The 127,768-nt window shown below is 38.0% G+C and overlaps 7 protein-coding genes across 10 annotated transcripts in view; 2 read left to right on the forward strand and 5 right to left on the reverse strand.

Moving 5' to 3' along the window:
* Positions 1-29,667: 29,667 nt before the first annotated feature.
* LOC306878414 (uncharacterized protein) lies at positions 29,668-35,099 on the reverse strand. Its single transcript, XM_079430761.1, has 3 exons — positions 34,817-35,099; positions 33,780-34,296; positions 29,668-32,810 (listed from the first exon to the last, which is right to left on the reverse strand). Exons 2-3 carry the CDS (start codon positions 34,279-34,281, stop codon positions 31,411-31,413), a joined length of 1,902 nt encoding a protein of 633 aa, XP_079286887.1. The 5' UTR covers positions 34,282-34,296; positions 34,817-35,099; the 3' UTR covers positions 29,668-31,410.
* A 382-nt stretch (positions 35,100-35,481) lies between these two features.
* LOC306878495 (multiple epidermal growth factor-like domains protein 8) lies at positions 35,482-78,351 on the reverse strand. Its single transcript, XM_079430910.1, has 44 exons — positions 77,975-78,351; positions 63,711-63,967; positions 62,903-63,066; positions 62,396-62,611; positions 62,118-62,298; positions 61,317-61,405; positions 61,013-61,226; positions 60,608-60,788; positions 59,930-60,075; positions 59,687-59,797; positions 58,655-58,806; positions 58,080-58,181; positions 57,801-57,948; positions 57,339-57,502; positions 56,657-56,842; positions 56,342-56,545; positions 54,338-54,580; positions 54,086-54,204; positions 53,829-53,960; positions 51,834-51,947; positions 51,638-51,721; positions 48,244-48,495; positions 47,944-48,128; positions 47,646-47,859; positions 47,072-47,312; positions 46,827-46,959; positions 46,454-46,707; positions 46,230-46,340; positions 46,025-46,143; positions 45,706-45,943; positions 45,454-45,625; positions 44,123-44,286; positions 43,893-44,028; positions 43,557-43,788; positions 43,332-43,458; positions 42,334-42,544; positions 41,761-41,975; positions 41,475-41,670; positions 40,690-40,858; positions 40,402-40,594; positions 39,733-39,903; positions 39,505-39,635; positions 39,081-39,213; positions 35,482-38,991 (listed from the first exon to the last, which is right to left on the reverse strand). Exons 2-44 carry the CDS (start codon positions 63,880-63,882, stop codon positions 37,513-37,515), a joined length of 8,598 nt encoding a protein of 2,865 aa, XP_079287036.1. The 5' UTR covers positions 63,883-63,967; positions 77,975-78,351; the 3' UTR covers positions 35,482-37,512.
* Positions 69,934-75,223, reverse strand: LOC306877759 (uncharacterized protein). Its single transcript, XM_079429708.1, has 3 exons — positions 75,073-75,223; positions 72,975-74,328; positions 69,934-70,901 (listed from the first exon to the last, which is right to left on the reverse strand). The coding sequence occupies exons 2-3, from the start codon at positions 73,143-73,145 to the stop codon at positions 70,614-70,616; spliced, it is 459 nt and encodes a 152-aa protein (XP_079285834.1). The 5' UTR covers positions 73,146-74,328; positions 75,073-75,223; the 3' UTR covers positions 69,934-70,613.
* Positions 78,352-79,341: 990 nt separating the features above from the next.
* LOC306877689 (zinc-binding protein A33-like) lies at positions 79,342-84,167 on the forward strand. Its single transcript, XM_079429600.1, has 6 exons — positions 79,342-79,998; positions 80,133-80,228; positions 80,316-80,546; positions 81,240-81,262; positions 82,244-82,362; positions 82,456-84,167. Exons 1-6 carry the CDS (start codon positions 79,570-79,572, stop codon positions 82,989-82,991), a joined length of 1,434 nt encoding a protein of 477 aa, XP_079285726.1. The 5' UTR covers positions 79,342-79,569; the 3' UTR covers positions 82,992-84,167.
* A 1,661-nt stretch (positions 84,168-85,828) lies between these two features.
* On the forward strand, positions 85,829-100,223 carry LOC306877681 (uncharacterized protein). 2 transcript variants are annotated; one of them, XM_079429585.1, is made up of 25 exons: positions 85,829-86,249; positions 86,574-86,678; positions 86,786-86,828; positions 86,924-86,999; positions 87,164-87,382; positions 87,471-87,558; positions 87,953-88,105; positions 88,267-88,364; positions 88,574-88,725; positions 88,914-89,012; positions 89,354-89,437; positions 90,112-90,726; positions 90,861-90,983; positions 93,322-93,612; positions 93,697-93,936; positions 94,623-94,838; positions 94,922-95,185; positions 95,520-95,732; positions 95,817-96,053; positions 98,174-98,368; positions 98,462-98,634; positions 98,741-98,773; positions 98,858-98,914; positions 99,003-99,185; positions 99,645-100,223. In XM_079429585.1, the coding sequence occupies exons 1-25, from the start codon at positions 86,193-86,195 to the stop codon at positions 99,696-99,698; spliced, it is 4,068 nt and encodes a 1,355-aa protein (XP_079285711.1). In that variant the 5' UTR covers positions 85,829-86,192; the 3' UTR covers positions 99,699-100,223. The 2 variants fall into 2 exon arrangements, with proteins under 2 accessions (XP_079285711.1, XP_079285712.1); XM_079429586.1 differs by having other exon boundaries at positions 85,906-86,249; positions 98,183-98,368.
* A 12,107-nt stretch (positions 100,224-112,330) lies between these two features.
* LOC306877685 (lethal(3)malignant brain tumor-like protein 4) lies at positions 112,331-122,804 on the reverse strand. Of its 3 annotated transcripts, none has more exons than XM_079429594.1 (21): positions 122,474-122,804; positions 120,722-120,838; positions 120,429-120,618; positions 120,134-120,329; positions 119,941-120,055; positions 119,797-119,848; positions 118,994-119,088; positions 118,657-118,761; positions 118,399-118,534; positions 117,552-117,643; positions 117,285-117,436; positions 117,121-117,197; positions 116,733-116,818; positions 116,407-116,517; positions 116,116-116,230; positions 115,926-116,025; positions 115,623-115,847; positions 115,441-115,502; positions 114,025-114,170; positions 113,860-113,922; positions 112,331-113,315 (listed from the first exon to the last, which is right to left on the reverse strand). In XM_079429594.1, exons 2-21 carry the CDS (start codon positions 120,830-120,832, stop codon positions 113,187-113,189), a joined length of 2,358 nt encoding a protein of 785 aa, XP_079285720.1. In that variant the 5' UTR covers positions 120,833-120,838; positions 122,474-122,804; the 3' UTR covers positions 112,331-113,186. The 3 variants fall into 3 exon arrangements, with proteins under 3 accessions (XP_079285720.1, XP_079285721.1, XP_079285719.1); XM_079429595.1 differs by having other exon boundaries at positions 115,944-116,025; positions 122,474-122,559; XM_079429593.1 differs by having other exon boundaries at positions 120,134-120,350; positions 122,474-122,505.
* Positions 122,805-123,435: 631 nt separating this feature from the next.
* The window catches only part of LOC306877690 (serine/threonine-protein kinase Sgk1-like), a 4,726-nt gene continuing 393 nt past the window's right edge, over positions 123,436-127,768 (reverse strand). Inside the window, exons 1-12 of the mRNA XM_079429601.1 lie at positions 127,334-127,768; positions 126,822-126,870; positions 126,404-126,458; positions 126,098-126,138; positions 125,954-126,011; positions 125,780-125,863; positions 125,563-125,694; positions 125,234-125,346; positions 124,885-125,104; positions 124,643-124,798; positions 124,459-124,548; positions 123,436-124,032 (exon numbers count right to left, since the gene is read on the reverse strand). The exon at positions 127,334-127,768 is cut by the window's right edge and continues 393 nt beyond it. Of these exons, the coding sequence (XP_079285727.1) occupies positions 123,859-124,032; positions 124,459-124,548; positions 124,643-124,798; positions 124,885-125,104; positions 125,234-125,346; positions 125,563-125,694; positions 125,780-125,863; positions 125,954-126,011; positions 126,098-126,138; positions 126,404-126,458; positions 126,822-126,870; positions 127,334-127,400 (1,239 nt within the window). The 5' untranslated portion in view covers positions 127,401-127,768 and the 3' untranslated portion in view covers positions 123,436-123,858. The remainder of the gene's footprint in view (positions 124,033-124,458; positions 124,549-124,642; positions 124,799-124,884; positions 125,105-125,233; positions 125,347-125,562; positions 125,695-125,779; positions 125,864-125,953; positions 126,012-126,097; positions 126,139-126,403; positions 126,459-126,821; positions 126,871-127,333) is intronic.

The raw sequence follows: 127,768 nt of genomic DNA on the forward strand, positions 1-127,768 counted from the left end.
GGGACCTTGTGCTAATTTCCTTAACTGTCTGACAAACCCCATTTAACTGGCTGCCTAACTTTCCAGTTTTCACTGACTTTGCAAGGTAGTGAGCTGTTATAAAGTGTTTGAAACCCTCCGACAGCAGGTTGTCCAGATGTTGATTTTTCCAAATCAGTGATTTCCAGAATATTGAATCTTTACAATGTCACTAACTCATTCCAGTCCCGTAAAAAGGCTGGTCGTCCACCTAAGACAAATCCACGAGAGGACAGGATAACACAGAGAATCTCAATGGAGAATCGGTTCAACACTGCAGCTGCAATTGCTCGCCAGTCCAGTGCTGAACAGGGTAAAGATCTGTCTCGGCATACAGTGTCTCAAAGTTTAAGAAAATTTGGACTGAAAAGTCCACTCTCTCTTCAGCAGAAAGAACCAAAAGGCTAGACTAACCTTTGTTGTGGAGAGAGAAGAACTGGTACAAAGTTCACTTCAGTGTTGAAAGCAAGTTTAATTTAATTGGATCCGATGGGAAACATTATGTTCATCGTCAATCTGGGGAAAGACTGAACCCAAAGTGTGCCAAGAAGTCAGTGAAAGCTGGAGGAGGAAGTGTCATGGTTTGGGGGATGTTTTCTGCAGCAGGAGTTGGGCTTCTTTTACATCAGCTACATGGCAGAGTGAATGCAAACGTTTATCAGAACCTCCTGCAACAACATGCGGTTCCCTCCCTGTGTTAATCATCCAATCAGCCAGCCATTTTCATGCAGGACAATGTCCCTTCAGACTGCAAAACAGGTAAAGCAGTTCCTTGAAGCTGAAAACACTGAAATAATGAAATGGCCAGCCCAGAGTCCTGATCTAAACCTGACTGAAAATCTCTGAAAAATATCTTAAAGACAAAGTTAACCTAAATTAGACTAAGAAACCCACTACAGTCCCCGAACTGTGGAAGACACTGGAGGAAGAGCAGTGTGCGAGACTGATGTCCTGTAGCTGCAGATGCGCTGAAGTCATTCAAAGCAAGGGCCTGCACACTTCCTAATAATTTTTGACTGCTGTAAGCTTCAGAAAGTTTAGTTGTAATCTTTTTTGTGCTACTATCATTGCAGTTATCTCATTTTGATCTCCACTGTATACATAATATTCACATCCATAAGATGCCTGTTATTTCAGGTTGCTGCATACAACAATTATAAAGTCTTAACACTTATAAGTCAGTCTTTACTCATTTAGGCCAACCGTTAAATCCCTTGCAGCCACAATCGCTGGCATACGTTTGTTAGAATAAATACAATAAATAGCTTCACAATACAATTAATTCAACCCTTTTACATTTTCTTCATTACATCTCTACACTCCTCACGTGTGCACTATAATTATCATTGGCACTCTGTCACATGTTCAGCATAATGTGTTTGCAGATTTAATGTTTTCATTGCAGTTTACATTAGACCTGCTCCCACTCTCATTTTATTCAATTCATATAACTAAATGAACTGCACCTTGCCTCTTTACAAATTACCATTACAAATAAAAATCTCTTCTTAATTGCTTTTCTTGCTTAAAGAGGAAAACTATCAAGCTGATAAGTGTTGGAAATTCAATACACGTTCAAATAAGCTTTACATTTAGTGTAAAAGAGCTGACAAATAATGTGTTTGGGAGATGACAAACAAGTAGTGAATCTTACAAACCGACAAGGGTCATTGTGACTGAACATAATGGGCTTAAAAGCTTCAGCATTCTGTTATTATTTTGCATTGAAGTAATTAATATTAGCCGATTTTCAGTTGAGGGGATTGCTGACAGTATGAAAGGTCAGTCATACGCCCCGGTATCAACAAGTGACAAGTGGTGAAAGCTAGTGTCAAAAATAAAGAACTGATATAAATGGAAAGGCTGGATAAAAGCAAAAACTCATCGAAAAAGCTGGAGAATCAAAATTTACTGACCAGTGAAGTGGCAAAACTGAGACACCTCTGGAGAGGAAAGCACCAGGGAGATTGCTTTGACAAATTTTGTGAGTCAGTCTGATGTGGAAACCATATCACGGCAACCAATCCCCAAGATCTGCCACCGGCTTTCTGTAACTGGGCTGTCACCTTCTTTAACAGTGTGAATCCACTATGAAATTTATGAGAACAGATGTGTACCTGACAAAAAGCATTACGTGTGATAACAAATTATGATATCAACAGTGAGGAGGAATATAAACAGTACAACATCAGACAAATAAGATAATACAAACATACAGTTGCGCTTAAAAATTTAGCTAGCCCTTGCAATACATGAAATATATTTTACATTTTTAAATATAAGCAATAAAAAAAGAAGAATGAATACTTTTATTCAGCAAGGATGCATTAAATTCTGTTCATCAACCATCCTGAAAAATGTATCACAGTTTTCACAAAAATATGAAGCAACACAACCTTTTTTAATATTGATAATAATAATAAACGTTTCTTGAGCACCAAATGAGTATATTAGAATGATTTCTGAATGATCACGTGACACTGAAGACTGGACTAATGGCTGCTTATTCAGCTTTGCCATCACGGGAATAAATTATATTTGAAAAATATATTAAAATAGAAAGTTCTTTTAAATTGTAATAATATTCCACAATATTACTGTTTTACTGTATTTTGATCAAATAAATGCACCCTTGGTGAGCATAAGATACCTTTTTCAAAACATTCAAAAAATCTTACCATCCTCAAACATGTGAACAATAGTGTATGTTATAGTGTATATTTAGGCATTTATTACATGCAACACAATTACAACAAATCAAATGTACACTACGTTTTCTATTACAATTTTACTAAACAATAAAGATTACATACCCTATGTATTTACGCATTGTGTTTCATTAATAAATGTTATTATTTGTAGGAGTCTTTCAACAGTCCAGAGTGGCAAATCTGAACCTCAACATCATGTAGCCACTGTGAGGAAGAAGGGCATGCTGGGAAACCAAAAAACCTGTAGTACCTGGGAGATTTTTGTCAATAACAGCAGGCAGCTTCATGTTGCAGTTTACAGAGTTGTTGTAAACTATTTTTCTGAAATACATAAAAGAACATGGGATGCTACAGAGCAATTACTGTTTTTATAATTTAGTACAACATTACATAATTAAAACAGCACAGATAAACAGAAGACAGTGAAGCAGCGAACAACCAGCGAACAACCAGCATATACAAAAATAGATGGTGGACACACCATCATAAAAAAAAGAAAAAGTAGTAGTATACAGCTGGTCATGTGAAGGTCAACTATTTATGCATTTATGCTTTACATCATATTAAATTTAGTTGTCAAAAGTACTATTAATTTCTATAGGTGTAAAACTTTTTCAAGTAGAAAAAAATGGATAGAGAAAGAAAGAGAATGAAAAGGCTGAGAAAAAAGAATTTAAGAAAGGAAGATTGGGAGGGGGCAAAAGAGTGATGGTGGATTGAGTGTGTGTTAATGCGCTGTGCTGTGGATTAGTACGGGCCGCCCGGGCAGCTGAGCAGAACCAGCCAGCCCTCACAAACCAATCAGGCCTTCATTAGGCCAGGCGGGGGGGATCGATGCTCAGCCCACATCAATTAAACAGGCCCCAAACCATGCACACTCTTCAACACACACACACACACACACACACACACACTATCCTGCACCTGTATGTTCTGTTCTGTTCTACTTCAGATGTGCACAAACTTCCTCATATAATTCATGAGTCTTTAAGAAATATAGGAAAAATTATCTTGAAATCACAAGCCATTAATAAACAAAATAGATTTTATATTTAATTGAATTGACTGAATCATGTCAAATTTTTTAGCCAATCAGATGTTTTCTTTTTAGCACAATATGGCATACTGTATTATACTGATACCTCTAAATCACACAAACACCCCACATTCACAGCACAAAGCTTTTTTATCCTCTCTCAGAGACTTTGTTACATAGTAGTTTGCACATGCACCCATCTGAAGAACACACATCAGTCATTGCGTTCTATACAATTTCTGCCCCTTTCATTTTTGTTTATTAAATATTGGCAATAATTTGAAAAGTTGTATGCTACAAATAGGAATATAGTACTTTCAGATACTTTTAACATTACTATCTTACGGTTAATTCCATTTTGCATACTTGAATGCAATCTTGGACAAGACATGGCTTTGTTTGAACATTCATTGGAATTAATTTTTCAATACAATATAAGTTTACGTGTGTGAATAAACGATACTGGAATTTTCATTTTAGGGTGAACTATTCCTATAAAAAAAAAAAAATAAAAAAAAAAATATATATATGACTGAAAAGTTTTGTCACTCTGTTCCACTCATGGGCTGCATTCGAAAACTTAGGCAGCTGACTTGCTGCCTTATGAGGCAATGACTTTGCAGGCAGCGTTTTTTGCACGAAGGCACCTCACAAAACTGATTTTGGACAGGCTTCTGAGGCAGCGTAACGGTTTAATGATCTACAACAAAATGAGTTTTGGTGATAACTAAAATATTTAGTTACAATAATATTAATTTCAAATAAGCAAAAAGTTAATCAGAAAGATACATTTACACACAAACTAACCACTAAACGCAACTTTCACGGAAGCTGAACTGTCACGGAATGGAACGCACAGGATTGTGGGATATAACAGGCAGCGAAGGATACATCTATGCTGCCTTCAAAAATTGGTCAGATGAAGGTATCTCATGAGACAGGAAGTGAAGCTAACTTTGGATTCAGACGTGCCTTGATGCCTTCCTACCTTGGAATGTGTCCTCCGAAGGCAGCATTCTTTAGTTTTCCAATGCAGCCATGGGCTACATCAGGGTTCCTCAAATCTTTCCCTGGAGTGCCCATGCCCTGCAGCGTTTACCTCCAACCCTAATCAAAAACACCTGAGCAAGTTCATCGAGGTCTTCAGGATCCCTAGAAAATCACAGGTAAGTGGGTTTGAGCTAAACTCTGCAGGGCATTGGCCCTCCAGGACGGGATCTGAGAAACCCTGGTCTACATGCTACTTACCAGATTTTAGTCACTTTGCCTTCATTTAAAAATATTTTTGTTTGCAGAGAAGAAATACAGCAACTAACACTTTTTTGTCTTATACGTGGATATTAAGTTACTGACATGCTTCTTTTTAGAGCTGCAGTATAAAAGCAGTATCACTTTCACGATATTGCTACAGAAGGTAAGACGATAATGCTACACAGTGCAGATCATTAAAGCCGATTCACACATCTGTGCTGATATTGAGTCTTGCTCATGTGATTAAAGTATATAAAAAATAAATAATCTAAATTAAAATAGTTTTGATGCCGTCAGAAATGAGTTGGCCATAGATTCTTAGACTGAGCCATACACGCGTTGATACTATATAGAATGCCCTCTAGTGTACGTCCCCTCTGGTCTGTTAAAGGGCGATTACAGCGCCTTAAGATATAGTGTATAATGTTCCAGTATATGGAACATGAGTAAGAGACGAGAACAGAACCTGTAGAAAAAGCATGTATACGCGCGCACCCAGCCTCATACAAACACGCGCGCAACATCGATAACACCCAATTACATCCACGCTCGCACACAGAAAGTCTTGAACACACAATTACACGCGCTACGGACAACCTTTTATTAACACTCAATTACACACACGCATAAATCACCAACGAAGCGCGCACCGCACCGTGACCGCAGGAGCGCGCACGGGTCGTTAGCCTTCACGCGCTCAAAACCTAGAGCAAGACGGTGTGTGAGTGTGAGGGAGGAAGAGAGAGGGAGAGAGCGACACTCAAAATAAACGTGTCTGTGTTAGACGATTACCGGGCCGCGCTTCCTGCCCCGCCATATCACCTGCGTTCACTAGCATTGACACGTCAGTCTGCGGCGGCTAACGCGTTGTGACAGCGCTTAGATTATAATATCTGGCCCGTATTACTGGGCATTAGCGCTATTACGGCACCCCGCCCTCGCTTAGCCCGCTCAGGTGGACCATTTTGGAAATGGAGAAAAAGAAATGAGGAAACCAATAAAAATGCATTGAGAAAAGCGAGACGGGGGCAAAACAAGGGACACTCATTAAGTTAACCCACAACCGAGAACTAGACTAAAATATCTGCAACATGCCAACAGTCTAAATTAAACAATTTCTGCCGCGAGTGGCAAACCCTCCCTAAAAGAGGCATTGTTAGTTTCAGAGAGGCCTGCAAAGGAGTAACACATCCTGATCCTATTAGATAGATGATTAAGCTTTAGTGGAAAGAGATCAGCAAGTTCTATTAGGAGTAAAACCGTTTATCTAAATGAATTTATGTTTTTTTTTTTTAAGGATGTGCGTAATTATACAGACTTGGGTGCCATCTTCTTAATATGTTCGTTTGGCTCAGAAATTATGAAGAGTATGAATCAACCCCGAGAAGATGATTTACGGTTTGTACAGCGACACGCTTGACTCGCTATTGCTTTTCAAAACCCTCATTTATTACACAAAGAATACACTTATATATCTAGGTCTTGTTGTTTTAATTAGGGAAATTAATAAGTAAGAATAAATTAATATTGCCTTGTCTAGGCCCAGCAACTTCAATACCGGGGCATTTCTGGGCGAGGATACATTTGTGCAGCGCAATTAACGCTTAATAAGTAAGTGATTAATTATGATTAGCACACGGATTCGTGGTAATGGCCTCTCAGTGAGCTCACAATAAGGCTCGACGTGTTTATTCGCTCACGAGCCCATATATTCATCTCTGTCTGCGGGTGGGATCATCTGAACCCCAATCTACATATCCAAATGTGAGTGAGTGGGTTCACTTACATCTCCATTTGTGCTGGAGGCCTATTTGTTCTGCTCACTGTGGATGGTTGTACCCTTTGTCTATTCATCAGCAGTCCATTAGTGGCGCGCCATTTGAACGGCTTGGTGCACACAGACGTCATATGATTAAAGAAGCATTCATTTTTTCCCCCTAGATGTCTTTATTTGCACTGTGGGAAGGGGTGGGAGTGTTAGATGTCTTCTTTGTCACCCCAGCAGGGTAATATAGTGTGGATTGGAGGCGTCCATCAATCGAGGAACCGTGATATCCACAATCGAAAGCTTGTGCCATGGGGCACTAGGGTTCCGCAGGTGCCAGCTGTCTCCAAGGCAACCTTGACAGATTCTTGACAGGTGAAATGATGACATCATGAACGTAGCCTTCACATTTCGCCAAAGGAGATGGTCAAGGCCAAACTTCAGATAAGGTACTGAAACTCAAAACCGCTCTGGTCTGGTAGAGTGGCCATTTGACCAGAACACCGGCAACATCTTGAAGATGACTATAGTTACTTTTGAGACAATTCATACAAAGAGGCTGGGCATTTTTCCCCCTTTATCTCCCTCTCTCTCTCTCTCACTCACAATGTTCATTGCCCAGAAAAATAATTTCTTGGTCATTTCAACCCTTTTGTGAGCGGCAATCAATTTCTCTTCTTTTCACGATGGTTTGAGAGTGTGCGCACAGAAGTTTGACCTTCTCTAAAAGATCTATCAATTCATCCATCCTGCAATCTGTCTATTTATGTTGTGATCGCTCTGCTTTTTCGTGTTCGTTGATGTGAGAGCATCCATAGGCTCATCTGGTCGTCAATCCGTCATCTTGTGTGGCATTCTGCAATTATCCAGCTACAATATAAGAAAAAAAATGATCAGACGATGGAGGAAAGGACAAAAGGCAGTTATTTGGCCAAATGCATAGCCTAAGGAAATATAGATTTGTACACTGTATATAAAAGTCGCATGTGTACTCCTCGTTTGGGTTAAAGGATCCTACCTGGATTCCAGATTTACTTTAGTGTCTTATCAGTCCAATCAGAGTGCTGTGAATATATGTCAAATATATTTACATAAAATGTATATTTATACATTATACTGTATATACTGTAAAAGTACACATATGTAATCATTCAATATTAAATATTTTATTTATATTCTATGTTTGTTACATAAATATACAGTACATACTACTCTGCAAAAGGCTTCATTTTACTCATCAAAAATAGTTTTAAGACATTAATGTATACCTTTTGATTTAGTGTACAAGTACAAAGTGTCCATTTTGAAACAGCTAATCAAGTGACATTTTTGTATGCACAAGGAGTCCAACTAGAGACAGTATGGTCGACACACAGAGATCTGATCTCACCATCATTCAGCATGACTGGAATTATACAAAGAGACAGAAAAAAAGAGAGACTAAACTGGAAACATCTTCAAGATGCTTGAGGAATATACCTAAAAACTGCTTTATAAACTGTGCAAAAATGAACCTAGGCTGGGAAATAGGTTGTTTTAAAGGTATAGGATACCAAAAATGGATAAGACATATTGTTTTTAAAAACATCCTCACTTCCATACAGCATTTTGTAAAGCTTTTTACAGTACTGTAGCTTTGCAGGTAGATTTCTCTAAGTGCATTACATACACAGTATATATATTGGGGTGAAAAAGCAAGAAAGAGAATGACTGGCAATACACTTGGCACTCTAACAATAATGTAGAAAAAATAACTAACTATTTTTGTTTGTAACTCTATTTAATTGCATTTTGACATCTAAAGAGGTCCATCAGAATGCAGTCACCTCATTTCAGATGGGTGGCTACTTTCATGTTACATGAGCTACAAAGTAATAAAGATCAGATCTTCCAAGTTTACATTCTGTCTCACATTTTTTTCTTTCTTTCCTCTGACTATAACAACACACCCTTATCAATCCCTATTCTTTTCCTTCATTTTCACTACCATCTTTCACGTCTTTCACCGTCCCTTCATTCCCATTGCTTGTTCCTGTCCGGCCGCTTTCCCCTTCACTTATTCCCCGTCCCTTCCTGCAACACACACACACGCACTGTCCCTTCCAATCTCCCTCTTCCTCTCGCTCTCGCTCTCCCTCACTCACAGGACAATATTATATATTCCAGTCTGTTCTTTGCATGATTTGGGGAGTAGATGAAGCCATATCCCGCTCTCCTCCTCAGCCTCTCCCTCCCTCCCGCTTCTCGCCTTGTTGTTTAATGTTTCAATTTGGAGGAAGCAAACATTCAATCAGACAGATTAACTGTTTAATGCATGTCATCAGTCAAACTGTCTACAAGAGGGGGACCCTTTGCCCCCCCCCCCCCCCCCCATCCACACACACACACAAATATACACCCCAACACCCGCACGCTGATGCTCTGCCCTTCTCACTCCCAAGATTTCTGTGGCCCATGCAGACACTGTCTACTCTAATATGTGACCCTGGACCACAAAACCAGTCTTAGGTCGTTGGGGTATATTTGTAGCAATAACCAAAAATACATTATATGGGTCAAAATTATTGATTTTTCTTTTATGCCAAAAATCATTAGGACATTAAGTAAAGATCATGTTCCATGAAGATATTTTGTAAATTTCCTACTGTAAATATATAAAAACTTAATTTTTGATTAGTAATATGCAAGGCTAAGAACATAATTTGGACAACTTTAAAGGCAATTTTCTCAGTATTTTGATTTTTTTGCACCCTCAGATTCCAGATTTTCAAATAGTTGCATCTCAGCCAAATATTGTCCGATCCTAACAAACCATACACCAATGGAAAGCTTACAAACATCAGCTTTCAGATTTCGAAAAATTGACCCTTATGACTGGTTTTGTGATCCAGGGTCACATATAAATACACACATTCAGCGAGACATGCATGGCTCTTTCTCAGCTATTCTCAGATATATATAAATTCAGATTCATACAAAAACGAACAAGAGTGAAAAAAGCATGAACAAGCATGGGAGTCTGGTTTATACATGACATTGTGAATGCATAATTAGAAAGTCATAAAATCAGTCACAATCAGGTTTACTGAGAAACAGACAGCAATTTATGCATATTAATTGCGCATATTTTTTTTACGTCAGATGTATAGACCAAAACAACGATAGTCGTTTATGAATACAGACATATTTTAACAGTCTGTCTCTCCTGCTCTCACTTACAGACTCGCAGAGACACATGCACACAGAGAGCCGGGCCAGTGGATAGGGAAATCAAAGTGACAGGGAGGGAGAAAGAGGAGGGAGTGAGAAATTAAAGGAAATGAAAAGAGTAAAAAGGAAAGAGGGAGAGAAGGAATGAGAGGTAGAGCGTGGAGAAGGTGGAGTGGACTGTAAAACAGGCACAGATAGAGCTATGCACCGTAGAAGTGACAAGTATAAGCACGCATTGCAAAGGTCACTACAAATATGCATGTGAAATTACACATTATTATAAAACCTTGGTGAATAATCTTAAACACAGATTTGTGGGCTTTCCTCACTTTTTTGTATAACTCACATTTTTCACACTAAATAATATAATAAAATGACCTCATAAATCCCTCTCTTCATTCTCATCCAGCATGTGTCTCTTTTCCCCCACTCTCACTGTGCCTGCTTGATGACCACAGCTCTCAGGGTGTCTAAACCAGGTAAGTATTGACAACCAGCTCAAGTGACTCGCAGTCCAACAGTCAATATGCAGACAGAGACGGGGTCCAAAGGTCAATGACAAAAGGAGAACGAGAAGAGGCAGAGAGACACAGAGAAAAGACACTCAGCGTTTGGTGTGATTACTGTTATTTCATACTAAACAGTTGCCAAAATGAATGAATTGCCTCAAATGCAAATGCCAGATTGAGGTGAGATTATGATGCTTAAGAGAAAAATGGCTGTTGAGGGTCAGAGGCCAGCGGTCTTTCTTGAGACTTTCTTGATCATCACATGCTTTTACAACATATTTTGGGGATTCTAGAAAATGCACCAAATTATGGTTTTAGATACAAATTAGATAAAAATACAATATATAAATGCACTGAATGAATGTTATAATATACATATAAAGTAATATCCCTATGAAACAATTTATGCCAAATCACTTCTAAATATATTATATACAAATTTTAATTCATATGTGTGTGTATATAATAAATAGATTTATTATAACACAAAGTGATTTAACATGAATTACTTTATGTATGAAGTAACTTTATGCAATAAAATAAATTTTCAAGTGTGTGTGTGTGTGTGTGTATATATAAATAGCATGTATAATATATATATAGTCACTTCATATATAAACGTAATTATGCTAAAATCATTTCTAAAAATATAATATGCAATATAATATATTAAGTGAAGTTTCAAGAATGCTAAAATACTACAAAATAAAATACTAATAGATGCCAACACTAAATAAAATAGATACTAATACATTCCAAGCATAATGCTCTTTCAGACATACAGTACAACAACTAATAGAGACAAGCTACCTAGATAGTGTGCTTAGAGGAGACACACACACACTCTGTATTGACACTGAGGGAGTGTCAGTGTGTATTGAATGAAAGGAGTAAATGAACACCCCACCCCACCCTCTTTCTCTCTCTCTGTCCATCTCTCCCACTCCCTCTCTATCGGCTATCAGTCTCCTTTCCTCTAATCATTTCCTTCCTTCTGGCCTTCTTTTCTTTCTAATGCAATTACCTTTCATTCATCTCTTCCTTCTCTCTCTCTCTCTTCTCGTTCTCAGTCACTTCATCCCCCTCCTTATAATCTGGCTCTCTGTTTGTATTACTTCACCCTATGGGGTATTGGTTTCCTTTACTTACTCTGCAGTGATTCTCTCTGATTCACTTCTCGTTTTGTGACGGGCACCGCAGCAGTTCCGCTGTGTGTGAACGTCTCCCTCCAGATCCCTTTTCACACTTTACTCCACTTCATCTCCACCTGCACCTTGAAGACACAAATAACCCGAGATGCTCATTAATCAATTTTACTGACGTATTGAGTTATTCTATTGCATACAAGTCTTTTCAGGAGTATGCTTAAGAGAACGTGAACAGAAATAGATTGAACAGTTAAATAGATTGCCAGCCAGCCAGCCAGCCAGATAGATAGATAGATAGATAGATAGATAGATAGATAGATAGATAGATAGATAGATAGATAGATAGATAGATAGATAGATAGATAGATAGATAGATAGATAGATAGATAGATAGTGGCACTGGTATTACTTGCTCATAGAAGTTTTAAGAAACAACTTGAGGTGTGTATCTGCATGACAAATGATAGATCTATCTATCTACATTATTTCTTCCTGTCAAACTTACACTGAATGATTAAAATGCATTCACTTCTCTTCAGACATAAAATCTTGTTTGACTTTATAATGTATTGTCATTTAGCATTAATGCATGCAGTGATGTAGCATAAATGGCTTTCACTAGCTATTAAAGGGGTGTAAAACGTCCAGGATATATAGCGCAAATGAATGCTAGGAAATACGGTGGACTTTGTTTCAGAGAGTGATAATAAGAAAAAGTGTCGTGTTAAGATTCGGAATTGCAAAAGGAAGGATCAAGGCACTTTGCCAGGAAAGAAAAAAGGGAACAGGAAAATAACATGTCTTTTCTTACCTTCTGTTCGCTCTCAAGAAAAGTGGGAGCGAGAATGAAAATAAATAAAGTGGTGCACATTCACAGTAACGACCTTACTGGTTGACAAACACCTTTCCCCCTCAAAATTTGTTAATTCAGCTTCCTGCCCCGTGCGCATAGCTCTGCCAGAAACAGATGGCTGCCGGAATTGTCCTCAAGCAAAGTTCTAAAAGTGTTTGCCAAGAACGTCGCTGATGAGCGGCGAGGGCATCTAGTGGCACGCTATGAATTTTCTGATGGAAACAAAAAACGAAAAACAAAGACGCGTGCGTATCAAACATTCTAAAATTTCCACACGTGCGTGACGAATTTCAGCTACAGCTCTGCAAAGAATATGCAGTGCTGTCCTAGTGACCAAGTAAACTAAATGCCAGAAATGCCTAAAAAATAATGAAAAAGAAAGTGAGATGCTTTAGTGTAGGCGAGAGGAGTGCGCTGTCCATGGTGCTTAAATCGCCGCGCATTTATCAGATTTACGTGCATATTCGAATTATTGACGAATTTTGACTGATTTTTAAATAAATGTGTCTAATGTCAAAGGTCAGTATTTGATGTGGGAGATGATACACGGGGCAGTGTATGGCCCGGACACATCTCTCGAGTGAACAACAGAAATATTTGAGGCCTCATTTAGCACTCAGCTTCAGGAGCATCCATTTCAATTAGCCTGTTGTAATCTTCAGCACTTCGCGGTTCTGTGCTCTGCTTGTTCTACCATGATGCCAACACTCGATATTTGATCTGGACCCGGTAACCCTGACTATCCCGCTCTTTGGTAGAAAAAAAAACGAGCACGAGTGGGCTCATGTGAATGACCCTTTATGACCTTGACCACCTACACTGAGGCCTTGGGTTTGGACGACCATGCCCCGGACACAGCGCCTTCCCGCCAGAGGTCTCTGGATCGTTTCATCAAACGCTGTCCAACAGCGCGCGCTAACTAACGGACCTCCCACTCCCAACAGAAAAGCGCGAAAACATCAATAGGTTGCAACGATCATTTACAAACACTGCCAATCAGCATTCATTGAGCAAGAACTTCATATTCAGCACAGATATTAGGGAAGCATTCACATGAAATGGAGATGAAGGAAGACTCATGTCGATGTGCGGACGGACAGATGAATGGATGAGTGGATTTGTCTGCATGGGTGAATAGATAATTGGATAATATAAAGTTTGCATTCTAAAAGAAAGCGAGTGCTGAGGAGCGGCCACGCTTGCTGTCACTCAGTCATTAATAACTGCAGGCAAATTAAGCTGCTCTTAATTGAGATACTGGGCGTGCATAATTATTTTTGCATACATTGAATAAAATTATGGTATATGAGTAACGATGATGTATAGTTAGCATAAGGGAGCTGAAACGCCTTGTCCTGATTCAGCAAATAGCCTAGCCTACACAGATATGTCGAGGCGATTCAGAGGGTCTTACTTGAACCTCTAAAAGTTTTGTGTGTAGGCTAACAACATTTAGCTGGGGTTTCAAAAAATTCAGTGATTACAAAAGTAAAAAATTAAAAGTTACCTGGCGGTAAACAGATCGCGAACAGGCATAGGCTACTTAAACGCGTTTTGGGTCATTATCAAAATTTTGGGGGTCATTAAAAATTAACAATGTCATTTAAAAAAAAAAAAAAATCAGATTTACTAAAATGACGTTAGTAGGCTTTTAAGAAAATTAACCAACTTTCACGGCGCCAAAATTCGAGTTGCTCGAGATTAATCTCAACAGATTACGCTCCAATTTTTAAAAGCTGGTTCCCCTGAAATCATTGTATAATTCTCACATTGTGGATACACAAAAAACAACACAACACTGGGAGACCGCCACTGCTTCACCCCCTCCTCCCGTACACCTCCACCGCTACCTCTCTTCACTCTCTCCACTGGAGAAACGGCAAGGAACCGCGACGCGAAGAGCCGCACATAGCTGATCAATATTCGATTTAGTTGCTAATTTAGGGCCTTTCTATAGCTGTCATCCCGTGATGTATGAGTCCTAACCCGAGGTCGCCGTGGAAAAGAAGGAGGAGGAAAAAAGAAAAAAATATCAAACACCAGTCAACTTTTCACTTAATAATAGACCGACTTGAATATTATTTATGGCCGAAAGCGCCACTTTATGGGTGAATTGCTCCTATCGCTGGCTGAATGATGAAGCGGGCCTGTAAGTACACGACATACAAGCACACACACAAGGGGTGAAAACGTGTAAGCACAGCTACCGTGCGCTGGATTGAATGAGAGCGTGTACAGGGGACGAGGAAATATTAATTTCCAAAGACTTAACCGAGTGGCCTTTGCATAGCTGTGAGTGAGAGTGATTTTTCCATTGCAGCATCTCGAGAGTCATATTCAATTCAGCAGGCGCAGGTCAGGGACAAAATACTATATGTAGGTGATGGTAAGCACTCAGTGAGAAACTTTCCGTTAATAGGTTACAAAAAATGGATGGCAGTGTAAGAAAATTAGATATGACAAAAACACACAAGGCAGAAAATACAGCGATATGCATACTAACTCTCTCGCACGCTCAAATATCTGCTTTATTTCGCCTCTTAATGTCTTTCCGATCGATCACCGGTCTCAGGATGTTATCAATAATTTGGAAGCTTGATTAACTTCAACGTTTCCATAACAATTCTTCGCGTTCATACTCTCCAGCATTTTTAATTAACACTTGCTTAATTAGCTCGAGATGGTATTGGACTATGATGGGTATTTGTATGGGGGAGGGCGGAAATTAACATAAAACCTCTCCTGATAAATTGATATATTATCAGGAAAGAAATGTTGTAGGAATTTCCAAGCGGAACGAATCATAAACAGACATCAATCAAAAGCAAGTAGCTGAAGACAACATATAATTCTTTAAGAAAATTATTTAATTATTTATGCAAACGGAGTTAATTTCACAAAGAGAAAAAGATTAGAACCAAGGCAGAAAAGAGTTTGTTGACTCACCAGAGTGGACAAATAAATCACATAAAACAACACAAACTACTGCATAACATGAAGAAACGACATAAAAATGTATTATTTAGCATTTTGTGTTATGTATGTTTTTGCAAAGATTATTTTCTAATAAACTTATGGTTGCATAGGTTGTTTTATTGACAAGTAAAATTTCATAAAACTTATCAGACCATTAAGCTCCAAATAATGTGGCCTAGTACACTAGCAGTCAATATGAGGGAAAACTCTGACTAGTCACACTGTCATTGAACCTGAATTGTGATTAAGGCCATAGTCTCATGCTTCTTAATTACAATGTACATCGCAATTACAAATCTCCACAAGTGCTCTAATGACTATAGAAGTCCATTCTGAGTGATTAGGATGCCTAAGCAAATCAATGCCAGCTCTAACTTTTGAAGTTGTGTGCCTGGGTGGAATCTGTGGCTTGTTTTATCAATTAACTCTTATGTAAAGATTGGCAAAGGCTAATCCTTATGGGATTAACATCCTATAAATGGCCGATGCCATTTGTTATACTGGAAAATAATTAACTGCAGACTATGAAGCCATCAAGGTCTTAATATGTCAAGAGCTACTAATAATGCTTCTTTTGCATTGTCCTATATGAACACTTTCAAAACATGACCGTAATTTTATAAAACTCAGCCTCATAATCCATCATTTAAGGAAACATTATATATGCAAACGCAGTTGGATGATTAGAAGCACTTACTCTCTGTGTATTAATATGATATCATGTCTCCATATGACAAACAAAACCCATCTCCTGCTTTGCATATGACAGGCCTAGGGGCCCAGCTGAGGCCTCCTGGCTCATTTGTATAATGACTTGAATGGGGTTAATCTTTTAGTTATTTTAAGCAGCACAAAAATATTCACATTCCAACTGGTCATATAATGGAATCAAAGCAGCATGTCCAACACGTTCCCTAGGTTGAATAAGCCTTATTAATAAATATGTTAATCCATTCCATTTAGTCTAATTTAGCTTTGTTGGGTTGATATGTATGCTTGGATTCTCTTAAACTGTATATGCATGCTATTTTTCAGATCCTGCAGGTCTACAACAATTATACTGGTTATATAATATTATGCAAAATATGCAATAGTATATTGACTGCAAATGATTAAAGGGATTGTGCCCCCAAAATGAAAATTCTGTCATTATTTACTCACCTTTATGTTGTTCCAATCCTGTATATCTTTCTTCTGTGGAGCACTTTTACAGTGAAGCACACCTAAAGTTCCTTTAAAACAATCACATCTTTAAAAAAGTATGATCTCCACAATATGACTCAAAACCAATGAAACATTTATATGCTCAAAGGTGGGATACTAGAGATTTATAGTTTATAGGAATTTACAGTGATGATTACCAGGGTTGACTGACCTCTGAATCCCATCTGCCTCACTGACGGATAACTGACAGCCAGTCAAAGAGGGGAAAGCACAGAAAACTAAACTTGCAGAGCACACAAGTTGTTAGTGTGATACTACTGTCAGACAAAAAGGGAATCTCCACTGAAGGGAAACAACAGCTTAAATCAGACGAGAATGTGAGAGGGAAGAGAAATCAAATGGCTTACAGGTCCCTCCACACAAATCTGAAGGCCCTCAGTGCTGCTCCCTCCCTGATTTCCTCCTAACCTCTCCTTCCCCTCATCTCCCAGTTCTCCACAAACATCGTCCCCCTAAACTAGCTGGTCTCTGGGGACTTCTGAGGGAAGACGGGAGCCACGGAAAGCAGGTGAGAGAGTGAGTGCTTGCATGAGGGAGAGGAGAGGGGATAAGGAGATTGAAGCGTTTCTAATTTGAATAAACCCTTCGGCAGACTAAAACTGGCAGCCGGCTTCCCCTCTGTGCACAGGAAAAGAAAGCAAAGTAAAGAAAAAAGAAACAAGGCAGGGCAGGAGGAAAGCAGAGATAGATGGGGGGGATATAGAGATGTCTCCACGTGCATTTGGCTCTGGAGTATGAGAGTTTGGGCTGGAAGGGGGTGGAATAAGAAAGAGATGTTGGAAAACAACAGAGCTAGATGAGGTAAGAGATTGGACCACAAGGAAAGAAATAAAACATTGAGATGGGACTTTCTAGGACTAAAAGGGCAGGGGAGACAAAAAGTGAAACCAACTGTGATTTTAAAAATTACCGGACCCAAGGTTTTCCCTCTTGGTCAAAAGTCTCTCCACTACTTCAGCTCTCCTCTATCTACCTCTCTTGAAAATAAAGGTTCCTGTTAGATACAAAAAGTGTTTTACAGAACAATCCCAAGAGAACCTATTTAAGTTCCTCAAAAAACTTTTCAGTTCTTAATATATAATCCAGAAGGCTGATCTGAAGAATCAAGAACCTTATCATGAAAAACTAACTCAAGATCCCTATACAGAAAAATTATTCATTGCTGAACCTGCTATAAAAGAACATTCATAGTATACAAAATAATTATATTCAAAACAATAATTCATAATCACGTTATGATAAGAATTTTGAGAGACTTGTTTCTTGGTTTCATTTTGTATTTGCTGTTTATGCTAGTCTGTCTAAAGACTTTGAAGAATAGGCTACATAGCGAGAAATATAGGCCTATAGCTTGTAAAAACGTTCATTTCAGCTTTTAGAAACATAGACTGGAATTCCGGATTTTGACCCACGCCATTGTAAAAGGATGAGAAATAGCCTACACCGCACACAGATGATGACACAATACAATTACCGAGGCGAGAAACGCGTTTCTGTTAAAGTATACTAGTAGGTCTAACAAAAAAGGAGGAGATAAGGAGGGAGAAGGTCTCTCTAACACCTACACACAGCGTAAGAGAGAGCGACAGCGAGAGAGGGAGAGAGAGCGAGAGAAACACACAAGAACTGGCTCCGGCTTCAGCGGCGCTGAAGTGAAGCGGCGATGCTGGGAGAACCATAAATCTTCATATAGAGGCTGTTTTGATTAATGCAGCCGAGTCGAGCTAGGGGGCTGGACCTATCCCATTACGCCCTAATGGAAGATGGAGCGCCGCTGTCTCCACCACTAGGCCCCTGTCATTTGTTCCACTTTGCAGTCCATTTGGCCGAGAGACTACAAGCCACTCCATCAAAAATATTTTCAGAGTTAATTTCCGCCCGCTTAATTCGCCTTGATTCGGATTGCGTATCGAATGGCAGGATCGATTTTCGCCTTGCGTCTAAATTAAATAAAAGAGGGGGGGAGGGTTTACTTTAAGACCGCGTTTTCTTTCTTTTCTCTTTTCCATTCTTTCTCTCCCCCTTTTCCAGCTGTCCCTCACTTTAAATCCATCTCATTTCCCTCTCTCCTTTAGCTGTTATAGATATTATAGGGGGTGGGGCATGACGGTGTATTACACATAATCCGAGATCGAGGGAAAGACAAATGGAATGGGGTGATAGATATATGGATCTTTCCAGAAACTGTAAAAGGGCATATCAAACAGGACCAAAAAAAAAAAAAAAAACTTACAATGTAAACACTTTCACAATACTCCCAACAGAGTGCCTAGGGCTGACTTTTTAAAAGAAAGTTTAAAAAGTAAATTGGAAAGTTTGGTTATGCAAATTTACATTTTATTTAAAATAAAATAAAAAGATTTGTGTTCATTAATTTTCCATCTGATTAGCAATTTATTCCAGAGGTATGCGGTTACCATGGTTCTCAATCAGCAATTACAGTTAGCCTACTGTTTTTCAGTGACTTACCGTTCTGTGAAAAATTCTATTTTATTAAAACCTTGTTTAAACATGTTATATTTTAAAAGAATATTTACTTTAAAAGTACGTATTCTTTCCATTAAAAGCACCTAAATTATTGTGGTTAGAAATTCACAAAGCATGTTAGTCATTTCAGTGAAACATAATTATTCATTATTAGATAAAACAGATAAAAGAGAAAAAAAGACATGTATTGTACGTGTTTTGAAGACGTGGAAAAATAATAAAGAAAAACTAGCCAAAAGAAATGGAGAGAAGGGTAAAAAGCGCAGTGACAAATTGGTCGAGTGTGTCGCGAATTCCCTTTTAGATTTAAAGCTGCATGTAGCCCATCGTCATATCTTTCCAGAGTAATTTATTTTCCCATTTCTCTCTCTTCCTCAGCCCCTCTCTGTGAATTTATCTGTTGGCCCCCGCGCGTGCTCCAGTCACGTGCAATTGAAGAGGGGGGGAAAGTCAATAAAAGTATCCAGCGACAACTGTTTCCCCCCTTGGGCACTTGCACATCTCGTACACTTTCTTTTCCTCTTTTGTTCCTATTTGTTTATATCCAGAATCCTTTCTGTTTCGCAGCTAACTTTGGTGTGAAATTACATTGAATAAAACAATAATATTAACATAAAAATAGCAACCCATTTCTTCTATTATTTAAGGCACATTTTAGCAAGTTTTTTTTTTTTTTTAAGTCAAACTGCATTCCACGTAATTATACTGAAATAATTGATCAGTTGATCCTGTAACTAGAAACACCAAATCCTCTCACAGCTGGATCATTTAAACACACAAAGTAGCCAAAATGTTGAATTATCTGGTACATCTCCTCTGACAAACTTTGACCGTATCTAAGGGCTTGTCAGTGAAACATGAGGTGTTTCAAACCCCATGAAACTACAACAAGGTTTGACTTTGCAGCCACCCCATGGAGACAAAGACAATGGTTAAGACAAACCCAGATGTGACTATATCGACTCGTTTCAGGCCACCAATATACTCTCTCTATCTAAGTCCACACATCAGTTATTGTCTGATTCTTGAGAAAAATGCCCCAACCTAGAATAATGAATAAATACACAACGTACACAGTCAACAGGCCTCTGGTAAGATACACACTGTGTCAATATTAATCTCACTGACAGAAGATCGAAATATAGCAACTGTCACACATCATCTTTCCTCTCTCCTGTCTCTCCATGGAGTGGGGGTTCAGACAGAGAAAGAGTGTGAGAGAAATAGTCAGAGAAAGAGAAAACATGAAAATGAGAGAACAACCAAAATGTGGTAAACACAGAAAAGGAAAGAGATATATGTATGGAAATAGGAGGGAAATTAACACAGCAAAAAGAACAGTATGGGAAATTTAACAGGGTAGATAGTATAACAGCTAAGTGAGGTGTTGGAGGAAAAAAAGAGGGAAAAGAAGGACTGAAAAGAGGAAAAGTGGACGATGCACAGAGAGAAAAGAGATATAGAGGGCCCACCAGGGATCGTTTTACGAGCATCCAATTGCTTTCATTGGGGCACTACTCTCTCTCTGTCAATTTCCTTATCGTGGCCTTGATTTAATTTATAGACCTGCTTGAAGCCTTTCAGCTCATACTGTAACATAACAATGTGTAGCAAGCAGTGGCATAAGTCAAAAGAAACTCTGCTGTAGACCTACAGTATCTCACAGAAGTGAGTACACCCCTCACATTTTTGTAAATATTTTATTATATCTTTTCATGTGACAACACTGAGGAAATTACACTTTGAAATTCCACAGTTTTGGAGCATACGTTGAGAATGCCCCGTCACCCCTAGATTGCAGAGACCATGCTGAAATAATCGTAAATTGCAAGATGGCGTGTAAGGTGTTAAAAGATCTGCCAAATACTGTGGAGCGAGACCATGCAGAGCCTTATATGTAAGCATTAGAATTTTAAAAACTGCACAGAATTTAACAGGGAGCCAGTGTAATGTCTCGAAAACAGGAGTTCTATGATCACCAGCCCTAGCCCCGGTTAAAATTTTAAGCTGCTGAATTCTGCAAGTATTGCAATTTGTTAAGAGAAGATTTGGACACTCCAATAACGATAGCATTGCAATAATCAATTCATGAGAAAACAAAAGAGTAAATCAATCTTTCAGCAACAGAAAAGGGCAACATAGGCCGAATACGTGCAATATTTCTAAGATGAAAAAAGGAGGTCTTTACCGTGTTTTGTACAAAAGGCTCAAATGACAGGGTGGCATCAAAGATAACACCAACGTTTTTTAATTTACTTTGTAGCTCTAGGGCAACACCATCAACTGACAGATCTATAGAAGCAGCATTTCGAAGTTGGTGGGGAGAGCCAAGAAGCATAACTTCAGTTTTAGAGCTATTCAGACACCGAAAATTGTCAGACATCCACAACTTAATCACAGAAATTCAGTTTGAAAGATGAGAAACATCCACAAATTGACCAGGCTGAGAATGTATATAATCTGAGTATCATCAGCATAGAAGTGATAGCTTTGGTTAAAGTTTACGCCCAACATAAACAAAGTGAGATCGTTCATCGTGGCTACCGTTAGTTTCTGCAAGAAGACGCCCTGAGTAAAGGCTGGATTTCCCTCAAAATAAGAACAAGAGTTCATCCAGAAGAGGAGATCGGTCTGATGAGTAAGTAATGTTTATTTTTTTGCATTAGTTAACGTGTTATTGTAACATAAACTTGAACACGTTTAGTTGGGTTTTTCCCAAACGACAACATGATGAATGCTACGCATCTAAGAATGTTTAGACCATGTTTTTTATTAATATTCTGTTCACAAATAGATTTAATAGCGTGCTAACCAATAATAATTAGTTTCTCAGATATAAAATATCCTTTTTTATAGTACAAAGTACATCCTTTTATAATACAAAGCATGCGTGAGTGCATCTATACAGAATCATAACAGGCTACTATAAAATCATACATAGGCTATGACTACAAAATCATAGTTGGGTTTTTCAAACCCATGTTTGAAATCGAGTAAAATATTTTGAATATGATAGGCAATTCATTGTATTTAAATTTCTTACGGCGTGATGTTGTCATGCTCTATATAAAACAATAAAGGTAATATAAATGTACATTGTAACATGATGAATGCTACTAGTCCAAGTATGCTCAGAACATGTTTATTATTAATAGCCTACTCTGTTCAAAAATTGATTTTAATGTGCTAAACAATTTCTCAGATATAAAACCTTTTTTTTTTTAAAGATAGTACAAAGCATGCGTGAGTCTATGGCTACAAAACCTATATATATATATATATATATATATATCTATACAGATGCTCCTGATATTAACAAATGTTTTTTTTTTTTTTTTTTTTGGTTGGTTGTTTGTATTTTATTGAATCAGATACCTGCACCACAGATGATGAATCTTGATGAATTTCTTCAAACTGTTTTCCTCTGAGAGCTCTGTACCAACATCAGATGTTCAACTACACTGATATTCTATGGTAAAACAAGATCCTTGACTACTGATACTTACCTGGCAGGGGAGACACCATGATCAAGAAGGCAGTTCACCCAGGGCGAGGCTTGGCCATTGCACTCCGGTCGTGCTGACCCCTGCGAATTCCCCAAATGTGGGAATCTCAACTGCATAATTTATGGTAGTGGGGGACTGCGTTCGCACTCTCCCCTGAAAGTTTTTTTTTTGTGGGAAGTCGTGGCCTAATGGTTAGAGATTCGGACTCGTAATCCAAAGATTGCGGGTTCGAGTCTCAGGCCGGCAGGTATTGTAGGTGGGGGGAGTGAATGTACAGCGCTCTCTCCACCCTCAATACCACGACTGAGCTGCCCTTGAGCAAGGCACCGAACCCCCAACTGCTACCTGGGCGCCACAGCATAAATGGCTGCCCACTGCTCTGGGTGTGTGTTCATGGTGTGTGTGTTCACTGCTGTGTGTGTGCACTTTGGATGGGATAAATGCAGAGCACGAATTCTGAGTATGGGTCACCGTACTTGGCTGTATGTCACGTCACTACTGTTTTTTTTTTCTTCTTGAATCCATGGAAAGTAGCAGAAACATTTAAATAACACGTATATATCAGGTATGATTTACTTGTTTCACTTGTTGAACAGAATTTGTTGCAGGAATGACTCAAAAGTCTGTTCACATCTCTGTGGTTAGTTCAGTGTGTACAATAAATTTTTTTCAATCTCCTCACATTCTCTCTTACCTGCCTCAAAGTCACAGTCACACTGATAGGCCATTATGGGCCATTAGGGGAGGGTCCTTTGTCTCTCAGGTGAGAATCACTTAATATTCAAGGACATTGCCACTCCCTCACATATAGGCTTTCGATCACAAAACATGTCTTTAAAAATTGAAATCAATATATTGTCTAATTGTGAAGTAAATATTCTAGCCTACAAGACTGATTACTCAAAAGTCTTTTTCAGGACTATTTAGTGTGGGTTTCATGGCCTTATTTCAGCTACACCCCCCCCCCCCCCCCCCCCAAAAAAAACCCAACTTACTAACCACGCATAATATTTGTTTTCTAAGAAACATGTACATCCATCTTGGTCACATAATATTGTAGCACAGTTTGTGCTGAATACAAAAAAATTGCATGTTGGTCAATAGTATGTTTTAAGTAGCTGAAATAAGCACAAATATCAGGGCATGTCAAAACATCTCAAGGGCTACAAAATCACCTCAGATTCCAGAGGGTTAAGTATTACTTTTACTTTATTCAAGTACAATTTAAACTGACTAAACTTTGCCCTTCTAAATTCCTTGACTGAACTGGCAGGGTGTTTTGAGTCATTGTCCTGATGCAATATGAAGCACTTCCCAATTAATCTGGTGGCATTTTCTTGAATATTGGTAGGCAAGATGGTTTTGTACCCTTCCAAATTCATTCTGCTACTGTCATCATACGTTATGTCATCAGTAAAGTTGAGAGGGCCTGTTCCAGAGGCAGCCATGCATGCCCATGCCACGACACCACCTCCATCATGCTTTACAGATGAGGCTGTATGCTTGGGATCATTGCAGTTCCCTTTTTTTCTCCACATTTTTGCTTTCCCATCACTTAGATAAAGGTTCATCTTTGTCTCATCGGTCCATAAACAGAGTTCCAAAACTCTTCTGGCTCACCTTTGTGCTCTTTTGCAAACACTAATCTTGCCTTTCTATATTTGGTGCTGGTCAGAGGTTTGCATCTTGCTGTGTAGCATCTGTAATTCTGTGTCAAAGTCTCCTGAGGACAGTAAATTGTCAGAGCATCACCCCAGCTTTCTGGAAGTTGTTGGTGATTTTACAGACATGTGTTTTAGGGTTCATTTTCACAGCTTTTATGATTTATCTGTCATCAACTACTGTTGTTTTCTCAGCCAATCAGGTCGTTGCTGGTGGTTTCCAAACTCTTGATTCCTCCATACCCTTTGTTTTTGCTAGAGCTCAAACTGACTTCCTCTTTTCTTTTAGCATCCAAATTGCTTGCTTTTCTCTCAAAGTCAGCTCCCTCGTCTTCATCCTGGTTTGTGTGTGTCATCATCGAATGCAAGATTCAGAATGCAGAAGTAATGGATATAACTGATACGACACATTCCCTTCTTTTAATATCTGAAGAATTAATGCAACAGGACACAGCAGATCACTTAGAAAGACCTGAGAGGCAACTGTTCCAATACTTATGCTCACATCAGATAGAGGGATCAAACTCCCAAGTGCTGAACTTCTTAGCTGGTAAAACATCTCTGTGTTGAATCACCCAATAATAAAATGTGACATTCCGTTTTGTCTCATATTCATCTTTTAATCATATTTGTAAATGTCTTGACTCCACAGCCAACAGAGCAATTTTGTCTTTACTAATATATATATATATATATATATATATATATATATATATATATATATATATATGTGGCTGGTGTGTGGTGAGCGCACTGTTGTACTGTGGCTGCCGTCGCATCATCCAGGTGGATGCTGCACACTGGTGCTGGTTGAGGAGACCCCCCCATGATTGTAAAGCGCTTTGGGTGTACAGCAATACAGAATAAAGCTCTATGTAAACGCATCATTCTTTCATTTATATATATATACACACACACACACACACACATATATATACACATATACACATATATACACATATATACACATACACATATATACATATATACACATATATATATATATATACGGGGTGGCATGAGGGAGGAAAGGATGGAGTTTCCTTTTAATCCCTTTCCCTTTTTGTGTGTGTTCCGCTTTGCTGCATTTTAATTATCACTGCACTAGATATGTGTTTGACCTGTGCCATTGCATTTTGTTTCGTTTTCTCCCTTTAACCAAACGTCTGAATGTCTGTCAGAAAAGAAAAAAAGTACTTCTACTTTTTTAATGCTTGAGTACAATTTAAAGTAGTACTTTTTTTACTTTTACTCAAGTATGTTTTTGGCCAGATACCTGTACTTTTAATTGAGTAAAATTTTCACTGAGTATCTTTACTTTCACTTGAGTAAATTTTTTTGAGTACTTTTTACACCTCTGAGTATTTGTTATAAAAAATTAACATGTTGAGAGCTTTCAATTGGTCTTAAGAATGAAGGGGGAAAAGAGTTTAATGCAAAGATGAAAAAATCTGCCCTTCAGTCTTTGGGAATGGGAATGCAGAGGTCAAGATACTGACCATAAAAAAGACTGGAGGGCAATGTACAAGGTTCTTATTGGCAGACAATTGGCTTCGCGTTAGCAGCTATTAGCACCAATTATGGGATATTAGTCCACTCAGGCCTAGTTCATTACAGGAGCCCTTAATTACAAGTGTCCCAACCCTGTTAAAAAGTTTTATTAAAAAGGATATTAAATATATCATATAGGCTGTGATTACCAGGTGCTATGCACAGAAATGAGTTTATATCACTGAATAATTTTAAATACTGAAGGCTCTAATCCAATACATTTAAATACAGATAAGTTTGCTGCTTCATAAAATAAATATTGATGTTTTTTATGTAGAAATCTATAAAGCAGCTGGTGATTGACCACACTAAAATATTAAGTGCCATTAATACATTTGCTTGTGCAGCGTTTTAGTAAGTGTATTGAAACACATTCAATTGTGTAGTACTAATGTGTAGTACTAGTACTAAATACAGTCAAATTATTCAGACACCAGATATAATTTTTGATATCTTTTTACTAGTGGGCGCAGGACACTATAGTTCATTTATGTAAGTGAGGATAGCAAAATAAAGTAAACTGTAACATTATACTCAAAAATTCTTCATACAGTGGTATGATAAAAATTTGGGACCAAAAATTATGACCTGACCATGTTTTGCTTAAGTGTTTTTCTTTAATTGCTAATGCAAACTTTTTACACTGCAGACTGAACAAAATTAAGCATTGCTTGGTAATTGGTTGACCTAAATTGGTATTATCTAATTGTGTACATAATTTTAACAGCTGACAGCTATTCAACCTAATTCATTACATACTTTTCTATCAAAGTTATCTGATATTATCAAGATGAATTTGTTCTGACACAGTTTAACTCTGGGTTCTTGTCATTTTATTACCATTTTCTATAGTGAATAAACTGTGATAATGTGAGAAATGCTGAAGGTGTCTAAATACATTTTGGTTTGACTGTAGATGGATAGACAGACAGACAGATAGATAATGTGTCTAGTAATGAGTGGGAAATGATATTGGATTGAAGCTAAATTTGGGCCCATTATGTAAAAAAAACTTCTGAAAATATAGTGCATGCAGCTTCAGTAAGCATATGACACTTAATAAAGCAAGGCATGTAGAAATGATCATCAACTATTTTGAACTTTTACCTTTAGTGCTTTAATTGCATTAGCAAGCGGTAGTGTCTGACTGAGCACAGACGATAATGACTGAAGTCAGCATCTTAAGCTCTGTCACCTTTGGTCTCTGTGGTCAGTACCTGTGTTCAGCACTGAGGATTAAAGCCTTATCAACTGGAGCGGAGTTGTCAGGATCCACACTCACAGCCAGATTACAGGTTGTGATCCGTTAATAAGTTCATTCACTGCAGATCAAAATGAGATTTATTCATTACACCGACCCCAGGCACAGCTATCGTCGTTCCTTTCAGTCTCACATTGCCTTATTCTCTTATGATCTGCTCAGACCTGCAGAATTATCACAAACACTTTTTGATTTTAAGCATTTCATCTGGTCACACGGTCAGGTCTCTGCTCTCTCTTCTTCACTCATAGTATTTCAGCAGGCCTGCGTCTTTTCCCACACCTCCTCTCTTCTAACTACATTCTTTTGATCCCACTATTTGACTCCTCTAAACATCACGTCTGCTTGTCGTCTTTCTCCTCCCGTGCTCGCTTGAGTTGTTGTGTTATTCTTGTCTTCCCCTCCTTACTCTCGTGTCTCTCATCCCCGCTCACTCTTCCTGCTCGCTGAGGCCACATCGTCCCAGCCTGTTATCCCTTTTCCCTCTCTCTCCTTCCCTCCCGCGCTCTTTCCCTTGTGATAAATGAGGCTGTCTGTTGGGTGCAGTTCATATTTACTGAGTAGGGGAGCGCACACTGTCAGTCTCCCTCACCCTCCACATCTCTATCCCTGTGCTAAACAGACACCCAGAGCCAAAGGTTAGGACATAAGGGCGGACTGGGGAGGAGAAATAAAGAGGAGAAGAAAGGAGCAGTTGTGGATTGTAGATTTGGGGCTATATGAGAAGCACCAGCGCTGGGAGGCGCACAACATATAAAAAGATGGCAATTGTGCGCACCATGATGCTAATCGAAAATGAGAAGCTCCTCATTTCGAGTTTGACAGCACCGACCCTACTCGTTTTCTGTGCTAACCATCCTCCCCTAAGCAAAACTCACAGCATCTTTTCACTGTCTTTTGTGCGCCTGAGCTTTCAGGCAGTTAATACGTGCCAAGAAAGTACCATGACCAAAAAAAAACACCTAAAATACAGTTTCATCTACGCCTACATAAACCATCCCTCACGCACGGCTTGTGTTATTCGCAGGGAGTGGAAAGTGGTGATTTGACCTCTGTTGTAACCCTTTCATGAATGAGAGAAGTGGATTTTGGCTTGGCTGAGCCCAAAGGGACACAGGCGCAGCTACCCTAAAGCCCCCTGAAGACCCCAAAAGCCGGCGGCTCTTCCCACACACTGACCTCTGAGGCCAACAAACGCCAAAACCACTGCAGCGAGACGACACTGTGACACCGGCACACCAAAGCCAACAATGTGTTCCTTCAGCAAATTGACAAGAGTATTGAAAGAAAATATGGAGAAAATTGGATTCCTGGAATTACATATAAAAAATTGGAGATGGGGGAAAAATGTGCAAGAGGGCTCTTATTTAATTCAACATTGAAGTAATTCAATTTTAGAGTATTCTAGAGACGGTCAGTCAGAAAACTGCCTGTAAATAAGGTTATTAGAGTTTCAACACTGACTGTTGATGGAGCGTTTTACAAAAGAACACAGGTCAAATCACAGGTCAAAGATCAAACTGATCTCAGAAAACAAGTCAACACATTTGTTAGCATAGCAGCTATGTAGTAAACTAAAGTCTGGAATACACTACATGACTTCTACATAGATTTTTGTCCGAATAGTCTGGAGGGGTCAACGCTAGTCAACACCAATCTGCAGATTTTGAGAAGTCGCAGTTCACAGAAAATCGTTTAGTGATGGGCCCCAACTCTTATTTTTAGCTTCAGACCATCCTGATTCCATCCAGTTGAAGCATATCCAACATGGTTGATGTTTGAGGCAATATTAGAACACACATCGTTTTCATTTGTGTGTGTGTGCGTGTTCGAAACGACTTGAAAGTCTAGTAGTGCATGACCCTTAGTAATTTCATGTATGATGTTGAGTTTTTCTGCAACCATTTACAAAGTCGGCAAGTGTGTGATATCTAGTGTTTTAAAATATGTTCAGATTTTCAAAGTCGTGTAGTGTGTTCCACTACTGTTCTCACAAACAGCGTTCTTGCGTCAAAAACCCGAGACGCAGCGCAACAGAAAACGCAGAGTCCTGTGACCCATCTTAAGCCCTGGTTCCTGAAAACTTCTTAAGAAATGAGCGGTAATGTCGTCGGTGTGCCTAATGAATACATAGAAAAAAAATATGTAAAAGCAGCTCAGTATGATTTTATGATAATAATTTGACACGGAGACATGGGAGTAACGCAAACAGAAATGCATGTTACGCATTAGAAGCTGCTATGCTGTTTCACTTGTTTGTGTGAAGTAACCCAGCAGGTTGTCTCACTGTGGGAAGAGTGAGAAGCACAAGAGAGAGACAGATGGCACCAAAGCACATCCTAATTCCCAAAAGCACACTTTGACAGATATCTGTTTCCCCCTGGTGCCCCAAAGGAGGAACTGCTACCAAATTGTAACGTTTGTGGCCATTTCTAAACATACATTATACAATATACATTCTTTAGAGAGTGGCTGATATGGCTAGTGAAATACAGAAGTAGTGTTTGTAAAGCATTTATTCAAAAACTTAAGTTTACCCATATTACTCTGTCTCCAACGGTCATTTCTGTCCGTACCCTGTAAAACAAGAAAATCATGTGAGGGGGGGAAAAAAACCTGTCATGTAATCTGTCTCAATTTTCAAAATCTATTCATTTTGTGCGTGTGGCTCACCTCCCTATCACCCGATCTTTAGGAGCCGTGCTTGTTCTGACAATTATTATTACTACAGCAACAGAGAAAATTAAAACACTCCCTTCCATACATCTCCCTGACCCTCCTCTCAGACAAGAGGCTTGCTAAATGAAAAATGGACATGCTTTAAGAAGTATTGATTCCAGCTTTAAACAAAGGTAGACTCGATATTATTTAGCCCTAAATACATCTTTGTTATCTGTGTCGGTGCACCAGTCACGCTGCTGTCCTCGTAATCGCAGACATAAAAATAATAGGGCTATTCCCCCAACATTGACTGAAGCAGACCTGTTTGGACCCTTTGACCAAGTGATCCAGCTATTGGCTTTGAGCATCTGCACAGACTGCAACGATGCTTTGGTTGCCTGTGCGCAAGCTGAGAAGGAAAGACAAAAGACAGTGGTTTAGACAAAATGGCAATGGTTTGCATATTGTATTTACTGTTTTAAGATAAGAATACAGTTTCAGATGCACAGTTCAAGCCAATACAATGACGAAAGCACTGCGTTAAGTTATTTAGCGCAACTCATTTGATTTCATCTATTTAAAAAAAAGTGAACTTGTGAACTTACATGTTAAAAACTTCATACTCATTTTTTAGATTACATCAGGAATACCAGTGCTTCAAAGCATAAATGTAAAATTATTTAATCTTAACTAGCCACAATAATAATACAACTCTTACTTTAAAATATCTTACTCTCAGAATACTTTGGCATTGAACAGTGACATTAACTGGATCAACTACAACAATGAACTGAAAAATAGCCAACCCATTACAGTATTTACTTCGAGAAAATTCAACACGCAATTGAACAGATTTACAGTGCCCTCCATAAAGCATTCGGATGGCAAATACAAAATTGCTTTTTTGTTGCACACAAGGCATCTGAAAATATGATTAAAAAAAATTATAAAAAGGCAATAGTGCATACTTTCATATTAACACAAAATTGAATTAAACTAAAATCACTACTACACAGTGCACTTGTGTTGAAACAGAAATAAAAATTCTGTAATTTTGCCTCACATGCATCTTTTATTCATATTTGCAGATGCCTTTGGTACAGCAAAGAGAAAGACCTCAAATTATAGATGCAGCCCTTGAATGCTTCCGTCATACAGCCCACAGATTAATATTAAAATAATAATAATAATCATCATAGAATATTATTAGGCCACAGCAGACGTAGAAATCTCATCTTCATTCATTCTTGTGAACCAACAGTGTTTTTAAAAGGTTAAATATGAACTTTAAATTATTTAACAATTCAAGCTACACTGCTAACAGACACTTTAAAGCACAGTTCATTAGCTACCCATATTAACAAAAATCATTGTAAGGCATTAATTCTATTCACTTGATATCTCCAATGGAGTTGAGCATGCAAAATAGCAATAATGTTAAACCTATAGTTCAGAAAGGAAGACCATGCATCTGGATTCAGTCACTTTTAAGAAGTAAACTGATTTCCAATTCATCGATGAACTCCCAATTCATTTCCTCAATGAAACTGAGATTAGACAGAAGTAGTGCAGCTCTCCATCCTTATATGTGCTTTTTCATGTGTTGAGAAAGATGGTGCGGGCGAGTGAAGGTGCGGAGACACCGCGGGCAGCTGTATGGCCTCTCGCCCGTGTGTGTTAGTTTGTGTAACTTCAGGTGCTGGGGCATGAGAAAACTCTTCCCGCACTCCGTACACTTGTAGGGTCTGTGGCCCGTGTGACTGCGCCTGTGCTTGCTCAGGTCGCCCGAGTTGTTGAAGCGGCGGTCACAGTCAGAACAGGCGAAGGGTTTTTCCCCTGTGTGTCTCCTCATGTGTTTGGTCAAATCGCCAGATTGGGCGTAGCTGGAGCCGCACTGCTCGCAGCGGTACGGTTTCTCACCGGTGTGTGTTCGCATGTGGTTTTTCAAGTGCGAGATGCGGACGAAACGTTTGGTGCAGATGTTGCAATGGTATGGCCGCTCACCCGTGTGAATGCGTAAGTGTCTCTTAAGCACGTCCTCCCGAGAAAACGTCTTCGTACATTCTCTACACTGCAGCATTCGTTCTGAGTTGTGCGCTCTTTGGTGGACCTTCACGTACCTCAGAGCAGAGAACATTTTGCCACAGTCTGGGCATGAAAATGGTTTTTCCTTGGAGTGAACTTGTTGGTGGATGCGAAGCGTCGATCGGTGGCTGAATCTCATCCCGCATTGGGGGCAAGTGTATGGCCTTTCGCCTGTGTGGGTTCGCAGATGACATCTGAGGTTGGCCATCCTCGCGAATGCTTTACCACATTCGGGACACTTGAATGGCCGGATTCCTGTATGTATGACTTTGTGACTCCGCAGACTTCCCATATCATGAAATCCACGGCCGCAGACTTCGCAGACGCATGGCTTCTCACCAGTATGAATGCGTTTGTGTATCGTCAGGCTTTGAAGTGTAGAGCAGTTCTTGCCACAGTCTCGGCACAAATAGCCACGGTCCGTGCAAATGGGTTCGTTGACACCCACCTTGGGTTTCTTCTCGTCCTCATGGCAGCGATGTGGTCCGAGACCCCAGACTCCAGCAAAGCTTTGACCACATTTAGCACAGTTAATTTGTCCATCTTTACACTCTGTGGCTAAGCCATGGCATCTGCGGCAGTGGTTTTTCAGGTTACCGATGTAATCAAAGCTGCGATCACACTGTGGGCAGGTGTAGCGTTTTCGGATGGGTTTGGGTGTTGGGAGGTGGGCCTTGCGCACATGGGTCTCCAGCTGCCTCTGAGAGAAGAACCGATAGTGGCACGATGAGCAGCTGAGCATCCCGGAGGATATTTTAGAGCAGTTGTAGACTTTGTGGTTTTTCACCCATGCCAGGTATTCACTTCGATGGCACCATTTGAGGTGTTTGTCCAAGTATGTAAAGTCAGTGAAAGTCACAGAGCAATGAGGACAAGGAAAAATCAGGGAGGAGGAAGCTGTGGAGAGGAAAAGGGACAAAAATATGCCAACTGATAAAGAAACAGTCTTATCTGGTCAAATGTCAAGTCTTCTTAGGTTTAGGTTTTCATCTGCAATCAATCAACCCCCAGAAAACATAGACTGAAATAAAAACTAACTGGAATAACTGAAAGACCTCACACTAAATTAAATAAATAAATATTCAAACCTCCAGGAGTTATATACAATACCTAAAATTAGGTAACCATACAAAAAATGTATACAAATATTTATATTTTGAAATAAATGTTACACTTCATTATAATCAAACTACTGGTCAGTTTCATTATAAACATGATATATTTTTAAGTACAGTAGATATCGGTTTTAAATACATGGTAAATTGGTTAACAAGCAGTGACATTAATGTTAGCAAAAATGAAAAAGACTAAAATAAAAACTTGTAGAATTAGAAGAACTGAAACTAAATTAACATTTGCATTACTCCAAAACTATCTATAATAAAACAGGCTATAATGAATGTGTATTATTTATACATTTTTAACTTTATTATAAGTCAATTATTACATTTCATTAAAAAGTGATATATTTATAGGTATCAATATTTGATACAGGAAATATTGTATTATTATACAAATTGTAAAAGACTCATTCATTAAGCATAAATATGCCACTAGATGACACTAGACCGCCCTGAGATATTCAGTGGCAAAATGTATTTAAATTTTATAATTTAACACACACTAACTTTGGATGAAAACAATACTAAAAACTATTATAAAAACTAAATACATTGCAAATATATATTATGAAAATATATATATAAACCCTAATACTGGAATAACAAACTTAAAATGAAATAGAAATTAAAAAAAGAAAATTAAAAACTCAGGATTCAGGATTTCAAAGCATGCCTCTTGCTATCAACTTTAATATATTTAAACTGTGTAATTCACAAGCTTGGGCATATTAAATAAATGTATTACCTGTGTTTTTCTCCAGGCCAGAATCACCCACAGAATTTTCATCTAGCGTCTCCAGCTTCACTTCCTTCCAGCTGTCATTCTCCTCCTTCACTATCAAAGTAGACTCTCTCTGCAGCACTTCAAAAATGTCAGGCTCAGTTTTGACCTGAAAACTGGGTGGGTTTAAAGGGACACAATCTGGTTCTGTCTTTGGGACGAATGCTCTGAAAGCAGGAGGATGAGGCTGGAAATTGACTTTCTGCTGCTTCTGTTGTTGGTGTTGTTCAGAGGACACCGTCAGGACTCCCAAAGCTTCCAGCTCTCCTTCTTCTGGTTTGATCTGTGTGACCGCAGGACAGGTGTCCACAGCACAGTCCTGAGTGGCATTAGATGTTTTGGTTTCATTTGTGTCAGAACTAATGCCATCACCATTTGTTGGCAATGGCTCTTTATCACATTTTGGCAGTTGTTTAGTTTTCTTTTTTCTGGATAACTTTCTTTTCTTTAGCAAGTTAGCGTTCATCTTCTTGTGCACAACCTAAAGAAATGTTTGAGAAGGACAATAATGTAGTTTACGGTTTTATTTACAATACATTCCTGATATAGCATTTATATTATTAGAATTATAATTTCAAATTTTTATAGATAATGCAAACTAATAGGTGGAGGCCTCTCTTCTCTAATCTCAAATTCCAACATCAAGTAAGGCATCTGAATTTACAAAAAAAAAAAATTAGCTGGAAAAATTATGTTTTGGAACATGGTAGTTTAAGGTGGCCTAACAGCCTGGACAAACTAGTCTAGCTGGTTTACCAGCGTGGCCAAGCAGGTGGTCTCAGTCAGACCAGCTGAAAACGGCTCAAAACTCCTGTAAAACCAGCGAAGAAGACGGTCTGGCCAGGCTGGGACAACTAAGGCTGGTTTGTGTTTTTCAGCAGGGACGTTTAATCATGGAGGTTCATATAACGTTAGCTCAGGTCACAGTATTAGCAGGTTGCAGACATGCAAATGTAAACAGAAGTGTCGCGTTGATTAAATAGAGCACAAAATGTTCTTACCGGAAATACTAAACCTTTAGTTAATCTGCTGCATTTAGGCGGCAATGAATATTGGATTGTGCTGCAGACCGTGTTGATTGTCCTGTGGACTGTCACAGCCCTCAGCGTACAGCATCCTACAGCTCAAACAGCCACCGCTAAAATCACACCAACTCGTCTAGTTATACTAGTGACAGTATAGCTATAAAAGACCTGGAGCAGTTTGCATTGACCTTGTTTTTCAGGTCTGAAATGCATTATAATGATATTAGGTAAAGCCAGCAACGATAACACGTTTCAAAATAAGGTCAACGCGGCTTTTCAAAATAAAAGTTCCCGAACCTTTTTTTTCCCCTTTTAGGATTTTAGTGGAAATATTAAAAACTTCCAAATAAAATAAATTTAAACTCATTAAAATCACGTAAATGTCCGTAAATACAGTGTGTTTTGATAAATTTATCAGTATTTTCTTAGCGTCTAACGTTAATATAATAGAGATAAATCCACCTAACACAAGACAGATCACTAAGACACCTAATTTCAATCATAACTCAATTTTAATCAATGTGCAGCTACGGTTTTTGGTTTTACACTGCAGTGGGTAATTTTACTCTCATTAGTCTCATTTTTTGAAGAAGTGTCAAATCGGGTACAAAAACAAAGACAACACAACAAACCCTGGTAACCATTAATGGATGATATTTTATTATGGACAAACCGCTGTTAAGCATCACAGGCATGTGCACCAAACACAGTAAAAACTGTAAAAGCATTTGAAAATGTCTGACCAGAACACAAAGCTTTCTTTACCATATTCAAATTAAATCTGTTTTGGTCTTGTGCATAATTTATATCACAATCACTTTTTCTGGTTTAGCCTAACAAATTAACCAGCTTGGCTTAAAATTGCTTTCTCTGGAATGGAATCAGAGATAAACATATGGCTTCTCCTGTTATGTTTCTGTTATTTACATTAAATAATCATAACGTCAAATTAACACTATTCAAAATATCTTATAATTCACTGACTAATTCTAAAAAAAAGAAAGAAAAAAAGAAAAAGAAAAGAAAAAGTAACTTTCTACATCAGCCTGCATCAGCAATAAAGCAATTTCCATTTAAATGGCAATACTGTAACAAACTGTAGTGTTTTCTGGGTTTTCTCCTCTTCATTTCATTACCTTATAGTGTCTCACCAGGAGCATACTATAAATGTTTAAAATTTCCATTGCACTTTTTGTTCAACAGATCTCATATATCTAGCTAAGCAGAACCCATCATTCAAATAAAAATGAAAATGCTGCAGCAACCCAGCTTGTGTGATAAATTTCATTGATCATCGGAAATAAAACATTAGCACATCGTTAATACTAGCTGTAAATCCTACAAAAATTAAAGTAATATGAAATAGTGTAAGAAAAGGGGGAAAAAAAAAACAGTATCCTTCATTTCCTACACAATGTGGAAAAAAAATGTAACGTTCCTAGTTAATCAGCTTATTCCTTCATATATATATATATATATATATATATATATATATATATATACACACATACACACAATTGCAGCACTAAAGATTAATGGCCTAAACTCGAATAGAAATTCAATCCTAAATTTAATACAAAAAGAGTGTGAGGATTCGGTCACACAGTTATATTAGCATCTGGGCAAGGCAAAGTGAGCAAAGGCATGTAATTAATGCAAACAAAAAGGATGTGTAACCATAAACCGTCGACTGACAGTCTGAAATGCATCTTCAGTCTGAATGAATATGTATAAAAATAAGCCAATGGCTCACCATGAAACAGACCTATTGACTAGATTCAAATCTGCTATATTACAGGAAGCATCGACCAATCACAGCCATGACAAAATACCAGTAACAAAAGCACTACAACTAATTGTTTTTTTTTACAACATCTGTGCCCGTTTTTTTGCAGACAATCAATCTTTTGCACATTCAAGCGGACATGTTGGTCTCTTGGTTTGGATGGCAGTTCAGATTGTCACATGAGGATATAAAGCACATAGGTTCAGCTGCAAAGACAACTTTTTCACCGGTCGATATGTCATGCCGTAGTCATCAGCTTGTCCAGCTGATTTCAGTAGTGTATATAGGACAAAAGAATACAACAACAAAGCATGGAGATATGAGTAGTGCATTGCATAAAGGTTGCTGCTTTAAGTCAATATGGAGCTTTTTAGGAGTGATAAGTAAACGACAACTAATAATTAATTACAGTATATGTACAAATCACATTTCCAATGATTCACCTTATTCCTCTCTTGTAATAAATACATCCCTTTTGTAACCCTCAACAGAGCAAACCAAAAAATGGTCATAATTTACTCACCCTTCACGTCGTTCAAAACCAGTGGAACACAAAGAAAAATATTTTGTAAAATGTTTCTGTGTTTTTTCATCTATACAATTAAAGTCAATGGGGTCCAAAATTGTTCTGTAAAAAGTCGTTTTGGTTTTGGAACCCATTGACTTTGTTTGTATGGACAAAAACAGTTCTTCAAAAAAAATCTTGTGTTGCGCAGAAGAAAGTCAACGAAACTGGAACGACATGGTGAGTAAATGATGGCAAAATTTTCATTTTTTGGGTGGACTGTCCCTTAAACATCTCTGCAACTTCCTTTGTCCTTCCTGTTCACTCAAATGATTGTTTTTTCCTTTTCAATCTATTTCTCCTCATCTTATTACGTTCTCTTCACATGGCCATGGTGGTTAGATGCTGATGGCCCAGCAAGCCTTTTCGGCCACCCCCGGCTCCAGGATGTGTTCCTGCTCCTCCGTGTCCACAGTACTCCTGCAAATTCTGCCGCAAAGTGACAAGCGCCGAACCCAAGCAAGCCCGGTTGGGAGCAAGGATGCCTCCTGGCAGCTGTATGAGCACAGTGGCCACCCCTGCCATCCCGTCATCTGTGGGCTCCAGAGTGATTGGCCCAACTTTGAAGGACGAGTACGAAAAGCCCATGAGCTGGGACAGGAAGGGGTCGGAGCGGCAGAAATGCTGGTAGCTGCCGTGTGAGGACGGATGATGGTGGTGGTGATGCGAGGTTGGATTTGCCGTAGAGCTGGGTGCGTAGTGGTGAGTGTTCAGGTAGTGCAGGGGAAGGTGCTGTCCGTTGTTGCCTCCACTCAGAGCGAGATGGTGGTGGTGATGAGTGACAGTGCCTGTGCCGGAGTCGTGTTTGTAGGACAGAGCTCCGGGTCGTCCCCTCTGGCCCATCACCATGCCACCGAGCTTGGCTGTCCGGATGTGGGCGAGGGACACGGTGCTGCCCCCTCCAGCCGAGGGCAAGTAAACCAGCTGCGGCTCCTCTGGCTCTAGGTAGACGGTGAGTTTAGCGAACGGACGAGAGGCCATCTTGGTCATCTCTTGAATGTGGCGCCGCTGCTCACGGCGGAAGTCTAAGAACTGCTTGACTTTCCAGAGAAGCACACAGACGGACAGGAAGAGGAAGAAGCAGGAGAAGAAAACAGAGAAAAAGACAAAGAGATCAATGTGGGCCTGGTCCTGTCGGAGAAAGAGGAGGCCTTGGGATTCTCCGTTATGAGTATCCGTGCCCACGCCGCGCAGGGCGATATAGAAGCGGCTGGACTTGAGCGAGTGCACTTCGTGAGGGAAGGTGATGACCACCCGGTCCCGTACGCCACGTACAATCAACACCGTCTGTGGTTTCCACACGGTGATGTAGGTTATGAGACCTTCGGTTCGTTCTTCCCGTATCTCACGTTCTGTCCCGTGCGACTTTGTGGCCTGTAGCGTGCCGAGCAATGCTGAGGAGGAGTTCGCAAACACCTTCATGGGCGACGGTGGTGCGAGAGGAACCTCCTTTTCTCCGCGGGAATTGGTAGCAGAGGTGGCCTCATCCTCGATCTTGATGGTATGCATACCAGTCTGGCGGTCGACCTCTACAATGAAGGTGTCGTGCGAATTGGACACATAGACCTCAACCTCTCCGAACGTAACGTCGATGGTGACGCGAATATCCACGTTAGTGAACTTGGGCTGGGCCGAAAAGAACACTGTGCGGCCCCTAAGCAGATTGCGGATGTTAGGTTCATGGAAGCAGTTGACCTGTGATGTGGGGTCAAAGCAGCATTCATTGTCCACATTGAACTGCCGGTAGCACTGGCGCCCATTAACCGGATTTCCATTGAATGAGTCTTTGCATTTCGCACACTGTAAGAAGAATAAACAGGATTTCATATAAGGTCTTATTTGTGAAATATGGAGTGTAATGTCATTGGTTGTAATGAACTGGCCATTACCTGTTGTCTGTAACATTCTTTGCGGTCATTCTGTGGGCTGCTCAGACAGGATGAGGTTTCAGTGTTGTTCTGGCAGGGGCAACCAGTGCCATCATGTTCATTACACGTGTCTGCATGGCCGTTACACTGACATCTACAAACAAACAATGGAAATACTGATGTTAGATCCATAAACATTGTATTTTTTACAAAGTGATGTGATGTAAAAACCTTTGAAATGGAGACATTTTCCAATCTCTAACATGCTTGTGAAGCCAACTGCCAAATCGTTTTTTCCAATTTTCTGTAAATATGCGCTAACTTTTGACAGCCAATTAAATAATATATTGCATATATATTGCACCCCGGAAGAATAAAAGTGACAAACACCTAAAGAAATATTGAAGCACAATTATAGACTATGCAAATTTTCTGATGCACTTACTTCTCACACTTCCCTTGCAGCAGGAAGTAGCCACTTAGGCAGCTCTCACACTTATCCCCCACACTGTTGTTCTGACAGCTCACACACACAGCATTGTCTTCAGTAGGGCCTTCTGTTGCCCAATGTTCAATCTGAGAAGCAAAAGCATATAATGTATGACTCAGGCCCTGCAACAAGACTTCATATACCGAATACAGAAAGGAAAGACAATTTCCAAAAATTGCTTACACTCTCACGGTCTAGTGGATAGTCTTTTGGATTGTCCATTGCCCTCCGATGCTCCTCTTTGGACAGACATATGTCACTGTTTCCTCTGCAGAATTCACGACAGGGGCGACACATCCCACCTCCCATGGCTGAGCCAACAAACAACGGCTTGCACTTTTCACAGTGCTGACCCTAAAAATAAGAAAGCGATAGAGGTGACCTATAGTCTAATAATAACACAAACATAGTATTACTGCTGTCTTCTTTTGAAGGAAATACTTTTCTGCAAGGACACATTAAATCCATTAAATTGATCAAAAGTTACAGTAAATACTTTTATGATGTTACATAAAATTTATCACAGTTTCCAAAAAAAATTTGCAGCACCACATTTCAACTGTGATAATAATAAGAAATGTTGCTTGAGCACCAAATCAGCATATTAGAATGATTTCTGAAGGATCATGAGACTGGAGTAATGGCTACTAAAGTATTGGCTTACCACCACAGGCAAAAACAGTAAACTGTATTTTAAATTTGGAATGTTTCCCAATTACTGTTTTTACCACTTTTTATTACATAAATTCAGCATTGTTGAGCATAAGAGACTTATGCAATAAAGATGGAAAAGAAAGATGGCAATATGAGAGGATATTTTCAATAACAATATACAATAAAACGCTTCAGTACCTTTGTGTTATTCTTGCACTTTAGACAGCTGTCCAGCTGAGAGATGCTTTTACAGTTACTGTGTTTATTACAGCGGCACTGTGAGGAGCAGTTCTCTCCAACAAACCCAAAGTGACACTGACAGACTCCTGGGGACACACAGGTCCCATTAACACAGCCTTGAGCGCACACTGGCTCACACTGGCCCGACACACTGAAAAAGAAGAGTTAGAGAAGAAAATATAAATGAACTACTCAACCGTGGGAAAGTCAGTGATATTGTTTGAGAATGAAAGTTGTTAAATATACCTGCTGAGAACGTAGCCCTGTCTGCAGGTGCAGTGGTAGCCTTCAGGCAGATCATGGCAGTCCTGAGTGATGTTACAGTGGTGGTGTCCATTGGCACACTCGTCCTCCTCTGGGCAATGCAGGAAGGACCAGCTACTGTTCCACTGTGGGCAAAAAGCCTCACTCACGCCTGCAGTAAGTAGAGAGTAGGAAAGACAATTAAGTTTGAATCCCATAAAAAACAAACAGATAAATGTGTGTGAAATGTGTGGAGCCTAACAACTCACAAGTGGCCTGTCTGTATGTTAGATATCAAAAGTAGTGTTCTGGAAGTAAAAAATCCCATTCGCTTTGTTTTGCAATTTTTCAATGAATGAAAAAATACTTTAACAAAGGACGCTCAAAAAAATGGGGTTGAGTACTGTTGCACTCTATAGATATCGCTGTGATACTTGATTCTTATTGGTCAATCACGTCAATGGGTGCTCAAATAATTGTGTATATTATTGTATATAACGGGATATTTTACCAGCAACACACTAGTAGTACTTTTTTGTCTCTCATTTCACTCTTCAGCCTCTCCCCCTTTCCGATACGTTAGAATAACAAATTTTTGCCTTCTTGTGGCTAAAAATTATTAATTTAAGACCGTCCCCATCATTTCTGCAATAACGAGCAAACCGATTGTACCCACATGAAACCATCCAACAATTCTTCTAAAAAGTTTCACTACTCACTACCTAATCATAAATTCAGTGGCATTATTTTCATTAGCTTAATCAGCAGAAAGTTATAAATACATGTACCATTCAGTCCTCCCTGAAGACAGCGTCCTGCCCCGTTTCCACCACGGATAGCACACCAGCCACACTGTGGCCTGGAAATGCACTGAGAGCACTGAGTGAGCTGGAAGCACTGGGGAGAGCAGGAGTCTTCATCCGCGAGCAAACGGCCACACTGACCCGCCTCACAGCGTAACGGAACAAAGGAGGGGCTCATACACTGGAGAGGAAATAGGACAGGTGACAGGGTTATGGGTCGAACTTCTTGTAGCAAGTTATCGAGTTGGAACAAACTTTATGAAAATCTTACCTGCTGCAGTGCCATGCTCCATACACAGCGCTGCCAGCCTCCATCAGAGCCACGAGAGCTTAAACACTGGCTGCAGGTTTGGATTTCATGGCAGGGTTCAGGGCAAGGCATTGGTGGAGAGGACTCCACTTGCATAGGAGACACGTTAAGCAAGGCATAGCTGAAACACGTCCAGTCATAAGTTGGGTTCACACTCAGGATACGTCTGGTCTCACCTGGATGGTTAAACCAAGAGTCAAAACTGTAGCTGTTTAGCACAAGCTGTTTTTGATGGCCTTCATATAAAAAGATGTTTAAATTTGTAAAACTTCAGCATTCCACAAGAAACACTGGCTGTGGGATGTGTTTCTCTGGGGAAGGCCACATTCTCGCAAAAGAACGCAAAAATGGTGATGGAAATTATATGAGGTGGGAGGAAATCCTATATTTAAATTTTTTTTCAAGCAAATACAAAGTTTCTCAGTGACCGCAATACTTTGCAAGAGAACGCTGAAGTTTTGAAAACAAATAAAAAATCTTTGAAATCCTGTTAGGGGCTCCACAGAATCGTGCCCATTGTGTGGTCACTCTCACCTGTGCGTTTGAACTGGCGTGTCCACATGCATTTCCCAGAAGCTGTGCATTTGGGGCAGTCAGAAGCCTCACAGCTGGTTTCAGTGCAGTTACTGGAGAGGAAGATCTCTCTTTGGTTTATCCTGCAGTCATGCTCTGATGTGCAACTTACTGAGCTGCTGATACATGCTCCCTCAGGACAGTTTGTGCACCACTTACACTGCAGAGCAGGCTGAAAGATGGAGAGAATTTCATGCCATTTTTTAATTATAAGATCAGCTTTAACTTTTAAACCTTTCCTATTGATCTTAGAAAGTGTGGCAATGTGTCTGTTCAGAAGTTTGGGGTCAGTAAGATTTTTTTTAAAAGAAAATAATTATTTTATTCAGCAAGGACACATTAAAAGTGATGCTAAATCCCAGTAAAAATCAAAAAGATGTTTACATCGTTACAAAAAACTATTTTAAATGCACGCTGTTCTAATTTCTATTCAAATAATCCTGAAAAATGTATTAGTTTCCACAAAAAAATATTAAGCAGCTGTTTTCAACATTGGTATTTATAAGAAATGTTTCTTGAGCACCAAATCAGCATATTAAGACTATTTCTGAAAGATCATGTGACACTGAAGACTGGAGTAACGATTGCTGACGATTCACCTTTGCCATCACAGAAATAAAAAATACATTTTAAAACATATTAAAATTATTTTAAACTGTACTGACACTTCACATCACTGTTTTTATACTATATTTTCTGATCAAATGAATGCAGCATTGGTGAGCATAAAAGGCTGGTTTCAAACATCTTTTTTTTACCAAAAAAAGAAAAAAAAAACTTACCGACCACAAACCTTTGAACAATACTGTACACAATATGATTTGTCTTCACTGGACATAAAAAGCCTAGTCAAATCTGTTAATTAGATACGGTTTGGCTATGTAGTGCTTTTACTAAATTGCTCAGTCTTAAAATACTACACCATGGGAGTACTTTGGATTGTGATGTGATGATCGTACCTGCATAGGGTTGGAAAATGTTTTAGGATGGCGGGCCAAACATTCGCTGCATGTCTTGAGTCTGCGGCACTGATCTGGGGAACGAGGAGTGGGAGAACAGGTAGCCTGTCCAATAGCACAACCCAATCTGTTAAAAAGAGAAGAAGAGATATTGTCATTTAAAAAAACATTCTGGTAGCCATAGTAGCCTACTGTGAATAAAGATGATACTAGTTCCTTTAGTACCTTTCTGCAGTGTCTGATGAAGCACAGGTACCTCTGCACCACACACAGCTACCAGTGCTGCTGTTACAGGCCTCAGGGGTGGGCAGCAGGATGCAGGGGTCACTGGGCAAGGAAAGAGTCAAAAGTCGCCCCAGTGTCACTCCATTAAAACCTCCAGACAGGAACAGGCGACCACCCCACCCAGTCATAGCCAAGGAAACCGAACGGTTTACAGGTTCACCCACCGAGGACACTAGAGAAATGGTACAAGTAAAGGCCAACACCATTCTGTCAGTAAACACAGACTAGTGTTACCAAGTGCATAATTAATATACTGTATCCAGATATGACTGCTACCTGGCTGTATCCATGTGTTACAGTTGATTTGATAGAGAGAAACTGTGTTGCTGTAATCCTCTTCCCCTGTCCTGCCTCCAACAATTACCATGGTGTCCTTCACTAAAGCCGCCGCATGGAAGAAACGAGAGAGAGGCTAGAGAAAGAGAGAGATGATTAGTGTCATCTACCTGCCAAACTGCTTATGCATTCTTCATTCTGCCCACCATTTGTTTGTTTGTTATAGTTACCTTGTTTCCCTGGGAGGGCACCAGTAAAGACCAAGTAAGATTGGGGTAATAAAGACTGTAAAGTTCTCCTGAAGGTTCTACAGCTTCAACGTGGAAGCGGTAACCACCAAACACGTACACAGCATCAGTCTGTTCATGATACACTGCTGAGTGGCCATAAAGACCTGAAAAGATGATGACAGAAGAAGAATTGAACCAGGAGTGTAGAGCTGTTTCTCTTCATTTTAATTTTGGTGTAATGGCAAATACTTTTTGCCCATTATTGGTGAAGAAAGTGAAGAATTTAGGATACAAATATATCACTATTGAATAGTATTGCAAAATTCAAGACAATAACAACAATAAATAAAAAATACTATATTTGTTATGTGTTTCAAAAGCATCAATGTGAAAAGGAAATTGCTTAAGTGAAGCCATTAGAGAAATCTGAAACATTTGTAAAGATTTAAAATATTACTAGCTACACTATTGTTTAAACGTCTGGGGACAGTAACATTTTTTTGTATATTTTTCAAAGTAGTATTTTATGGTCAGAGAGGCACTCTCATTTATTTGACCAAAAATACTGTAAAAACTGTAATATTGTGAAATATTAGTACAGTTTAAAATAACTGTTAAAATGTAATTTATTCCTGGTATATCAAAGTTAAAATTACTCCAGTCTTCATGATCCTTCAGAAAACAGTCTTATATACTGATGTGGCGCTTATGAAATTGCATTTATTTGGCAGAAATCTTTAGCAACATTATAAAAGTCTTTCATTAAATTAATTGAATGCACCCCTCCTTAAAAGTATTAAAATTAACTGTAGTGTATACTTCTGTATAATATAGCATACTATACTATATTTGTTCATAAAACCTAAAAAAGAAAACCTACTTTATTGTAAACCATTTCAATAAATAATTTCTTCATAATGTGTACAGGTATTAAGCTTAAACTTTAAGCTTAATCGCCATCACCTGCTTTCAAATGGAGCGGCATTTACTACACCGAGCCGTAGTTCACTGACAAGCTAGGAAATTTTGCATTCATAATTGCAGATGAATCGCATTCGATTATGAACGTGAAATTGCCTAGCTTGTCAGTGAACTACGGCTTTGTGTAGTAAATGCCGCTCCATTTGAAAGCAGGTGATGGCGATTTACGGCCAATCACGGAACCGGCATTACTGACCAAATGTGCATGACAATCGCATGCAATTAATTGCACAGCCCTATGTCTGACAATTAATTGCCTTACAAATAATTGCACTTAACATTTTAATTGCCTGTTTTGCCAGACAAAATGTCCCAACCGTGCCAGAACAAGAGCAGTGTTCATTCTCTACCTGTAGGGGGTGTGCCAGTGTGTGGAGTGATAGTCCAGTTCCCAGATTGAGGATTAAACTCCAGCAAATGATGATTAAAGCCATTCTCAGGTGAGTAACCTCCAATCAGCAGCACAGATGAGCCTCTTCGCACAGTTAGAGTGTGTCCAGCCACAGGGGGGAGCACTGAGCTCTAAACACAGATGTCAGTTAACACTCTACACAGTTGAAGAGGAGCACAAGAGCACTGTGAGGATATTGAACATGCCAAACCTTATACTGCTTCCACACCAGACTGCTGAGGTTCAGACACCATGTGTCATTTGAAACACCTTTCTTTGTGACCCCACCAACCACAAACATTAAACTGTGAGTGGCTGCCTGGGAGCCAGAAAATGGGTCATGATTATACACCAGAGCAGAGGCATGATGGTATCGGGACAGGGGCATTAAATTTTCCGCCATTGAACTGGTCAACATTTGAGTCCAGCGACGATCAGCCACGGAATACCTAGACCAATAAAAATGTATTATAGAAATATGTATATAAAAAAAAAATTATTTACATCAAGTACAATATACAAGAATTTACCTGTAAACATTTCCAAGGATGCCCTCTGGGAGTGAGAGGCCTCCATACATCCAAAGAGTGCCCTGTGGCCCAGACACTAGGGAGTGACCCATCCTCTGAAGGAACCTATGCGCCTTATTCTGTAGAAGGAAATGAAACAGAAAACTGAGAGTCTGTAAGAACAGAGACTCATTCCTATAGTCTTGAAGGAGAGAGTTAATCTTACTGCAGAGAGCTGAGTGTCAAGCAACGTTTCCCAAACCAGGCTGTCCGAGTCCGAGACAGAAGAACAGTCTGATCCAGCCCAGCCTTCTGTACACACACACAGGCCAAGGGTCTGTAAAAGTATATACAAACATGTAAGATGAGGACATACCTAAAATGCATTTTAGTGTGATTCTTACGCTCTAAAGCAAATAATTGACATTCTGCAATAAGAATGTCACACACCATGTTGCAAATGCCTCTGCCTTCCTCTGCTCCACAATTCCCTGGACAGACAGGACGGTCACACTGTGGACCACCAAAACCATGGGGACATTCACAGATCCCGTTTATGCACTGAGCTCCTGCCTGGCACTCGAGTGAGACGGCTGTACCCTCTCCAGAACTTGCATTTCCACATCGCTTCACCCAGAACGAAGCATTAAAACCCTGAGCACGTCCTGAGGTAACGTTTGCCTCAAAATACACAGATACAACCCCTAGAGGAGAAGAAATCACTTGATTTATAATTACATGGTGCTACGTTGAAAGTTATATCTAACTTTGCTTTGTGTGTGATGAAAAACACAATTATTCCGTCCTTAGTTTTGTCAAGTACCTGATGTAGCTTCAACAGTAATTGGCTCCATTCTTGTTGTGCCACAAAATGCTCCAATAAGGTTGTGGTCAGAGTGCACAACATCGTTACTAAGGAATTGTGGCAAGCCGTCAAATACGTAAACATAGGAGTTCTGTTGAATAATGAAATGCAAATATTTCTGGTCAAAATATTGCTTGTAACTATATTTTTTATGCTGTTTTGACAGTAATTGACAGATTAATGATGTGGAATAATCTACTCACTGTGCACTGTGTGTGTGAATCTGGGTGCCAGGTCAGCGCCACGGGTGGGCATGACTGCCCTGGCATGCATGGTGCCAAATCCTGGGACACAGAGAGGACCCACAGGCAGTGAGAGAGCCCACCATGGCCACCGACTGCTCCATGCCACCCCAGAGAGGACGAGAGGGACAGGGGTACAGAGGAGGAAGAAGAAAGCAGAACAGAGCGACCCTGACACTGCCTGAAACAGGTACCATTGTTCCTGTGAGAGAAATGTGAATTTCAATGTTACATATTGTATAAAACCAAGTGTTGTATTTTAGGATTAGGCCTAAAATCCCACTGACTTCCATAGTATGGAACCAGCAACTGCTTACCAACATTTTATCAAAATAACTGGAGCAACAGGAGAGACCACATGATGATGACAATTTTAATTTTTTTGTGATCTTTGAGACCAAAGTTCTTTAACTTTGAGATCAAATAATCAGCAGACACCCAAATGAAAACCCCTGGTTTACGCCACATTTTCATCTGCCTTCGAATTTGAAGACACCTTCCACACCAAATAAACAGATCTAATTCTCAGACTTACCTGGGGTCTCCATAGTATCCGGACAGGCAAGATTCACAGTGTGGGCCTTGGGTGTGGTGGGTACAGTAGCACTGGCCGGTCTGGTTATGGCAGAATCCTTGTAGAGCGTCACCATGGCCGTTACACTGACAGGGAATGCAACCTTCACCCCCTGCCAAAGCAGAGCCAAAACTACCAGGCTTGCAGTGCTCACAGTGCGGCCCTGTTGTCCAGTCTGAGGAAGAAAAGAAAAATATAGTAGCTTATGATTATTAAAAGGATGGAAAAATGAGGGTTAACACACAGGAAGGATCTTTACCCTGGCACTGATCACAGATCCCTGGAGCTGTAATACAAGTGCTGTGGAAGTTACATCCACAATCCACGTCACACTCCACTCCGCTCAGCACCAGAGTGGCTGGATCAGATGTCCAACCCAAAGAGCACTCGCACTCAAACCGAGGACTCCCGCTGCACCGGCCCTGACGGCACTCGTTATAACATCTGAGAGAGAGCGTGAACGTTATTATATATTGCAAGGATGTACTATGTACTATTATTCCTGAGTTGTAATAAAGAAATACATCCACCCTTGTAACAGTGTAAAAGAAAGTCTCACGTCTGGTTGCAGTGGTGCACTCCATCTCCTGTGAAGCCTCTTTCACAGTGACACTCATAGGAAGTTGGGGTGTTGACACAGGTAGCGGAGGGATGGCAGGTATGCAAGCCCAAGCGACACTCCTCCACATCTGGACAGGATGGATAGGACCAAACGGCGTCTCCATCTCCTTCCATCCCTTCAAGCAGCTCCAGCTCCAACTCCATCTCAAGCTCCATTAACCGAGGGGGCGATAAAGTTTGAGGCTCAGGGCTGATGGAAGAAGGTAGAGATGTAAATAAAATCAAATGACACATTCATTTAGCCACTAGGTAGGGGTGGGCGATATGGAAAAAATATTATATCACGATTTTTTCTGGGGAAATCACGATTCACGATTTTTATCCCGATTCTTTTTCAAGTTGGTTTTTTAAGACTATTTTGCTAATTACAAAGGTACAATACAACCAAACTAATGTCCCCATATAAAAATATACTCTTACCATGTATGTTTAAGAATATTTTAATCAAGTGAAGATTTAATGCAAGTGCTATTCTGCAAAGAAAGAACATTCAACAAGACTTGCATTACAATTACTGTACCATCAAAATTAACATTTGTTTAACAAATCTAACACATCTTAGTTTAACAAGTCTAACAAATCAGATAGCTTATTAGACATAGATCCTCAGCAACACCTTCAAAAATGTAAATGGCTTATTTTAATTTTTTTTACAAAGTTAAATAAAGTTTAAATAAAAATATTAACTGTCAATGCAAGTGCACAGACTTTAGCATAACTCCCAAAATAAACATTGGCTTAGAAAAGAAAAATAAACATACAAACTGTAAATTACCTTTTGTACTCTAAGTACCATAGATTTTTGTGCAACATGTTTCAGAACCAAAAAAATAAAATAAAGATACAAAAATATTTCCTGACCTCATTCCTGAGTCTTGTAAACTTAGCAGCTTTGGAACATATACATTTCTAAAGATTACAAAGTATGACAAATCACAATCACAAATTCTTAGAAAGGAAGACCAGCTGATTCACTTTCTCAGGCTTAAGAGATGCCCTTTGGCAGGTGACGATATTGCCACCAGTGCTGAAAGCCCTTTCCGAGGGAGCACTTGTGGCTGGAATGCAGAGATACTTTCTAGCAAGCTGGCTAATTCTTGGAAAGTTTGCCTCATGGACTTTCCACCATTCCAGCGGATCCACCTCACTTTCTGCATTTGGCGTGGACAAGTATCCCTTCAATTCTCCTTCTATTGCCTCTTTCACAGATGAGGACACTGATGTGGTTGCAGATGCACTTGCAACACCTAAGGCTTTTAAAAAGCTGGAAAGTGATTTCTTTGCTTTCTTGGGTGGTGTCTGATCCTCATCAAGGATTTGTGATGTGGAGGCTGAGGTACTAGATGTAGGCTGCTGATCTGATTTTGGATACTGTATGTGTATGGTCATCAAAGACTCCAGCTCAGCCACAGCTCTGGTTTGTATTCCCTCTACCTTGTCTTTGGCAATGAATTGTGTTTTGAATCTGGGATCGAAAAGCGAAGCCATATCCAGCAGGTCATCAGTGGTGGGGTCCTGATATTTGTCAGTGAGGTAATTGAGAATGGTTGTCTTCATTGTTTTTGTTAGTTCAGTGTCTTCATCATTCAGGCTCAAAATGTTGACTTTCAACATGTGAAGCACTGGCTTGACATAAGATACACTCACATAGTCCTCACCTGAGAGTGCATCAGTAAAGTCTCTCAGTGGACTCAGTGCCTTTTTCATAGACTCCATCACGTCAACATCTTGCCATGATGGGACCAAATGCCTTGTCTTCTTGTCTGCCTTCAGGACCTGAGAAATCGCCTTTTCCTGGTCAAGCACTCGCTCAATCATGCTGAGCCTCGAACACCATCGTGTTGGGGACTCAGTGATGAGCTTCTGTTGAGGTAGCTTTAGCTCAGCTTGAGCATCACTTAGTTCCCTCTTTTTCTTCCAGCTAAAGGAGAATGTGCTGACAACTTTCTTGCAGACAGATGTTGCACGTTCAACACGAGGGTCTTTGGCACTTTTTTCTAAAAAAAAAAAGAAAAAGAAAAAAAAGAACAATGTATCAATTAGATTTAACCTAATGCACAACACAATGTAAAAATGTATATAAAATGTTTAAATGTATATATAACATTGCATTTACGAAACATTTACTCATACCAGTGCAATTATTATAGCAAACTAATCTCATGATTTTCAAAGTTCCTAATGTAATTTGCAATGATTTATTATAATAGCTGAATATCGGAGACCATTATTATTTTTAGTTGCACTTACCGATGGCTAGGTGGAGTCTGTGCCCAAAACACTGCAGACGAGTCCAGCTGTTGAGCTCCAATGCCTTCACCATATTGGCCCCACTATCTGTCGTCATACAGGTCATGTTTGCTTCTTTCAGTCCCCAACATTCAAGCGCGTCCCTAAGACCTTGCGCTATGAGCTCGCCTGTGTGGTCTTGTGGAAAATATGTTGTTTCTAGACACGCACTGCACAACTTCCACTCATGAATAAAGTGAATCGTCAGACTTAAATACGGCTCTGACGTACGGCTAGACCATAAATCAGCCGTTGTAGCAAAAAACTTTACGTTTTGAATTTTATTTTGAATCTTGCTGCGGCACTCTGAATAAAGCTGTGGAATGGCAGTGGAGGAAAAATATTTGCGACTGGGTATTTCGTAACGTGGATCTACGACTTTGAACAGTCTTTTAAAGCCCTCATTTTCCACAGTCTTTATAGGAATCATGTCTTTGGTCAGGTAAAATGTCACGGCATCAGTTACGTCTTTCCAGCGCTTGCTCGTTCTCTCATACGGAGTTCCTTTCTGATACGTTTCTTTCATTAGAGTTGTTTGTTTAAGCCTTGTCGTTTCTGGCTGCTTGGTTGTACCTGGTGATGTACTCGCGTGGGGTCCTTTTAAAATTTGACTCTCTGCATATTCTTTCGGGTGCTTTCTCTTGAGGTGGTTAAAAAGGTTCGTTGTGTTGCTATCCGTCGTGCGAATCTTATCATTGCAACATTTGCAAATAACTGTTGTTTGCGCTGTGTCTGTTAGCAAAAATCCGAACCATTTCCATATTACAGAAGTTGCATTTTTTTTAGGAACCAACTCCTCCGTGTTTCCCTCCATTGTCACTGACTCCGTCACTTAATCTCACTGAATTTACGAGCAACATATACGAGATTGTTAACCTGGCGCCATCTATCGAACTGCTAAGGATATAACGTGTTGTGCACTATATATGGCGATACAACGATTTTTCTGAAAAAGTGGATCGTGCAGTAATTTTGATCGTCCACGATCAAATATCGTCTTATCGCACAGCCCTACCACTAGGTATAAAATGTTTTAATCTTACCTGCTGGCTTTCACTTCAGCTACAGCCATACTACAGTTAAAAGCCGAGGGGTCATCCATCCCACCCCAGTCACCTCTCAAACACCTGTGAAAAACCAGAGGGGCAGGAAGTAATATAAGAAGGAAAACAGAGATCAGGGAACATTTACTAAACTTGATGGTTGTTTGGTGTATTCACAGACACGTTGCTATCCTACCTGCCGATAGTGGGGTTGTTGTAGTCTCCGCACCAGCCACACTGAAACGTCTGCAGACAATCTGAACAAGTGGCAAGAGCAGAGCACTGCTTACACTGAGGGACAGAGTGAACACTGGAGAGAGAAGATCAGAGAGGACCATTTTCAGCAAAAGCAATAAAAGGTTATGCAGTATAATACAACAAGTTCTAGTGAAGGAAAAGCAATTAAGAAAATTATTATTACTAATATACTGTAATTCATTATAATAATTATTAATATTAATTCAATAGTAATTTTTGCCATCTTATTTATATAATTATAATAATTACATTAATAATGCAATTATATTATTATAATTATATTCACATTGACTGGGTTCCAAAAGAACAACATTGTAAATGCAAGGCAATGACACTAAAGTCTACGTCCATTGTTTATTAGTCTTGTGACAGTTTAAAGTGAACTGTCTAAAAATTTTTCAATTATTCAGTCATTTACAGTTTAAAATACACAATGGAATCTAGTAAAATTCTGTCATCATTAACTCCCCCTCATGTTTGTCCTGTTTGACTTGCTTTTTTCTGTAGAACTTGAAAGATGATATGTTGGTAACCAAATAGTTTCAGTTCCCATTGACTTCCATTTAATTAACAAGAAAATACAGGTAATTCCCAAGGTAATGGGAAGCTTAATGGTTTGGTTACCAACATTCTTATGTTCCACAGAAGAAAGAATGTCATACAGGTTTGGAACGACATGTAGTATGTGTAGCTGAAGTTAAAGCCAGTGGCTGTAGCTGAAGTGAAAGCCAGCAGGTAAGATTAAAACATTTTATACCTAGTGGCTAAATGAATGTGTCATTTGATTTTATTTACATCTCTACCTTCTTCCATTAGTTCTGTGGAACTTGAAAGATGACATGTCGGTAACCAAATAGTTTCAGTTCTCATTGACTTCCATTTAATTAACAAAAAAATACAGGTAATTCCCAAGGTAATGGGAAGCTTAATGGTTTGGTTACCAACATTCTTATGTTCCACAGAAGAAAGAATGTCATACAGGTTTGGAACGACATGAATGACAGCATTTTTATTTTGGGGTAAACTAGTCTTTTTGTTTAGTTTTATTTTGCTGGATATCTAAGCAGCAGCAATATGAGATGTTAATCATAAGATGTTAAAATGTTTATCAAACTGCAAATGCAATATACCAAACAGTATGCTTTTTTTTGGCCAAATCATGTCCTTACTCCAGACAATTCAGCTTTCCATCATATTTTATTCTTCATCTGATGAGTGTACCCAGTTTTAATTAGTAAAGTTATAGTTCACCTAAAAATGAAACTTCTGTCATTAATTACTTACCCTCAGGTCGTCCCAAACCCGTAAGACCTTCGTTCATCTTCGGAACTCAAATTGTTAAAAATGTTCCCAGACCCAGAAACGTCGTAAACACATCAGTAAGACAGTCCACGTGTCATCAGTGGTTCAACCGCAATTTTACAGAGCTACGAGAATACTTTTTGTGCACAAAGATAAAAAAAAATTACTTGATTCAACAATTCTTCTCCTCCAAATCAGGTATTCCGCCATTATGGAGAGTACCACCACACATGCGTGTGCGTTCCTCTGCACGTAAATAAGGCGCATAGCATGAGTGTTCTCCGTCAGCAGCACCACGTGCACAAATGGTTTATTTGCAGAGGTACTCTCGATAATGGTGGAGGACGTGATTTAGAGGGGAAGAATTGTTGAATAAAGTAATTATTTTTGTTTTCTTTGCACACAAAAAGTATTCGTAGCTTCGTACAATTGCGGTTGAACCACTGATGCCACAAGGACAGTTTTACCGATGTCCTTACTACGTTTCTGGGTCTGGGAACATTTCAATTGCATTGCTGTCTATGCAGGGTCAGAGAGCAAACATATCTTATTTATATCTTAACATATCATATTTCATTAGCTTTTATCAGACAAATGATCTAAAATCCCAACAAAAGCTGCACTAACCTACCTGTCATACCAGTCCCTGCACTCTCCATAGGGAAACTTTGTGAGGTATGCAGCAAAGTAGAAACAGGACTGCGCAGATTCACACCATGCACACTGACTGGAGTTAGACAAACATTCTCCACACGTCAACCTCCTGTTAGAGAGAGAAAAAGGATGGTACATAAAAATTAAAGTTGATATCTTTTTGAGGTCCTTCAGCTTCATCAAATAATACATACACCAAATAATTCATAGACAAGTTTATCACTTCAAACTCACTGGTTGCAAACTTTAGGACACCCTCCTGGTTCCCGGATAGACCCCTCCAATCTCCCACGGCGACTGCACAGATAATCTCCCTTCTTGCTGGAGTTGATCTGCCACTCACAGTAGGGGTCCTACAAACATTCAGACATGAGAGAAACTCCACTGCAGCCTTACAGAAAATGAAAGCTGGTAAACAGACTGCATGCTGCTCTGGATCAAAACACTCATGGCAGTCTTTCAGACATGTTGATGTGAATGCAGTACCTGAGTGCAAGCGGCACAGTCTCTATACTCCTCACACAGTGGGCAATGCTGAGGGTTGAGCAGTAGGTGGCGCTCTTCTCCCTGCGAGTCTATGCAGGGCTGATGATCGACGTCAGAGCGCAGAAAACACAGGTTCATAGTGGGACACCAGCCACACGACTGATCAGACAGACAGGCCGAACATGAGCGGTACTCTGAACACGAATTGGAGCGGAAGGGTTCGAGAAATAGGAAAGATATCTCCTAGAAAATGTTGAAAATTAAGAAAAGAATTTAAAAGAGCAATGAAGAGCATTATAGGGCTGGAACTAAAGATAACATCAATAATAAAAATAATTGGTCATGTTGTATAATTTTTATATTTTGTATGATTCATTATATAATTTTTATAATACTGTATCAAGTGTTGGGAAAAGTTACTTTTAGAAGCAATGCATTACACTATTGCGTTACTCCATAAAAGAGGTAACTAATTGCGTTACTTTTTATTGAAAGTAATGCATTATGTTACTTTTGCATTACTTTTTGTCACCTGGGCTGGGCTTGCTTATTTATTTTTAAAAGGGTCATATGATGCGATTTCATGTTTTCACTTGTCTTTGGAGTGTTACAAGATGTTTGTGCATAGATAAGATCTGTAAAGTTGCAACAATTAAAGTCTCAAACCCAAAGAGATATTCTTTATAAAAGTTAAGACTCTGCCACGCCTTCCTAAAACGGCTCATTTAAACACGCCCCCACGTGTCTACGTCTCGGTGTGGGAAGATTTGCATAACACCGCCCAAATGTATACGCAAAGAAAGAAGGTGGAACTTTTATTCTCGCTGTAGTATTATTGTTGCCGCCGCCATGTCATGGAGACGCTGTGTGTTTCGTTGTGAAAGCAAAAGTACTTTGTTTGGCCTTCCAAATGGGTACACAACTAAAAATCAGTGGTTAAGTTATATTTACAACACTGTTCCAGAACAGTACAACGCAAATATTCGAGTGTTAGCAGCGCATTTTACGGAGGACTGTTGGTCCTGGGAGAGAGTAGCCTACAATGTGAACACTATAAATGGCTTTGAACACTATAAAGTGGGGCAATTCCAACGTCGCAAGGACAGTCTGGTGTTTCTGACTCACAGCCTGTAAGTACGTTTCGATATTTAAAGAATTTGCTACTGACTATTCAAATGCGAGTTTTGAGCAGTGTAGAGTAGTGCTTGTTTGGCGTTTCTACAAACACAAATGCAGACATGGTGTTATGTTTACGTGGCGCGGCACAATGCGTAAAAAGGCCGAATGAGTCATTATAATCAGTAATTATGTCCTCACTGAATGCAACAAATGCCTCGTTTATAGTGGGTTTTATAAGTAAGGGGCGTAACATTTCCGTCTCACGCTTAAGGTATTCGGCCAATCACAATGCACTGGCCAATCAGAGCACAACTCGTTTCTCAGAATGATGAGCTTTGTAAAAATCGACGCGTTTCAGAAAGGCGGTGCATAGAGGAGCAACAATAATGTTCAGTATGTGGAAAATAATATGTTTTTTGAACCGCGTAAACACATTGCATTACACCAAATACCCAAAATAATGTTCTTTTTAGCAACGTCATATGACCCCTTTAATAACAAAAATACTTGTTACTTATTTGAAAAAGTTAATTTTCTTGTTAATTTAAAAGTAATGAGTTACTTTACTAGTTACTTGAAAAAGTAATTTGATTTCGTAACTCACGTTACTTGTAATGCGTTACCCCCAACACTGATTGTATCTTTTGATTTAACCATCAAATTTGTGTTATAAATTTATCATAATTTGACATTTAAATCCTATATGCAACATAAAATTGTTATAATAAAAACAACAACTTAAATGGGATTTAATACAACAAAAGGTGCTTTCGCACCACGTAGTTCTAGGAACTAGCCAGCAGGGTCATTGATGATCATGTCTAATGAAGAAATGCGCAATATGAGTCTCCTTTTAAGTTGCTTTGTTCGGTAATAAACACTTACGCTGCCTCCAGGTAAAGCTGTGCGGTTCCAGGTAAGAGCCATCTCACTGGTCTGTCCTGATGCGGAGTTATTCAGGTAGCCCTCCGCCTGGATCAGGTACCAGTTTCCTCGTGTAAGATTCTGGAACAGACGGGAACCATCCGGCCGGGATAGCATACGGATCTCCTTCTCCTCCTGAGCGGACCACTTTCCCAGCACATCCGTCTGCACGGAAGAAAGGTTTAGAAGAGACTTAGAAAGCTACATGTCTCAAGAGACTTTATGCCATGCCTTTCTTGTCTAAAAGAGGAAACGCGATTTTGTGATTTCCCATACCAGTTGAAGAGAGTTGGGTCCAGCAGCCATCTGAGCAGTAAAGTGGAGCTTTTGTAATCGAGCCCACATGGCAACAGTTTCCTGAGGGGCACCCCATAAGGGATGAATGAAACCCCGAAACTGCAGGGTCACATCCATCTCTGTGGATGGATTGAGGATGATGGAAGTACTGCGCAGGATAGATACCTATGAAGAAGTGTGCATAAGTGTAAGAGAGAAGGAGAGCAGAGGCAGGGTGGGGGGCTCAGAGGAAGAGTTTACAGTAACAAATTGGATGTAGAAAATAAAGAATGAAAACTTATTATTCCCAGTGTTATTACAGTTGACTAAAACTAAAACCAAAAATAAACTTAACTTGAAATTAAAAAATAATTTCAGCTAGCTAACTTGATCTAGTAAAATAACTAAAACTGAAACACATGAATAAAAACTATATAACACACATTAAAAAAGCAAAAACAAATAAATTGAAAAAACAAAAACAACACTAAAACTTAATGAAACTTCAAACTAATATGAAAATATGATACTAAAAAACACTGATTATTATAAGTGAAATCACAAGAAGAGGGCAAACAGAAACAACTGTTATTTAAGGAGTGAAATTATATGCCTAGAGCAGCTGTATAGAAGAAAGGAAGTGTAGAAGGTCATGAGAGCTGAAGGACTGAACTTGTCGTACCTTGTCAGGCTGTGACTGATTACGTGGATGCTGGAAGGTAAGCAGGTGCAGTCCCGGGACATAGTTCTCGGTGCGACAGAAGGGGAGGGAGGTGAGGAAACGCGTGCGCTCCCCCCACCAGCCGTACGCCCCAGAGATCTGGTCCACGCGGCATGCACTTTGCTCTGCCAGGGGTCAAAGTGTACAATATTTACTCATGATATGCCAGGGATTATAAGGATTATATGCCACACACTCAGGTCACTTGACTTTCAAGTAAATTGTGTAAATTAGCTTGTAAACCAGTGAAGAGCACATAGCAGTGATATTAACCACAGCATGACTGCTAAAAGTCATCTACAAACAGTACTCAGTAACATATTATTTCACCGACAGTAAAAGTATCTAGAAATAAAGATTTACTGAGCAGTGTGTGGTTGTTTTAACAGTCATGTTATGGTCTGCTCTCTCCTCTCTCTTTACCTGAAACAGGCAAGCAGGACTCATTCTGCACACACCAGCCGAATTCCCCAGAAACTTGTGGCAGAGAGTTTGGCACCCCACTGAACACCAGACACGACTGGCAGTCCGACAAAAAACGAGCCAGGCCCAGACATCCGGTGCTGCCACACTGTATAAAAACACACACATAAATCAGATGATGGAGTGAGAAACACAAGTGAAAATGACTGTTAGCATCAGAGAGGCATGAGTGGTCAAAAGTCAGCAAAATGCAAGTGAAGGAGCCTGGGGAAGTATTACCGGGTTGTTGGGCTGGTACTCCCGGCAGCGACCCTCACACCAACTGCACTCTGGATTCTTGAGGCATAAGCTTTCATCTGGAGCTTCAGCACATACTGTGTCCTGTTAGACAAAAACACACATATATACACACCTTGATATACATAACCGATCAAAAGTTTGAGATCAGTATGATTTTTTTTTTAATTAATCAAAGTGATATTCAAGACATTTATAATGTTACAAAAGATTTCTGTTTCAAGTAAATGCTGTTCTTTTATCATAGAATCGCTTTACACTAAAATAGTAAAATATTAATATATAAGAAATGCCAAATCAGCATATTATAATGCTTTCTAGAGGATCATGTGACACTGAAGACTGTAATGGCTGCTTTGCCATCACAGGAATAAATCAGATTTTAAATATATTTTTATTTATTTTAATGAGTTATTTTAAATTGCAATAATATTTCACAATATTAATGTTTGTATTTTTGATCAAATAAATACAGCATTGGTGAGCATAAGCATACTTTCAAAAGTACAAATACTTACAGAAAAAGAAACAGAAAAAGTATCATCTAAATGTATTACCCTGTCTCCTGGGTCACTGCTTACAAACAGCGGTACTTTATATGCCACAAGGTCACCACGGGCAACCCCACTGTAACCGCCAGCAACTAGCAGCACACGGCCTTCCATGACAGCTGCGACATGCGAATATCGGCCCCTCACCGACGCACCTCCTATAAGAGCACAGAGGAAATTTCAGGGAACAAATAATATGCACAAATAATTGAAAAAAACTCAGTGCCTCACATCTACTACTGAGGGCTACTGTAACTTTATACATTAACATAGAATATGTAAGTCTTGTGGCTATACTTTTGAAGCACTGTATATTTTAACGTTTATGGACTGGCTTCATTTACTTCCATTGTAATTGCCTCAATTCAACCCTGATTTTTTTTTTTTTAAGAAAGGCAGGTTGAAAAATTTTTTTTTTTGTGGTAATCAATTGCTGATTGAGCTTAACTTGAAACATCCCTTTATGTAGATCCTGAGGTAACGATGTAAATAACAGATTGAAAATAATTAAAGCACGGAAACAATAAAATGCTGTACAGTTAAAGAGTTAGAAGAAGCCCCCAGTGAAATGCACGATATTCTAGTGGGATAAACTGAAGCATCATTATAAAATAATACCAACTTTGAGGAAAATGTCTTGCCAACCAAAAATAACAATGCTAAAATTCCTGACAGGCACTATGAGGGGTACCAAACCTATGTCAGCTTTCTGTGGTTAAGTTATAACATTTAAAAAAACAAACATTTATATCCGAGGGCAGTTTTACTTCTCATCAATCCATTTGTTTAAAAGCTGCAGGCAAGTAAATCTGCATCAGACACAAGGGAATTTACACAACAAATGACCTCTCAAGAGTAGGTCATAACAAGCCCCCAGTCAGGCTGAAGCATCTTGAACATGAGTTCTTACAGGCTCTCCTGTTATTCGTGCAACAAATCCTCAGGGAAGCATGGGTCATCAATTGCATACATCATCATCTCCTCTCTAAACATATCAAACAGACTCACTCCGTCTCTGACCATTAAATATACACTTACGCTGACTGAGGCTCTCCCCAACAGACACCCACTGATGGCAACCAAGATGATAGAAAAAGATGTTCTCATCGTAGCACTTCTCTTCCATGTAGTGGATATGAACATTCCCTCCTAAGAGGAAAAACAGATCTCCATTAATTAATATCGGTATAATAGTCTTCACATTCCATTCACTCAGTCAAACCGCAGACACAATGAGGTTGGCTGTAGCTCTACTACTATGTCAAAGTGATTGCTACTTACCGTACACCACCATGTAGTTGCCGATGACGGTGGCAGAGTGGAATGCTCTCTCCCTCGGGCCACTGGCAGGAAAACGTGAACGGAAGGAAGTCCAAAACCGTTTCTCAACATGGAAAGCATCAGTTGAGTTCACACGCACACTGAACCTGTTTGAGACAGGAGTAGAAGGACCAATGAACACTGTCCCAAGCAGCAGATTACTATCTTATATTTATTAACGTGATTTTTCCTTATAAACTACACTACAGGAACACATTTACAACTTAAACTTTTGCATCGGTTTTAGGACCTTTCAATATGATTTTAAACAGCATTTCCAGCTGTCAGTCAAGTCAAATTTATCTGTTTAGAGCTTTTCACAATACAGCTTTACAGAAAATCACAATGTTAATTTTTATAATATCTTCCTGCCTGACAGTCATATTTAGCAGATTACAGCTGGGTAATAATTCAGTTGACATTTTGCAATGATACAAACAATCGAGCAGTTGAAATATGCTATATAGTGCATACACAGAGCTCTACATGTGTATACTGTATGTATGCAGATAAAAGTATGTGGACATACACATTGTATCAAACTTTATATAAATCGCTGGGATATAACGGTTTAGATTTTACAGTGATATAAGCAAACACATAAATTCAGCTTATACTACACACACAAGAGTACAATACCTAGCTGTGGTAGGTCTGTGCCCCCCATATACCAGCAGTGTTTTGGAAGGGGCATGGTAGACCATGCTGTGTCCTGCAGTAGCAGGTGGTTTTCTGCCTGTAGGCTGAACTGCTTCCCACACTCTATCCCTCAACCGGAACCGGTACAGTGATGAGGAAAACATGTCCTCCTCTGTCCTTCCTGTAAAGACAGGTCGATCAATTATTTTTAAAGAAAAGTAAAAAATATATAAAAAGACAAGCAAGGAAACAACACAACCAGATAGGTTAGACATTTTAGGGGACAGAGGGCAGGAAAGGAAAGAACAGATGATGATGCTGATGTGTTTTTTAACAAAATGACAACAATGCTTATGTTGCTCTTTTTATATTCTCCACTAAAGAATGAGAATACAATTTACTCACCCCCAAAAACATACAGATAGTTGTCTACTATTGCTGCTGCGTGATTTGCCAGCCTTGGTGCCCCTGAAGCGTTTGATTGGCCTAGCTGCTGCCATTCATCTTGCTGTGCACGGTACACCCAGACATCACTAGCCAATGAGTGGTTGGCAAGCTCACCGCCATAGATGACCATGTTGCCTTGCCATTCTACTGCTGTGTGGGAATGTCGAGGAGCCTGATACAAAGATATTATTAATTAGAGGATGATTAAAATGAAAACAGATCATTAGAAATACGGAAGACAAAAATAAGAGAAGAAACTTACTGGACTATATAAATATGATCTCTGTTCCCAATTATTGGTCGAAAAATTGTAAACAACAAGGTCCTCCAGTGCTCTGTTCAGATCAAACCCTGTAAATAAAGACCAAGGGTTGAAATAAATCCCTCCACAAGCGTACTTCAAAGCGGAGTAGTAGTAGTTATTCATTTTTTTTTGCCATGTCGGCAAATCTTCATGGCAAAAACTGATTTTGAATAATACAAGAGTTACATAAACACAACATAAAAAACAAGCAAACACAAAAATTCAGCAGTTACAATTATACCAGATTTTGTAAATTTACATATGATAACAAATCTAAAAACTTTTCTGGTAAAATCTCTCTAAACAAGTCTAAAATTGAGAGTGTAGAAATGTATTTTAAGGCTGTCAAAGTTAACACCCACAAAATAGATTTTAATTCAACAATGTTTTTTTTTACATTTACAAAATTTCTATTACTATTCCATTATGTTTTTGCTTTTGTAAAGTGGAAAAACTATATATTGTTTACACATAAAATGCTGTATAAAAAAAAAACTACAAAATGTTGTTAATATTTTACAGATAATAATCTAGAAATTTGACTGACTGATAATATAAAATACAATTATTTAATTTTGTAAACAACTATTAAATTGTGTTATTCTTAAAACATATTAAGCTTAATAATTTTACAACACAAGTATAAATGTTTTTTCCTACATAAAAACATGTAAAATATCTGCCCACATTCCAAATCATGATAAATGATTAACAATTAGTCAGTGATGGGAAAGGTTAGCTAAAAAACCTCCATCTTACCTCCAAACATGTACATGGCTCCAGTGGAAGCCAGGTAAACCCCAGCAGAGGCGGTGCGAGGGGCTGCTTTAACGTCACCTAGGCTCACCTCCCACCACTGCCCTGCCCCACTGTTGTCACGGAGACCCAGCTGACAGTTCTGTCCCACAAAGCCAGGGCTGCAGATACAATGCTCACCCCTCTGTTATCGAGAGAGGGAGACAATACGTGACATTAAAACAACAAAACTACATTCTGTACTCACTTTATGCATAATGAGGAGCTTAATTTTTGCCTACCTTATCACAGCGACCGTGGTCATGTTGAGTGCAGACCTGGGAGCAGAGAGGGGTACTGCAGTCCATTCCTCCCCACCCCTGATGACACTGACAGCGGGCAGTAGCTACGTCACAGCGCCCATGACCACCGCAGTCGCCAGGGCAAACTGAAAACGTGTACGTGGCATTGAAGCCCAGCAAGTTGTAGTTTGCGTCGCTGAAGAGATGCAGCAGCATCTTGTAAAGAACACAACAGAAGATGAACAAATTATGATGACTGTGGGTAAATAAAGACAGACTGTGAACAAGACGTCTACCACTTGAGCGCTGGCATAGTTTCTTATGACTCACAGTGTTCTAACACGGACACATGCTGAGAGAAAAGGAAAAACCTAAAATGGAGCTTCCTTTGTTCACAATCTCGTCGAATCAAGAGCATTATAGAAAGGGAAGCATTTTGATTCTCTGAAAAGTAAGGCTCACAGGCTCAGTTGAATAAAAGGTATAAACTGATCCTTTTGGTCTTACCTTACCAGACTTGGCCTCAATTGGTTGTGGTAGGGTGGTGCCACTTAAACTTGCCAGTAGGGGGCTCTGGTAGGAATCACCATCATAGACAAACAGATAGTCATAGGTACACTCCGTCTCCATAAACGTGAAGTTAAGCACAATGCGATGGTTTCTGCTGGGAGCTGAAGGAGGACAGAAGAGTTCCCATTACAACCAGAAAAAAAAAAACATAAGTGCTTGTCTTATCACTTTCAAGAGGTAGACATTTGTAATAAATATACAAATTGAGAGAAGGGTCATGGTCACTCAGTTACTCAAATTGGTAGTTGTAATTATTACTAATCAAGCCATCACTACCAACAAAGTCCCAATGAAACGGAAGTAGCAACAGATATTTTCTTCTGTGTTCTGAAATTCATCCAAGTGAAATGGATAATCAAATAAGGAACATAATGAAAGGGGTGCAGACTTGGTTCTATCCATCAGTGGTTGTTTTGATGGAGTCAGATCTTAATGTAAACTTAAGGTCGCTGTAAGAAAGGGATGGGATTTAAGTAAACTAAATGATTGGAAAATTTCACCAGAAGATCCAGTTATAAAGTTAAAAAAATCCAGTTAAAAATTCAATTAAATGTAAAAATGAAGCATGCATGGATTCACAATAAGATGAATAACATGCATTTACAAAAAAAAAAAAAAAAAAACAATTTCATTTAATGCCGACTTTGAATTACAAGCAAAACAGTCATTATTTTAAATCCTACTATATGCTAATAACGCTTCTTTGATTCATCACCCCTTTGTTTTTATAGTTTTTGACACCAACCCTTGATAAGCCACTCGCAGTTCCCATTCACAGAGTAGTTTCCTGGTCCATCTGTGACATATCCTGGGATACCCCGCAGAACCTGTCTTTGGCCCTTACAATCTCCTGCCCAGGTAGCAGGTATCAGAACCAGCAAGACAGGCAGTAGGACAGTGAAGATGTGAGAAGTCATCTTCTCCTCCACCCACAAAGGGCAAAGTGAGAAAAAGATGGAGAAACTACTGGAGGGTGGTTGGGTTTGCTCACAGTATGGAGACCTGTAGAGAGAGAGAAAAAAACAACTGAAGTTATCTACAAATAACACATCTCAAGCAAAGCACAGGCCTATACATTCACCCTTTAATATGGCAAAAAAGTGCCAAAAAAAGAACATTGTCTACAGAGCTGGGTAGTAACTGATTACATGTAATCTGGATTACGTAATCAGATTCCAAAAATTAAGTATTGTAATTAGAGTAAATTCAATTTTAAAATACTCGTAATCAGAGTACAGTTACTTTATGGATTACATATTATTCACACAATAGCAATAAATTATTCATCATTCATTGATTCTCCCTAATTTCTCTTTTTCATCTTTTAAATTTTCCTTTCTAAAATAGCCTATCGATTATATACATATACATGCGTTCCAGGCAACCTGTGTTTTTCCAAACTTCTACCCGTGAAAGTGTACTGGAACAGCAGTCAAACCCGTGACTTCCCACCCATGAACTTGTACTAGATCGATGTACTCCCAGTTCCGCGCTCTGACGTCACATAGCCCGCGAAACAACAATGGCAACCCCTACGGATGCGGTGTTTATGCAAGTGGTACACGGTGAGAAATAGACTTTAGGACAATATAAAGTTGCAATCACATTAATAATAATATAATAATAAATAATACACACACGATTATGTATTACAATGTTATGTGTCTGAAACGATAAGTATGTCGTGAAAGTATATCGCCACATGGTACGGTCCGCCGTGCTGGTTTGTTTACATCTAGGTACCACAATTCCTTGCGCTCAGGCGGTTTGGCGTGACTTGCCTGGAATGCTACAAAGTCGTGAGTCGTAGTTTGAAGTCGTGACTTACGGGCTCAAAAACCTGCCTGGAACGCAGCATGAGTACACCCCTCACATTTTTGTAAATATTTTGTTATATCTTTTCATGTGACAACACTGAAGAAATGACACTTTGCTACAATATAAAGTAGTGAGTGTTCAGCTTGTAAAAAAAAAAGAATTGAAAAAAAGAATTGTTGCTCTACATAAAGATGGCGTAGGCTATAAGAAGATTGCCAAGACCCTGAAACTGAGCTGCAGCACGGTGGCCAAGACCATACAGTGATTTAACAGGACAGGTTCCACTCAGAACAGGCCTCACCATGGTCGACCAAAGAAGTTGAGTGCACGTGCTCAGCATCATATCCAGAGGTTGTGTTTGGGAAATGAGTGCTGCCAGCATTGCTGCAGAGGTTGAAGGGGTGGGGGGGTCAGCCTGTCAGTTCTCAGACCATACGCCGCACACTGCATCAAATTGGTCTGCATGGCTGTCGTCCCAGAAGGAAGCCTCTTCTAAAGATGATGCACAAGAAAGCCCGCAAACAGTTTGCTGAAGACAAGCAGACTAAGGACATGGATTACTGGAACCATGTCCTGTGGTCTGATGAGACCAAGATAAATTTATTTGGTTCAGATTGTGTCAAGCGTGTTTGGCGGCAACCAGGTGAGGAGTACAAAGACAAGTGTGTCTTGCCTACAGTCAAGCATGGTAGTGGGAGTGTCATGGTCTGGGGCTGCATGAGTGCTGTCGGCACTGGGATGCTACAGTTCATTGAGGGAACCATGAATGCCAACATGTATTGTGACATACTGAAGCAGAGACTGGGCTGCAGGGCAGTATTCCAACATGATAACGACCCCAAACACACCTCCAAGACGACCACTGCCTTGCTAAAGAAGTTGAGGGTAGGGGTCGACCGATGTGTTTTTCAGGGCCGATGCCGATACCGATTATTACAGACAAAGTAGACCGATAACCGATATATTGAACCAATATATATGTCTGGTGTAAAAATGAAAATGAATGTCAAAATTAAGAATAACAAGGGCTCTGACAAAAACGGCCTTCCCTAGTGTTGGTTGCACTTCTTACTCTTGTCTTCCCCCATGCATCCATCTTCAATAAGGGTAATATATAAAGAGAGAGTTAAAAGTGGGGCCACTGCATGCTTCATGATTAAGCCTATGAATACTAAATACTACAGCTAAACAGCTTGGGGAAATGTAAGTATTTGGCTTCAATAATTTACATGTTAGAAATTTATGTGTAATAGCATAACCTCTCATAATTCTTCATTAATCATTTTCGGTTGACTAAATCATAACCTACAAGAGGTGACTATTCAATTCATCATCTAATGCACATCAGTTGATTAATTTAAAAAGCACAATGTATATAATAAGTGTAAATAATTTAATTGTCTTCATAGCTCCATTGTAGAAGTTGGGAAGAAGACCGCAACTATTTTAATGAAACTATAACACTAATAGCCTGTTATAGGCTCACTTGGTTCAATAGCCTATTGAAATGTCCCAATTTCCGTCATCCTAATCTTGGCCTATGTGACAGTATCGTAGTCTTGGCCTATGTGACAGTAATTTCCATTAGTTTTCATTTACAGAGCAGTGCAAATGAAGGCATAAAACATTAATTTATCTTTTAATCAAATGAGAGTTAAACTCTATTTTTTGGCAAACAAATGTGTTTACTATTAAAATTAAAACATGTAAGAAATAGCGTATTGTGTGATTGTTCTTTTAAACAAAAGTTGTAATAATTGTAGTAGTATTAGTAAATAAATCGAACTTTTATTTTGACGGGTTGCCATGAGGACCTCTTAAGTTTCTGTAGCCTATTTATGATATGACGATCGTTTTACTCAAACGAAACAGTCAAATGCTCATGAAGTAACTCTCAGAGCAGTTCTGGGGATGACGTTCATATATTTATGTCCTCATTTAGTGACATGGCAGATGCGGAAAACACCGCGAGCGTCGCGCACTTCAGTGTGTGTGTGTGTGTGTGTGTGTCAAAACCGCGCGTCTGTGCCATTCACATATACAGAGACACGCCGAACATGCAGAATTCATATTTAAATAGTCTTTTTGCAGCATAATGTTTACAGATAGTCCATATCATGAGTCGATTTAAGTGTACTGACCTACTTTTCATTAATTCATCCAAACTTTTGACAAATTTCGTGACTCCGCGTTATACAGTAAATTCCATTTATATGACTGGATTCCGAAATTCCCCCTGCGTTTCCCCCATCTCGGAAACCATAAATAGATAATATTGAGGTTTTTACAACTTCAGTGTAGTGGATTGTAATTTATTGCAACTTGTGCAAGGTCTGCTGCTGCCTTTTAGAGATAACTGATGCGTGATGAAGCAGCACCAGTTAGCAAGCGCTTTCGGTGTTAGAGTGCCTTTAGTCTTCCACGTTGATTGGTCGGACTCCTGACTCTCAACAAATCAGATGCGCGGTGGGCGGAGACTGCTCTAGGCCACAGAGTGGTGAGTTCCGACAGGCTGCATCAGAGCCAAATAGCGCGTTTCAAAATTAAATAATTTTATCGGCACATCGGTGTTGAAAATGACTTATACCGATTATCATAAAAATGCTTAATATCGGTGCCAATAATCGGCCAGGCCGATAATCGGTCGACCCCTAGTTGAGGGTAAAGGTGATGGACTGGCCAAGCATGTCTCTAGACCTAAACCAGACCTAAACCCTATTGAGTATCTGTGGGGCATCCTCAAATGGAAGGTGGAGGAGCGCAAGGTCTCTAACATCCACCAGCTCAGTGATGTCGTTGTGGAAGAGGACTCCAGTGGCAACCTGTGAAGCTCTGGTGAACTCCATGCCCAAGAGGGTTAAGGCAGTGCTGGAAAATAATGGTGGCCACACAAAATATTGACACTTTGGGCCCAATTTGGACATTTTCACTTAGGGGTGTACTCACTTTTATGGCCAGCGGTTTTAGGGCTGCACAATTAATCAAATTTCTAATCGCGATTACGATTATGGATGCCATGATTACATAATCATTCAAAGCCGCGATTACAAAAATAAAACAATTAAAAATGCCTACTTGCATTATTCTGTGTGCTTAAGAGGTGTTTGCAGCGCAGGGTTTAACAAACTCAAACACACTGGATAAAAGACATTTTGTCTAACTGATAGTCGTTGTCACTCTGTTATTCATGATAGATGTTAAATGCCAAACGTGTCAAAAGCGGAACAAAATAGTGGTACTGGTTTGAACCACGCGCCACACTGACCTTTTATCCGCTCACCTCAAAAGAAAACAGCACAGCGCAAGCTTAGAGCGTATGCGTTTATTACAGTAACCAGTCATGATCTCGTGCTAAACAATGCTGTGAAATCCAGTAAGAAGCACTCGAGTTCAGCGCAGAGTTCTCCAGTACAAATCACATCTCTTTAATTTAAACTAGTTTAAAGCCAAATAAATCGGAGCTGTTATTCTCATCAACACTGATGCAGAAACAGTGAAACAACGATACAGTTAGAAGACGTTTCAATCCACAAATCACCCACATTGACCATAGTTTTACTGTAGTAACACTAACGGTAACAATGGTACAGTGGATATTCATATCGAGTATTGTTATATTGTTAATATACTTGTCACGAGTCCGGGCCCTGCGCTTCTCCCTGTCGCCACCAGAGGTCACCATCTCCCTTCCTCCCGGACTGAAGTTCAGGGTCTGCATCCTTCGGAGTACTCATTTGAAGGATGTTATGTCACAGCGCCGCGACGAAGGCTGTCCAAATTCGTAGGATCCTTCAAATGCGGCCCACAAATACGTCCTCCTTTTCCCCTAATTGGAAGGATGGGTGTGGTGGATCCTTTCCCGTCCTACCTATCCCATAATTCTTTTCGGCAGAGTGTAATGGCGGATGACGCGAGCGGTAGCGGAGTGGGAGAGGAGTTTCTCTGACAAAACAAGCTAAAGTTTATGCTTCGGCTCAATGAATTTGTAGGAAAAATTAGTAGAATACTTAAAAACAAATAAAAATAGGCTATAATGGCTTACCTGGATGTGACTGTCTTGTAGTCTGATATAAAAAACTCTCCGACAACGAGCAAAGAAAGTATTTAATTGATTTAATTGCTTTATTTCTTCCAAAATAATTAAAATGAGGAGAATAACTCTTTGTTTGTCCATTTTCCCGCTTCTTGCTTGGCGCTGTCACGGTTGCTAGGCGACAGGATATGAGCAACGGGTAAGGGAGGGAACTGAAAGAAGGGTAGGCTGTCCAAATTCACAAACACCGACTTCCGGGTTTTGCGGACGTCGGAGGATCCCTCCTCCTTCAACGTCCCGTGACAGAAGAGGTCAGGGTCCAATTGCAGGTAAGGTTCTTTTAATGAGCAACAAAAAGGCCAACACGGCACAAAAAACAAAACATAAAAGGACTGGGACACAAAAACGGCAACGAGGTGCGTGTATCCCAGCCCAGAGCAAACACTCGAAACAAAACACTGCAACACACCAAATAATGCAACCAGACAGAGTGGTAGGAGAGGGGAGACTATATACACTGTAAAAACTTTTACTATGATCTACTCAATTTTTTTGGTGAAACATTTTTACACTAAAAAATATTGAGTAAATTTTAAAGATGTGAAATCATTTAAATATACTTTAAGAGTCAAGTGAGTGTAACTAAAAAAATTAAGTAGATTCAAATAATTACATTAACTAGTATCATAAATAAAAATGAGTAAATATAATTAAAATCCTCAATCAATGCAATAGTAATTCTAAATCAAACACACTAAAAAAATTAAGTAGATTTAAATAATTAGATTAATTGAGCTCATAAATAAAATGTAGTAATTCTAATTAAAATCCTTAATCAATGCAAAAGTAATTCAAAATCAAACGCACTAAAAAAATTAAGTAGATTTAAATAATTAGATTAATTGATTCATATATAAAATTGAGTAATTATAATTAAAATCCTCAAGCAATGCAATAGTAATTTAGTAGTAAATCAAAAACACAAAAAAATTAGATTTCATTAACATGCAGTATATACAAATGTCCTTTACTTTTTACTTATATTTTAAAACTGTATTTACCATTTACTCCATAAGTACTTTACAATATGTATAATAAAACCAAATGATAACCAAAACAGTTTCAATTAAACATTTATTTGTCCAATTTGACCATAACTCCATACTTTTCAAATGACTTGAATACATTTTAGTCACTGAACTGTGTATACTACAAAATTCATATATTTGATTCACAAAATTCATTAAAAAAAAGATAATTTAAAATTGACATTTAAAACCCATTACTTCTCCAATTAAACGATAACAACAATGTCATTAAAGGGTTAGTTCACCCAAACATGAACATTTTAGCCACTGAACTCTGCATATGGGAACTTTCAAACTAAATGATCAAAAATGACTTGAGCATGTGGAAGATTAAACTGTCTGAGGCTTTGTTTAAAAGACCACACCCACCCAAAATGCATTTTAACAATTGCATTGCAATGTGCAACAGCACATGGACCATAGACAAAAATATTGATTCTGATTAATCGCATCCAAAATAAACATTTGTTTACATAATGTGTGTACGGTGTATATTTATTATGTATATATAAATACACACACATACAGTGTATATTTTGAAAATATTTACATGTATACATTTATATTCATCTAAATTCTATCATATATAAATATACTTAATATATAAACGCAACAAATATTTCTTAATAAATATACACCGTACCCACACATTATGTAAACAAAATGTTTTATTTTGGATGCATCACTAACTAGGCAATCAGGTCATTTTTTAGTCTCTGAACCTTTGTAGAAATTTCAGTGGATCCAGATCCAGGAAAATTTTCTGGAAGACCTCCAAAGTATATTTAATGTTCTTGGGGTATCGCAGGTCCAAGGCATAGGTCAATCCCAGAAGATAGCAGCAGGCTCTGCTAAGATCATGAAGCTTGTTGAGGACCATGATGCCCTCAATCACAATGCCTACATCAGTGACTGAGCCATCTTTTTGCAGCTGGTAAATCTTCAGCACTTCCTGTTCCAATTCCTCTTGAACACCAGTTGGCGGATAAGCAACATCCTTAAGACAAATATAAAGAATAAGGTTAGAGATAATATTCAGCCTGTATGTTACAAGACAAGGACAGAGATCATATGGTTCATATGACCTGGAGAAGGAGACCATCCTCAAGGTGCTACAAATCATGACTAAAAACTTAAATCTCAAACATCAAGTTTACCCTCCAAAGCTTATTATAAACACAAGCCCTGTCAGAATGGTCATATGGGAGACGCTGCAACAATTTACAGCAATATTCTTATTGAGCAGTGGAATTTACTGTTGGAAACCATTATCCATGATTCTGCAAAGACTTTTAATCAGAGTATCACAAGATTTTGAATGACACCTACTAGAGCCCTGCACGGGCCTCAAATTTAGGCCCTAGCCCAGCTCTGGCCCGAGACGCTCAGGCCCTATCCCAGCCCACATCCAACAGTATGTCAGAATTACCGACCCGAGCCGGTCTTTTTTTACCCCCTTCTCCTAAAACAGCTTATACTACTGTTTCGGCTATTAAAATAGTTCAGTTTTGTATGTAATGGCAAAATTATTATATTTAGTTTAATTTTTTTATTAAGTTAATTTAGAAAAACGTTTAGAGCATATTTGTTCCGTTAAATATAAGTTAGTTTGTTTTTAAAGTAACGACCAAGTGGCCAGCGGCATACAGTGAGCTGATCATAGCCTATGTTTGATAAATTTAGCCTTCTCATATCATCACGACTTGCCTAAAATAAAATCTATAGATATACTGAAACAGTTCAAGCATATAACGTTTAAATGTTAACCCTGCACTATAATAATAATAATAATAATAATAATAATGTGCGCTAGCCTATATCTAAGTTTGTGCGGGGAGTGGAAGCTAAAGCATGCTCTGCAGGACATTGAGGCACCAGAGCAAACACTTGCATTTTTTTCAGTGGAAACAACTTCAAATAGCCTACCGTAATTTTTTTTTTTTTTTTGATTTTCAAAAACAAAAACTTAATATAATCTTAATCATAATCAATAAAGATGCATTTCTCTCTATAGGTGCGTCTAATGAGGAGACGGCGAGTCAGGATCAGCAACTTCATCCTTGCGACATGGACATTAGTTTATTAGTAAATAATTCAAATATCTCCTTACTATTTCCCACAGACACATTAATGGTTATGTTTGCTGGGGCTTTGCAGCAAGCTTTAGCCTACTGCATGTATTTGAACGCAGAACTCTTCAACTGCACTGAGGTCACTTGCGCACGCTGCTGCTGCGGGACACTAAACACCATCGAGCCGCTCTCAGTCGCGGCAGCACGGCCTCGTGCTGTTTCTACAAGCGCAGCAATTGTTTTCATCATAATCGATGGGTGTCTACAATATAAAAGTATGGAGAAACCCAAAACAGGCCTGAGGCCCGGCCAGCAGCTGGACTATGACGTGAAAATTGGCCCGAAGCCCGGCCCTAGGGGCGTAAAAAAGTCAGCCGAAATGCAGGGCTCTAACACCAATTATTTCAATATTTTGAAATAATTATGATCACAAACTTGTGTTTTTAAAGATGTAGGTGCCATCTAGGGATGGGTCATGATTTTCGAATATTTGATTAGTCGATTTATTCATAGAATATCAAATAGTTTGTACGATTATATTTGTCTAAAAATTCCCTGCTTTCGGTGCTGATGCGGCGGTGACGAGTAAGCATTATAGTCTATCTTTAAATAAATTGAATAGTTTGTTATCATACAGATTAAAAGCGTGAATGGTCTCTCTCTGTGTTTATGGGTGTGTAACACTATAACGTCATATAGGGAAGGGGTGCCATTTTCGAATAATCATCAAATAATTCCCAGTGATTTTAGAATATTACTTTTACTTGAAATTCCCATCCCTAGTGCCATCCAATATGTAGGTGAAATTTTTCTTCTAAAACTATGCTTCTTAGTGAAGCTGAGTGGATGTGGCGGAACACGAAACTTGAAATTCACTATAGCATCTATAAAGACAGCCTTCATGCTTTCAATTTGGAACTAAGCACTGCTAGACAGACCTTCTTCTCAAACCTTATGACCAGTGTGAAAGCCCCCTGAATACCATTAACTATACCAACCTCAAAGTCCTTGATGAAGGCACGTGCATCTTCTCCCAGATGGTCAATGAGACAACAGATGATGACTTCTCGTGTTTGCTCAATGGGGATTCCACTCTGTAAAACAGAATGTCTTACAACAATATGCCTCACTTTACTATGAGCAGTCGAATGAGGAATCAACCCATACATAAGAGTACAACAATGAGCATGATGTTATTGTTTACACGGTCGTCAAGGATACACAGCGAATGTGGGCAGCCACACCATCGTTTTCAAAAGTCTTCGTTTTGGTCGTTTACACTGAAATGCAACCCCGGAGTCTTCGAACTGAAACAGGGTCTGCAGTGTTTTCAAAAGTCTCTGTTTTTGACCTCGAAAACGCCGGAGTAGTGTAAATGATAGGCGTATCCGTAGCAAAAGGTATGCGTTTAAAAACTAAAACATGTCTAAATAATTTTATCTGAAATGAGTGAGTGCTGCATATTTGTTATTTGATGCAAAGTAAATAAAAAAATAGATCAAGAATAAATCAAAATTCAAAAATAACTAGGGATGTAATGATGCACCCTGAGCTGTATTGCCTGTTCCTAAAAAAAGCCACCTGCTGGCAGAGAGTGAATCTGCGTTCTTATTCAGCCTATCTGCTGTTTTTGTTTCATGCAGATGTTTTATTTAGTATAGTTTCACAAAACTAAGATTCAAGATTTTTTAATTGTCACACACACACACACACAATTATACAGGGTATAACCAGCAGTGAAATGTAGGACTAAAGTCAGACCATTCAGTTTTTGCTTAATTTTGAAATGATACAATCCAATTTAGATTAAAAACTGCTCATGCTGTCTGTGTTCAGCATCTTAGTTTGGATGGTGACTAAAATACAGTGGTCGCCTCTAATTTTACATGGAAAGAGCACAGACAAAGCCTTTGTTTATATGAACAGATTTTTTTAATTTGCATTATTCATTTGATTTGGGGTTTGTTTAAAAAATTTCAATTTAATTTGTGCTATTTGACATTTTAATTTCACAAAAAATTGTGCTGTATTTTGTCTGAGAAATAAGAAAAGGAACCTTTTTCATTTCTAATTTGACAAAAAGAGATTACGGGAAAACAGCTCTAACACTGCTGTTCCATATCTGTTTCTGTCACCTGCTGTCAGAGAGTGGATTTACAGTGTGCAGTTTTTGTCTGGCCAAAAAACAGACCGAATTTGCATGCTATAAATTGACCGGTTGGTGAAACACAAGCTTATGTTCTACATTTAAAAATATAATTTTACTGAAAAATTATAGTAAACTGGACTTACCTTCTGCCTTTTGTTATTATTTTAAAGTTGAAGCTGAAGTTGAAGACAATAGCATCAGTTCTGTAAAACAAATGTTCAACAGTTTTGCCATAAGATTCATAACTTTACACTTCATTAATAACAGTAAGGTAGTGGTTGACTGCTCTTACGAAAACTAACCAGTGTTACTAAAAAAACAAAACATGGTTACTGTAGTTAAACCATGGTAAGCACAAATAAAGTAACCATGGTATCAAACATTAATACGTTATATCTTAACCCATGATGTTTGTACGGGTCTCTTTCAACGGGCCACTGACGCTGCAGCGCACCGGGATTTGCCTCATTAACAGTAAGCCCATAGACAGATATAGATATATCTATGGCTACACCAGTTTAGTTGCAATTGCTGGACTACAGATAGACTAGTAACGTTAACTTTAGTCGTTGTTTTCTGCAATTACTCGTATACGTTCATCACCCAAGTAAATAAACTGACGAAACCGACAAGGCAGTTCAGCCCCTTTCGCCTCCCATGGACACCTATGTTGCCTGTCCGTGGGAGGAATATTTGGCTTCTTTTACATACATATCAAGTTTCCAAGCTGTATTAACCGTGTTTTAGCTGAATATTTGGTGGTAAGAAATATATAAGTTATGCCAAAAACATATATAACGTTATATACAAAGTCATAGTGATCCTAGACATGCTTGCCCCTTCCAAAAAGTTATTAACCACAACAGCATTCAAAAAATACACCGGACGTGTTGTGTACCCGAAAACACAGCCAATATTTCATTCATTTTTGATAATTGACTACTTACCAGTATTTAAAATCAATCTTGAGGTGGTTTTAACCGTTGTCCTTCTTGAAGGCTTCTTCAGACCAGCAAGAGGTTGTTCGGCTCTCAGCGCGATCGTTGTCCAGGTGATCACAAAAAGCCGCGAAACTTACTCATTTTTTTAAGTCCTTGTGTCCACGTGATCACAAAAAGCCGCGAAACTTACTCGTTTTTTTAAGTTGATGCAAAATACAAAAAAAATTATAGAAAACGAGTAATAATTCTGGTTCTTAAAACTGACAGGTTTCATTGCATCATTCTCAAATATTTTCATTTAAATGTACAAAAAACATTAAGGACATGTGAAAAACATAATTTGTTAGTTAAATGCTTAATGTTTTAATTAAAACATACTTAAATAGCGCAAGTAAATTTCAGATAAAATAAACTGTGGATTTTTTACACATTACTTTTGGTAATCCCAACTCAAATAATCTCTTAAATGATATTCAGAGATTTTATTAAGTTAATACAAGTTTTTATTTTTGTGATATTTACAAAGCCACTGAATTATTTTTTACAGTGTAGTCTGTGGTAATGGGGAACAGCTGCGGGTGTAATGAGTGTGGCAGGTGTATGTGATGTGGCAGGTGTATGTGATTACGTGAGGTGAGTCCGGGAGGAAGGGAGATGGTGACCTCTGGTGGCGACAGGGAGAAGCGCAGGGCCCGGACTCGTGACAATACTAAATATGTTAAAGGAGTAATGGAATACAATTACATTATTTTGTTAATTATTCTATCAGTTGATGTAGATTTGTAATTGACAATGTCGTTAGGCTACTGTTTTTCAATGCAAACACCATAGAAACCATATAGTTAGGCTACTTTTTTACCATGGTAATGAGGTGCTGTACTTTTGGTTATAAAAGATGAGGCTGTTACAGTTTTCACAATGGCACTGTCAAATGTACATGTGCATCCCAACTCAAGCTCCTGCTACTCTGAACTCAAGCTCCTGTTCTAATGTACATTTCTAAGAGACAAAACTTGTAATATTTCATGTTCAGTGCTACCAAATCAGGTGCTGGTGCCACTGCTCTCCAATGTTAGTCTGGAGCCCTGATAATATAAATTGTACTGTAAAATGTTACTGTAATTTGAAATGTCATCTGTTTAATTGTAAATTAAATATATAGCTTTAGAAGACCATTTGTTTTTTCTTTTTTTTCTTTTAGTGTTAGTATTATACCATGCATAATTTTACCTTTTATTGTTTAAAGAAGAAACCAAACCAAGTTGACATTTGATGCTTAATGCTATAGAAAAGTAATAAAAGTTCAGGAAGAGTGTTTTCAGCTTTTTTTTATTTTGTATTTTATATAAAAATATAGCAATGCAGCTTCAAACAATGGCATAAATCTGTTCAAAATAATCGTTATCAATAATCTCAAGGGAATAATCGACAATTATGATTTTTGTCATAATCGTGCAGCCCTAAGCAGTTTAGACATTAATGGTTCTGTGTTGAGTTATTTTGAGGGGACTGAAAATTTACACTGTTATACATGCTGTACACTCACATTGTAGCAAAGTGTAATTTCTTCAGTGTTGTCACATGAAAAGATATAACAAAATATTTACAAAAATGTGAGGGGTGTACTCACTTCTGTGAGATACTGTATATTACAAAGCAGTCAACTCCATTTTGGCACAAATGGAACCTAATACTATAAAGCCACATCCTTCCACATGCTTTTCATTCATAACGTTTATGTCATCATTGTATCGCATTTTATTTTTTGACCCTCACAATTAAAACTACAGCTCTTTGATCATAAAACTAAATGAAGCCTTTACAGAGTAAAACAGAGAGACAAATCATATTTATATGCATTTTACGCAAACAGCCTGCTATAATATTATCAAAAAACTCACTGATTTACATAACAAGGTCTCAGAACTTGATTTTATTTTATTTTTTGCCATTTAAATAGGAACATCTGCACTAAATTGTATATTTTTGCGCAGTTTGAGTCTCTGAATAAAACTGATGTGTTTTTCCTCCTCAAAAAGTATGAGCTCCATATTCTCACTATATCATGCTATATGAGCCATAAAAGTCTGATGTATCAAAAGATACAAAATATGAAACACTTATGTAAACTTTTATTTATGTTTTATAAATTTTGTCTAAAGATTAAATAACCTTCCATTTTTAAAGAACAAATAGATGATGAATAGATCAATATTTAAGGCTTTATAAGGTTAAACAGAATAAAACTGCTTTTATACATAATGTGTATTATCTATCATTAATATTGTTGCTTTAAATTTTGTCGTCACTTACACGGAGTACAAACTGTAATTTCGTTGTCCTACAATGGCAATGCTTTATTATCTAATCTTATCTTGTCAAAAAGACAACATCTTATGCAAAAGGCATAAACCCTTGTGAAAAATAGTCGTCTTTGAAAAACTGCAATACACCCAAAGCTGCCAAGTAGCACAAACCTTGTTATGAAAACAACACTTTCAACACCAAACTCTTAAACTATATGACAAAAAAAAAACACACACACAAAGTTACGCAACATAATAGCTAAAAGGGATATTTGACTTTTTAAACTAGTAACGTTATGTCCAGAGGTTTAGCTGACACACGGAAAACAGCAATGCTGAGCTAACGGTTTACTCTAATGTTAGCTGTTCTGTCATCATATTTAACCGACTGTGGTCCCTTGTTAAAAATACACAATTACAATAATTCATATAGCAGTGTACACCTGTCCATTGTCAGTTCAGTATTTACTGATTCATATAAATCAAAGAGACATTTAAAACTGACAACCGAGCCTTCGCTTTAGCTGAACAGGCTAACCGACTAGCCATGTCTATCCCGCTAGCTGTCGGAAAAAGTAAACCGTCTCCACTCATTTACTCACCAATTCCCGAGTCTTGGTCTCCATGTTTCTAAAGCATAGATGTTTTCGTAACTTACATCCTGTATCAGATAGAATAACAAAAGACGCGTTGAGCGCTGCAGCTATTGTGCTGCGGCGGCTGCGGAGCCCAGCGGCGGTTTAAAGCGCGAGACCACCGCGGATGATGGTGAGTGAGCTGCAGGAATCAAAGGCCTCGAGCTCCGCTCACAGAATGGCTTTATTTACGAAACATCTCCAGATGTTATTAAGAACAACGTGCACGTCCTCTCTGTTTCAACTTCTGGCTAAATCCAAGCAATAACTGTTACAACCTCAGCCTTGTGCGCGAGCGTGTTCCCTGATACCCGTGCAGGACAGCTGTGTTTGTTAACTGGGGAGGTGTGTGTGCTTCCAGATGGTTGTCAACAACACAAAGCCTAATAACCGTGTGCATGCTGAACGGGCTCTCTGCTGGTCTTGTGATAGTATTGCATTTCATTCTCATGTAACACGGGTTTCAAACTTTTTTCTAAGGACTGATGATGATCTACTGGCGAAACCATTAATGTTTCAAAACAATAGTAACTTGATATAGACATGAAGACAAGTTATGGAATGATTTAACAGGCTAAAATAAACAAATATATAATAAAATTATTACATTTGGTTTGTTTTGGTTTTTTTTTTTTTTTTTCAGGGCATGGATTTGAGGCATCATTTTACATAATTGGACCGTGTACATTTTGATCATTATGCCCAATTTATTTATTCTAACTTTACTAATGCTTATTGCAACATTTTATTATGTAAGATAAAATACATTACAGATAAATAAATAAATGTATTTCAATCATACATTTTTATTATTTATGCCTAAATTTCATTTTACTTTAATTTATTACAGCACTGCATTACGAATTTAATCATTTCATTATATATTTATTTAATATACTTATTCCGTTAAATTACTCCATAGACAACGTGTTGCTTGCGAAATAAATAAATACTTTACTTTAAAACTGTCATTGCAAAAAAAAAAACAACACACACACACTGAAATATTAAAACAACTAAAACATCATCAAATTTATTTATTTGTTTAATGTCGTTTTCCAGATTTAATTATTTATATATTTATACACGAACATGTGTATGTATATATTTTTTTATTTTTTATTTTTGCAGGTTTCGTCCTACATGCCATAAAAATAAATAAATTAATTAATTAATTAATAAAAAGTCCCTTTTATGGTCCTGAGGGTCAACTGTGGAGATAAGACAAACCAGTTCTGGATGAAAATGTAGACAAACTTGTTTAACTGTTTGTACTTTTATTTTATTTTCTGCCGTTCTATCTAGCCCCCCCCCCCCCCCCCCTCCTCCTCCTCCTCTTCACGTCACGCGGAAGATGACAGAAATAAGACGAATGTAGGTAGAACGTCTCTTCCTTAACAAATCGCTGCCTTCGCTGTCTTTTTAAACAACAAGTTTAACCTTTTTAAACGCAGAAGGGCTTATGTTTTAAATAACTCTGTGATATTTAAACGTCTTTTAAACTCTGCTGAGAAAATATAGCCGTTTAGTGAAAGTGAAAGTGAAAGTAGCTTACAGCTAACATGGCAGAATACAGTGACGACGATATCACAGACAGGCCATCTCTTCTAGAGTCAGACCTAACGTGTCCTGTGTGCAAGGACATTTTTAAGGAACCCGTGTTGCTCTCGTGTAGCCACAGTTTCTGTCAAGAATGTCTGGAGGGCAGCTGGAAGAACCAGTCAAAACGGCAGTGCCCGATGTGCCGAAAATGCTGCGACGGAGAGACACCGATCTCCAACCGCGCACTAAAAAACACCTGCGTGTCCTATAAAAAGGAGAGGAACTGGAGAGGACAGGGTACTGGTGTAGATGAGGTCATCTGTGGTTTGCACCAGCGGCCCTTCCAGCTCTTCTGCATTAAAGACGAGGAACCCGTGTGCGTCGAGTGCGTAACTCTTCATCCAGGACACGAGCTGGTGCCTATAGAGCAAGGAGTGCCTTTCTGCAAGGTCAGCTCATTGCTTTTTCCCATTGTGGCATAAAAAGCAACTCACTTCGTGTCACAACTTACAGCTACTGAAATGAATAGTGACCTTTTATTGAAATGCATAAATACACATTTCTAACGTGCAGTGTTTTATAGGATGAGCTTAACGTGAAAATCAAAATACTGGAAAGTAAGCAGGACTCCTTCAAAAGAATGAAAAAAAGATATAAAGACACCATGTCCTTTATTGGGGTAAGCAGTCTCTGAAAACACATAACATGCTGTGAAATCTTACTAATTTAGAACTAACTCTCATTCTACTTATCCATATTGTTGCAGAGCCAGACTAAAGATGCAGAGCAACAAATCAAAGAGGAGTTTGAAAGACTCCATCAGGTCTTACGTGATGAGGAGACATCTAGAATAAATGCTTTGTATAGAGAAGAAAAGGAGAAGAAGCAAATGGTGAATGAGAAGATTGAAACCATCAGTCGCGATATCACGGCTCTTGCAGAACTGATTCAGGCAGTAAAGAGGGAAATGGGAGCTGAGGATTTGACTTTCCTTCAGGTACATTTTTTAGAAGTTTTGTATGTGTCCCTGATGATACTTAAAACTTACTCTGTGTTTACCATTTGTAAACAGGATACACGTATGCATCCAGATATTTCAACAGGTCTGAATTAAGTGTTGTTTTCAATGCATAGATTACAGGCAGAATCCTCTAGAATAATCACTGGTGGGTCAATGACAAAAAAGAGTGTCTTTAATAAAAATAATTAAAAAAAAAAAGAAGAAAATCTAGTTTTAGGCACATGTGCCAAAATTATTTTTGTATTCATGTTGATTTCATATGGCTTTGAAAGTCTTTTCATGATCAGTTTAAATTCACTGACTGAAAAATGTCAGCTCATTCTGTCGTGTCAAATTCCTTTCGAACTTCATGTCAGGTCATTGTTTATTCCTCACTCCCTACCAAACAAATCATAATCAACTTTAAAGTCAAAAATAGAAAGCATGCTCATCATAGTAGATGTGGATTCCAGTCATTGTGTGTATGAATTCATTTTTAATGGGCAATGCAGAAAAATATTTTCAACCTAGATTTAAATATGGCAAGTGTAGAATAGGACTTGATTTGAAAACTTGTCATTGACCCTATACATTTATATTGACTGGGTTTTCTCACACTTTAACATAACTGATAACTTAATTAGACATGTCCAACATTCAACTCTTATGTCAACTTTTCTTCTTCCACAGAATTTCCAGAAGCTAAAAAGACGGTATGTGCCTTTTTATTTTATCAAGTGTTTCTTAGGTCTGTTTTGTTATGAATTTCTTGCTTAATACCACTATAGATAAGTCATATTTATTCACACTGATGCATTTTACATCGATTGTGTTTTTAAAGTCGACATGAAATTTAAAAAAATCTAGTTTCTAAATTGATGTTATAGTTTTATAGGGATAGTTCACATTTTAAAAATGAAAATTAAAATGATTAATGAATATGTCCTGCCCACACTTGTCCATATAATGGTAATGAATAGCGACCAGCTTCAAACTTGATTACATACGGAATTATCACTGGCTACTTGTGCTCTTGAAATATACAACAGGGTTTTGTGAAAAACAAACTAAACTAATTTATAATTTATGGAAATCCTGACCTTGGGTGTTAGTCTATTGTGCATGACTGCACATTCATGACATTCGCCCAGGGAAAGAACACAAGTGCGCCATAATGAGAAATGGTGTTTATAATAATGTGACACAAAACACAATGCCTAAACCCAAAGAAGTATCCATGTAATTTTGCAAAGTTCACAAAGAAGTCACTTTCAAAGCAAGCAACTTTCTGTTGGTCCACATAGCAAATTTGCATGACCAACTTGAAACCGTTGCAAAATTTGAGTTGGGAAATCTTTTGCCCCCATGCGAAATTTACAATAGCGTAGATTCCTACTGAAACTAGATTTCACCCACAAACAAATCAGCAAACAACAGTGAATGTGACCGCAAATTGTTACCTCATTACCTCATAAAAATTTCATAACTGGACCTTACGGTGAAAATGACCAGATTTCTTTTGATGATGAATACAGAACTTCTCCTAAATCCAAACAACCAATGCATAGAACCAAGTCCCCGTCCTGCATTTTTTCAGTAATTTGTTTAGGATGTACATCACAATAGGGCAGACAAGATCTGTCACAATTTTTTGCTAAGATTCTGCTAAGATGGCCTCTTGATGTCTGTCACAGAACCCAGTGGACTAGTGAGGAACCAAAGAAGGTTCAAGGAGCTCTCATCAACATGGCCTTGCATGTTGGTGCTTTGGGTTACAAAGTCTGGGAGGAGATGCTGACTCATGTCACATGTTGTGAGTGCACTTTTCACCTTGTCTAAAATATATGTAAGATTAACTCAGAGATCTTTGTGGGTCATTGACTTCTGTGTGAACTTTTGTCTGCAGTGCCTGTAATCCTGGATCCCAACACAGTTTCGCCCTGGCTCTCCATATCTCCTGATTTTTCCAGTGTGCAACAGAGTCGGGAAAGACAGACTTTCCCAGACAACCCTGAGAGGTTTGATCCCTGTGTTTTTGTCCTTGGCTCAGAGGGTTTCTCCTCAGGACGCCACCGTTGGGAGGTCCGTGTGGCTGACCACCCCAAATGGATCTTGGGTGTATGCAAGGAGTCAGTGGTTAGGAAGAGAAAGTTCACAGTAACAACAAAAGGTGGAGTGTGGACCATTGGTCTGAGTAAAGGAGTCTACAGTGCCTTAACCACTCCACGCACTGAGTTGAGTCTAGAGAGAAGGCCTGAAACCATCAGGGTAAAGGTCAATATGGAGAAGGGAGAGGTGTCCTTCTGGGATACAGGCAACAACAAGCACCTATGTACATACAATGATAAGTTCAATGAAAAGCTGTTCCCCATCTTTGGCCCTGGGCTCCAGAGCACACCCATCACTATCTTGCCTGCTAAAGTGATCATACACAAACAATGAGTAAATATGCTTTGTAAATATGCTTTATATCTAAGCCTGGTGAGACCGAAGAGTCTAAAACCTTCATTAAAGTTGCTACTTATTTTGAACAGAATTTGAAGGAACATTTCGGAATCGGTACAAATTAATCTCAGTCAACAGCATTTTTGGCATAATTCGCCATGTCCCTCTTTTTCTTTAAATAAAGAAAAAAATGGATTACAGTTAGTAACTTACAATGGAAAGTGAATGTGGCCAATTCCTAAACGTTAAAATACTCTTTTGATAGTATAGCCACAAGACATAAACAATGTGCAATATTAACATGATTTTATTATGGAAAAAATCACTTACTAACCTTTTCTGTGTAAAGTTCTATCCAGCTTTACAATTTCATCACCATGACACCATAATGCCATAAACCATAAAACCCTTAAATGACTCTAAAATCATGATTTACAGTTACAGATTAAATAATAGTTTTAAAAGAAGAATGAATGTAAGTGCTTTTAGAAAATGATGAGCTTCGCTTTTCTACTTTTAAACTGGACCCGTGCACTTTCATTTCAAGTGCAGTAGCATAACAGTGATCCTTGATTTGTTTTTTTTCCTTTTTTTTGTTTTTTTTTCAGAAAATGAGGGACAAATTGAAATTATTATTTTGTGGTAATCAACGTTATGCCACAAATGCTGTTGATTGTGAATAACTTATATTGAACATGGAAAATTCCTGAAAATGGGAAAGAAAGAAATGGAAATTCAAAGGTGGTAAATAGTATTTGCTGTAATATTATGCTAAAACATATGTCATGATTTATTTTTTTATGTTTGTGTGATTTACTGTGTCAGGATGGAGGTATTTTCTTCCATCCTCCACGATGTGAATGGCATCTTTATGGCTGCTAAAACACTATTGATCGTTCAGTAGAGAATGTCTTTTATATCGGTCGACTTCAAATCTTACGCTTAATCCTACTACTGTTGAATGATAGTGGTCAACATAAGAATTAAACAAGAACAACTCGATTTCAACCAATATTTTTTTTACTTTTAAAGATGATTTTTTCCGTTTTTATTTGCTGTTTAATTGTGCCAGGTATGTTATTTACAATTATATAGTACAGCTTTTGATATCAGCTGGTGACAGTTAAATAACCTAATTTTAATGAAACGATAACAATAAATGATCTCACTTATCACACTGAATGTGTTTTTTGTCTCCAGCAGCATTTTAGTTTAATATCTTCCATGCAGTCAAAAAGGAACACTACATTGGTTAATAATAGAAAAATCTCTGATTTCACCAGTCTCATTAAGATTAGCTCAGACTGATGTGCAAATTATTGTGAAAGCGCATGTTTTGAATACATTGTTGGAAGTGTTTATAGTATTCCAGTATTGCAGCCACTCAACCTTTTCAACCGTGAAACAGACTCTCATAGATGAGATATTGAAAACTAAAAGGTACTTTTCCATGTTGGCTTTAATTAACAGAGTTTATCATTGGACACTACTTTGTTTAGCAATAATCTGACAGCTGGACAGTTGCGTAAACAGCTGCTATGTTAAAACTCTGACCAACTAGCAGTTAGCCCAGGGAGAATCAGCTTTACTTTTCTGATTCGAATGAACCCAGTTTACATTACTTAAGTAACTGTGTTTAAAACGTTGTGACCAGTCTTAACAATTTATGCAACCCCCACTGGTCTTAAATTATTTTTAGGCTGTACATGTGTAAAAGTATGACAGTTAAAGTGTTATTTATCTGAGGTTCTCATGCTTTCCTCTGCACTGAGAGAGATAACAGACAGAGGACTGTTATGGGATTAATTTGCCCAAGACACATTTATAGTAATACCATATTGCACTTATGTAATGTTAAATAGAAAGGCCCCACCTTACATGTAGATTTAGAGAATGGATAAATGGATGAAAAGTCTTGCATAGTCCCATATGTTACTGTCTCTCATATCAGTGAATATGTGGTTGGAATATTTTTGTGTCCGTGGAGGCTGTAGCTTTTCACTTTGATGTTAGAAACTAAATAATAAACAGTTGTTAGCTATGTTATTGGAGGGGACATGGGTTCAAAACAGCGCTGAAAATGTTTTCAGTTTTGATTAAGATACTGGGTCTGGTTTTATCTGCACAGTTCTCAATAACATCATGGGAATTTGTGCTGATCCTCCATGCTTGTTTCAGATGGCTGGTGAGTGCTATGAGAAGACCAATGAACACCTCACATTTAGTAGACTTGTTTAGGGATAAGGCAAAGGAAAGAAGAAGTCACTCTAAAAAATGCTGGGTTAAATACAACCCAGCGCTGGGTAAAATACGGACGAACCCAGCGGTTGGGATACTGCCCAGAGGGTTGAGTTAAACATTTAACCCAACTGTTGGTTGAAAACAACCCAGCATGTGTTCTGTCCAATATTTACCCAGCACTGGGTTGTTTTTAACCCAGCATTTTCTATAGAGTAGTTTATTTGAAACTTGAAAGAAAAATGTAGTACAAAAGTACAATTTTTATATATATATTTGAATTCTCACAAGATGTTCATTCAATGAATAATTAATATACTGTTCATTTTTTTCATAAGCCATTTCATTATATATATAAAACCGAGGATTATTTAAAAAGTCACTTCAAGCCCTGCATAACAAATGGCATATAAACAGTATTGCCGTGTGCATATTTTGTCATAAGATGAGGAAAGAGTCACATGACGGTTTTCGTTACCCCACCCATTCTTATCAGTTTATCTTAGTCAGAAAGAGCGGGTAACATCAAATTAAATACTGTAAATAATCCATTTATACTGAAGTGATTCCTCCTTGCCTCCTCTTTCTCCAGCCTTGATGGACAAATAAATTCATGTTCATCATGTGATGACTGACCCCCCTCACTCATAACTGTAAACAGCCATGTGTGTGTATTTATGTGTTTGTGTCTGAGAGAGGGGGTCATATCTTTCTAAAACACTCCTAGCACTATCACAAAACGGGACAGTGCAGGAGGGAAGGGCCTCTTATGATGGCTCATACAGACGTGTGCTGCTGCATTATAGAAACGCAGTAACAGGAATGTGATCTAAAGTGCCGTTCTGAAGAGAATTGAACTTTTGCAGCTCATTCCCTGATATCTAAAGTGGAGAAAAGGACGAAGCTGACTGAATTCCACCACCAGAGGAATAAATAGAAGAGAAGAGAACAGTTTGACACATGTTGCAGTGCCGAGTGAATTTCCTGGACGACACCTACTTTGTGTGGGAGCTGGAGGTACCTGAACAAAGACCTTCTCTCTGTATATTGATATTATATTAATATATCTTATGATATCCTAATATCTTATCGTAATAATGAATTAAGCTTTTTTTTTTTTTTACTCAACTGGCAAATGGTTATTTTTTTCAAGTAGAAATCTAATTAATGAGATTTATTCTTATAAGAAAACTATAAATAAATAAGGTATGACAACCAGTCTTATCTTACTCAAGTCAAGTAAATTAATTTTGTTTTAAGAATGTTTAAATATTTTACTGTAAAATATTAAAAGACATTACAATTATAGATATTACCATTAAAACTATCTTTCTCCCACAGAGAAATGCACTGGGACAGGATCTCTTCAACAAAGTTTGTGAACACCTTGACCTGTTGGAGAGGGAGTATTATGGTCTGGTCATGTGGGATTCTCCAAGTACTAGGGTATTTATTTTTTATCAGGCTGACATATGATTCTATAATATTCAATATTTGATAAACAAAAGCTTTTCTTTTTTTTTTAAGTGTAATGATTGTGTTTATTGATTCAGGTATGGCTGGACTGTGCTAAAGAGATCCGAAAACAGATGAAAAGTACGTGATTTTTTAATATATATATACTTTATTAATGTTCTGTAAAGATTCTTGCGTTTTGATATCTGCATCTGTTCCCTATTTGTTGGTTTCAGGTCCAGAAACTGAATTCTTTTTTAACATCAAGTTTTACCCGACTGATCCTTCCATTCTAGCTGAAGACATCACAAGGTACAATAAGACACAAACCATCCAGATATTCAACACTTAACTGCACTCATCTACACTATGTTCTACTTTTGCATTTCACTCTTAAGTTTTGTCTTTGTTCTGTCTGTTTGTGAATGTTTTTTTTCTGTGTTGACTGAACACACTGTTCTGTCTAATTCTCTCAGATATATCATGTGTCTTCAGCTGAGGAAAGATATTCTGATTGGTCGACTGCCCTGTCCATCAGACATCCTGGCTCTGTTGGGTTCATACACAGTTCAGTCAACACTTGGCGATTATGACCCAAATCTCCATAAGAACAACTATGTCAGTGAAATTGTTCTTGCACCCAATCAGAGTGAAGAGTTGGAGGAGAGAATAATGGAGCTGCATTCCACATACAGGTATCTTATACCAACAATCAAACTCATCCATATGTCCTCTAACACATACACAACAACACACATTTAAATCATTTCTTTTATTACACAGATTCATGAGTCCTGCCCAGGCAGATATGCTTTTCCTTGAGAACGCCATGGGGCTCCCCATGTATGGAGTAGACCTGCATCCTGCCAAAGTAATTTCATTTAGTGAACTCAAATTTGGAAAATATTTGGAAAGTGTTCATAGTAGATCATCTCAAAAATGAAAACTCTGGCATCATTTGTTCACCTTTATGTCATTTTTAGCCCATATAATTTTATAGAAAAAAATATATTTTAAAGAATGTTTTGTTCACACAATTAAAATCAATGGGATCCAAAACAACATTAGACTCTTTTTTTCTATAAACTTACAGCTTTCTGTCTTCTGCAGAACAGAAAAGACATTTTTTAAGAAAGTCTTAGCGTTTTTGTCGATACAATGAAAGTCAGTGGAGTCCAGTGTTGTTTTGGGTAAATAAATGATGACAGAATTTTCATTTTTGGGTGTACATCTTTAATATTATGCAATGTTTGATATGTTCATAGGATGTCAATGGTGCAGATGTGATGCTCGGCGTTTGCTCTGAAGGACTAATGGTATATGAGGATGAGATTAAAGCAAACATTTTCCTCTGGCCCAGAGTTCTTAAAATCTCCCACAAACGCAGCACCTTTCTTCTGAAGATGCGTCCTTCCGAGGTATTCATGCACATTCATTTTATTCTCCATAACCAGTTCCTTTATTTTATGCATATGTTAGTGTTGGGTCATGCATTCTGTTCACTCATTTGGTGTAGTGACAAACTCAGGAGTTTTGTCGGGTTGATATGGGTTACATTTTTCCATGTGACCTGATTTAGGAGGATGAGTTTGAGGGTGCCATCAGCTTCAGTTTGGCCAGTTACCGAGCCTGCAAACAGTTGTGGAAATGCTGTGTGGAACATCATAGTTTCTTCAGGTAAGTCCATGTATGTGTATTACAAAACCAAGGCTGTACAAGGTGCAGCATATTTTGTATCATAGGACCATTAGAAACACAAGGGGGCGCTCCAGTCAAATATATGCAAATACAGTATTCGAAAGAATTATACATAGTAAAAACATGCTCATTGAACGTCTTTGGTAAGTTTCAAGTCATAAGACCATACCTCTGAATGTGTTTCTCAGAAATAGACTTCAAGACACAAAAACAAAAAGGCTCCTGACCTTGGGTTCAAGGTTCCGTTACCATGGACACACTCAGACTGAGTGTCTGGAAGCCAGCAGCAACATCACCCGGGCTCCCCCACGATTCACACGTTTTATCATCAAGAGAAAAGGCATCTATCTATCTATCTATCTATCTATCTATCTATCTATCTATCTATCTATCTATCTATCTATCTATCTATCTATCTATCTATCTATCTATCTATCTATCTATCTATCTATCTATCTATCCGACTAACTAATTAAATGCAAGTAGTTGTTTTAGTTGGACAAAGGTAAATGATATATCTGTTTTTAGGAAATGAAATTCTTCATGTTTTAAAACAACCAGTTAGAACAGAGTTGGACGACTGGTTCTTGGTCTATGGTCCAGATAAATGGAACATTTCTACATCAGGTGAGGCATATTAAAATAATTAAAAAGGTAATTAAAATAATTAAAATAATAATCTAAATGAAAAACAATCTGACTGCCTTATAAATATGTGTCATTTTTATGAGCAGAGTATACTAAATAAAAAGGCAGAATTTTTAATTTGCTCTTGCCATTTGACAACAAATACATTTGATCTCGTTAAACACATGCTTTAATTTGTTTTAATTAATAATTCATGTGTTCAAACTTCAAAAATACACAGTCATTTGCATTAAACAATTTTTATTTTTGTCTTTTCCCTTTTCTATCTTTTTGAAAATATTAAAAAATATTTTCTGATGAACTGTAAACATCCTGTACAGATGATGCCATGCTAGAAAGTGAGAAGTTGCAGGAGTGGAAGCATCAGCCAGACGACTGGTGTGTTCTCCTTGACGGCAGCCCATGTAAGTCTTTTTAACGCTACCAAAAGACCGCTGTGTGCATTATAGACGAGCACAGACTCTGATAGATAGATAGATAGATAGATAGATAGATAGATAGATAGATAGATAGATAGATAGATAGATAGATAGATAGATAGATAGATAGATAGATAGATAGATAGATAGATAGATAGATAGATAGACCATGTAAGTCTTTTTAACGCTACCAAAAGACCGCTGTGTGCATTATAGACGAGCACAGACTCTGATAGATAGATAGATAGATAGATAGATAGATAGATAGATAGATAGATAGATAGATAGATAGATAGATAGATAGATAGATAGATAGATAGATAGATAGATAGATAGATAGATAGATAGATAGATAGATGAGACCTGTTGACTCTAATGTTCCATATATTTTGGTATAGGCTTTATGCAGTTTCTGGAGCTTTAACCTAACTTAGGCTTTCTCACTTCACCACATGCCAAAAATTCAAGCCACCACTGGTAAACTTGTTGACATAAGGATAAAAGGGCAAGCTGGGCTGACATTTTCCAAAACATTACTGAAAAAATGTCCAAGTCCCACTGGACTGATGTGCATAAATAAATATTTTAGTTTCCATTAAAACTTGACATTCCCTCAAGGAAAGAGCTGTGACTGGTAATTTTGGTAAATTTTTTTCCAGTTTTACTATTAGGCGTCCAGCAACCCCTTCAGACTGAAGAACAGAGAGAAGATGTGGAGGGGTCAGAGGAAAGGCTCACTGATGAACTTCTTCATATAAAACAATCATATAAAGTTCAGGTCATCCAGGAGGGGTCTGACATTATTGAGAAAGAACTTCCTAGTTTTGAATTAAAACAGGAAATCATGAAACCTCTAAAGAAGACACTAAAGGAAGAAGTACTAGAAGTCAATGGAGAAAGAATACAAAGGGTAGTAGTCACCAAACAGTGGACACAGGAGGTCAACTCTTTGGTGGAAACACAAGAAGATGTAAACAAAAAGATAGAGAGGGTGGAGATGGTGGAGAGATGTGTAATAGTCACTGAAAATAAGACATTGGGATCTGAGGACACTTTTGGGAGACTGGAAATTATGGAACAGAGACTAGAAGAGGTGGACGCTATCAAGCAAAAGCTAGTTGAGGTGGAAGAGCTGAGGTTTGGATTACAGGAAATGGAAAGTTTGGAGCAAAGTTTGCAGCAAGTTGAAAAGGAGGAGCTTCAAGGAGCGGAGACAGATGATTGGTTCATTTTACTAGATCGCAGGCCATTGATGCTCACTGCTACCCCCACAGGTATGTCATGTGATCAGCTGTGCATCTATCACCAGAAATTGTTCATTGCTTTTCATCAAATGGTTGAAATGCTTTAAATTTCAATGTTAACTGAAATGCCTCACATTTTCACATTACATCACATTTTTTTTCAGGAGGAGTTCAAGAAGAGTTGCAACAGATAGTATATATCCCCCAACCAATGAAAAAAGATGACGACTGGTACATTCTATTTGATGTGCTTCCAAAATCCATGGAAATATCACGGTCCCTTCCAGGTATCAATGAAAAACTGTTACCTTTTATTACACGGCTCTCTGAAATACCTTATTCTGATTGGTTTATTGCGTCATCTAGTGGTCAGATATATTATATTTACCATTGTCCAACTAAAATAACTACTTTCATGTATCTCTTATCCGTCGCCGTGATTTTGCCAAGTAAGACATGTTCCTGGATCAACAAAAATATAGACTTAACCCAGTCCCTACCCCTAAACCTAACCCTACCCATAATTTATTCCTGAAATCAGTGGGAAATGATAGCTGATTAACAAGGGTGTAGAAGCGCCTAACCCAGATCATAAGCCTAAAACAGATATTACCTGAAAAGTTATATCTCTATTCTGATTGGTTGATTGTAATGTTGTTCCAGGATCAACAAGGATGTTGATCCAGGAACATGTTGTACTTGGTGAAATCACACTCACCATCTCTTATCACACTGTGGACTCCTGCTTTTTCATAAAAGCTGCTGAATTTGGAAACGCATACTCACATAGTAGGCTCTTTAGGCCCGTTCACACAAAGAAAAAAAAAAGAAAAAATTCAAATGGAGTAATTTTTGTAAAAGAATATTATGATTTACCATATCAAACGCCTTCTGTAAATCAAGAAATACAGCTCCTGCCACTCCACCTTTAACCATTAATGCCTTTAACTTTTCAATAAAATAACAAGTAGCCATTTCTGTTGAATGATTTATCCTAAAGCCAAACTGCATCGGATGTAATTGAAAAGGACTATTATTAAAATGGTCAATAATTTGTTTAGCCAGTTTTTCCAAAACTTTTAATATTGTGGTGAGGACACTAATTCGCCTATAATTGCTGGTTAAATGGGGATCGCCTCCCTTAAATATAGGGGCCACAACCGTCAGCTTCCAAGAGGTAGGGAATCTCGCTTGATCTAATGAACTATTAATGATATGTGTTACAGGGTTAACTATCGAGGAACTCATTTGTTTCAATAAAAGTGTGTCTATACCATAGAGATATTTACCCCTTGAGGACTTAAGAGACATGACTATACCTTTTCAACATCTAACTTAGTTACTGGTCCTAATACTAAAGCTGTCTCGCTAGCATTATTTGTTCGTAAATAAGGTTTTTGTACTTTGAAACTTTGAGCAATTTTATCCTCTGAATCAATAAAATAGTGATTAAAGGCCTGTGCCACATCAGTTGGGCTCTGTGCAATTGTATCATTAATCTTCAATTCAATAGGCCTTGCTTTGATATTATTTTGCCCGGGTAATTTTTTAATCTGTCTCCATATAGTTTTTGAGTTACCATGAGCATTTTCAATAATTATGATAAAATCTGCCTTTGCTTTCCTTAATACTCTTACTACCTTATTTCTTAACATTACAAATTTATTTCTATCATGATCCATCTTTGATCTTGTTGCTAATTTTAAAGCATTATCACATTCCTTCATTATTTTTTTGATATTATCATTCACTCAGGGGAGGGACTGTTTCTTGTACCTAAATTTAATCTTGACTGAAAAATCACTAATTGTAGATTGTAACTTTTCTGTAAAGATTTGACTAGCTATTTCTGAATCAGTATTATGTAATAAATCTTCCCAGTTCATATTTTTTATAATGTACTAGTACTATTTGTTTTTCGTGTTGGACCTTTGACCATTTGAACTAGATTAAAACCATCAGCGATTTGCTTAAGCTTCTTCCTCAGGATTTTGTCTTCCCAATTTAAATTAAAATCACCCATAACAATAACTACTTTCTTAAAATCACACTAACATAATACCTTCTTAAGTTCATCATAAAAGCTATTATTTAAAGCAGGTGCCCGATAAAAAACTATAAGTGAAAACGACATCTGAGATGACAGAATCATATATAAACCTATACATTCTAGATCAATAGGATTTTGCCATAGGATCTCATTACAACGGATAGTGTCTCTCACATAAATCTTAACTCCCCCTCCTTTCATTTCAATTCAATCCTTTCTGTAAACATCATAACCTGAGACATTTAAAGCTGCTGATGGAAAGTTAGAATGGAGCCAGGTTTCCGATAAACAGAGAAAATCTAAATTAGATTCTACTAATATATGATTTATCTGCTCACTTTGGTTTTAAACTTCGTATATTTAGGTGTCCACCTAATATACCGTTTGGTTTTGCATTCGGATCCCAAATGACATTATTCCTTATATATAAGTTGCACCTGTTTCCCTGTGAGTAGCTAAGCAAATGTTCTTCCTGATCGCTCTTTATAATAACACTAGAAACATGCATAAATGGGATTTTAAAATAGTCTACTTCTCAACAAATTTCAATCATTAAAATGGGTTTCTGTTACCAGATGTGAGCAGATTCACTCCTGAAGAAGATCAGGGTGAAGACGAGAAGAGAGAGGTAGAAAGAAAAATACAGCAAGAGCTGGTGAAACCAGAGAAGACAAAAACACAGACAAGAGAGGAGGTGATTCAGAGCAGAGTGAAAACAGAGGAGGTCCAGAAAGAACAACAGGAGCAGGTGACAGTGGATTATAGGAGACTACAGCCAATTGTTCTTGAGCAGAGAGCAGCAGAGACTCAATTAGATAAAGAGGACGACTGGTTTGTCGTTCTGGATGGTTCTCCTAAAAGATCAGGTACACACACTCACACACAACCATAATCACATGCATGTAAAACACACAAATTGGTTTATGCGTGATGGATTGTGATTGTTTCAGTGCCCTCTGTTGAGCTGTATGAGGAGACCAGAGAGGAGGTGATTCAGAGCAGAGTGAGAACAGAGGAGCAAGTGATTGAGGAGATGACCGTGAGCGCGAAAGAACAAATAATAGTACCAGAGAAGAAGAGGACAAGCATCATACAAACCCCACAGTTTCCAGTCATGCCCAGAGACATTGATGACGACTGGTTTCAGCTTTTTAACAAAGTGCCGCATGAGCAGAAGAGTTTCCCATCAGGTGAAGTACTTCTATTTGTATTACAGATTCATTATTAGAGGGCTAAGTCACCCAAAAATTCTGGATTCAGTTATTTTTCCTTGTACCACTGTATGATATATATTTTTGTAAACCTATATTATTTCCTTTTCTATCCATGTAACATAGACGTTTTTCAGAAGAATGTCCAAACTGCACTTTTTTGTAAACAAACATGAAGCGTAACTGGCATTTGAGATCCAAAGCACTGTTGTTAATGCTAAGTAGGGGAAGTTATGAATGTTAATCTTAAAAAAACTTATCTGACCCCCGGTTTCACAGACAAGGCTTAAGGTAGCCCCAGACTAAAATGCATGTTTGAGCGGTCTCAACTGAAAATATCTTCCTCTGACATATCTAAAAATATGTCAGTGACATTGTTCTGTGTCAAGATGAACACCTTAATGTTTTCTTCTAAGGCATTTTTGTAAATGTTGCTTAAATATCTTAATTTAACTAAGTCCTAGTCCTGGCTTAAACTAAGCCCCGTTTGTGAAACCGGGCCTGTAAGTAAGATGATAGGGATGAGCAGATGTTGTAAGTGTAAGTTAAATATTATGTGAGAAATAAAGCAGAAAGTTAATGGATTTTTGCTCTAATGACTTTTACAACTCAAGATTGTTGCTGTGGTGATTTTCATTGATAACGTGTAATTCCTGTCACTCCAGAAATTGATGTTGTGTCTGTGCCTCCTTTGGAGGCTGAAGAAAAGAGAGATGTGGAGAGAAGGAGAAAAGAGGAGGAGCCAATAAAACAACAGGAGCAGATGACAGTGGTTTATAGAAGGCCAGAGCCAGTTATTCTGGAGCAGAAAGCAGCAGAGCCTCAAAGAGACGTGGAGGACGACTGGTTCATCATTTTTTATGTTTCTCCTAATGAATCAGGTGCAAACACTCACACACAACCAAAAATGCACATATGTAAACGTCTAAATCAAAATATTCATCATACATTGTGTTTGTTTCAGTGCCCTCGTCTCCACTACTGCGAGGTCCAGTTGTTGAGCTGTATGAGGAGACCAGAGAGGAGGTCATTCAGAGCAGAGTGAGAACAGAGGAGCAAGTGATTGAGGAGATGACTGTGAGCTCTAAAGAACAAATAATAGTACCAGAGAAGAAGAGGACGAGCATTACACAAGCACCACAGTTTCCAGTTGTTCCCAGAGACATTGATGATGACTGGTTTAAACTTTTTGACAAAGTGCCACATGAGCAGAAGAGTTTCCCATCAGGTACAGAAACAAACACTATCTCAAACATATAGCAACAAAAATACAAATAACTGGAAGAAAACTGGCTCAAAAAACACTTACTAATACTAATTTTAACATTGTATACCATAATATTTAAGAAAGAATATTAAAACAATCGTAATAACTAATGTATTAAAATTGACATATACAACTTTATTGTAAACTGTATAATTAAAATAATGTTTTTACTCAAGACTACTACGAATCATTAATACATGCTTCTCATAAATGCAAGTTTTAATCAAATTAGGGTACACATAATTTCACAAGCTTCTCATGATGCAAACCCCAATGTTTCCTGTGCTTCTTTCAGATGTCAGAGGCAGAGATTATGAGGTCCGTGAACCCATAAAAAACCAGAGAGTGGTGGAGGAGCAGATGAGAGAGAAAAGACTGATCACTGATGAACGCAGAGAGAGAGCTGACATTGTTCCGCAGATGATTCCTGTCGCGGTTCGGGAAGTTGATGATGACTGGTTTGAGCTTTTGGGTGCAGCACCTCCTGAGATGAGGAGCATCCCTTCAGGTGATTACAAGAGCTGCATGTCTGATTTGCTTCAGGTGAAAGACATAGTATAATTAGTAAAACCTTTATATGTTTGATCTATAGTTTCAGTGGCTACTGAAGAGCGCAGGATGAAAGAACAGGAAGACAGAAGAGTGAGACAGGAGCAGATGAGAGTGAGAGAGGAGGAGGAGAAGAAACTAAGAGAACAAGAGAAGCGAAAACAGGAGCTGGAATTAAGAAGAGCTCAACCAGCTGTTACTGTGAAGACAGAAGCACAGCCTCAGATTGAAAAAGAGGACGACTGGTTCATTCTTTTTGATGTTTCACCAAAAGAAACAGGTACGTACACATTTTATATATTTATATTTTTTAAATATACACTACTGTTCAAATGTTTGGGGTCAGTAAGATTTTTTTATGCTCACTAGGGTCAAACATACAGTAAAAACTGTTATATATATATTGGAATACTACAATTGCTCTTTTTTTTACTATTTTAATATAATTTTAAAATGTCATAACTATCATAACTGCAGTCTTATTTTTGTGGAAAAACAATGTAAAATTGTAACAATGTAATTGCCAGTTTGATCAATTTAATGTGTCCTGGCTGAATAATAATAATTATTTTCTTTAAAAAAATAAATCTTACTAAACCCCAAATATTTAGTGATTTTTTTTTTAGAATAAATTTGTCAAGTAGTTGTTTTTTTTTGGTTGAAAATACAAAGTAACAACATACAGTGCCCTCCATAAGTATTGGAACAGTAAAGACAAAATTGCTCTGTTGGCTGTGGAGTCAAGACATTTGCAAATATGATTAAAAGATGAATATGAGACAACTACAGAATGTCACATTTTATTATTAGCTGTTTCAACATATATGTTTTACCAAATAAAAAGTACAGCACTTTTAGAGTTCATCCCACTCATTGATGTAAGCATAAGTATTGGGACAGTTGAACATAAGGCAGATATAAAACATTTAAAGCTATTATTTAGTTGCAGATCCCTTGCGAACAATCACAGCAGTGAGTCTGTGACCCATAGACATCACCAGACTCTTGGTCTTATCCTTTGAAATACTTTTCCCAGCCTTTAATGCAGCCAATTCCAATTGTTGCTTGTTTTGAGGAGTTTCTCCCTTTACTCTCCTCTCCAGCTGGTGAAATTCATGTTCAATCGGATTTAAATCTGGAGATTGACTTGGGCAATCTAAGACTTTCAATTTCTTTGCCCTTATAAATTCCTTGACTGAACTGGCAGGGTGTTTTGGGTCATTGTTCTGATGCAATATGAAGCACTTCCCAATGAATCTGGTGGCATTTTCTTGAATATTGGTAGGCAAGATGGTTTTGTACCCTTCCAAATTCCCTCTGCTACTGTCATCATACATTAAGTCATCAGTAAAGTTGAGAGGGCCTGTTCCAGAGGCCACAACACCACCTCCACCATGCTTTACAGATGAGGCTGTATGCTTTTTTTACATACAGTAAAAAAAATACTTTTTTTTTTTTTTTCTCCACATTTTTGCTTTCCCATCACTTAGATAAAGGTTCATCTTTGTCTCATTGGTCCATAAACAGAGTTCCAAAACTCTTCTGGCTCACCTTTGTGCTTTTTTGCAAACTCTAATCTTGCCTTTCTATTTTTGGTGCTGGTCAGAGGTTTGCATCTTGCTGTGTAGCATCTGTATTTCTGTGTCAAAATCTCCTGAGGACAGTAAATTGTCAGAGCGTCACCCCAGCTTTCTGGAAGTTGTTGGTGATTTTACAGACATGTGTTTTAGGGTTCATTTTCACAGCTTTTATGATTTATTTGTCATCAACTACTGTTGTTTTCTCAGCCGATCAGGTAATTGTTGGTTGCTGGTGTCACTGGTGGTTTCCAAACTCTTGATTTCTCCATGCCCTTTGTTTTTGCTAGAGCTCAAACTGACTTCCTCATTTCTTTTAGAATCCAAATTGCTTGCTTTTCTCTCAAAGTCAGCTCCCTCGTCTTCATCCTGGTTTGTGTGTGTCATCGTCGAATGCAAGATTCAGAATGCAGAAGTAATGGATATAACTGATACGACACATTCCCTTCTTTTAATATCTGAAGAATTAATGCAACAGGACACAGCTGATCACTTAGAAAGGCCTGTGAGGCAACTGTTCCAATACTTATGCTCACATCAGATTGGGGGATGAAACTCCCAAGTGCTGAACTTCTTAGCTGGTAAAACATCTATGTGTTGAATCACCCAATAATAAAATGTGACATTCTGTAGTTTTGTCTCATATGCATCTTTTAATCATATTTGTAAATGTCTTGACTCCACAGCCAACAGAGTAATTTTGTCTTTACTGTTCCAATACTTTTGGGGGACACTGTATAAGTGGGATAGATTACATTATCACACAATTGGCAGTCTTTTTTTTTTGTCAACACATTTTTGTTCTCTACTAATCTCTTTAAAGTTGTTGCAGATGTCCTTAAAGTGGACAGTAGGGCTGAGGAAGAGAAAAGGGGAAGGGAAGAAGAGAGGAGGAAGCAGATAAAAATAGAGGAAAGAACAAAACGACCATCTGTACCAGAGAAAAAACCAGTACAACTGCAGACAGAAGTGGAGGATGACTGGTTCACCCAAATGGGCGTCTCCCGTAAAGATTATGGTATGAATCACAAAAGACATCGGAAATTAATATTCTCTAAGGTCGGTCCATCTGTTACCATGTCTTCCTGAACATTTCTTCCTCTGTCTCTAGTTTCCACTCCTCGACCCACACCTGTTATTTCCCCAGTGGCTCTGCCCAAACTCCACCCACAGATCCTAGCTGGCCAACCACTCACTTCTACTCCGACCGCACAACCTGTGTCCATTACAAAAACCTATCAGGAGAGGACCAAACACATATGGAACATCACACTGGAATCTGAGGTTACAAACACACACATACTGTACTACAAACTGCACAAACACACAAGAGCAATATGTCAAAGTTCCATAAATTTCAATCCTCTAAAATCATCTTTCTCTATATTAGCAATCTGCAAGTGAGTCAGCGCTCATGAGGAAGGTGAGATACTCATTCGTTTCTACAATTATTGTCAAGTCTTATCTTATCCAGAGCATATTAATCCACAGTCTTGTGTTTTTGTAGACAAGGAGAAGTGAAGGAGAAAGCATCTATATTCGTCACAGTATTCTTATGCTGGAGGTGTGTGAAATGTATATTGGTTCTTGCGCTAAGGATTTAAGAAGGCTTGTCTAGTCTAATTAATCCTTCTAAAATATGCTCTTTTTAGGATTTTGATGTGTCCCATGAGATGATTTTGAAGCACTATGCCAGCATTTCTGAACTTAAGCGAGACTTTATGGAGGTCAAGCAAGATTTTGGACCCACTGAATGGGACCGACGTCTCTCATCATACTCACCTACTGCAAAAACTCTGCATGCCAACGAAGAGATACTCGTGAGAATGGGCTTAGTAAGTTACATACATTAACAAACAATCTACATCAGTGGTTCTCAACCAGGGGGCCCCAATAAGTCTTACATTTATTTAAAGTTTAGTCAAATTAACAGAATTCTAAATAAAATGTTAAACACTAAAAGTAGAGATCATGTACAACATTAAACTAATGTTATATTTTGAGTTTTAGTTATAATAGAAGTGCAGGCTGTACAAATCAGCTTACAGTAGATTGGAGGGCCTTTGAATATTGTCTTGGACAAAGGGGGGCCTTGGAGTAGAAAAGGTTGAGAATCACTGATCTACAGTATCTAGATGTGAGTGTAATTTAGGACTGTGTCCAATATCATACAGCTTTATTATTCCACCTTTTAGATTAATACACTCCTGTCTTTAAAGACTTTCCAAGGAATGTTTTTAAACTAAAGAGAAGAGTCTGTGAACCCGTATTGACTGTAAAATCTTCTTTTTCAGACTGAAGATGTAAAAATGGTCTTGTTTCGCCCTCAAGAATTAATATATGTGTGAACTCTAACAGCTTAAACTTGTAATTTCTATGCACGCATGCATATAATCACATTCAAGGATGTGAATATGTTGAAAAAAATGCTTTGCATGTTTTATAGAATATAATTCTGTTTTGCTTTTTTCATATATTTGATCAATCTAATTTAACATTGTTGATAGTACACTTTTCCTTATACACTAGTAATCATGTCCACACACTGTAAAAAAAAAAAAAAAAAAGTTGAGCCAACTTAAAATTTTAAGGTAACCAGCTTCAGCAGATTTTTGAATTCTCTCAACTTATTTTTGTAGGAGATTTTCAACTTTTTGTTGTATAAACTGAAAACAAAAATCTGCTGAAGCTGGTTGCCTTAATTTTAAGCTGGCTCAATTTTTTTGTTTTTACAGTGACCAGTATATCAAAAGTATCACTTAATTTGTGTATAGACCTTGTGTAGACTAAAAAGAATCTAATCTCATGTGGTTTATTTTAACTGCTTACACCTATTCAGTTATATTCAAGAGGAATAAAAGCTGTCATATTTACTGCCAAATTTGAGGTGTGTTTATTTTGAGAATGAATTTAAGAAAAATTAATTTCAGAATCTTTGGAAACAATTCTTATTTTAAGTTAATATATATATTAGAGATGCACCGATGTATCGGCCAACAATCGGTATCGGCCGATAAAAGGGCCGATTATATTCTGTCGATCAAAAGGCGGTGGAAAACTTGTCAGACTGCAACTCATACTGTGAGTGAAGAAAATCTCTTGAATTTAGGGCTGTCAAAATTAACGTGACAATAAGGCATTAACAGTTAAACAAAGCTGCATTAAAGCAGGCTCTATTTGACCAGATGAATCACCCGTAGTTCAAGCCGGCATTGCCAGATCCGCAGTTTTTCTCTATACACCAAACATTTGTACCACGCCTCGCATCCAATAATCACAAAGAGTTCTGAGCTTTCTTACTTCTGATAAGAAACAAACTCTCAGCTTTCAAATCCTGTACATTCTATCAAGAAATACAAACAATAAATGCCGTTTTGACGCTTTTAAATGAGTCGCTATTGCACCTCAGTTCAAGTCTCTTCCAGTTTAATAAGTTATAGCGCAAAATGCACATGAATGTACATCATAAAATGTTGAAAGATACAGTATGACTTACCAAAATGTATCATCTGTCTAATGTAACCGCTCAATCAGTGTTTCAGCCTCAGAAAGATGCCATTAAAACAAATTGTGAACAGTATGTCACTTAACATGGCATTTACCTTAGCAAAGTTATTCCGCTGTTCACGGTTCATTAGTTAGCTTTAAAACAACTTTTTTTACTTAATTATATATGTAGGCTATGTTTAAATAAATCTGGTATTAAGGTATATGAAAAAAGGGAAAGTTTAAGTTTATGGTTACAAAAGTGGTTACCATTCAAAAAAGTTATTTTTCATCATTTATTATTTGTGATTTGAATTTTGTGAACGGGAGTTCCTCTTTTGCTGTGCTATAAGCGGGCTTCGGACGCTTTCACTTTCGCTTTTACTCGAATTCAGTTTAAATATTTTTAAAACAGGTGCTTTTGCATTTAGTTTTGAAACTCTTCCGCCATTGTCTTGTCTTTTTCACCTCACTCTTCTTGTCAGTCAGCTCAACTCACTCTCCTCAAGTGATAAATTAAATCTGATCTGTGATACGCGACTGTTCGTTCGGTGCGCTGTATTGAGCAGCCGCGTTCAGTTTTAATTGTAGTGTCCTCTAACTGAACTAAATTAATTTTATTACTATAAAAAAAATCAAAACGACGTGTGGGACGGTGCCGCGGTGGGCAAGTGATGTAACCGGTGTTGCGGCTTAACACCAGTATCACCGCCAACACCGTCTATCGCAGCAAGCCTAAAAAGTACAACAATAATAAAACAGGAGGCATGGCATATAGGCTACACCAGAAAGTTTAGCAAACACTGAGGAATCAAATAAATAAAGAACATTTAAAGAAAGCCTCCATAGCGTAACGTGAGATAAACCGCAATGACAAAACCAACATGTTCACCTTCTCTGGTTTAAGAAGCAGTCTTTTATTTTACTTTCACTTGAAAATCAAATCATCTATCCTGTCCTCTATCCTTTCCTTAGTATTCGCATAATTTTTGCCGCTGGTGCTGACGCGGCGAGTATAAACCAGGCTCTGCTCCCAAAGAGCACTCATTGAAAGCTCCTCTCTCACTCTCTTCACATGATCAGGAATCTTACTCCTGCTGCACTGTGCGGCGGCCCTGCAGCGCGCGCTTTATGCATGGAGCAGAGCAGACGTTTTGGAGCAGCGCAGACCATGCACTGGAACAAAGGCGAACACGTCAAATTTTTAACTCGCACATAACTAGCGGTATCGGTAATTCTTGAATAGTCGGCTATAGGTATCGTATCAGTGCATCTCTAATATATATATATGCGAATATATGCCTTGCGAATGTATTCGTACACCTTAATTTCTTTCATGTTTTATGTTGCTGCCTTATGTTAACTGCTTTAAATTAGTTGTTTTTTCTACATCAGTCTATACTCCATACACCATATTGACAAAGCAAAAACAAAATTGTCACAACTTTGTAAATTAATTACAAATTTAAAAAAATGAAATAAGTACATTGCATAAGTATTAACTGAATATTTAGCTACCAGCACACTTTACTTTTGGGATGGTACTCTGCAGGTGATGAGCAGAGCTGGTTCCCTTCAAACATGATGCTTAGAATTCAGGTTCATCAGACCAGAGAATCTTGTTTCTCAGAGTCTGAGGGTCCTTTAGGTGCTTTTTTGTAAATTTCAAGTGTGCTTTCTTTTGTCTTCACTGAGGAGAGGATTGAGTTTGGACACACCGCCATAAAGCCCAGATCGGTTGAGTGTTGCAGTGATGTTTGTCCTTCTGTAGATTTCTCCTATCTCCACATATGATCATGGAGCTCAACTAGAGTGACTGTCAGGTTCTTCGTCACCTCTCTAACCAAAGCCCTTTTACATCAATTGCTCAGTTTGGCCAGGAGGCCAGTTCTAAGAAGAATCCTGGTTGTTTCAAACTTCTTCCATTAAGGGTAACAGAGACTACATGCTTCTGTGACCCTTCAATGAAGCAGAATTTTTTTCTGAACTCTTCCTCAGATGTGTGGCTTGACGCAAACCTGTTTCTGAGCTCTACAGACTGTTCTTCTGACCCCAGGGTTTGGTTTTTGCTCTGATATGCATTATCAGCTGTTGGACCTTTTTATTAAGACGTGTGTGCCTTTCCAAATCATGCCCATTCAATTGAATTTGCCACAGGTTACCTTCACTCAAAGTCTAGTAACACCTACAAGCAATATGAATGCTCCTGAGCTAAATTCCAACTGTCCCAGATAAGGGTATGAGTACTTATCCAATGGAATCATTTAAGTTTTTTATTTTTAATAAATTTGCAAAGATAATTTTTTTTTTTTTTTTTGCTTTACCATTATAGTGTATGGAGTGTAGATTAATGTGGAAAAAAGTAATTTAAAGCAGTTTAACATTAGGCAGCAACATAAAACTTGAAAGAAATGAAGGGGTATGAATACTTTTATTTTCAATTATATTATCAAAATATATTTTCCAGTGTCTTAATTTACTCTACAACCAGGGTTGATTGCCCAGCAGCTGCATCACTTCATTAATTGGTATGCATCACTAATTCACTAATAGCGCGACACAACATAAATAATCAACAGAAAGAAAGGGGAGAGCTGCCAGCAGCTAAATTTGAGTTTGTCTTGACAAAATTGGACCAACAAGATCTAAAAGGTCCAAAAGATCTTTGCTGCCGTGGCCAAGATTATAATTATTAGTCATTTTTTATTTATTTTTATTGCAGCTTTTGACTATTTTAGTGCACATACAGGTGCATCTCAATAAATTAGAATGTCGTGAAAAAGTTCATTTTTTTCTTGTAGGTTATTTCAAAAAGTGAAACTTTCATATATTTTAGATTCATAACATGTAAAGTAAAACATTTCAAAAGTTGTTTTGTTTTAATTTTGATGATTAGAGCTTACAGCTGATGAAAGTCAAAAATCAGTATCTCAAAATATTAGAATATTTACATTTGAGTTTCAATTAATGACCATCCATACAGTATACATTCAGGGTATCTCTTGTTCTTTGAAACCACAATAATGGAGAAGACTGCTGACTTGGCAATAATCCAGAAGACGAACATTGACGTCCTCCACAAAGAGTGTAAGTCACAGAGGGTCATTACTGAAAGGTGTGGCTGTTTACAGAGTGCTGTATCAAAGCATATTAAATGCAAAGTTGACTGGAAGGAAGAATTTGGGTAAGAAAATGTGCACAAGCAACAGGGATGACTGCAAGCTTGAGAATACTGTCAAGCAAAGCTGATTCAAACACTTGGGAGAGCTTCACAAGGAGTGGACTGAAGCTGGAGTCAAGCCCTTCTGAAACAGAAACAACCTCAGAAGCGTCTTACCTGGGCTGTGGAGAAAAAGAACTGGACTGTTGCTCAGTGGTCCAAAGTGCTCCTTTTTTCAGATGAAAGTAAATTTTGCATTTAATTTGGAAATCAAGGTCCCAGAGTCTGGAGGAAGAGTGGAGAGGCACAGAATCCATGTTGCTTGAAGTCCAGTGTGAAGTTTCCACAGTCGGTGATGATTTGGGCTGCCATGTCATCTGCTGGTGTTGGTCCACTGTGTTTTCTGAAGTCCACAGTCAACGCAGCCATCTACCAGGAAATTTTAGAGCACTTTATGCTTCCTTCTGCTGACAAGGTTTATGGAGATGCTGATTTCATTTTCCAGCAGGACTTGGCACCTGCGCACACTGCCAAAGGTACCAAAAGCTGGTTCAATGACCATGGTGTTACTGTGTTTGATTGGCCAGCAAACTCGCCTGACCTGAACCCCATAGAGAATCTATTGTGTATTGCCAAGAGGAAGATGAGAGCCACCAGACCCAACAATGCAGATGACCTGAAGGCCGCTATCAAAGCAACCTGGGCTTCCATACCACCTCAGCAGTGCCACAGGCTGATCACCTCCATGCCACGCCGAATTGAGGCAGTAATTAAAGCAAAAGGAGCCCCAACCAAGTTTTGAGTACATATACAGTACATTAACATACTTTCCAGAAGGCCTACAATTCACTAAAAATGTTTTTTTTTTCTTATGAAGTATTCTAATTTGTTGAGATTGAATTGGTGGGTTTTTGTTAAATGTGAGCCTAAATCATGACAATTAAAAGAACCAAAGACTTAGAACACACGTCTGTGTGTATTGAATTTATTTAATACACGAGTTTCACAATTTGAGTTGAATTACTGAAATAAATGAACTTTTCCACGACATTCTAATTTATTGAGATGCACCTGTATACACTAAATGGTTCCGTGGACGGTCGCGTCTTTGATTTAGCAAACCATTAATAATATAATAAAATAGCTAACAACCATTAGTCTAACGATAGTTTTATTATTTGCATGAAAACACTTCAGTTAGCCTAATTGAGCACTGGGTCTATTAAAACTTCAGAATTATATTTGTATAGACTGAGATGTGATGAACTGTGAACTGTAAACAGCGATAAGGTATAGCTAAGAATGGTCTGGACCAACCTTACGAAAGTATGACTTACAGAAGGTATACTTAACTAAGAACGTTTCGGGAAACACGTATTAACAGCTTAAGATACAACTTAAGAACGACGTAGCGTTAAGAAGGTTTTGGGAAACGCAGCCCAGATCTTCACCTATAGAGAACATTTGGCGCATCATTAAAGGAAAAATACGTCAAAGACGCCCACAAACTCTTCAGCAGCTGGAAACCTATATCAGGCAAGAATGGGACCAAATTCCAACACAAAACTCCAGAAACTCATAACCTCGATGCCCAGATGTCTTCAAACTGTTTTGAAAAGAAGAGGAGAAGCTACGCCATGGTAAACATGCCCCCGTCCCAAATATTTTGAAACCTGTAGCAGGCATCAAATTTGAAATTGTACATAAAATTGTAAAATTTCTCAGTTTAAACATTTGTTATGTTATCTATGTTCTATTGTGAATAAAATATTGGCTCATGAGATTTGAAAATCTTTTAGTTTTCATTTTATTCAAATAAAAAAAAAAAACGTCCCTACATTTCTGAAATTCGGGTTGTATATATATATATATATTTAGCTCAAAACAAGCCAAAATTACAAGGAAAATTTTTTTGTTACAACCTTCGTCTGTAGGGTCTCGCCAGACCAACCAAACCCTCATTCCTTGGTGTATAGGAAACTGTTAAAGCGACTTTTAATCCACATTACTAAACTCTTTTGCTGGGTATCAGACAGCTGTACTGGTTTTGCAGCAATAGCATAGTTCAGAATTAACCCAAACTAATCAAAATAGAGGATTACTTGCTACTGTATGACTGCATGTGACTGACACCACTTTGTGCTGTGAATGCTTGAAGCTTGTCTTTCAGTCTCTATAAGAATTTAAGCATGTTGGATGCAGAATAGTTAAGACAGGAGTAGGAGAAGCTGTATGCATGCACGTGTCTATTTATGTGTCTCTCACAGGTGGCCGCTTTTAATTTTTGCTCTGACATTTATGTGAACTATAAAGACCAGCACTACAAACACAATGACACATAGCGCAGTATCTATTCTTTTTGGCTTGTGTGGGTGGCACCACATGAAAAAATAGGATCATATATAATTGATTACTTTAAATTCACATGAACGAAAATCTACAAAGCCTTATGTAACTCTCACAAGTCAGGTAGCAATCCATTATTCAAAAAAAAAAAAAACTATATAAAAAAAGGCACCAGAATCAAGTGACAATACAAAAAAACAAATCTCTATTTATTCACCTACTTACATCAAAATCAACTATTTCTCTCATAAAACCCTAAGCTACAGCTAAGGGTTAACCTAAATGGTTAAGCTTAATGGGAGTTCTGTATACTGTGATGTAATAAAAAAGCAATATGACAACATAAAACGTCTCCTTGTATAAACAGACAAACGGGACCATTCACGAACAAATGACTCGTATGGTTCTTTTTGGTGAATCAAAAACATACAGTGTGACCAGTGAAGCTAATTCATGCAAATAAGTGGGTTCAAAAAGATTAGCTTGAATCCATCTGAAACACTATATAATCACAGCATTAGCAGAGAAAGAGCTGTAAGCAAATTGGACATTATAACGGATATACACCCAAATTAATCAGAATCGAATCAAATAGAGAAATCTGTTCTATACTCAACCCTAACATCTTTTGGCTTGAATATATTCAATATATTCTCTAGGTGGACCTTAGTGTCGACTACAGGCGTAAAAGTCTACCGATCCTTTGGCTCAGCTTTGTTCAGTATCATTAAAGATGAATCTGGAAGATTCACTTGTGTTAGCTCCACATTTGCTATATTTTCCACTCCCATCTTGTTCCGGTATGTCCGATCAGGGAGAGGTGGAGGCACTGGGTCTGAGGAGCCAATCAAACAGTCATTGACTTTAATGAGAGGCAAGGCCAATCTTTCCATGTTTCTGTGACCTTGGAGGGGTGATCTGGTTTCCAAGTTCACTTGACTGGAGCTACATGAGTCAGAGGATGGCGAAGAACACTTTAGGGTGGGAATTCCAGCCCCTTACTCTAAGCAATGGATGTTGAGTTCAGACAAGTCCAATGTATGCGTGTTGATGTTTGTTTCTGTTTGTGAGAACCGTTTTGAATGATTGCTCCTATGAGTTTGTACCCGTAGTAGGATCTCCTGGTCATCTTTATGTTGGTCTCGCTTCTGATGCTGTTCACGGTCACGATTTTCATAGAGAATTGTGTTGGCACAAATAAAGATAAAAAGCCCCACCCCCATAATGACAGGACCAATCAGCTTCAGTTTCTCTGAAGAAGTGCGTCCAGTTGAAACATGATGTGGTGTTTGTCGGCGGGGTTGACTGTTCCAATATCCCCCCACAGCAACGCCGATTCCTACTATCAGCAAAACACCAGCAAACAACAAACAAGCCCCTGGTGCAGATCGCAAATGCAGTCCACCAATCACAGGCCCCGTATCTGGCCTTAAGGATGGAGTCTCCAACTCTGGGGCAGTTATAGAGACTTTTTCTGTGGGAGCATTTACCTCAGACATTCTCCTAAAAAGGGCAAAAAATAGGCTAATGAACTTCAAATACTCAATAAAATCACCCTGAAAAGGTACAAAATACTAAAGAAAGATTTAAATATAAACTGTAGTTGGTTAAAAACAGTGTTAAGGAAAGTTACTTTTAAAAGTAATGCATTACAATATTGAGTTACTCCCTAAAAAAGTAACTAATTCCGTTACTTTTTATGGAAAGTAATGCGTTATGTTACTTTTGCGTTACTTTTGCATTGCTTTTTAAATATGAGCAGGGCTTGATTGTTTGTTTTTAATAAATAAGTTATATTTATAGCAAAAGTAAAAGCCCTTTCACATCAAAAAGTGTAATGAATAAACCTCAGGCTGAAGGAAAAGTCAAATTCACGTCTGTAAAGTAGAACGCAGGAGAAGAAGGTTCAACACTCTTCAGCAATAAAAAAACAATGAAGCACAATTGTTAGTTTATCTAAAGTAATTTTTGCTTATTAGTATGGTTGAACTGGATCATCAAAGGTCAGCAGCAAACACATTGGTTAATAAAATTAGATTAGATACATTTGTGTTGTTTAACATATTTAATTATTGCAAGTTTGCGTCATATTCTGAGTTTGCATTTCACTATTTTAATTTATTTTGATGAATACTACATCTGTTTTTTTGCGAGTGAGATAAATTAATGCACATTCACATTAGAGCTAACATCATGTTCACACAGCGCACACAATGCCTCTGTACTTCCGATTTCTCCCAACATGGGAACAGGAGACTTGTCAGTCAATAAATGGGAAAACAAAGTAACTGGCGTTACTTTTTTGAAAAAGTAACTCAGATATTTTCTTGTAAATTAAAAAGTAATGTGTTACTTTACTAGTTACTTGAAACAAGTAATCTTATTACGTAACTCGCGTTACTTGTAATGCGTTACCCCCAACACTGCATGGTTAAAAAGTATAAAGACGAGTAAGTGGGTTATTCTCACATGAATGAATGAATGAATGAAAAACCCAACCCATAACATAACCCAATTCCTCTCCATACTTGCCCCTTTAATCAGGGATTTCTAAGGTACGAACATGAAAGTAAACGAAAAGAAAATGACAGCTGCAGTCATCGGCGCCTACACCAGATCTTGTTGCCGATCTACTAAAATCGTCTTTTTCAAGGCGCCCTTTTGCAGACAAAAGAGAATAACTGAGAAAGGAAGACCTACACCCAAAGTGAATTCGCTAACAAAGGCCAGCAAAGGTTTTATGCGCCATTTCAACGATTGCAACTATGAGTGCTATCAGTGGCTAACAGCTAGCACCGAGCACAAGTTATTTTGTTGGCTGTGTTTACTTTTGAATCCAAGTAAAGTGGCATGGAATGACATACCCATGGACTTTATTTACAAGTGACAGGTGAGTGCTTTATTATTTGATGAGTATTGTATCATGCACATTGTTATGGAGGTGTACGTGGTGCGTTGATAATACTGTGGTGTGGTGTGTGGAGGTCCAGAGTTTGTACAGTTTTGCTGCTTTGGGCGCGTCGTCATTTTAGAGTGACATGAATGTGCATAGTGACCCGTGTATTGGCGGATTACTTTTACTGACCATGTAGAGAAATTTACTCTGCATTTAACCCACCCCAATCCAGCCTACTATTAAAATAGTTGATCAGCCGTCATTGTTTGTTGAGAGCCTGTGTGCAGCATAATATGTGCATTATATGCATATAGCTGCGTTAACTGTAACAGAGTTGTGTAAGATGTTTACAGTTGAAGTTGAGCTTTATTGTCATTCCGCTACATGTGGGGACATACAGTGGAACGAAATGTCGTGCCTCGCAGGACCACGATGCTACATAAATACAGACATACAACAATGAAGTAAAAAACTATAATTTAATTTTATTGGATAAATGTATTATTTAAAAATATATAAAATATAAAATTGTTTTATATAAATATTAAAATTATATTTTATAGAATGTTTATCATATATATAGTCTTTTTAAATGATAATACTGAGAGTTTTTGCATACGTCATTACAATAATCCTAGTTTCTCAGAAGCATTTATTCGTGTGCAAGACAACTAATCCATGACAATCCTTGTATAATCCTTTTTTTTTTTACTTCTTTGAAGTTTCTACATTTTACTGTAGCTGTTTTCTTATTTTAACTGCTGTATATAAAAAAACACAATTGCAATTAACAATATCATGTTTTTTCATCCAACAATAAAAATGTGCTACCTTGTTCTAGACACATATTGTGTTAAAATCATAGGTAGCATTTTTTTGTAATTTTTATTTTTATTTTTTATAAATAGATATCAGGATGCGGAACGGTTGCAACCAATTTCTTAAGAAGAATTTTTATTAACTAAATTTTTTATTATTTAATTTTGTGTTTGTTTGTTTTTTTAACTACCAGGACATACAAATAAATCCAACTCAAATTCTAAACTATAAGTCATATTGGCACTGCAAAAATATTAGAATAGTATTTATAAATATATTTTAATCTAACAACATAATTTCGTGTAACCATAATCACTATTGTGATATTTTTCTTTTCTACTAAACTTTTTATTCATTTAAGGTCAACTGAGGTCACCGTTCAAAATTTCCTGTTTTTTTATTTTGTTTTTGTTTTTTAAATAGCCTAGCGGTTTTAGATTTAGTCAGTGGTTATCATTACTTTAACAAATTAAAGGTTTGTCCCCAAACTCATGCCTTTGGTTGTCAATATTTCTAGACTGGGCTAACTGGATTCTCAAACAAACAGAATAATTTTATGATCGCGCCACTTTCACTTTTGGAATTAACATGAAAATGGCTTAATTATAGCTGTCCCATTACAAAGGAATTGGCTAAATGTTTTAACATGGAAAAAAAAATCACATTTACAGTAGCAAGCTTTCTGGTGTCTTCCAAACATGTGTGGCAGGTCTGTTTTTCAGTACACTTGTTTTCATACCCGTAGTGATCGTGCTGTAGAAATACATAAGTGCATCACCACCTGAAGTTAAACTCACTTAAACTCACCTCAGTTGCTTCTCCTCCACTGGAGACACATGGTTCACGGTCCGATTCAAATACGCGACTCTTCTCTACTTCCCATGATGATGAGAACTCGCTAATCCATCAGTCTCCGTCCTAAGCGAACGCGTGCATCACGAGCGCGAGCGCGAGACGAGCTTACTTTAGCCGGCCAGTGACGTGGGAGAGAGAGTATGATTTAGAGGGTCATGGGAACATGTGTGCAAGCCCGCTGGGTCCCACGGTGGGCAGAATAACCTATTCTTGGAGTCTCAGAGGGCCCAGGCCCATTTCAAGCCTTTTCCTGACTGACTGAGATTGTTATTATGTATTATATTAAGTTATAAGCTGTTCATCTATTCACATCATTTCAGATTGGGAATGTTCAATATTTAAGATTCTGTAGTGTAGGCTATATGCCCAGTATGTGGAGTTACTTCTTGTGTTTTTATTATGCAACCAAACGTACAGTGTCTGAGAGCAAAAGTATTTATATTGTAATAAAAAAATATTATTGTCTACTTAAAATAATTGCTAGAACTCTCTACACCATATGTTATTACCCAATGTGCCAAATATGTAGGCAAAAGTTTTAGATAGAGAGCAAAGTGTATGGTTGTGTAATGAAAAGTGTGAGAACTACATCCTGAAAGACTTATTCTTTTATTTGACTTGTCATTTGTTTTTGTAATAAGTTAAAACAATCTTTTATTTTTTAAATTAGAATCTAATTATTTTTGCTCTCAAACACAGCATGTTTGATTGCATAAAACAGACACAAGAGAAAATCCATACCAGTCGAGCATCTTTTTCATAAGCGTTACCTTTTAAAATCTCAGTTTGATACAGAAAGCATGTGGGATGAAACTGAATTATGTATTCTGTATGACAGAAAACAAAAAATGAACAGAACAGCTATGTTGGAAATCTTTATTTATTCTTTATCCGTTCATCCATTTGAGACTGGACCAAAAAAAACAAACACAATCAGTCACACAGAGTCTGATAAGAGAGTCATTTCATCTACAAACACACACATAAACCAAAGAAAACAATCAAAATCTGACAAACTAATCCTTGACCTTAACCTTTGTGATGAGGATTCCCCAGATCTCCTCAGGCCATCCAAATGCCGTTATTACTTGTAGCCAAATGTGTCTGCAGACTATTATCTATATTTATTCAGTGTTTTAGTTTTGTACACCCATTTTCGAATTTATCTCGTTTCCAACCCTATCTGGATCTATTAATCTGAACCTAATGCAACCTGCATATGCATTTGCGTATAATGACAACTTTGAGAAGCACTGCAAATCCAAACCAGGACATGAAAACGATGTGATTCCAACATGTACAATCAGTTGCAGCAGAGCTGAGAATTACAGCTGTATTATACAGCAGGTCAGAGATGTACAAAAAGCTTTTGCTCGGTGAATGACAGAACAAAATGTCTTAGTATTGAGGAATGCATGTATAAGACAAAATGTCAGGGTCTCAGAGGCTTAAAACAAACACACACACACACACACACACACACACACACACACACGTCCCTCATTTCTATTCCCAACTCTATTTGCCATGTCTGTTGAGTCAGCACACAATCCAATTCACTATACAGTTTCTTCAATTTACAAATTAATTTTACAAGATCAAACATTTCATCTGAAGTAAACACAAACTGAGACATTCAATTCCAGATTTGCCCAGAGCAAGAATTCCCTGACATTAGATGCAAGCACACATTTATACTTTTTTTTTTTTCACACACATGCTTGCAAAAGTCTTTCACACACTCTCTCTCACAAACACACACAAACACAATCCTGCTGCCCTCTAGTGGTCTCAAACAGGCTCATTTGGATTATTTAGGATGTGTTCAATTACAAACAAAGGTCTTTTTGCATTTTTCAAGTAAAAGCTCCACCGTCGTGCCTTTCAGTTGTAATTAGCCATCATTTTAGCAACCATAAAAACATAAATATCAACAATGAAAGAATCCAGTTTATGCTTTCAACAATTTAAGGTGCCTCAGTGTAGTGTACTCCCCCCTCCCAGAGTCTAGAATGAATAAAATGATCGCTTTCAAAAGAGAATATCAGTCCTAATTTAGAGCGAGTGCAGAGTCAGAAGGGGAGTCTATATCAGCCTTTAGGAGCGGTGAAATTTCTGATCACAAAGTTTGTTGAATTAGCTGATTCTGTCAATATCCATCATTCACAAGGAGGCCAATGATTGAACATTTTGTCAGTCTGCTGGACACATCGGTGGGGACGAGAGCAACTTTCAAACATGTTGTTTGATGGAGCAGCAGTTGCTGTGAGTTGTCTACTCCTCATCTGCGCTCTTCAGCATGAGGATCGAATTATAAATTTTAAGAGCGGGTCCCAACTTAATGCTCAGAATCTTAACAATGTCTGTTTGAGTAAGGAGCAGGAAGGCCTCGCCATCAATTTGCTGTAGGGAAAAGGAAAACAAATATCTTAAATGCATATTCACTTTGTCTAAGAACACTCACAGATTAGTGCTAATTGAACCCTACATAAACTACATATATACAGAAATTAATACTTTTATTCAGTTAAATGCAATAAATCAATCAAAAGTGACACTTAAGACTTTAAAATTGTTATTAAAAATGCTATGTCCAAAGCATTCTGGAAAAAAGGTATCATGGTTAAATAAACAGCACAACTTCTTTTTAACATTGATAATAAGAAGAAATGTTTCTTTTGTACTAAATCATCACTGATGAATTCTGATAATGTGACAATGAAAACTGGAGCTGAAAATTCAGTTTTGCCATCACAAGAATAAATTACATTTTGAAATACATTAAAATATAAATCCATAAATTGTAATAAGAATTTTACAATATTACTGTTTTACTGTTTTTTTATCAAATAAATATTACTTTCAAAAACATTTTAAAATTCTTGCAGACGCAAAATGTTTTAATGGTAGTGTGCATAGGGAAGGTACTTCTGATTTTTACATTTACCTCTTTCCTAAAGGTGGCAGCATGCTCTCTGCAGCCAGGCAGCCCTCTAACAAAACTTGCCACCTGAAAGAGCAACATCAACAAAAGAGACCCGATAAAAATATATACGTTTAGAAAACCTCTTTAAAAGCTTAAGTGAACTTTTCCAGAATTATCAAATGTCACCTCTTCTGTGTTCCACTTGGACACTCTCTTGGCCGTGAGGCCTAAAGCTTCGGGCAAGAGTTTTCCATGCTTTTCCCAACACAGATGAAACCTCGGTGGCTCCCATCCACAAAACACAGACTCATGCAGGAACTGCTGAAGAGAATCTACAACACAAACAGACTTTATTCATGACATGGTTTGCAAACGTGTCCACAACAAAGAAAATGGTACTAGTTGAAAATACATTTAGCAAGTTCTTAGAAATGTACTTTTGTATTCATCTTTGTTTCATATGGTGTTGAAAATTTCAAAAAGTTTAAATGTCTTGATTCTTATTTGAAATACATGTGAATGTTGTGGTGGTTTCCCTTCTTTCTCAAGAATCACTCTCAGAGCCTTGTGGGGTTTTGATGCCAGAAAATAGACTTTATTATAACAAGACAATAAAGCCGAGGAATCTTCTGCAGAACAGCCCTCTCGACGTTTTCTGAGTTTCTCTTTATATACTCTATCTTCTAGGCGTGTTCAGAACATTTCATACATGTGCATATTTCCTTTTTTGGCAATATTTATACATATGTTCTTTCCCTAGAGAGAAGGGGCTCCTAGACGTGTTTAAGGAAAGAAGCCTTCTTTGTATTTCCACATATGTTTTCCATCATAAGGGTCTGAACATTTCATTCATGCGAGCCCTTAACACACAGGCATATGCTTATATTGGAAATATAACTTAATACACAAGTGGTTAGATTCACATTAATTATACTTGATTAATTCATATTTTGACTAATAAAAATCTTCTACAATGTACACATCTTCATCTTAATATTCGAAAAAAAGATTTAAAAATTATATATATATATATATATATATATATATATATATATATATATTTTAAAATATTACGAGTTAAATGAAATATTTACAGAATGTATCTTTTAATGTTTTTGAGAACACACAACACATTATTTTACATATGTTACAAAAAGGTCAAATTATTTGACCTTGACAGCCATGCATATCTATAATATTATTTCCCATTTTGTGTTTTTTTTTCTGGTTATCTTAGTTGCACCACATGGCATTGATTTGGTGGACAAAAGGGAGAAAAGCGGTTTTGCTCTGAGAAATAATAATAGACTGTGATACTACTAAAAAATTGTCTTTTGAAGAATTTTGTGCTTTTAATTAAACTTTTTTCTTCATTATGATATCATAAGTTTGACTTTATACCCACCAAAAATATCAAACAAATTTTAATTAATAAATGTTTTTCATAAAAGAGGTGTATTCAAATGAAAATTTTATTTTTGAATAACTTAATACATACAGACAAAAAAGATGAGCATGACTTCATATGCAACATTCTCAGTTTATGGATTATCCACAAACTCAAATTAAGCCAAAATATCACAAAATCTGATCAATGTGTACCTTTCCCGTCACCTTCCTGCTTCACTTGAGGTGGCTTGACACATTTGGGAGCGCTGCCAGACCTGAAGCACAGGAGGAACGAGAAAGAGATGAGGAGTGAGAGTGTGTGTGTGTGTGTGTGTGTGTGCATGTGTGTGCGTGTTAGAGAGAAAAGTAAACTGTATGTAACTCATAGCACTCACACAACGTGCTCACGCACTGAGCGAGCTGGTGGACAGGCGTCTATGGTGGTGTCAGGAGGTTCAGGGGTGCCGGCGCAGGGTGTGGGAGGGTGCGTCTGAGTGAGCGTTTCAGCACGGCGGTGGCGCGGCGGTCCACTAAGCGTAACCGGCTTCTCCCCGTTCAGTCTGTCCGGCACCAGCCCATCCTTATTCAAATTCACATCCGAGTATGGACAGCTCACCGCCCTAAAAATGGGAAAGAGACTAGTTTGCATTTTAATGAACATTATGGGTTGTATTTGCAACAGTATGTGTATAACTTACGTGTAATGTGTCCCATACCGAGGTCCTCTAATGTGTCCGACTCCGTTGCATTCTGGGGTTGGGCAGCCTTGTCCTGGAGGCACTGGAGAATCTCTGGGACCTGATATAGTTACAATTACGAGTTTGATTATGAGTTTGGTTGGGCCATGTGTGGAAACACTGTATGTAAATGTGTTGAACAGTATGTTACCGTTGGGGTGTTGTAGAGGATGGCCTGTCTTCTGACACCAGCCTACTGGGTGCAGATCTGGGCTATCAGCATCTAGCCAATAATCATACTCCTCACTCCAGCCATCAAAATGGATCTATATATAAACATAGAGAGTTAGAAATGATATACAGCATACTAACTGTATTAGCATTTTAAATACTACTAAAGTGAATCACTATTAATAAATGTCTAATTAATTAATTAACAATAAACATTTTCATGTTGGTTTTTAATTATACTCATGAGATGCAGATGTATTTGTATGTAAACCTTGATTCTGTGGTCTTCTACATCAGAGATGGTGGTTACACGGATAAGTATGGAATTACGTTTGTCCACTGCCTCCAGCTTCATCCCAACTTGGAAGCCATGCGATGGTCTCTGGATGGCCAAAGATCAAAGGAAATGCATGAATAAATAATAAAATGTCCACAACTTTGAACCAAATCAAACTGTTTTGTTTTTTTTTTGTAAATTTTCATGTTCTACATGCTGACTCTGCACTTTTGCATCACAATAACTTAAAATAACACTATACCAATTATATATGATTTAACTACACCTCTCATGGTTCAGTGGGGTGAATAAAACCTCACCTGTTTAAAGGCTCTTGCTGGTGCAGCCTGGGCTCCAGTTTCCTCAAGGTACTTCTCCCAGGTAAAAACCTTGGGAGGCTTATAATCTAAGACACAAAAATAAACAGATGTTAAATAACCTTAAAACCACTTGTCATCATGCTCATTAGTTTAAAAAAAAATGTATACTAACCAATATAACTGCATAGAAAATGTTAAGTACATCATAAATAGTAAAAGATGAAATGTGCACAATGTGAAATAAAATTCATGTTGGAAACAACATTTTGTGTTTATAGTATTACTATGTTTCTCACAAAATATAAAACAGAATTCTATAATAATTTGGGAAAGAAATGTAAATGATGCACTGACTGCAGGGGTGAATATTACATGAATAGAGTCTCACCTGCAGGTGTAGTGAGCATTAACTCGGCCTCCTCACAGTACCCTACTGGATGAATATATGGACTGCTGGCATCACACCTGAGAACAAACACAATTAATTTACTACTTTTCACACAATCATGGGCACACTCAAATGCTGAGAATTCTGCTCAGACACTATCTTACCAATAATCATACGAATCATCCCAGTTGTCAAAGTGAATGAGGAGTCGGTTGTCGACAGCAGCAGCAATGGTTGCGACACAGATGAGTGATGGGTTCTTCCGGTCAACGGCTTCCAGCTTCATCCCTGCACGGAATCCTGACGGTGTGACCGACTAAATATGGCAAAGCACACAGGGTTGTAAAAGACAGCATGATCTTCAGAACAAAAACTAACACTGAAAATCTATGAGATATATTTTATAATTGTGTCCATAAAAAATGCCATACTGTATTAAGACTCTTGAAGAGATGTTTGGGGGCCAGTTGACCCCTACAGTTCTTTACATATGTGTTCCAGTTAAACTCTCCATCTCTGCAGCCTGTAAGCAAACACACAAATATTAGAAAAACAGCACATGCAACACATTTTACAGTATTTTTAAAATAAACTGAATATTCTACCAGCATGTGCAATGACATATGCAACCTTTTTCCATTCCACTGTGCTACTTTTCCGTTGTTTTTCCTTGTAAACACACACAAGATGACATATTTGACTGTTGCACTTGCGTCTCGCTACTTTTTGAGCATGACGAGGCATTCTAAAAACATATCGAGACCCTGCGTTTTTTCCCCGTTCCACTGCCCGCATCTCGCATTTTTCAAAGCAAATACATGTTCTGTGTTAATAGCTCCTAAGAGTGTCTAAAAACCCGTTTTTTTCCAATCCAAATGTTATAAAACAACATGAAAAATATGCTAATGTAACCATTGTTTTAAACAAATAAAATTAATTATAATTGAATTATATATTTTATAGTACGTAAATCACATTTTTATTATATTTTGATTAATTTAATTATATTTTGTGATATTTATTATTTATAATCAATGATCATGTCAATTGCAATAATATTGCATCTATGTTCAATTTCAGAATAAAAACTAGTAGACCATTTTGTAATCACACCACTCAAAGTGAAAATTGAGATTTAGGAGTTTCAACACATAAAGAAACATCTATAAAACACATTACAGAGAATAAAAATAGAGCTCTGCACAAGAGCTGCTTTGCATGTTGTATCCTTGACAACAGATTATTTTTTCAGTACATCTTTATTAGTACATTAAGCACCTTTTGGCAGCAATAGCTTGAGGCCCGTTTTCTCACACCAGCCTGGTGGCTTCACATCCCATGAGTCAGCATTTACCCAGAAGTCATAGCACTCAGGGTAACCATCAAAGTGAAGTCGAATCCTGTAGCCTTGCACCTGGAACAGAAGACAAATGTCCAAATGCACATCTTACAATAAGCACAGCTAAAAACATATTTTGCTTTTTTATTAAAAATCACATATCAAGTAAAATCACAGTAACTTTTGACTCTGGTTACCTCTGCAACAGTCAAAACGCAGAAGAGAGCAGGATGACTGGGGTCCAATCCCTCTAACTTCATGCCAACTTTAAATCCATTCCTGCTTTGAGGAAACGACTGGTGCTGTATTGCAAACGCACAAATAAAAAAACCCGGAATTTCACAGAATTCATGATTTTTTAAAAACCCTTCCAGCTGCAGAGCTGTTTTCGTACAAGTAACACTTTTTTTTGTTTTGTTTCTAATGACAAAAACAGATTGACATCAAACTAACCATCCTAATCAGGATCCTAATCATTCCATGTTACCTATATAACTGTGAACAGACACACAAGCTATATATGCTGTCTCTCACCTCCTTAAAAAGTTTCAAGGGAGCAGTAATGGCTCTCTCCTCCTCTAGATAAGCTGACCAACTCCAGGTTTTCTTCTTAACAAGAGGTGCAGTCACTATGAACACAGCATCAAATACAGGCAAGTTGTATGACTTAGAAAAGCATTTAAGTGATTATACATGAAAAAAAATCATTATAATTGATAATACATGGGATAAAGGAAAATTTGAAACTGAGTGAAAATATAAAAGACAAAATCTATCCATACAAGATGAAATAAAAGCAAAATAAAAAAATAAAAAGTATTTGGCCAACCAAAAATTATTTTCATGTCACGGCTGATAACAGATAAATGGACAATATTACAATTCTTTACTGTTTTATCTAAGTAAAATCAAAGACTAAGGCCCGGTTTCATAGACAGGGTTTAGCTTAAGCCAGGATTAGGCCATAGTTCAATTAAGACATTTTAGTAATTTTTTAAAATGTGCCTTAGAAAAAACATCACTGGTGTGCATCTTGAGACAAAACACAGGAACTGAAATATTTTAAGATCAGCCAATGCAAGTTTCTTTCAGTTGAAACAGCTCAGACTTTCATTTTAGTCTAGGAGTAGGCTTAAGCCTTGTCTGTGAAACCAGGGGTAAAAACTCAAAAAGTCAGTTGTTTAAATGCTATCACAACATCATAATGTACAGTGTGGATGTTTATTTTGAAATTACATAAAGATTACATTTAACAGCATTATTAAATAATTAGGCCTAGTGTTTTTAATTAGTTTGTGTTTCTGCATGTATGCGAGAGATAAATTAATATTACCAACCTAGTCTAGCAATTTTAGCTGCTCGTCTCCCCTTTGAGGATTTAACCTTCTCCTGAGAAAAAAAAAAAATTGCCATCGAGCAATACAGTAAATACTGAATTTGCTCTCCTTCGTTTGAGGTGGATGTGTGTGTGTGTGTGTTACCTCTTCCTCCTCTATGTTGTCCTCTTCTTCATCTCCAGATTCCATAAACATCTTCTTCTTCTTTCTCACACGTTTACCTAAACGTTCCCCTTCAACAGCCTCAGCTGGGGTTGACCTGCACACATACACCCAAAGAATTAATACACTATGAACAGTGCAACTGCAGATCTCAGTGAATGCCAAAAACAGGTACCTGCCACTGGTGGGCTGTACACAAGAAGCACTGCAATATTTGCCTTGTAGAAAGGATTCGCGTGAACCGGAGTGACCACATGACCTGCAGCTTGCAGTCGCCTCAGTCATAGGAACAATCGCATTGGGCACTGTACTCACACTGGGGCTTTCCACAGCGTTGTTGCCCCCTGCATGCCTGTGGGGGTCAGTGGAAACTGAAAGAAAGCAAAAAGATACTGAGCTCCCAAAAAACGAATTAAAGGACAAATAATTCCTCGATTTGGTAGGAATACATGCGAGTTACAGGTACTCACCCACTGTACTTGTCTGATGCTCTGTATTTGACTGGGGCTTTGCAGTCTGATTTGATGTTTTGTTTTGCCCAGGAGAATGAGTGTTGTTGGTGCCTGTAGTTTGAGGCTGTGGGCCTGTAAGCTCTGCCTCTTTAACTTTGGGCTCCCCCTCAGTGACAATCTCCAGTGTGCCAAATTCAGTCATCCGAAACTAAAAACAGACCAGATATAGTTTTTTTGTATTAACACATTCCTAATAATCAAATATGTCCCTCACGCCACTCTTTATGCATATATACATTAAATATTTGTACCCGAATGTCACTTCCTGGCAAGGTGGCTATGCCTTCCTTCCAGTCAAGAGCACTCATCATGTCAAAATCGGCTCCTGTGGCAGGACCATCACTCCTAGATGTCTCTGCCATCTTTGCCTATGGAGGTCAAAAGAGAAAAATACTGTTACAAACAGTTGTTGAGGGGGTGAACGAAAACATAAAATATCAGAAATATGCTAAAAACTTTTTAGCTGTTTTCAGTTTACTTTATTGCTTGTTTTAAATTATTTTATGTCTTTGTTGAGGCCCAGCAAATGCATACACAAGCGCATTTCGGGACCAAAAAAAAAAAATCTACTGCGAGTGGCATTGAAGACTTTGAAAGCAATAGAATGTGAGGCTAAGATACAAATGCTTTATTTCCGTAACTTTCTAATAAAAATGACATGAGTTGTAAAAAACTGATTATTGTACAGGCCTAACGTTAATCATACACTTCCGTACGGCAAGAGGGTAGATGAAATTCACTAAGACGTTTTTAATAAGGTAGGTCAGCACACATTTTTTTGTAAATAATACAAAACTGTTGTTTCCATTATTCAAATATGACGATTTCGCCGTGTTTTGACTGCGGCTGATGATAAAAACACCCGCAACTTAAGAAAGAGCTGCAGTTCCGGTCAGTTCCGCTAGAGAGCGACTGCACCAAGCACTTAAACGAGGACCAAAATATGTATTTCTACAGTTATCATGTCAATTTGTATGGGCTAGCTATGCATGCAGACTCTCACTGACACATTTAAACTACTTTCGTGGTTACTAATGGAGGAAAGCGCTGACAAGTAAAGTTAGACGAACAAGTTCAGGTTTTCCTTGTTTTAAAATAATCTCGTTAAATCTGAGCTTTAAAAGCTCGCGGATACTTGCGATAACAAGTTAAAACTAACATATCCACGATTAATTTGTTTTCAAATAATAAAGTCGTTATTTAAGCACGCTATCATTCGTATACAGCAGGCAATAGTGTAATAACGTGTAAATATCAGAAATCAAAATTTCATCAAAATCCCCGACTGTACAGTAACGTCGCCTCGGAAACATCACCTAAAAGCTCGTCTGGTTTAGTAAAAAACGTTTGTTTGGATATTTGAAGTGATGACGGAATTTATTCTTAGCATAAATAAAGTGCAATGCGCGAGCGCCCATTATTAGCATTCGACTGACACACAAAATGGCGGAGCATAGCAAAGGGCCGCCGACACGATTAAAGTATGTAAATTATAACAGTTCTCTGGTCTGGTTCACGTCGCTCGGACCTTCAAGCAACACGGGAAGGCCAAGTGTACAACTTGTTTTATTAAAACGCAATGTTTTCCCCTTCGTCAACAAACTCCTTACTTTCCCCTTGTCACGGAATGTCGTTAGCCCGACTGATAGCCCCGGCTAGCTGTAACATTAGCAGGGCATCCTACAATAAACCAAATCAACAGTTTCACGTGCTTATCCAAAAGAAAAACATTTCCAGAGGCACTTTGAATGAGCTGCATTCATCCGTATATAAATATAACAACTCAGGTGCACGCAGACCTGAGGAAATAACAAATTGCATGCTTTTAATTTCTTCTGCACAAACTTGTCACTTCTATTTATCTTTACGGTTTTTAAACCTCGTTGAAAATAGCCGCAGTGGTTGAAAAGTGTTAAACAAGAAACGCACTCTATGTTAGTATCGTTGTTTACTGCGTAGGTGACGACATTAACCTCATATTTATTGCTAAACGTGCAACTCACCTCGTTTCTCTCTTAACTCTTATTTAGAGCTGGATGGTGGCGTTATTGCGCATGCGCTGGTTAATATGTGTCTGTCCAACTTCTGCAGCCCAGATAAACTTCATCGCAACATATATGTGCAAGAGATGCGCTTAATGTAACAAAGAACCAGAGCAGTGTGTCTTCTAGCATTTACCTGGCGCTTGTTGCTATGAAACTATTGAAGGCCTTAATAATAATACAGATAAGGAAAATGGTTTTGATTCTCTTTAGGTTTTCCATGCACTTTAAACAAAACCCCAGAGCCAGTCTGTGGCGTTTGAACGGGTTTGCGATGGTTCAGATTTAATGCGGTCTTTAAAGTGCGTGCTCACTGAAACGTGCCGTTTTAAGAGTAGCATTTTAATATCCTTTCAGTTTACAGTCATTGTAGTGGTGATGATTTGATTTCCTGTAACAATCACGTGTTCCTATTTTCTCCACAAATCTCTCTTGAAGGGCATATTTTGGTCATATGCAATAAAAAGAGAAAGGCAAGGCTTATTAATAAAATAACACCGCGTCAAGTTGTAAACTGACGTTCATAATGTTTAAATGCAATGTTTTGACAGCCGCATTGTGGCAAGATTGGCGAAAAGGAAGACAGCGACGACGCCACAAGATGGCGCTGTGAGCTTAAAAGTGACTATTTTTTTTCCAAATGTGAGTTTGCACGTTGTTTTCAATGTAGGTTTGAGCTAAATTCGGGTAGCAGTGCATTGTAAAACATGATCAAAATGGCAATAAACACCGCAAAGCAGTCGCAAATGATAAATTCCAGTGGTCTGTGGATGACAACTGTGTGCTACTTCGTGATTCAGGTCTCGATTTACAGTAATTTACAGCGCAACTCTGTAAGCATACGTTTCTTGATAATTGAATTAAAACATGTTAACTGAGACATTATCCTTTTATAATGAAACATACTACATAAGCCCGCATTTGCTTAAAATAATTTAATTGTTTCCACTCCAAAAATGGACATTCTTTTGCTGATCATACAATTTCATCAAAAACACTTAACCCATACCATCTGAGTACTATACACAATTTCATTAACATTGAGATTTAATATTCATTCCATCTCACAAGTTTTACAATCCAACATCCCATGCAACCTGTAGTCTCTCACTTCATCACAGTATTGTCAGAACACCACTCATCATCATTTCAGTACAAATATCTATTTTTTTATCAAATAGGGCTTAAAAAGGAATTAAATAACACAAGTGTTAAAAAACACAGTCACATTTGATAGAAATTTTGTAGTCTTGTGCAAAAGCATTGGTCCAGCTAACATAAAAATGAACTGTGTTTCAGAGTTTGCTTAAATTAAACATCGTTAGAAACCTGTTCAGACAAAATGTCTATTGGTCTGACAGAATTCTGTCTTTATGTCCACGAGTCAGTGAGAGAATGTTTTCATTGATGTAGGTGAAGCCAGGAAAGGTTGCTCCATACTCCTCACATGCTCTTAGCGACTGTGGAACAGGAAGTTCTGTAAACCGAGGGTCAATGTTTGTGAGGTCACCAGGGCCAGACTGAAATACAGACGTTAAAAATTATTTACATGTTATCTGTATGAAATCATCTCTCATCTCCCACACACCATTTATTCAACCTCATGTTGTTCCAAACGTGTATGCATTTGTTTCTTCTGTGGAACACAAAAGTAGATATTCTGAAGAATGTTTTTGTACATACAGTGTAAGTCAGCATTTTGAACCCCAGTGACTTTCATTGTATGGACTAAGAAATAAAACAGATAGAAAATATATTTTGAAGAAAGTTTGTCTATACAGTGAAAATCAACATTGACTTTCATTGTATGGACAAAAAGCCTAAGACATTTTTCAAAAAATCTTCTTTTGTGTTCAACAGATAAAAAGTTGCACCGGTTTGAAACAGTAAAAATGTTCCTTGTCAGGTGAATAATCACAAATATATCAATAAAAAAAAAAACTCACCAATAAGGGAACGTAAGGAGGAGGAATTTGCTTTGCAACAAGTTCATCCCAATGAATAGATGAGAAGAATGGATGAGACTGCAGCTCAGTCTAAAAGCCAAAAAAGGGCAAAATGACATTTAGCCACTTACAAGACAAATGAATTTCAGATTGTTTGTGAATGTGTGTGTGCCTGTTGGGTTACCAGGTCACGTTTTGCTCCTAGTCTCTTGGCTCTGTCCCTGTTTAGCAGTCTCTTCAGCAGATCTCTGGCTGCACTAGACACTGCGGGTTTTAATACCAACGGCTGATAAATAATATTTCTGAGCATCTCAAGACGATCTGCATTGTAGAAAGGTGGCTGAAATGAGAAAGATTGTGTGTAAAACACACCTGTCTACCTGTATTATTTATTTAAATGAGCGTTCATTTGGTGGTTTTATTTACCAGGCCATAGAGCATTTCATGAAGAACAGCTCCCAAACCCCACCAGTCCACAGTCCTGTCGTACTCCTTCTGCAGGAGAACCTCAGGTGCTAAGTACTCTGGCGTTCCACAAAAGGTTCTGGTGGTGCCCCGTCCACTCATTCCCTCCTTACACAAGCCAAAGTCGGTCAGAACCACATGACCTGCAGAATCCAGCAGAATGTTTTCTGGTTTCAGGTCCCTGTGAGCATGTGAGAGAGATGGATTACTGCAAATCTGCTGGAAGTTAGTGTTCATTTTGTTATCACTATGCACATATGAATGGGCTTATCTGCATTATAGAGCCACAGATATTTCAGAATGTTGGTACCTATAGACAATCTTCAGGGAGTGCAAGTATCCTAAAGCACAGGCCATCTCAGCAGCATAAAATCTGGCTCTGGGTTCTCCAAACACCCCCTCTCTCTGCAAATGGTAAAAGACCTGCAAAAATGAAACAGACAATCATTAATACATTGAAAAAATATATATGTACACACACAACGTTTAATTGTATGTATATATATATATATAATACACAATTAAAAAAGTGCATAACATTTTTGTGTGGTTTAGGGTTAGGTTATAGTATTTATAACTAGCAGTATACAAAAATAATAAATTCTATGGAATGTCCCTATTCAGTAGCTAAAAACATACCTCTCCTCCACATGCATAGTCCAGCACTAGATAGAGCCTGTCCTTAGTCTGAAAACTGAAGTGGAGCTTCACCAGGAATGGATGATTAAGAGTCTTTAACAACACTCTGTGCTCACACATGACATTTCTTTCCTGTACAAAAAACAACACAGTGAATACACACAGACACATTATGAATCAAATAATTCTACTCACATGTCCATACAGTCATACTCACCGCCTTCCTTGTTAAGATTATGTGTTTCTGTAGAACTTTGACTGCGTAATATCTGCCATTTTCCCTGTGTGTGGCCAAGAACACCTAAGTACAGACAATCAAACAAAGGTTCAAACAACATTCATACATTAAAGAAATACAAAGTGAGTAAGTGAGACGATATAAGCATAATACCTTGCCAAAGCTTCCCGTCCCAATCACCTTCAAGTAGTCAAAATCAGCCACAGATACCCTAAAATCATATTGAAATAAATATGTATGTGTAATAATTGTATATGTTTACATCCATATAGCTTGATATCTAAGCACCCTGCTTACTGAGACTGTGGCTCCTCTGATTGTGGATTACTATAACAAACCTGGTAGAGAGATCAGGGAGAGAGAGAGCGAATCAACAGCTTACTCCAGTGAAATATGAAACCACAGCATAGTTCACTCCACTTCCTGTTACATCTATAGATTACTGTAGGTCAACCAGTACAGTAACTCAAATCAGTGCAGCTGACTTGACCTTATGTCTCTGAAAGAACTGGAGACTTTAATTAATACTTAAAGTAAGATATTGCTAATCTGTATGTAGGTCAAAAACACACAAGTGGACATGAACTTGTAAAGTTCACTTACAGCTGCTGCTCCGTCATCTTCAGAAAGACTACCCTCAGGTCGCAACAAATCCATCCTGGAATGAAAGAAACCATGTAGGAAAAGCGCAAGTGCTTTAGACAAATGTTAAGCTTTAGTTTTATGTCTATGTATTCTCCTAAAACTGCCTCAAAGTCATTCAGCATCTATATGGAACAGCACTTGGCTACTGGATTAACTTTGGAATGTTACTATAAGTAGGTCATGATCTTAAAAGCACACTGATGGTCAATCTGTAATGACATTCTAGTGCAAAGGACTAAAGTCATTCCTGATTTTTCAGCTGATCTTTGCTGAAATGAGTCGATCTTCTGAACTCGGTACTGGAATACATACAGAGCCATGTGCTGCTTCACTTTTAGCTCATGCAATGGAAAATGATGACTAGGACGAAACTCACTGTCGATAGATAGGGTGGCTGGATCGGAGCTTCTTGTCCTTAATTAAAGCTGAGAAAATAAAACACAAAATAATGTTTAATTAGTGAAATAAATGCACATAGTGGACACAGAACAACCCTTATAAGGGTGTTCAAATACACATGAAATATTTTTCCCCACCATTTCAAATTTTTTAAATAATCAAATTTCCATATACATATTAGACAGACAGACAGACAGACAGACAGACAGATAGATAGATAGATAGACAGATAGACAGATAGACAGATAGATAGATAGATAGATAGATAGATAGACAGATAGACAGATAGATAGATAGATAGATAGATAGATAGATAGATAGATAGATAGATAGAGTAGCCTACATTGAGATAACGTTGTTAAAGTGTAAAAGTATATATTGAAATATTTCATTTATTATGACAAATACTTTCTGTGGTATATCTGACCCAAAATTTCAAGATGACTCGTTTTATTAAAGTTTGAGAACTAGCCAAGTATTTGAGCTTACCTGTAAAATATGAAACGATTCCCTTCATTTTTGCGTAAGTGACGGGACTTTTAGCCGTTTTCACCATGTTTTCGACGAGAAGAACAGCCGGTTGACAGCTGTGACTTGTGAGTCCGTCTGTAGTCTGCTAGTTTACCGGTCAGTTCTGGTTAAGTGCTGCCTCATGAGGGGAACCGTGACCGGCTATTTTTTGCAGGACACGTGATTACTGCCAAAAGGTGTGACGCCACTACTCCCGTTATTCGACACATTAGACTCTTGCTTGATTGGACAGCGCCTCTCTCACTTTAACAGACTGGGTCCAACTCCCATTCCATAAATTCCATAAAGGTTGAACATAAATGAAATATAAAACGTTGTAAACAACATTTCAGTTGCCACAAAAGTTACAGGGTTGTTAGCGCGCGCTACATGAAGAAGCCGCGTTCGCGAGGC

The sequence above is a fragment of the Barbus barbus genome (assembly GCF_936440315.1).
Source record: "Barbus barbus genome assembly, chromosome: 12".
Lineage (NCBI taxonomy): Eukaryota > Metazoa > Chordata > Actinopteri > Cypriniformes > Cyprinidae > Barbus > Barbus barbus.

What these genes read in the sequence shown, in the direction of transcription:
- LOC306878414 (XM_079430761.1), bottom strand. Translation starts at nt 34,281, where the DNA reads ATGAACGCTAACTTGCTAAAGAAAAGAAAGTTATCCAGAAAAAAGAAA. An exon ending in TGGCCTGGAGAAAAACACAG is followed by an intron (nt 32,811 to 33,779) that starts GTAATACATTTA and finishes TCCTCTCCACAG; the next exon opens with CTTCCTCCTCCCTGATTTTT.
- LOC306878495 (XM_079430910.1), bottom strand. Translation starts at nt 63,882, where the DNA reads ATGACTTCTCACATCTTCACTGTCCTACTGCCTGTCTTGCTGGTTCTG. An exon ending in GCAGAGGCATTTGCAACATG is followed by an intron (nt 46,341 to 46,453) that starts GTGTGTGACATT and finishes ATACTTTTACAG; the next exon opens with ACCCTTGGCCTGTGTGTGTG. An exon ending in TGCCCTCCCAGGGAAACAAG is followed by an intron (nt 44,029 to 44,122) that starts GTAACTATAACA and finishes CTCTTTCTCTAG; the next exon opens with CCTCTCTCTCGTTTCTTCCA.
- LOC306877759 (XM_079429708.1), bottom strand. Translation starts at nt 73,145, where the DNA reads ATGTATGGGTTGATTCCTCATTCGACTGCTCATAGTAAAGTGAGGCAT. An exon ending in CCTTCATCAAGGACTTTGAG is followed by an intron (nt 70,902 to 72,974) that starts GTTGGTATAGTT and finishes ATTTGTCTTAAG; the next exon opens with GATGTTGCTTATCCGCCAAC.
- LOC306877689 (XM_079429600.1), top strand. Translation starts at nt 79,570, where the DNA reads ATGGCAGAATACAGTGACGACGATATCACAGACAGGCCATCTCTTCTA. An exon ending in AAGGAGTGCCTTTCTGCAAG is followed by an intron (nt 79,999 to 80,132) that starts GTCAGCTCATTG and finishes AGTGTTTTATAG; the next exon opens with GATGAGCTTAACGTGAAAAT. An exon ending in ACACCATGTCCTTTATTGGG is followed by an intron (nt 80,229 to 80,315) that starts GTAAGCAGTCTC and finishes ATATTGTTGCAG; the next exon opens with AGCCAGACTAAAGATGCAGA.
- LOC306877681 (XM_079429585.1), top strand. Translation starts at nt 86,193, where the DNA reads ATGTTGCAGTGCCGAGTGAATTTCCTGGACGACACCTACTTTGTGTGG. An exon ending in GCAGAAGAGTTTCCCATCAG is followed by an intron (nt 95,186 to 95,519) that starts GTACAGAAACAA and finishes TGCTTCTTTCAG; the next exon opens with ATGTCAGAGGCAGAGATTAT. An exon ending in TACTCGTGAGAATGGGCTTA is followed by an intron (nt 99,186 to 99,644) that starts GTAAGTTACATA and finishes CTTCTTTTTCAG; the next exon opens with ACTGAAGATGTAAAAATGGT.
- LOC306877685 (XM_079429593.1), bottom strand. Translation starts at nt 120,832, where the DNA reads ATGGCAGAGACATCTAGGAGTGATGGTCCTGCCACAGGAGCCGATTTT. An exon ending in TAGAAGACCACAGAATCAAG is followed by an intron (nt 116,231 to 116,406) that starts GTTTACATACAA and finishes GTTTATATATAG; the next exon opens with ATCCATTTTGATGGCTGGAG. An exon ending in TCCTCTACAACACCCCAACG is followed by an intron (nt 116,026 to 116,115) that starts GTAACATACTGT and finishes TAACTATATCAG; the next exon opens with GTCCCAGAGATTCTCCAGTG.